General features: G+C 39.1%; 3 protein-coding genes across 6 annotated transcripts; all 3 read right to left on the bottom strand.

The window, feature by feature from the left end:
- Positions 1-51,165: 51,165 nt before the first annotated feature.
- On the bottom strand, positions 51,166-80,619 carry LOC114297956 (ARM repeat superfamily protein). Of its 3 annotated transcripts, XR_014331098.1 has the most exons (9): positions 80,130-80,586; positions 56,724-56,815; positions 56,090-56,240; positions 53,972-54,099; positions 53,620-53,778; positions 53,355-53,540; positions 53,143-53,201; positions 51,712-51,918; positions 51,166-51,629 (listed from the first exon to the last, which is right to left on the bottom strand). XR_014331098.1 is itself a non-coding variant. In XM_028242431.2 (8 exons), exons 1-8 carry the CDS (start codon positions 80,395-80,397, stop codon positions 51,621-51,623), a joined length of 1,200 nt encoding a protein of 399 aa, XP_028098232.2. In that variant the 5' UTR covers positions 80,398-80,619; the 3' UTR covers positions 51,166-51,620. The 3 variants fall into 3 exon arrangements, 2 of the variants coding, with proteins under 2 accessions (XP_028098232.2, XP_028098233.2); XM_028242431.2 differs by lacking the exon at positions 53,143-53,201 and having other exon boundaries at positions 80,130-80,619; XM_028242432.2 differs by lacking the exons at positions 53,143-53,201; positions 80,130-80,586 and adding an exon at positions 65,884-66,722.
- A 20,237-nt stretch (positions 80,620-100,856) lies between these two features.
- Positions 100,857-104,065, bottom strand: LOC114297934 (UPF0481 protein At3g47200). 2 transcript variants are annotated; one of them, XM_028242409.2, is made up of 3 exons: positions 102,840-104,065; positions 101,962-102,677; positions 100,857-101,740 (listed from the first exon to the last, which is right to left on the bottom strand). In XM_028242409.2, the coding sequence occupies exons 2-3, from the start codon at positions 102,574-102,576 to the stop codon at positions 100,982-100,984; spliced, it is 1,374 nt and encodes a 457-aa protein (XP_028098210.2). In that variant the 5' UTR covers positions 102,577-102,677; positions 102,840-104,065; the 3' UTR covers positions 100,857-100,981. The 2 variants fall into 2 exon arrangements, with proteins under 2 accessions (XP_028098210.2, XP_082727656.1); XM_082871530.1 differs by having other exon boundaries at positions 101,962-103,853; positions 103,951-103,974.
- A 199-nt stretch (positions 104,066-104,264) lies between these two features.
- LOC114297935 (SNARE associated Golgi protein family) lies at positions 104,265-106,137 on the bottom strand. Its single transcript, XM_028242410.2, has 2 exons — positions 105,351-106,137; positions 104,265-104,826 (listed from the first exon to the last, which is right to left on the bottom strand). Exons 1-2 carry the CDS (start codon positions 105,692-105,694, stop codon positions 104,388-104,390), a joined length of 783 nt encoding a protein of 260 aa, XP_028098211.1. The 5' UTR covers positions 105,695-106,137; the 3' UTR covers positions 104,265-104,387.
- Positions 106,138-144,179: the final 38,042 nt, after the last annotated feature.

Raw genomic sequence — 144,179 nt, 5'->3', positions numbered from 1 at the left:
GATGGAGCTTAACTCTTCAGCAGGCAAATGGGTTAAAGGGGAAAACTTCTGGCACTGTTCATATTTCTTGACATAATACTCGGCATCAGGTCTCATTATCGGCCAATAATACCCTTGTGCCACAGCTCGATGAGCCAAAGAGCACCCGTCGGAATGGGCACCACAACTACCTTCATGTATTTCAGTCAGGAGCTCTTCGACTTTGTCCGGATGAACGCATTCTAGATATGGACCAGAAAGGGATTTTTTGTAGAGCTTTCCTTGCGGATCCAATTAATATCGCAGGGCATTGTTCCGCAATTTGTGTTCTTCTTTCTTATCTACCAGGAGATGTTCAAAAGATATGAATGCAATGATAAGGTCCATCCAACTTGGACCTGATTCTATGACATCAATTTGAATTGACTCTAAGGGGGTAATGCTCGGCTCAGGGATGAATCCTACTTCAATTGTCCGTTTGATTTCTGAGTTGATGGTAGAGGCTAGGCAGGCCAGGGCATCTGCATGTGTGTTTTGTTCCCGGGTTATTTGATTTAGTTCATGATGGTCGAATTTTGCCAACAAAGAATTCGTCATTTTCATGTAAGCTGCCATACGGTCGTTTTTGGCTGCGTACTCCCCTTTCAATTGGTTGATGACTAGCTTTGAATCGCAGAAAACAAGAAGACACTGAGCACCAAGGAGATGTGCATTCCGTATGCCGGTTAACAATGCTTTGTATTCGGCCTCATTGTTCAATGCATCGAAACCCAGTTTGACAGCTTGCTCAATTATTGCCTCGTCGGAAGCCATGATCACTACGCCCGCCCCACTGCCGCGTTGATTGGACGATCTATCACAGTACAACTACCAAATGTTCCCGACATAAATTCTCCAGTTTGGTTTAGATTGAATTTGATCAAACTTGAAGTCGACGAGGCTCCCAGTGAATTCGGCCACAAAGTCAGCGAGCACTTGTCCCTTGATTGAGGTTCTAGGTAGAAACTGAATATCGTACTGGCTGAGTTCGAGAGCCCACTTTGAAATACGCCCTAATGCTTCTGCACTACGGAGTACTAATCGGAGGGGGTAGTCCATTAGTACCCCGATGGTATGCCCCTGAAAGTAATGCATCAGTTTTCTTGCTACCATGACAAGGACTAGGATGAGTTTTTTCAATGGAAGGTAACGTGTTTCGGCGTCAACCATTGCTTTGCTCACATAATACACTAACCGTTGCTCCCCAAGCTCTTCCTTTAACAGTACGGTGTTGACGGCCCGGTCGGAAACTGCCAAATATAAAATGAGCAGATCACCTGCCGAAGGTGTTGTCAAGAGTGGAACTGATCGGAGGTAAGTCTTGAGACCATTGAAGGTGGCTTCGCACTCAGTGGTCCATTCAAAAGCTTTACCCTGCCGTAGGGTATGAAAGAATTGTCGGCAGCGATCTGTGGAACGACTGATGAACCTGTTGAGTGCGGCGGCCATCCCCATCAACTTTTGAACCTCCTTGACCGATTGAGGAGAGCCGAGTTCCAAGATTGCTGTGATTTACCTCCAGTTGGCTTCAATTCCACGGTGGTTAACAATATAGGCTAGGAATTTTCCAGATCCGATCCCAATGCACATTTGGAAGCGTTCAGCTTCATTTCGTACTTGCATAAAATGCCGAATGTCTCTTCCAGATCGGCTAGACGAGTTCACTCTTCTTTGGACTTGACCACCATATCGTCAATGTATACTTCCATAGTATGGCCGAGTGCTCCTTGAACATGGCAGTGACTAGTCTTTGGTAAGTTGCCCCCGCATTCTTCAACCCAAAAGGCATAACCTTATGCAATAGGTTCCTCTTGGGGTGAGGAATGTAGTTTTGTCTTGGTCCTCTGGATGCATGGCAATTTGATGGTAACCTCTGTAGGCATCGAGGAAGCTCATACGTTGATAACGTGTCGTGGTATCTACGAGTTGGTCTATTCTGGGGAGGGGAAAACAATCCTTGGGACAAGCTTTATTTAAGTCCGTGAAATCCACATAAATACACCAAGTCCCGTTTTTCTTCTTTAGAACCACAATATTCGACAGCCATGTAGGATAGGTCACTTCCCGGATTGCCCCGGCATCAAGCAATCGGTCAACTTCTTCAACAACGGCAGCAGTGTGTTCTACGGCTGACCGTCGGCTTTTCTGAATAATCGGCTTACATTTGGGGTCAACATTTAAACGGTGCTGAGAAACATATGGATCCACTCCTAGCATCTCATACGGTGACCATGCAAATACATCAAGGTTGTCGAGTAAGAAGGTAATTAGCTGATGCCTATCGACTTTATTCAAGGAGGCGCCGACCATAAAGAACCTGTCAGGATTCCCGTCAATTTTAACTCGATCCAGGGCTTCCGTGGCCTTTTCACTTGGGAGCCGCCCAACATCATCGAGGCTCTCTTGATACGGCACCTCAATAGAATTCACTTCCAGCTCTTTTGGTGTCTTTACGGTAAGAAGATAACATGTTTGTGCCAATTTCTGGGAACCACGGATTTGTTCAATACTACGTTCAGTCGGGAAGCGGAGCAGCTGATGATAGGTGCTTGGCACGGTCTGCATGGTATGCAACCAAGTTCGTCCCATGATGAGATTATATGGCGAAGGAAGCTTGACAACCAAAAATTCCACATCCACTGATCGGGAGCCCGCTCGAACTGGTAGTGTGATTTTGCCCAATGGGTATTCTGGATTAGCGTTGAAGCCGAATAACGGTTAATGGGCCGGTGATAGGTCTGACTCAGTGAAGCTGAGTTTGATGAAGGTCTTGTAGTACATAATTTCGAAGTACTCCCTTAGTCAATGAGAACACATTCAACGGTGAATCGATTTACGTGTAGTTCGATGACCAAGGGATCAATGTGCGGGAGCGTAACGCCAACCAAATCAAAATCATCGAAAGTAATACTCGGAACTTCATGGGGCCATTTCGCTGGTGTGATTTGCTTCTGGGGGTCAGGATGCGACTGAATTGTATGTACCGCGGATGCCGTCGGCAAGCTGTAAATCATATGGATTACGCCGAGTGGGAGTGAATCTTGTCGTAAAACAACTGTTTTGGTTGAATTATTCTTTCGGACATGTTGCTTAAGCCGACCGTCTTGTATCAACTCCTCAAGATGATCTTTCAAGGCATAACAACTGTCGGTATCATGTCTGTGGTCTTTGTGATATTCGCACCGTCTATCCCGTCTCCTCGCGTCGGGAGGTCCCAGCATCTTGGGTGGCCATTTGAAGAATGGAAGATGTTGAATTTTAGACATAACCGTGCTGATCGTCTCGGGAAACTCCATATATTTCTTGTCTGCACGCATGTTGCGCCTGCTATCCATTGAAGTTTTTCACTAGCCCGTTGTGGACATTGGTCATTTGATCGGCGTGAATCTCGTCTTCGGTCTTGCTTAGCCCGATTCCGTGGTTCAGGGCTCCACACGGGTATAGAATTTATCGGCTGAACGATCTCAGATGGGGTTGTCTTGTTGGCCTTGTGCCCGACTTTAACCCGCAGGGCGTCATCCTCCACTTTGCAGTATTCCTCGACTTTCCTCATTAGCGACCAGACTGTTTTGGAGGGCCTTCTGGTCAAGGAGCTACAGAGGGCATTACCAGGGTGCAGCCCCATTTTAAAGGCGGTGATGGCCATGGAGTCATTGCAGGCATCATCTACGAGATAAAAACATTCCCAATAGCACACTGAATAAGCACGTAGGGTCTCCTCTGGTTGAATTTGCATTGCCCAGAGAGAATCGGCCTACTTCGGCTGGACCTCATTGGTGATGAACCTTGCCCTGAAAGATTTTTGGAGTTGATGGAAGCTCTTAATTGATGCTGGCTCCAATTTACAATACCATCTAACGGCCAATGGTCCCAAACTACTTGGAAATACTCGACACGTGAGGGTCTCGGCGTCTGCATACAGTGTCATGGCTTGCTTGTAATGACGGATGTGATCGGTGGGGTCTGATTTTCCATCATATAGGGTGAACGATGGAGCTTTGAATTTTTTGGGTAGTATCACCCTTGCAATCCGTCGCACAAAGGGGTCATGTTGATCCTCTTCGTCTGAGTCATTTCTTCTTTGTTTAGTCCTTGCACACGAACTCCCTTCGAAAGAACTGGAGATTGCGACTCATCCCTTCTTTTTGGATTCTTGGGATGACGAGTCAGAATCACTGCTACTGTCTTGTCTCTGAATTCGAGGTCGTCAACCATCATTTCTCTGAGGTCGTCCCTGATCTTGGCACACGGCCTGTTGGGATTTTGCCACCTCCAAGGCCAAATCCTGTCGAAGGCGTTCCTTCTCTGCCATCATGTTTTCCAACCTCTGTTCATTTTGCTTCGCCTAATCCATATTTGCTTGCATTGTCTCATGTGGTGATGTCGAGGGTGAGGTCTGGGCAGCTGAGTCGAAGTTCAAGGCTCTTCGTGCGTTGATGTTTTCTGGTCCAAGCAGGTTGCTTGGAGTGGTATCAACTCGTGGTGTAAGGTCGTCAGCGACTACCGAGGATCTTCTGTCACACCCGCCATGGATGTGCTAGAGTATTCCCACAGACGGCGCCAATTGTGAAGAAGTGGTTTGGAAATACTCTTCGGATCCAATGGGACGCTCGAGATCCTCAGCTAGTCACCTGAAAAAGAATAAACACTCCGATCGGGGGTGCCGGAATTAGCACTCCGACGGACAAGTCAGTATATACTCTCTTGGTTGCTTATATCTTAAGTTAAACTTACTTGTCCTCATATATCTTTCTCTGGCTGATGCTCCTCTATTTATATTCTTTCCTTTGGGCCTTAAGGTCGGGCCTACCTTTGATCCATTACACGTCTATCTATTCGGCTCTTATTCTGCTGATAGAATGTTGATTATCTTATTCGGCTCTGTGGTCTACAACCAATGTCGAATACAAATTCCATCCTTGACTGATCTCATACCCGCATCCAGCCTATTGCCCCCCCGGAATACTCGGCTCCTACAGTGTTATATATATAGATATATATATATATATATATTTAATCTTATATTTATATTTATATATATATATTGTAATTATGTTGTATTATATAATATAATATTATATGAAGTGAATTAGGTTAGAATATGGATTAGGGAATCAAAGAAAAGAAAGAGAGGAGCATATATACGGCGTCGAGAGAGGGAGAGAGAGAGAGAGAGATCAAAACATAGTGTTGTGTGTGGCATGAAAGAGGAATGGCTGAAGAAGGTGGGGGGAAAAAAGAATAAAAAAGATTAGGGTTTTATTTTGGTGGTTTCATTAATTGTTCAAGTGATTCTTTGATCTTCAAAAAAATATTGTAACAACCCAGATTTTTGATTATTCTGTAGAATTTATACTAATATTATTTAATCTCAGTTCGGAAAATATATATATTTTATTATATATTATTATGTGTAATTGTGTAAAATAATATAATTATTAAAAGTTTAGGGGTCGAAATATAAATAATAATAATATAGATAAAGATTTGGCCAGAGGTAACCTCGGTTACTGGCCATCACGATGCTTAACCCTTGGGTACGGGGAGCGAGTCGTGACAAATATTGTGAGTACAAAACCCACTTTCCTTAATTTATATTTAATTCGTAGTTTTTATTTATTTATTTTTATTTATTTGATGTTGAATTGATTTCATATTTGCATGTAGATGATTGATCGATTTTAATTATTTTGATTAGTTGTGTATGTAAGGTTTAGGATTTTTAGATTATTGATTGATTTTAATTATTTTATTTAGTTGTATATGTAAGGTTTAGGGTTTTTAGATGATTGATTGATTTTAATTATTTTGATTAGTTGTGTATGTCAAGTTTAGGGTTTTTATATGGATTTATTTTATGGTTGTAATCACACTCATGGTTATATGAAATTAAAATAAATTAGGAATCCATAGATAAATTCCTTACACTCCACCATGACTCCATGGATTGTTGTTTTATTTGAGTGTTGGTGAGAAAGAGTGTATAAAAAAAGTGAGATTATGAGATTTATTTGAATGTCTTAGGCTTGGCATTGTTATGTTCGTTCTCATGAGTGAGATGTTTTGTATATATATATTGTTGCCTCGTTCTCATGAGTAGACAAGTGTTTTGATTTACGCGCGTACGTATATGCTAACCATCTGGGGAGTGTGGGTCAAACTCGAGACGATATCCCCGTGCAAGTTTGGCTTCGGAACGGTGTTAAGTATACGGGAGGCACATGGGATATATTTGTAGGCCGGAAGTGGAGGCCGAAGTGGTGGAGTTAAGGTAGAAAGAATTTAATCATGAGTTTATTAGTATAGTGTGAATTGTATTGATTTATACATCTTGAAAAATAGTAAACGACCTCAATAAATTATTAAATTTGAGAAGAGGCATGTATATGTGATTCTAGACAACTTTTGTGTTTCAACTTTTTATTAAAAAGATCTATTAGAACTTGTAATCGGATGATCTTAAATATTATAGTTTTGATTCATTTTAGCAATGCATATTTTAGAGGTTGTTTTAACCCACGAAACGAGCTAATTTTTATTGGTTTCGCGTAAAATGAAGTAAAACATTATTCTGCACACTTTTCGTGTTTTGAACTTTTTCGAAACAAATCATCTTAGGGCAGTTTTTGTTCATTTTCAGCTTCAAATTATTCGATTGAATCCTATTTAGGTTTTTCTATCGAGCTTTTATCTCAACCTGTTCAGTTTTTGTTAAATTCATTCACATTGTCTTTTAGGAAATTTGATTTTGTACAACTTTCGTTCTTTAAGTTTTGGTCAATTCGAATTATTTAAGCATGAAACGGTGCATTTTTATACTTTTTTAGCAAGTTACTTATGATTGAATTATACTAACTTTATTTTGCAATATGGTGGGTCTTACTAACTTTTTTTTATGTAGGGCTAACCCACCATATTTTTATATTTATTTTGTTTACTTTATAATCAATTTATATTTCGTTATATACGGGCAAGAAACTAAATGCCACCGTATTTCGAGAAACTATCTATTCATCTCGGTGCGGATGGATCTACTTGTCTTGTCCTGTAACAAGAATTAAATGTATTTTTGTTTGTGTCTGGTAGACACGTGGGTGTTAAATCTTGTACTCATACCAGTATTCCTATATACTGACCCGTTTTGTCTCTTGGAAACTCGGGTGCGTTCTGTTTGAGTGCAGTCGAGCTTCTTTTGAGGGATTAGTTGGGGCTACGATGGTGACGTGGAATTACTATAGTGTTGGACTTGTCGTTTGGACTTCTTTTATTTTCTTGAGCTTAGGGTTGATATTAGTTTATGTATTTATTATTTTTTTAATGACTTTAGTATTAGAATAATTTGGCATGGTTTGTAACCGTACTTTATTTAAGTTGTTTTGACTGGTTGTTGCTACCTTAATGTTGAGGTATTGGTTAGTTATGAGATTATGGTGGATGGTTTGGTTGGCATTTAGTTTTTTTGTTTCACCCCTAGGATTTGGATGATGGAATATTGATTAGGGTTTAGTCCTAATTTAATATTTAATTGTCCAAATTTTGGGGCGTGACAGTTTGGTATCAAAGCTCTAGGTTACCCTAGACTTGTGAGAGATAAGGTGATCCTCGGATTGTGGAAACATGGGTTAGCTGGTTTAGGTTGGTGGTTGAATTTATTCTAAGTATTCATGGACGAATTCTTCTTGTGTGTTTAACTTAAAGGTGATGGCTGGAAGGTATAATTTGAGAAGCGTTGAGCCCAATGGCACAGGAGAAGAAACTACTGCTAATACGGCGACGGCAGCAGCAGCGGCTGCTACCGAGGCAACCAATACGATGCAGGTTAATGTAGGGGAGATGATGGCTCAGTTACTTCAGGTTCTTCAGAACAATAATCAAGGCCACTAGGGAGATCCCTTTGCGAAGAGAAACAAAGACTTTGGTTATTTGGGAGGTCAAAAATTCTCTGGAGATGGAGGACCCATTGCAGCTGACTAAGGTTCAAAAACAAGAGCTGACAACACATCAACTTGAGGGAGCAGCCCTATTTTGGTGGAACTCGTGGAAGGAGGGTCTAGATTTAACAACTTTGACTTGGGCAGATTTCAAGACTCGTTTTGACCGGAAGTTTGTTCCTGCTGCTATTCGGTCTCAACTGAGTGATGAATTTTCGAAGCTGACTCAAAAAGGTAGAACAGTGATCAAGTATGTCACCAAGTTTAATGAGTTGTCTCGTTATGCCCCTTACTTGGTCGACACGCAAGAGAAGTAGAATGAGAAGTTTATTAAGGGATTGAATCATTACCTGTCTAAGTCCCTTATTCCTTTTGATGCTGAACCATTTGACAGAGTTCTTGACTTGGCACTAAAGTATGAGGAAAAGGAGAAGCAATTTAAAGAAGGGAAGGCCAAGGTCGGAGAGACTTCTAGAGGGAGTCACTTCCAGCAGCGAGATGGGAACAGATACCGACCCTATGATCAAAGGCATAGGGGTCAGCAGTTTCAGAGGCCACAGCAACAGGGTAGTCAGGGAAATTTTAGACCTTGGGGTAATTTCCGGCCTCAGGGAAATTTCCAACCCCAAGGGCACTATTATCAGAGACAGGGTGGTCCGCGCCCACAGGGTTATCAGGGACAGCGGCACCAAGTGCCACAGTTGGGTTATCGTCCTCTCGTACCTCAATTAGAAGGGTCCCCACCTATCCGACCAGTAGCACCTCAACCGAGCAATAGGAAGTGTTTTGGATGTCAGCAGTTGGAGCATGTAATCAAGGATTGCCCTTACAGACAGCAGGCGCGATAGGGTCAGGCAGCTCCAGCCAGGGCATTTGCAGTGATGCCAGGAACTGACAAAGTGCAAGGTACTTTTAATCTTTTTCAAGAACCCATTAGAGTAATTTTTTATACTGGTGCCTCTTTCTTTTATATCTAGACAGTTTGTAGAAAGAGAACATATTGTAACTACCTCCTTATCTAGACCTATTCGTGTTAAGACCCCTTTAGGAGGGGCAATTACTGTTTATGAGATGTGTAAAGATTTTGAGATTGACTTTGTGGGTAGAGTCTTGTATGTAGACTTAATTGTTTTAGGATTTGAGGGGTTTACAATTATTTTGGGTATGAATTGGCTGCAAAAACACTTTGTAACTCTAGATTGTGCTAGAAAGAGTGTAAATATAGATATTCCCGGTATGCCACGGCTTACCCACACTTCTAGCGATGAAGAAGAGTTGGTGATGACGAGTTTTCTATGCACGGTAGAAATCCCTAAACAGGATACTAGTGAGATAGATGTGGTGCGTGAGTTTGAGGATGTATTTCAGGAGATACCTGGAACTCTACCTCGACGGGTAGTAGAATTTCGCATCGACCTAGTGCCAGGAACTGCACCGATTTCTAAGGTGGCATACAAAATGACGCCTAAAGAGCTTGTGGAGATGAAGAAGCAACTGGAAGAGATGCTTTAGAAAGGTTCATTCGTTCAAGTAACTCCCCATGGGGAGCACTCACGATCTTTGTCTCCAAGAAAGATGGCACTCTCCGTATGTGCATAGATTACAGAGAGCTAAACAAGGTGACTATCAAGAACAAGTATCCGCTACCTAGAATTGATGACTTGTTTGATTAGTTGAAGGGGGCAGCCATGTTCTCTCAGTTTGATCTCAGAATGGGTTACCATCAGATGGGTGTGTCAGAGGAAAGTATACCACTTACTGATTTTTGGACCCGGTATGGGTTGTACGAATTTCCTATAATACCTTTTGGTTTGACAAATGCTCCTGCCTATTTCATGGACTTGATGAATAGAATTTTTCAACCGTATCTAGATAAGTTTGTGATTATCTTCATAGATGATATCCTGGTGTATTTTAAGAATGAGGAGGAACACAGAGAACACTTGAAAGTTGTATTGCAGACTTTGAGGAAGCAACAGTTATACGCTAAGTTCAGTAAGTGTCACTTTTGGGAGAAAGAAGTTTGATTTTTGGGGCATGTTATATCCAATCAAGAAATAACGGTAGATCCTGAGAAAGTTGTTGTGATCAAAGAATGGAAGCAGCCTACGAACCCTTCAGAGGTGAGAAGTTTTTTAGGACCAGCTGGTTATTACAGAAGATTTATAGAGAAGTTTTCCACTATTGCAGCACCCATGACCAAGTTAACCCGTGTAGACGTGCCTCGAGGGCCTCATGCTACAGTTCCGACTCAAATTGTCATGGTTCTGAATCTAGTCTCGCAAAGTGCAATGCAAGACCGATAAATCACCAAAGAGTCCAAATCCGAAAAATCATTTTGGAAAACTGATTTTTAAGAAAGAAGCGCCAAACATGGACTGCTTTGCCAGATACAGAGTCGCCACCTAAATATTTTATTTTGAGGGAAATTTAGGAAACCCTAACTCATGCCTAAGGCCACGTGTCCGTCATCACCAAAGTTGCCTTGGCTCGGGAACTTGGGTACGATTGGGGAAGGTCAGCTATGAGCACCCCCGCTCGCCCAATCAAAGATCGACCACTACTAAACATGATATCTAGTTTTTGAAAACACATGTGTTCTTATTCCGGTTAATTAGCTAATCTTACTATGTGATGCGCACAGCAAACAAGTATAGACTAGATCGCCTAATTTGGAACAAAACATTGCATATTCATTTGTTTAAAACCGGTTTGAAATTTGCTACTCGTAAGTAGGCTAAAATGCAGATTTCAATGAATTGTTCCAATTCAAGCAATCCAACTTTCACCCACAGGCATTCAGGCAGTTAAATACTTAGGCAAATAGCCTCATGGAAAGCATGCTATCATGGTAACACTCACACACATGCAGTATGCTAAAGCATAAAAGCTTACCTAGTACTCCGAGCCAAAACAAAGAACTAGTTAGTAATCAATGCATTATCCTAGTTCATGTTAAGATGGCTAATGCAACGCATGCAAGATGCAACTAGAATGTAATAACCCGACCCTCGTATAAGTTTTCTGATATATTTTCAGTTCTTGTTTTAAGCTTTTGAATGCTTATCGTGAAATTCTATGAGAAATTATGGTTAAGTAAGCGAACTCCATGTTTAAGGCAAGTTTAAGGGAGTCTATCTGTTTAACAAGACAAGTATCTGTTACATGAGAATGTTTAAATCAGAAATTGGAAACCTTAGTGGCTTAATTACCCGAAAGTGATTTCATATATGTGATCAGCATAATTGTTAGGTAATATTAAGCATTTCTGTGAAATTTTAATTTGGGATGCGTAAACGATTGAATTTTGTCCTATTCATTCCTTATGAATATATATAGCTATCCTTACATGTTGACTTATGAACTTGGAACTCAAACTATCCTGAGAGTAGGAAGTTAGAGAGGAAGAAGGGTTCTTCAAGGAAGAATTGGGGGGAATTGAAGTTAAGGTAAGTTTAAAGTCCCTAATCCAATCCTCTCCCTCAATTTGAAATAGAAAGTTCTTGATTGAATATGATCTAGAGTGTGATGAGAATCTTGGTTGTGTATGTTGAAGTTTTGGTATGATAATCCTATCATTTATGTGTTTCTTTCCTTATCAAATTGGTATTCATTCTTATGATCATGATTTTGTGTCTCTATGTTATGTTAGATGCAAGTGAAGTTAAGAATTTCAAGAAATGGAATTATGTTTATAAGTTTCAATTCTTGGTTGATCAAATTGAGTTGTGTTCATGGATTAATGCAAGTTAGATTGTGTATGTGATACCTTGAATTACATGTTTTTGAACCATGATTTAGCCTTGAAAAGATCCATCCTTGAGCCTTGAAAGCATTCCCCAAAAGATGGGATTTTGTTGCAATTTTCGGACCAAACAGGGTAATCGCCGCACGTACGGGAGTCACTGCCGCACGTGCGGCAAATGCTGAAATTTTGTGGTTTGGTTCTACCTAAAAAACACGTGCGGGACCTCAGGGCCACACGTGTGGGGCCAACTGCCGCACGTGCGGGGCTCACAGCCGCACGTGCGGCTCATGCTTAAAAACACTGTTTGCTCCGTTTTACGTGTAGAATCCTCTAATATTGTCGGAATATGTATTTGAGGTATTTTTGATATTGATATACTCCTCGAAGTGAAGTGAAACATAAGGTAAATTGATAAGAAAAAAAATGAACTAATGTGTAAGTTTTAAATGTGTGTAGGACAGACTCCAGGAGGAAGTAACACGTCATCTCAACACTGTGAGTAGTAGTATCATTATCCGCTTTACATATAGCTAATGATTCTCATTAGCATTTTGTTTATGCACGATATGCAACTATGTTAATGTTTCAAGTATGTATGTTAATGTTTCAAGAATGTTTCAAGTATTCAAAGAAAGAAATGGGAAAGATGAAATACCTTCCTTCTATAAGACTCTGGGCCTACTGCCATTCAATATAAGTTAATATGACATGAAACAAAGTGCTACATGGAACTAAGTGCTACGACGTGAACCACCTCTAGAATCCGTGTGAGACACCTCTTGAGTTCGTATAAGTATATTCAAGGGCTTAATGCCAAATTATCCAAGGGCGTAATGCCACTCTATTTAAGGGCTTTATGCCATCATGCTTAAGGGCTTTATGCCGCCATGTTTAAGGGCATCATGCCGCCATGTTCAAGGGATTTGAGCCATTATGATTTAAGATGTGATATTTCAAGCTTTTATGTTCAAGACTGGGCCTAAGGCCGCTATGAAATGAACACATAATCAGGCTAACTATGTGATCTCTGCACTTCCATATGTATTGATATATGTCATGTTTCAAGTTAAGCATTGTTTCATTTATGTATCACTATTCACTAAGCCCAGCTCACTCTCCATTATGTCTGCTTCTGTAGGTAACCAACCAGGTGGTCAGTCCTAACCCATGACGCTCGATTTCTTTTGTCAACCTTCGTGTATCCAGGCACTACGCGAGGCCACTTATTTTGTGAAGTTTATTAAGATGATTGGCTTACTTTTTGATTAGCCTTCCAAGGTTGAATGTATATAACTTCAATAGTTTTGTACATGCCCGATTATAGTGCTGGGTCTGTATATGTGTTTGTGGATAAGTACTGCTAAAGTATGTTTTTAAACTTTATCTGCCTATTATGGTGCATGTGATGTATGAGATCCTGGCATGTTAAAAGTAGCTCAATGGAGTTTGTTTGGTTCAGTATTCTTTTAATATTTTGTGCTTCCGATAAGGCCCCATATGTTATATATACCAGGTTATATGTCTGTTTCTGAATGGGTCATGCCCGAACTTTTAGGGGCAAGTTTGGGGTGTGACATAGAAATAGGCTCGGCTATTCTAATATGGCATATAAGATGCAGCAATTGATACATGTATTCAACTTGGAATTGAAATACGATGCAGTTAGTATGATGCGCCGAGCCCGGTGCATGCAAGATAGATGAATGGATGCAAACATGCAGGCATAAGTATGCTAGACAAATGAATGGATGCAAACATGCAAAGCATAAGTATGCTAATTGAAAATGACCTCAAACTAACCAACAAAAGAAGGTAAGTAAAAGGGAGAAAGAAATGGAGGTTTGGAAGACATGCTCACACACACGCACACTTATTACAAAGTTGGCCCTCTCGACGGAGGGTCCGAATGAATAATACATGCCAACTAATTAACTAACTAACAAGCTAATTAATTATTTCAAAACCGAATTGAATAACTAGCTACAACTAATTATTACAAAACTTAATTAATTAACAAATTAACTAATTATTACAAATTGATGCTAACTAACAAGTAAGCATGAAAAACAAGCTGATCCAGCTCTGTTTGAAAAGGAGAGGATGCATGCTCGGATGCCACCCCAAAAAGCTCTCTGGTTGCTCTTTAGAGGCTCTGTCTGCAGGGTGTCCTCAAGAAATTCCTGCTAGACCTTACCAAAAACATGCTGGGGAGTGCATCAGTGGCCTGTCGGCCATAGGGAGCCACTGCCAACCAAAAATGAAGGGGTGTCGGCCAACAACAAGGCACTACCGGCCATCTGTAAGGCACTGCCGGCCACTGATGTACTGGGACACCAAGCTGCAGTAGAGCACAAAACAGAGAAAAGAGAGGGTCTCCCAAGGATATGTACGCACTATGCCACCCCATATCATCTCAAAACATCAAGGGAGAGGCATAGTCGGATCCACGACCATCAATCACGCATCTCGATGCATGATGGCCAAAGGTCCAACTTGTGCAAATCAATATGAAATGAATGCACAAATAAACAGATAAAGCCTAAAACTCTATCATGAATCATCAAGAGCATTGGCGACCGAGAATTGAGACACGTTTCATCACTTGAAGTATGAAACGTCCCTCGTTCCTCGTGCTTGGATTAACACTTTAATCCAAACGACAATTCAAAACAAGCATGGCAAACATGCAATATGACTTAAGCATGCAAACATGCAATGCAATAACCCGAGTATGCAACAAGCATATAAGCATGTTATGAGATAACAACCTTGAATAACATGATAAAATGCAACATGAACATACAAACATGCAAGGCATGTGACGGTAGACAAGTATGCAACAACATAAGAAATGGGACAAGCATGTGACAACATGGTAAGATGGGCTTACACTAAAGATGGATAGGCCTTAGCCATGCCTAAGATCAGTGGCCATAAGTAATGAATCGATAGTATGAAAAGCATGAAAAGGCAAGGCAAACATGCATGCCAATTGGCTCAAGGATTAAGGCACAAAGATGCAACTCTTAAGCACACTTAAAGAGTGACAAGCATGCAAGTATGACAATACTACATGCTCTGAAATGATGTTAGGAATGATGCTAAATCACACACATAACACAAGCATGGCATGCATGAAGCTCAAATGCTAAGAACTAACAAAGGGACTTAAGCCATGGCCATACAAAGCAAGCCCCAAAGAGCTAAGGGAACCTAAAACAGTCCCAAGGTTGGTCCAAACAAGACCAAAAACAAGCTCAAAGCTAGCCAACACAAGCTAGAACACAAGGCCAAAAACATGGAGCATGCAAGGCTACAAAAGAGGCAATGCACTACACCTATTGAAACCAAACATGGCATGACTTGGACAGCATAAAACAGAGTTACATCATGGTATAGCAAGACCAAAAATGCACTGATATGATGAGCCAAAGGCTTAGGCTTAGTGGCATGCACAAAAGTTCATTCTTAAGGCATAAAGAACAAACTCTTCAAGGCATTCAAGGCATGTCAAATGCAAGTGTATGGCCACATTTCATGGACTGAAATAACACTTAGAATGATGGCAAAGCATGAAAACATCACATGTATGGCATGGTAGGGGCCTCAAAACCCAAGACTAGCCTAAGCATTTACACTATAGCTATACAAAGCATGAGTGATATGGCCATGGCCGCCCAAAACAGTCCAAGAACAACCCAAAATATGAATAAAATCATGCTAGAGCAAAGCCAAAATATTCTAGGATGATGAGTCAAAACATCATGCACATAAAACTAGTAAGCAAGATTTGTTCTACAAGTATATGGAGCATGCAAAGGATGACTAAACCAACTATGGGCAGAGTCATGACATGGCAAAACATCACCAAAAACATGCTGGAATGGACTCAACATAAGCTAGGATGACATGCTAAAGCAAGAAGCATATAAAGCTAGTTTATGAGATTTACACTACAAGTGTATCATGCATGCATGAAGTGACAAAACCAAACCAAAATAGATCTAAGGCATGGTAAAACATCACCAAAAACCTACTGAAATGGACTCAACACAAGCTAGGCAAACATGCTACTTTGATGAGCTACAAATGGGATTACACTACACATACAAGATGCATGCACAAGGTGACCAAACCAGCCATGGACAGAGCCAAGGCAGGTCCTAAAAGTCACAAAAAGGGGCCTAAACCAAGCCTCAAAAGTACAGAGAGGCATGCTCCTTTGGAAGGCCAAAAATGCAAGGAAACAAAAACCAAAAGAGAGGGGGTCAGCCCCTCTGATTTGAGGCCTCAAAACCACATGCCTACCATTGAAAATCCACTAGATTTTAGTAGTTAGAAGGCCAAACCAAGGCTAGCTTGGAGGCCTTAAGGCATGGCTCAAAACAAGGCCAAACTAGGCCAACAAGAGGGTTGAAGACCCTTAACAGCCAAAAGACCTTAAACAACCACCAAAAGCACTTAAAAAAAAGACTTTTTTCAGTTGAAAGAAAGGCCTAAAACAATATGCAAGGATGCCCAAAATGAGGCACAAAAAAGTGCTAAAAAGGGAAAGAAGCTCACCTTGAAGATTAACTTCGAAACCAGCAACTTCAGGGGGTAAAACCTCACACTTTCAGAGCTCAAGAATTCCTCCCAAGAACCTCAATCCAAAGATGGTGGTGTATCTCTAAGTGTTGTAGTGTAAAAGTGCAAGGAAAATGGACTTCAAGACACAAATCAACAACAATATAGAGAGAGAGATATATATTTCTTCTCAAAATGCTGAACCTCTACTAAGGAGAGAGGCTCTCTCCTCATATACAAGAAAAACAATGCAAAGCTTCTTCAAGAAGCTTGGCAAGAACTTCATCCCTCCATACTCGTGTATGGAGGGCAGATAAAAGGATTCCAGCTGACTCAAAAGATCTGGAGTGAAACCTACTGAGACAGGGGTGTTGCCGGCCATCAGTAGTGGCCGGCAGTGGCTCATTGATGGCCGGCAGGCTCAATCAATGGCCAGCAGCAACAAAGTGAAGGCCGGCAGGCCCAAAAGGGGCCGACAGTGCACCAACAAACGCATTCTGAAAGACCAGGTCATGGTCCAAGAATGGGGCAAAAAGGATACAGGGTCCGAAAAGCTCAAACCTATGACGTTCTGCCGCAGAAGTCGAATGCCCGATGAGCAATCGAACTTGTGTCTGGATGTACCTGCAAGCACAACCAAGTCTTGAGGACGGTCAAAAATGGGGTATCTACAACCCGCAAGAATGTGAAGTTCTTATGGACAAATGATTGTGAGAAAGCTTTCCAGAAATTAAAGCAGCGGTTAACTACAGCTCCGGTGTTAACTATACTGGTACAAGGGGAAAAGTTAGTAGTGTTTACTGAAGCAAGTGGAATTGGGCTGGGATGTGTGTTGATGCAGCATCAAAAGGTTGTATCTTATGCTTTTCGATAGTTAAAACCTCATGAGAGACAATACGCTACTCATGACTTAGAGTTGGCAGTAGTTGTTTTTGCGTTGAAAGTGTGGCGACACTACTTGTTTGGGGAGCACTTTGAGTTGTACATAGATCACAAGAGCCTCAAATATCTTTTTTCTCAAAAAGAGTTGAACATGAGACAACAGATGTGGGTTGAATTCGTCAATAGTTATGATTTCGAGATCTTTTACCACCCAAGGAAAGGAAATGTGGTCGCTGATACACTTAGTTAGCAACATGGGATTATAGCTTATTTGATGATTCAGGAATGGAAGTCCTTGGTGTTAATTTCGGTGCATGATGTTCAACCAATAGAGAGTGCTGAGAAGGCATACAATGGTAGTTTGACCATACAGCTGATTTTACTGGGTAAAGTTTGTCAGATGCAGAATTTAGATGGGTTTCTTGTCAGCAAGCTCGATGATCTTGTAGTTGATTTGATCGATGATTGTCCTACTAATTGGTCTATGGACTCAGATGGGGGATTGCGATTCAAGGGCAGGTTGTGTGTACCTAACATTGTTGAATTGAGGAAAGAGATTATGGATGATGCCCATAGGTCCTGATATACTATTCACCCTGGTGGGACTAAGATGTATCATGACCTGAAGAGGACGTTTTGGTGAGAAGGTATGAAGAAAGACATAGGAGAGTATATTTCTCAATGTTATGTGTGCCAACAGGTTAAGGCAGAACACCAACGACCGTTTAGATTTTTGCAGCCTCTTAAGATCCCTACTTGGAAATGGGAGTACATCTCTATGGATTTCGTAGATGGATTGCCGCGGTCTAAGCGGGGCAATGAATCTATTTGGGTGATAGTGGATCGACTCACAAAGTCTGCTCATTTTATTCCTATCAATGTTCACCGAACTGCGGATAAACTAGCTAGGCTGTATATTCGGGAGATGGTGCGACTTCATGGCGCACCCGTTTCTATAGTTTTGGATCGTGATCCATTGTTTATGGCAGAGTTTTGGGAGAGTTTTCAACATGTTTTGGGTGCTAGGTTAGACTTGAGCACAGCTTATCATCCTCAGACGAATAGGCAAACTGAGCGGGTAAATCAGATCTTGGAGGATATGTTAAGAGCTTGTGTCCTCGATCTTGGTGGTAGTTGGGAAGAACACTTGCCATTGGTGGAGTTTGCTTATAATAATAGCTATCACTCCGGTATTGGGATGGCACCTTTTGAGCTTTGTATGGGAGGCCATGTCGATCACTTGCATGTTGGATAGAGGTAGGAGATACACCATTGTTAGGGCCAGAGTTGGTGAGAGAGACCACGGAGAAACTGAACATCATTCGGGAACATATTAATACTGTACAAAGCCGTCAGAAGAGTTATGCCGAAAAAAAATGTAAGGAGGTTGAGTTGAATGTTGGAGATTTTGTGTTTTTGAAGGTCTCGCTGATGAAAGGTATCATGCAGTTCGGAAAGAAGGGAAAGTTGACACCTAGATTTGTGTGACCATATGAGATCACTAAGAGGATTGGTAATGTGGCTTACAAATTAGCTCTACCACCTGCTTTAGCTATGATTCACAATATGTTCCATGTATCTTTATTGCGGAAGTATGTGCAAGACCCTTCCCAAGTAGTATCACTAGAAGTGTTCGAGATTAGTGATGATTTAACGTATGTGGTGTGACCGGTTACTATTCTAAACCGAGATGTAAAGCAGTTACAATGCAAGAAAGTGAACTTAGTTAAAGTGCAATGGAGCGAGGATGAGAATGATATCACTTGAGAGTTAGAAGAGAAAGTTCGGCGTATGCACCAAGAACTTTTTTCCTAGTACTCTCTCCTATCGAATCTCGGGACGAGATTCTTTTGAGGTGTGTTTATTGTAGCGACCCTAATTTTCTTAAGTCATTATTTATTATTGTACGGGGAGCAAATATTCCGGCGTGCCCGTATTCCTTTCTTCCGAGCTCCGTCGATACCCGATCACCTGCGAGCAAATAACGGTGAGCTACCCGGCGGTGTGTGGCCGGAAACACCCTCCGACGATCAAGTTAGCACACACCTTAGAGGGAATAGAGAGAAGGGAGAGAGTGTTTGAGTGTAAGAAATTCCTTACAGAGTGTTCGTGTGTCGCGTATGGGGGGCGCAGACATGCTTATATACCTTCTGAGCCCCATATCCACTCCCTGTCATCTCCTGACACGTGGCTCTGCTATTCCATCTGTCAGCATAAACCATGCCATTCATCACCTGCTCTCAACTGCCTGTCAGCACAGTTGGAGCTCGGCAGCCGAGCTGCCCTACCTCGGTCGTACCATGCTTCATACCTTAAGCGCCTAACCGGATAAACAAACGGCAAACCGGGCTAAGCGGCATCCCGGCCGAGCCTAGCCCAGATACTTACTTTGATCGACCTTCCTGCCGACCATACAGTCTCCTCGGCTGACCACGCCTTTCTGGGCACCGGCCACTCAACTTCCTCGGTTGTCCTTGCCTTCCTTGCCGCCGGTCACTCGGTCAATCCGGCTTTGGCCATCTTCGGACCGGGCACCCTGGTCCGACCGAGCACTGCCTTACCGAGCAGTTTCTGTCCGGTCCGGGGTGACACTCAGCCCGTACTCTGCCCGGCCCAAATTCTGGCAGCCTACTTTGGGCAAAAAGTCGATCGTCTCACACCTATGCACCGTTGGGCCCTCAACTTGCTCGGCCGTTACCTCGGCCCAACTCCAGATCACAATTCACCCTCTCAATTGCCCCTTAATTCCGTCCGCGGAAGCGTGACAGGGATTACTCACTTCGACCGAGATAACATTTCTCCGGTCTTCAAGACGCCAAGCCTCGACCGAGCTAGTTGACGTCATTGTCTGCAGATTTGACCGGTTATATTCCTCGGCCGACCTGTTCTCGTCGAAAGTAGCTCGGTTGGCTCTTCGTCTTTTCAACCCGTCGCTTCAGCCCCGACGTAGCCATAAATGGGGACACGTGGCGGCCTGCCATTGGGCATCGGGCAGCCAACCCGCCGTTTTTGTCAGAATTTGAATTTGGGCGGACTCCCCCTTGCTTATACATACGAGACCTCCCCCAAACTCCAATTCCTACTGCCACTTCGATATTCAACCTCAGAGCCCCAGCACTCTCGTCCCCAAATCCTCTGCCATTCTGCCATCCTTCGTGTTTTGGAAGAACACCTTCAGCCCTTCACAGGTAAGATACTCAATCCCTCTTACGTTGCTATTTTCTTTTATTTTACACACATTAGGGCACAAAAACGTAGCTTTTAGGGCATTGACCATTGAAAACGTCACAAACCTCCCACTGTTCTTGGTGTTCTTCGTCTTCCTGAAGAACGCTGAAGAACTGGGGTGAACCGGGCTCTGGGCCTTCTTTTGATCCAAAAAACCAACCAAACCGGGCAAACAACATGTTTGTAATAACCACGGCACAAACCGAGATAACCCAATCACTTGATCGCTTAACCGGGCTAAAATCAGGTCTGCTTGGGCGACCGAGCTCCTTAATTAGTCAACCGCGGTGGTTTGGCACCCTTACCGACCGAGCTGAAGTCTAGCTCCTAATGCGAAACCGCGCTCACTTACACTTGCCATCCTTTTCCTGCAGAGTCCAAGGGGACCACTGCCATTCCTGAACCTCTCAGGACCGAGCTACAGCCAATTACCACCGTGCCCAACCCATCAACCGGGCTATAGTAAGTCGGCCACAAATGGGGAAATTCCGCTTCCTAGTGGACACTCCGGCCGCGCTAGCCGCTTTCAGAGAGGAGTACGGCGTCCCGGCCGACGTCCATCTCGAGCTGGCCGAAGAAGAAACCACGCCTTGGGGTAGGGAGGAATGCCCCTTCACCGTGCTGTCCATTGTCGAAGGGGGCCTTCGTTTCCCTCTTAACCCGCTGATTACCGAGTTCTTACGCCGAACCGGGCTAGCGCCAACCCAAGTGTCCACCAACACGTACAGGATAATAAATGGCGTGCATGAGCTAAATAACCGGTTAGGCATAAGCCTAGGTTTAGCCGAGATCCTGCGCCAATACACACTTGGTCACACCGGCGACGGTCTCGCCTATTACCTGAAGATTCGACCGGGCCGAGAGAAAATCGTAACCGGCACGCCAGACAAGGATCTTCATGACGATGATTTCTTCTGGGTGTCTGGTAACTATGAAACAGCCGAGACACCGGGCTGGATGATTAGCAAAAATTTTGGGAGCACATGTAAGCTGCGCAAATAATCTCGGTTTACACACTTATGTTTTTCGCAGTTTAATCATTCTCTTGTTTCTTTTGCAGCCATCCAAGCCTTGCAAGCCAACTACAATTTCCCCAACGTAGAGGCGATCAGGACCGCGCTTCGCTACCGGGATCGTGACTGTAACCAACTACTCGGCTACAGTCCTACATATAGATATTCCGCTCCCCGCCGGAGTAAAGTAACCGACTTCCTCAGAGCTCCTTCGCCACCGCCAGATCCAACCCTTCCCGACGTCCCGTTAATCCGGTTAACAGACGAGCAAGAAATGGCCAAGAGAAGTCGAATCAAGAACCTGCTCACCGCCACATCTGCCGAGGTGCCGAGCGTGGTAACCCGATCGCCAACCGCCGGTCAATCCAGTGGCGCCGTGGTCGCCCTGGCCACTCAATCCGCCGGGCAATCCAGCCGAGAACCTTCTGCGCGGCGGGCCGGGAAAAGAGCTCGGGCAGATCCGTCCGCCGAGCTAGTCACCGAGCTCGCCACCGAGCACCCCACGGACGCCCCCGCCCCAGTGCCAGCCTGGCGCCCACATCTGAAGCACCGGGGTCAGGACATCCCGGCAACGGCTTCGATCAAGGCTGACAAAGAGCATCTGCTCGCCTTTGATCTGTCCAAAGCATTCCTACTACCGAGCGACGTGGTTGGCAGCGACCACGTCCCTGACACTCGGTTAGTCAAGTCATCAGTAAAGTCCATGGCCAGGGTAAGCCAATGCAGCTCTGAAAATTTTCCGAAGTGTTTGCCCGGTTACGTTTCTCATCAACTTTGTTTTTTGCAGGCCATTCAAAAACAGCATCTAGTTTTGGAGCGCATCCACCGGCTTAGGCAAAAGGCAAACGACACAGCCAGCCAGGTTGAGAGCCTTCAAGCCGAGCTGGGCCAGGCTAAGGCTTCCCTCCAGATAGCCAACGCTGACAATAACAGACTGCTCGGCCAGCTGGAGGCGGCCGAGAAAAAACAAAGTGAGCTCCAGACTGAGGTGGACGCTTTTAAGAAGACGAAGAGGAAAGCTTGCCGGGCTGCCAACAATGCCGGTTTTAACGAAGCTGAGAAGAACTACAAGAAGCAAGTCTTTGCAACACAAGACATCTTTTTCAAGGCTGGCTGGAAGTCCGCCTGCGAGCACCTCGGCCAGGGCTTCGACACCGATGTATTTACTAATCCTCCTCCCGCCAAGCTACCGGTCTACCTCGTGCCTTACGCAAATGATGTATTCAGTGCGCTCTGCAAGCGGAGGCCGAGGAGGGACTTGAAGATGGAGAGGACGACACAGATTCGGAGGCAGAGGAGGCCGAGGTGCCAGAACAGCCCGGCGGTGATGAGCCCGGTGCCCAAGAAGTCTGCCCTACCGTCAACCTTGACGTCGGCGAAGACGAGTTCACCAATCTTTCCCCCCTAGTTTAGTGTTCTTTTTCCTTGTTTTTGCATTTTTGCTTTCAACTCTTTTTAATGTAACCGGGCTCTGTCCCCTCCATTTGTAATGAATTTCTTATCAATGAAAATTCAAATTTTTGCAAGTGTATGCACGGTTGTACTCAGTTTTGTCTTCAGCAAACATTTCGGTATAACTCATCTAACCGGAATACATAGCACGGTCTAAGCACTTCAGCAGAACAATACAAATTCATGAACCGAAATAGCCACTTCGGCTGTAACTAAGTCGAACAAATCAACACTTCCAACCGGAGTACATCATCTCGGTTGGGAATTCTAAGTTGGACAAGACACCAACTCTTCCAACCGGAGCACATCATCTCGGTTGGGAATTCTAAGTTGGACAAAACACCAACTCTTCCAACCGGAGTACACCATCTCGGTTGGGAATCCTAAGTTGGACAAAACTCCAACTCTTCCAACCGGAGCACATCATCTCGGTTGGGAATTCTAAGTTGGACAAAACACCAACTCTTCCAACCGGAGCACATCATCTCGGTTGGGAATTCTAAGTTGGACAAAACACCAACTCTTCCAACCGGAGTACACCATCTCGGTTGGGAATCCTAAGTTGGACAAAACTCCAACTCTTCCAACCGGAGCACATCATCTCGGTTGGGAATCCTAAGTTGGACAAAACACCAACTCTTCCAACCGGAGTACATCATCTCGGTCTCGGTTGGGGGTCCTAAGTTGGACAAAACACCAACTCTTCCAACCGGAGTACATCATCTCGGTTGGGAATCCTAAGTTGGACAAAACACCAACTCTTCCAACCGGAGTACATCATCTCGGTTGGGGATCCTAAGTTGGACAAAACACCAACTCTTCCAACCGGAGTACATCATGTCGGTTGGGGATCCTAAGTTGGACAAAACACCAACTCTTCCAACCGGAGTACATCATCTCGGTTGGGAATCCTAAGTTGGACAAAACACCAACTCTTCCAACCGGAGTACATCATCTCGGTTTTAAACATCAAAAGAACAATCCAAGTGCTAGTGCTAGGCGGAATTTCTTCTATAAATTGACAAAGGAATTACATTCTGCTTTGCAAGCCAAAAAATTTCTTTACAAAAAGAGGAAAGTAAAAGCTTAAAAATAATACAGTTTCAAATTGGCCGCATTCCATGGCCGGGGTATGGCTCTTCCCTCTAGATCCTCCAAGTGGTAAGCCCTTCCCTCTAGATCCTCCAAGTGGTAAGCCCCCTTGCCAGCCAGACCAGTGATCTTGTAGGGTCCTTCCCAATTTGCCCATAGTTTGCCTTCTCCTGGCACCAGGGTGTTGCCTATAATCTTCCTCAAAACCCAATCCCCAACTTTGAACGGTCTGGGGTGCACTGTCTTGTTATACTTCTTGGAGAGCTCTTGTTGGTAGGCGGCCACATGGATGAGGGCTTTCTCCCGGCGCTCTTCCGCTAGGTCCAACTCCAAGGCAATAGCCTCGGCATTTAGCTCGGGCGCAAAACTCTCAGTTCTAAGGGTAGGCATTTCAACTTCCAAGGGTATGACTGCCTCCATGCCGTAAGCCAAAGCAAATGGAGTTTCCCCGGTCGAACGTCGCGGGGTTGTTCGGTATGCCCAAAGGACGCTAGGTAATTCTTCAGCCCACTTGCCCTTAGCCTTTTCCAACCGTTTCTTCAACCCATCCAGTATAGTCTTGTTTGATGCTTCGGCTTGACCATTGGACTGCGGGTAGGCCGGGGTGGAGTTGTAGAATTCTATCTTCAGATCTTCACAAAATCCTCTGAATAGGCGACCGTCAAACTGGGTGCCGTTGTCGGAGATCAAAATCTTGGGGACGCCAAACCGCGTGACCACGTTCTGCCAGACAAATCGCTTCACGTCTTTCTCTTTGATGGTTGCCAAGGGCTCAGCTTCAATCCACTTTGTGAAGTAATCAGTGGCCGCGACGAAGAATTTCCGGTTGCCCGGTGCTGTTGGCAGTGGTCCCACTATATCTAGCCCCCACATGGCGAAAGGCCAAGGACTGGTGAGAGGGAGAAGTTCCCTGGCAGGCTGGTGGATCTGATGGGCGAATTTCTGGCATTTTTCGCACCTGCGGACATATTTTTGTGCGTCGGCCTGCATGCACGGCCACCAGTATCCCTACGAAATGGCTCGGTAGGCCAAGGACCTGCCCCCGATGTGGCTGCCACAAATGCCTTCATGAATTTCAAACAAGAAGGCCTCTACACTATTCGGGTGCACGCATTTGAGATAAGGACCGGTGAAGGACTTCTTATACAACGCGCCAGATGGAGAGAGCCAAAACCGCTCTGACTTCACCCGGATTTTGTGCGCTTCTTTCTTGTCTGTTGGAAGAGTCCGGTCGCTGAGGAACAAGATCAAGGGGTCCATCCATGAAGGGCCTAGCTCGGCGCAGAGTACATCCGTCTGCCCGGCGTTTTCAATGCTCGGCCGCGGAAGAAAGTCAATCAACAATGGGTTTGGAGACGTACTATCGACCATGGAAGCGAGGCCGGCGAGTTCATCATCCCGGCTGTTTTCTTCCCGGCCAATCCGTTGGACTCTGATTGCCTCAAACTTCTTGATATGGTCCCTGACCAGAGCTTGGTACTTCGCCATCCTATCGTCCTTCGCTTCATAAATCCCTGAAACTTGGTTAACCACAAGCTGGGAATCACTGTATACCAGGAGCTCGGCAGCCTTCATTTGAATCGCGCTCTTGAGCCCGGCGAGAAGCGCCTCGTACTCAGCCTCGTTGTTAGACGCCGGGAAGCCAAGTGTGATAGAATGCTCAATGGTTAGGCCGTCCGGGGATATAAGAACAATACCTAGGCCGGCACCATGGCGGTTGGACGCTCCATCAACAAAAAGCTTCCACATGTCCCCCACAAAAAGCTTCCAGCAGTCAGATGGGTCTTGAGAGTTGCGAAGGGCAATGGGATCACAACTGCTCGGCTGTGCGGTGTCAAGTTTGGTGTTGACCGGTTCAAATTCAGTGCCCCTTGGTGATTCGACACCGGACTCAGCAAGTTTGTCTGAAATGCTCAAGTCCGTAGGCGAATCACCAGGTTGCGGTGTGAAGCCAGCCGCAGGTTCTGAGCTGTCAGGAACCACTTCTTCCCCCCTTGATGAGTCGGCACCGGACTCGGCGAGTTGGTTCAGAATGCCCAAGTCCGTAGGCGAATCATCAAGTTCGGAGCTGTGTGGAAGCATTCCTTCCCCCCTTGGTGATGCGGTACCGGACAGAGTGGATGGGTTGGTGACACACAACTCCGTCATCGCATCGCCGGGTGGTATTACCGTGCAAATTGAGGGAACTTCGATGGTGCGCGCTAACTCCGCGGCGCGACCTTCTTCAGCTGGTTGTTCCTCGGTTGGCATTGGGTGCGTCTCATCATCTGCCTCGGCAATGTCGACCGGGCATACCAGATGAGTGCCAGGTGAGAACTCGGCAACAAAATCGGCCAAGGCTTGGGCTTTGATTGCGGTGCGCGGCTGGAACTTCACTTCGAACTGTCCCAACTCGACCGCCCATTTTAAAATTCGGCCTGAAAAGTCTGCACGTTCAAACAAGGCCTTGAGGGGAAACTCGGTCAGTACGACGATGGTATGGGCGTGAAAATAATGTGCCAATTTCCTCGAAGCCATCATCAGTGCCAACGCAAGCTTTTCCAACGGCAAGTACCTCGTCTCTGCCGGCAGCAAGGTCTTACTTACGTAAAAAATTGGGAGGTGCTTGATCCCTTCAGCCCGGACTAACACCGCACTTGCTGCGTGCTGGGAGACGGCAAGGTAAAGGTAGAGTTCCTCACCGGGCTCTGGTGTAACCAACAGCGGCGGAGAAGACAAATAATCCTTGAGCTCTGCCAAAGCTCGGTCACACTCGTCATCCCATGAGAACTTTGACTTCAATGCTTGAAAGAAAGGGCGGCAGCGATCTGATGACCGGCTTATAAATCGATTAAGCGCGGCGGCCATCCCGGCCAAATGCTGCACGCCCTTAGCCGAGCTGGGCTGCTTCAACTCTTGCACGGCTCTAATCTGAGTAGGGTCTGCTTCGATGCCTCGGTTCGTGACTAAGAAACCCAAAAATTTCCCGGATCCCACACCAAAGGCACACTTAGAGGCGTTCAAGCGCAGCTTGTGCTTCTTCAGAATGGCGAACATCTCGGTTAGGTCGGACAAATGGTTTGCCTCATCTCGGCTCTTTACCACCATATCATCGATGTAAGCCTCCATTGTCCGACCGAGCAAAGGAGTAAACATTTTGGTCACCATCCTCTGAAAGGTTGCCCCGGCGTTTTTCAAACCAAAAGGCATAACTCGATAGCAAAAGAGTCCCCTTGGAGTCGTGAAAAAGGTGATCTCTTGGTCAGGCCCATGCATGGCAATCTGGTGATAGCCGCGGTACGCATCCAAGAAACTGAGCCGATTGTGTCCAGCCGTCAAATCCACTAGCTGGTCAATGCGCGGCAAAGGGAAGCTGTCTTTTGGACAAGCTCGGTTGACTGTCTTGTAGTCAACACAAACTCGCCACTTTCCATTCTTCTTAGGCACCACTACCGTGTTGGAAATCCACCGAGAGTAGTGCACTTCCTGTATCGCTCGTGCTTCAAGCAAGTTTTTTACCTCCTCTGCTACGACCTCGGCGTGATGCAGCGCCGACCTCCTTGTTCGCTGGATGACTGGCTTTGCGCCAGGGAAGACATTGAGGTGATGGCAAATAAAGCTTGGGTCAAGGCCAGGCATGTCGTAGGGCGACCATGCAAAGACTTCGATATTCGCCATCAAAAACTCAATCATCTCGGTTCTCTCCATGGCCGAGAGACTTGAACCGAGCAAGAAGAATCTGTCCGGCTGCTCGGCATCAATCCGCACCTCAACCAATTCTTCAACAGCCTTGTCTTCGGCTTTGGTGCCAACATCATCCAGGACACTCTGGTCCTCCGGTCCCTCGATCATTTGAACGAATCCTTTGGCAGCCCGGCTCCCGTTGACCACCACGAAGCATTGCTTGGACATGACCTGATCACCCCAAATCTCCTCGATTGCCCCCATAGCCGAGGGGAATCTCATCACCTGGTGGTAGGTCGATGCTACGGCTTGCATGGCGTGAAGTCATCCTCTTCCAAGGATAAGGTTGTACGTTGAAGGTACTTGTAGTACCCAAAATTCCACTTGCTTGACCACGGATCCCGCTTTGACCGGCAGGATAATCTTTCCCAATGGCCACTCCGGCTGCGAGTTAAATCCGACAAGTGGCGAAGTTGCCGGAGCCAAGTCTGTCTCACGAAGTTTGAGCTGTTTGAACGCATCATAATACATGATCTCGACCGAGCTTCCCTGATCGATCAAGATCCGTCTAACATCAAATTCTTTGACGCGTAGTGTTACTACAAGAGCATCGTTGTGCGGCATCTAGATACGCTCTAAATCTCTTGAGGAGAAACTTATCACGTCTTTCTCTTCTATCTTCCCCCTCTTGATGGCAGGTTGCACTGACAAAACTTCCCTCATATGCTCTGCCTTCTTGATCATGCCCCAGAGTTCGCAGACACGCTCCGGTTCCACGATGCCGTGGATGACATTAATAACTCCTTGTGGTGGTGCATCTCGGTCATCCTGTCCCCTGGGATCGACCGGAGCCTGATTCGGTTTCACGCCGCCATCAATGTAAAGGTCCAGATGCCCGGCCGCAACCAGTTCTTCCAAGTGTTGTCGCAGAGGCAAACAATCCTCAGTCCGGTGGCCCCTCTCCCGATGAAACGTACAACGATACCGCGGATTGTAGCCCTTTTGTCCATCACCCAACTTAGCAGGAAACCGGACATACTCCTCGTCTCGGATTTCGCTAAGTATGCGATAGATTGGAATCTTGAAGACCGTGGTTATGCCAGTCCTTGCCTTCATTCTTCTGTTTGCGTCCTCAACGTCATCTCGGGGGTAATCATCCCGGTCATTCCGACGTCCTCTACCCCGGTTTTTTCGATTTGAACCTCGGTCTGATTCCTCTGCTCGGTCATTTGAGCGGTTGGACTCTTGCCCAACTGCGTGCACTTTGCCTGCTGTCTTCTTGTCTGTTCCGACCGGAGTGGCCTTTACGGTGGAAGCCGACGCATCATCCTCTACTCGGATGTGCTCATTGATGCGCTGCATGAGCTGGCCCATGGAGGTCGGTTGGTGCATGGTAAGCGAGTCCCGCAATCTATGTCCGACCGGGAGACCGCGCTTAGATTGCGTGATAGCAAGGTTGACCGGGCAGTCTAAGATCTCGTTGAAGGTTTCCCAATACCTTGAATTGTACGCCTTCAGTGTGTCGCACGGTTCCATCTTGACACTTAGCAAGTGATCGACTTCCTTTGGTGTTTTTGTGTTGGTTTTGAAGCGCGTAACAAACGCCTCGGCCAACTGATGCCACCTTTGTATGCTCCCTTCCGGCAACCTCTCGAACCACTTTAAGCCTAGCTCGCCTAAACTTGACGGGAAGATCGGGCACATAAGTCCGTCATTGCGCCGATGTCCGGCCATAACCTGTCGGAAGTGGCTCACATGCATGTACGGATCGGTTTTCCCGTCGTAAAGTGTGAACTTAGGCTGGTGGAAGCCTGCCAGAAGCGGTGTTGTTTCTATTTCCAGGGAAAAAGGAGTGGCACTCAGCCTTGCCAAGTCTGTATCTTCAAATATTGGCATTGCTTGGCGGGGTGGAGGCATTCCGACCTCTTCGCTGCCGTGAACCCCGTAGGAGAGCCGCTGGAAAGCTGGTATTCTCTGAGCTTCGCGCCGGCAAGCCCGCTCCTTTAACACTGCCCGTAGGTCCTCTGACTGAGCAGAATAAGAGTACCTCGACGTCGTCGCCGGACGTGAGGGTTTGTAAGTGCTGTCTTGCGCGCTAGACTTTTCTGCACGCATGTCGGAATCACCAACCTGGTAACTCCTGGTGATGGAAATGGACTGTGTACGTCGCTGACTCTGATCGCCTGACTGGCGGGATGGGGTGCGCTCACTGTGGTCTCCCACTCCAGCTACACCTTTCCCTTTGACATGCCGCTTGAGATCCTCCATCTCTGCCGCCATCCGCCTGATGACAGCGTCTTGGTCCCTCAACTTGCTTTCCAGTCGCCTGGCGTGTGAGTCTCTCCGCCGGTGACCGTCTGGACTCCGTGAATGCCCATGACTCCTTCCGCGCTTATCCCGCGCGTCTCCTTACTGTCCTCCAGCAGGCGTCCCCAAGTCAGCCATTGGGTGGACAGCAGGAGGTCCCTCTCTCCTTCGGGTATACTCCGGGGTGGCTCCGTCGATGGCGGACAACGGGAACTCGTCGTTGTTCGCCATGGACGGCGATCAGATGAACCTGGAAGACAAGGTTTTGTCTAAAAATTCCCACAGACGGCGCCAATTGTACGGGGAGCAAATATTCCGGCGTGCCCGTATTCCTTTCTTCCGAGCTCCGTCGATACCCGATCACCTGCGAGCAAATAACGGTGAGCTACCCGGCGGTGTGTGGCCGGAAACACCCTCCGACGATCAAGTTAGCACACACCTTAGAGGGAATAGAGAGAAGGGAGAGAGTGTTTGAGTGTAAGAAATTCCTTACAGAGTGTTCGTGTGTCGCGTATGGGGGGCGCAGACATGCTTATATACCTTCTGAGCCCCATATCCACTCCCTGTCATCTCCTGACACGTGGCTCTGCTATCCCATCTGTCAGCATAAACCATGCCATTCATCACCTGCTCTCAACTGCCTGTCAGCACAGCTGGAGCTCGGCAGCCGAGCTGCCCTACCTCGGTCGTACCATGCTTCATACCTTAAGCGCCTAACCGGATAAACAAACGGCAAACCGGGCTAAGCGGCATCCCGGCCGAGCCTAGCCCGGATACTTACTTTGATCGGCCTTCCTGCCGACCATACAGTCTCCTCGGCTGACCACGCCTTTCTGGGCACCGGCCACTCAACTTCCTCGGTTGTCCTTGCCTTCCTGGCCGCCGGTCACTCGGTCAATCCGGCTTTGGCCATCTTCGGACCGGGCACCCTGGTCCGACCGAGCACTGCCTTACCGAGCAGTTTCTGTCCGGTCCGGGGTGACACTCAGCCCGTACTCTGCCCGGCCCAAATTCTGGCAGCCTACTTTGGGCAAAAAGTCGATCGTCTCGCACCTATGCACCGTTGGGCCCTCAACTTGCTCGGCCGTTACCTCGGCCCAACTCCAGATCACAATTCACCCTCTCAATTATTATTATGATTATTATTATCATATTTTATATTTAGATTTATTAATTGTGTGGTCACATGAGAATTTAATGTGATATTTAATGAATTTAATGTGGTAATTAATTAATTTAATGTGTTATTTAATTATATATAATTAATCCAAATATTTATATATTTATATTTGTTATATAAAAAAAAAAAAGAGGTGTTATATATATATATATATATTTAATCTTATATTTATATTTATATATATTGTAATTATGTTGTATTATATAATATTATATTATATGAAGTGAATTAGGTTAGAATATGGATTAGGGAATCAAAGAAAAGAAAGAGAGGAGCAGTTGTACGGCGCCGAAAGAGAGAGAGAGAGAGAGAGAGAGAGAGAGATATCAAAACATAGTGTTGTGTGTGGCATGAAAGAGGAACGGCTGAAGAAGGTGGGAAAAAAAAAGAATAAAAAAGATTAGGGTTTTATTTTAGTGGTTTCATTAATTGTTCAAGTGATCCTTTGATTTTCAAAAAAATATTGTGAGTACAAAACCCACTTTCCTTAATTTATATTTAATTCGTTGTTTTTATTTATTTGATGTTGAATTGATTTCATATTTGCATGTAGATGATTGATCGATTTTAATTATTTTGATTAGTTGTGTATGTAAGGTTTAGGGTTTTTAGATTATTGATTGATTTTAATTATTTTGTTTAGTTGTGTATGTAAGGTTTAGGGTTTTTAGATGATTGATTGATTTTAATTATTTTGATTAGTTGTGTATGCCAAGTTTAGAGTTTTTATATGGATTTATTTTATGGTTGTAATCATACTCATGGTTATATGAAATTAAAATAAATTAGGAATCCATAGATAAATTCCTTACACTACACCATGACTCCATGAATTGTTATTTTATTTAAGTGTTGGTGAGAAAGAGTGTACAAAAAAAGTGAGATTATGAGATTTATTTGAATGCCTTAGACTTGACATTGTTATGTTTGTTCTCATGAGTGAGATGTTTTGTATATATATATATATATATTGTTGCCTCATTCTCATGAATAGACGAGTATTTTGATTTACACGCGTACGTATATGCTAACCATCTGGGGAATGTAGGTCAAACTCAGAACGATATCCCCGTGCAAGTTTGGCTTCGGAGCGGTGTTAGATATACGAGAGGCACATGGGACATATGTGTAGGCCGGAAGTGGAGGCCGAAGTGGTGGAGTTAAGGTACAAAGAATTTAATCATTAGTTTATTAGTATAGTGTGAATTGTATTGATTTGTACATCTTGAAAAATAGTAAACGATCTCGATAAATTATTAAATTTGAGAAGAGGCATGTATACGTGATTCTAGACAACTTTTGTGTTTTAACTTTTTATTAAAAAGATTGATTATAACTTATAATCGGATGATCTTAAATATTATAGTTTTGATTCATTTTAGCAATGCATATTTTAGAGGCTGTTTTAACCCACGAAACGAGCTAATTTTTATTGGTTTCGCATAAAATGAAGTAAAACATTATTATGCACACTTTTCATGTTTTGAACTTTTTCGAAAAAAATCATCTTAGGGTAGTTTTTGTTCGTTTTCAACTTCAGATTTTTCGATTTAATTCTGTTTAGGTTTTTCTATCAAGCTTTTATCTCACCCTGTTCAGTTTCTGTTAAATTCGTTCGCATTGTCGTTTAGGAAATTTGATTATGTACAACTTTTGTTCTTTGAGTTTTGGTCAATTCGAATTATTTAAGCATGAAACGGTGCATTTTTATACTTCTTTAGCAAGTTACTTATGATTAAATTATACTAACTTTATTTTGCAATATGGTGGGTCTTACTAACTTTTTTTTATGTAGGGCTGACCCACCATATTTTTATTTCTATTTTGTTTACTTTATAATCAATTTATATTTCGTTGTATACGGGCAAGAAACTAAATGTCACCGTATCTCGAGAAACTACCCATTCATCTCGGTGCGGATGGAACTACTTGTCTTGTCCTATAACAAGAATTAAATGTATTTTTGTTTGTGTCTAGTAGACACGTGAGTGTTAAATCTTGTACTCATACCAGTATACCTATATACTGACCCGTTTTGTCTCTTGGCAACTCGGGTGCATTCTGTTTGAGCGCAGTCGAGCTTCCTTTACAAGATTAGTTGGGGCTACGGTGGTGACGTGGAATTACTATAGTGTTGGACTTGTCGTTTGAACTTCTTTTGTTTTCTTGAGCTTAGGGTTGATATTAGTTTATATATTTATTATTTTTTTAATGACTTTAGTATTGGAATAATTTGACATGGTTTGTAACCGTACTTTATTTAAGTTATTTTGACTGGTTGTTGCTACCTTAATGTTAAGGTATTGGTTAGTTGTGAGATTATGGTGGATGGTTTGTTTGGCGTTTAGTTTTTTTGTTTCACCCTAGGATTTGGATGATGGAATATTGATTGAGGTTTAGTCCTAATTTAATATTTAATTGTCCAAATTTTGAGGCGTGGCATTTGTGCTATATGTTATTTTTACCACTTTGTCCTTATCTCAAACAATTTGGTACTGATGATGATTTGTTTTCTAATTGATCTTACATGTATACTGAAGCAAATTTGGTAAAATTCTTATCTTCTAGACTTAAGCTTGTAGTGCAGCAAACACTTTAGAAGGGTTGTGTGTGCCTAGTGTCCAAGTATTGGCTTGAGTTTTGCGTGTACATGTTATAGTCTTTTCTTTTTGATACGTAATGTGACACATGAACTAGTCATCTCACTTTTGGAAACATCCATGGACAGCACCATGGAATGTTAACTTCGTACTAATATACATTTTGATGCTTTTATATATCTGTAAATCAGTTCTAATCAATTAGCATTCTAATTCTTATATGCTTAAAGAGAACTTTTGGTTAATGTAATTTATTGGTTTATCACCCACAGATATGCAGATGCTGCAACTTTCCTATTGAGATGGGGTTTAGCAGTTGATAAGTGCAATGCTACCCATAGCCAGTGCAAGGTGTCTAAACTTTTTGATCTGTTCATTTTGATCTAGCACCTTCTTTCTTTTTCATCATGTTTATCTGTTATTGGGTATTTTTCTTTTTGTCTTCTGCTTCTTTGTGTCATATATGTCGGAAACACCTCACATGCATCAACTATGATATTCTTTTTGTAGTTTTTGCTAGATGTAGGCTTTGATAGTTTCGTGCTCCTGGAAATGTGGCTCTGTGATGCTTCCCAAATCTTTCAAGGAATTGGATGCTATTTGGGTCTTGCCTTCAGAATGGCCTTCAACTCATATATGTTTCTATGTTCTAGTTACAACCTTCTGGCTGATTGGGTCTCTATCTCTCTCTAGCCAACAGTAAGAATTTAACCCAAAACTCCACACCACCTTAATTGTATATTTGTCTTTACCACTGCGGTTTGAAACACTGGTGTAAAAAGTTTTCATTAGGTCCTCTCCCATAGTGAATGAGACTCAAGTCAATAAAAGATTGAGAACAATTGGAAAGTTGATGATAAAGAAGTAATACTTTGAAGTAAGTTGAAAAGTGCATGGAAATTCTTTCAAACAGAAAATATTTTTTCGGGATTGACGTAGAATTGTCAATTAATTGTTATTTCTTGGACTCTCTTGGAAATAAAAACTTTGACACGGCTTCAAAAAACAAACGATCACCAAGAAGTGTGCTCCCTTTTATATATTAGGATTAATGTATATTCCAAGTGAAAAGTTAGACTAAATTTCCTGAATTGATTAGGTTAGAGGTAATGGCAAGATCTATGAGAAGGGATTGTCACTCGCCAAAAATTGGGGTGGATATTGATCAAAATAACATATGATGATCCATAAATATATCTAATGAAACCATAATAAGCTAATAACATGTGAATTTATGGGACCTCTGAAGTGCCTTAAGTATCCCAGAGGATATTGGCGCCCCAACATGTTAAGGTTGCTCTATTAACACGGTGTTACACCAGCCGAGGTTGCCTTGGATCAACTCAGACATGTGCCCTCCGCATGCCCAGATGGCTAACTTCCATGGTTTTTTGACCCCTCTATATATTGTAAGGTTCCTCCATCTTTGTCTCTAAGCTAGCATTCTATTAGTTTGGAAACCCTGGTTCATCATCTTAGATCTTTATTATGCTCTCTCCATCTCTCCCTCCCTTCTAGGCATGTCTTAGCTCTCACCTAGCCGACCTTTGGTGACCTAACAGTGTTAATCTCAATGACCACTATACTTCCCAAAAGGTTTAATCTACCCACCATCATCTTCATCCACCCATAAATTGTGGGTACATGGGTGTATGGGGTATAATGAGGGTACAAAGGTATGATTGTCAATTGGTGTAGCCTTTTTAAGGCATTTAAAGGCAACCTCCAAAGAGCCTTCTAGTTGTTCTCAGATTCTCTCCATTGGTCATGTAACGACCCCAAACTCCGTATCCGAAATTACTTTTATGTCTTTGTGGGTTAATGCATTTTAATTTAATGATATCTGTTCAATTGAGGAGATTATCTGTTGAGTCACGGCTTTAAAATTGAATTACTGACCTTTACGGATCCAGAAATCAAAATTGAGCATTTGGGTATGTTAATGGGAATTTTTAGAACTACTTGGGAAAATTAATTGGAAATCTAAGTTGTCTGATTCGTTAATATGCGTTTGGATGATGAACTTTTTACTGTAAATTGAGGGCCTTAGAAGCTTCAGAACTCGGAACAAAGGACAAATTTAAGATCAGCATAATTTTTAGAGTCATCTAGAAAGTTTAATTAAAATTTAATTTTAAGCGATTCATAAGGGCGTGTTTGGCCTCTCTACTGTGAAAAGCTATGTGTTTGTTATATATATATATATATATATATGTGTGTGTGTGTGTGTGTGTGTATGTTAAGTGAGTGGGAGCTTATCATTTTTGGACTCAACAAAATATCTGGGGGAGAGAGAGAACCAGGAGAAGAGAGGGCAAAGGAGGGAGAGAGCTCACCACTCATGAAAGCTTAAAGACGAGGAAGGAGATTGACCATGGAAATTTGGGGAAAAACATGGATTTGGGTTAAGGTATGTGACTTTAATTTCATCCTTGTGGATAACTCATCTACTACAAAGAATCAAGGATTAAATGGAAGATTTTATATGTAAATAAATTAGAGTTGCTTGATTGAGGAGTAAATTTGTTATATTTGCTCATCTTGCGGTTAATTATATATATAATTGAAGATATATGTGAATATGGAGGAAGTCTTGGGAAAGAAAGAAATGAAGAGATTGATTTCCCTACTAGAAGACTCATTGTATCTTTGATGTTTTAATTTAGGAAACAATCATAATCCCATGTATTTCATTAATTATACATGTTTTTGAATGATTTAAGTTGAAAACAAGCTTTGGAAAATGGAAAAATCAAGTGTTGGAGGAAGAAAAACCCATTTTCAGATTGTTTCTTTTTGCCCAGACCGCACGAGCGGAGCATGAGGGAAAAAAAGAGGTTTTGATTCTGCTTTTGGGAGCTCGAGCGGCCGGGTTCTTCCGCTCGAGCGGCCAAAGTGGGCGCACGAGCGGCCGACTCTGTTTCAGCTTTTACCTTGTAACTTTGAACAAGCATATCTTTTGCCTCCGGACTCCGTTTTGAGTGATTCTTGAGCCTAAAATCAAGCCCCGGAAGTCTAGTTTCCAATGGAAGTGGTCTCACTCCCAAATTCTAAATACAGAAATAATTATGATGAAATTAGTGGCGACTGTTCACTTTCTGTTTACTGAGTTTGTACTGTTTCTTCGTCTGAACCTTTCTCCTATTGATTCCCCGTATTTTCTGAGGCATGGATTATAACCTACTAAGGATTAAGGAGTTTAGAACCGATATGACTAATTAATTAAGAGTAAATTAAGGAATCGGGTATAATCTTATGAACTATGTGCATTGTGTTTGTAGGTCAAGACGAGGATATCGTCCCACTGCTACCAGAATCTATCACTGTGAGTAATAGTACTATCAATGTACATCTAGTACTGTTAATAATTATTGTTATTAACATTCTGTTCTCCGTGGGCAACTATGTTAACGTGTATGTTGATTTGGAATTGGTTAACAGAAAAAGCTCGTGAAAGTAACCCCGCTTACCAGGTACTTGACATTTTGAATGGGAACGTAATACCCCGAATGTTCTGTCAGGAACTCCTATCATCTGTTTGGTTCAATATATGTCTTGTGACCTAGATATCTGTTAAAGAAGATTAGCATAATTGGATAATACTATAGTAGTGCATTTTGCTTACCGTTAAAAGACATTTTATTAATGTTCTGTTATCCGTAAATTACCCTTAATGATTCATAATGATCAAGTGGAACAATGATGCTTGTGTATCCCGAATCATTCTGTTTTGTCAATGATGAGTCAAGACTGTTCTGAGGTAAATTGTTTTGTCTCTACAAATAGTATTGTGATGGCACGTGTATAATCTGTGGGATATGCTATCCTTATTGCTAATAATTATCATCAGTATTCTGTTAAATGTAAACTAACTATGTTAACTCATGTGAATGATTGGAAGAATCTGTGTGCCTCTGTATAACTCTAAAACTAGTCTGTTCTGATGATATCTGAGATTATTCTGTTTTGTTGTTTGTTCCGTCTATGCCATGACATGATAAGACCTATTATTTCTGGTATGGAACAAAGTGCTGTACGGAACTAAGTGCTGCAATGCGAGCCACCTCTTGAATCCATACATATGTGATCTGGGCCGATGGTCGTTCTGTTATTTCTGGGCCGCTAGGCCATTCTGTTATTTCTGGGCCGTTAGGCCGTTCTGTTACTTCTGGGCCGCTAGGCCATTCTGTTATTTCTGGGCCGGTAGGCCGTTCTGTTATTTTTGGGCCGTTAGGCCGTTTTGTTATTTCTAGGCCGATAGGCCGTTCTGCTATTTCTGAGCCGATGGCCGTTCTGTGTATTACTGGGCTTGAAGTCACTCTATTAAGGAAATTGGGCCATGGCTGTTCTAGAAATGACTACAGAATGTAATTAATCATATGCCTCCACAGTTATATGCTTTATTATTTAAGTTAACCACTGCATTATTTATGTGCTATTATTCACTAAGTTTTACTCACTTTGTATTTTGTCTGTTTCTGAAGGTAATCAACTGGAAAGCCAGTCCTAACCCTCGAGACTTGTCTATCTCTTGTCAACCTCAGTGTGTCCAGGCACTTAAGATGGAACCCGTGCATTTTGTAAAGCTTTAACTAGGTTTTCGGTTTATGCTTTGATTGTCTGTCTATGGTTGAATATAAATAACCCCTTTCTTCTTTAGTACTTTGGTATGAATGTGAATGACTGTAACTAAAGCTCAGGTATATGCTTCCTGTGTATTATCTATCTAATGTAATGTTTGCGGTCCTGGCATAGTAGTGGTAGCTCAATGGATGATGTTTTATGTTATTTTATTTTATTACTGCTTCCATCCAAGCCCCATATATTACGTATATCAGGTTAAGTATCCGTTTCTGAATAAGTCATGCCCGAAACTTTTAGGGGCGGGTTTGGGACGTGACAGGTCAAGTAAACTCTCTATCCGAGCACGGCCATCTCCACTCATGGTAATATACTTGAACTTCTTTTGGCCCAACTACAGTAGTGCAACTAAGGGCTGAAGCACACCACATGCCTTAGTTTTGCATCAACCCTATGGAGATTTCTAGGTCTGCCTTTTACCTAGGCAAAGTATAGGTCAATGTGGTATTTGGAGAACCAAGCGTCAGCTATAGGATGAGTATTATTTGAGTACACTCAAGTGGACGATTGACACTTGGTTATCCAAATACCACATTGAATTATACTTTGCCTAGGTCAAAAGCAGTCCTAGGAATGCTCATGATGGCTGAGTCTTTTTTAGATTCTAGGAATGCTCTTTCTGCTGATCATAGGATTCTGTTGATTAATTAGGGAACAAAACAAAATGGGAAGAGGCTAAACCCAATTATCCGAATAGGGAGTAATGAAACCATTGAACCTCGTAACCTAATGACTTTTCTGGAACAACATGTGATAACCTCGAGTATAAGGAATGAGCTATTTTGAGGGGAGAACTAACAAAAATGAGAAATGGGTGAGGGCATTACCGCAATCTATTTTATTTACCATTGATAAGGAAGGGGTGAACCAGGTAAAACAAATTCGTTAACATTTATGTTTATAGTTTTTTGTTTATATTAAACAAATACTTGAGTGTCATCATTCCAGGCTTCTCATATATATATTAAACAAGAATATTATTTGAAGATTTTGTACAAATCAATCTTCTTGTCATTTAGAGGTCTTTTGAACTTAATGCCTTAGAAAACTTGTGCTAAGATATTATCAATGCACCATCATGTCTGTAACAGTCATTTTTGTCTTCACCTCTCCAGGTGGGTCTAGAACACATGTACTAATATATTATCAACACACTAGGTGTTCTTAATCAGATTGGACAACTTATCTATAACTATGGTTAGTACTTAGACCAGCAGTCAAAGGATCACTAGGCAGTGGAACCACATGCCATAGACATCAGGGACAATGGAAATGTCGGGTGAGACAATGTTTTAGCGCGAGGTGCAACCTTGCGCTTCAAACAGGTCGAGGGAAGGCGCAATACACAAGGCACAGCTTAGGCGCTAAAGCAAGGGCTTTTTTTCGAGGCGCGAGGCGTGGGCTTCATGGATTTTACCTATTTTTCTACTCAAACTGTTGATTAAGTGCTTTTTTGTAGGCATACCCACAGGGAATCAAAATTCTTCAATATAAAATGCCAAACGTGGTCGAAAAAGAGCAGAAAGTGATTAAAAAAAAACCCTAGGTGGAGAAGATTAAAAAAAACGATCAGAAAGTGAGAAGACGACAGGACTTCAGCTTCTTCTCTTCTCTTCTTCTTTGGTGGTTTTCTTTCTCTTCTTCTCTTCTTCGATGGGTTATCTTGGTTGGGTTATCTTTCTATCTCTATTTTTTCTTCCCTTTTTTTCTTCTCTTCTTCTTTTCTTATTTTCTTCTTCTCTTCTTCGATGGGTTCTCTTCATGGGTTTGCCTTTGTTTTTTCTTTCCTTATTTTTCTTCTCTTCTTCTTTTCTTCTCCTGCTTCTTCATTGGGTTATCTCTTTGTTTTTTTTTTTTCCTTGTTATGCTTGTGAAGCTTGCTTTATGATTTTTGGAATTCTATATATATTTGTTATGTTGAAAAGTTTGCTTATTTTATAATTTTTCTTTTCTTCTACTACTTGTTCCTCGCCCTTAGGCTATAGGAGACCTTATCGCCTCGGTGCGCCTAGAGCCTTTTAAAACGCTGGGGTGAGAGACAAAGTGGTTCAGGAGCGGCATTGGAGATCTCGTTTGATGCTTCTTGTGCTTCCTCTTGGTATTACTATTAGCGTGATAATGTCAATCTAGGCCACTGTCAAAATCACCTTCTTCCGTCCTAAATTTCTCATATATTTCAAGCAGGTGGTTGTAGCCAGATAGGCTATGATCAAAATGATGTCATTTATTTAGTTATTTGATGATAATTGATTCTTGGATAAATATGGGTAAATTTTCAAAGAAGAAAAATGTAATATATTCATTATATCAGATAGCTGAGTGCCTCTTTTTTGTGCATTTTTTTTTAATATGTCATCTTTTATGTTAAATTTACTAGAAATTTAGTTGGTATTTCCTGTACTTTTTTATATATAAGTTATTTTAAAAGGACATTCCTTTGGGCTTAGTGGTTTTCCTAGAAGCATTAGAATTAGGACCCGATCATATCCCTATTTAGGCTAGGAAATGCTTATGTAAAGTGGGGGTATCGTAGTTAAAAAAATAAATTAAATTAAATTAATAAGATTGTAATGAATAGGGAAATGCTTGACTAGTCGAGAAAAAGCATTTTGGTAACTATATACAAAAATAAGGAGATATTCAAAATTGCAACAACTATAGCAGTATTAAATTAATAAGTCATACAATGAAATTATGAGACAGAGTTATTGAGCATCACTTAAGGATTATCATATAACAATAGTGTCAAAGAATTAGATTAGATTTACACCTGGTAGATCAATTTATGGAAACAATATATTTACTAAGAAGATTAATTAAAAATTATAGAGAGAATAGATTTAGAAAAAAAATTATGATATGCTGGCTAGAGGTATAATATGGTGAGTGTTTGAGAAAAAATGTATGACCAAAGGGGATATTAATGCGATAAAAAATATGTATGATGGAGTTGTAACTACTATTAGATCACTTGCAAAAGAAATTAGTGAATTCTCAATCATTGTAAGGTTACATCAAGGGTCGTGTTTGAGTCCTTACTTATTTGTCTTAGTCACAGATTTATCTAAACACATTTAGGATGATGTCTCGTGGTGTATATGTCATTCACAGATGATGTTTTCTAATAGATGAACTAAGGAAAATAAAGAGAGAAGTACTCGAACCAGAAGGCTTTAAAATTAGTAGAAATAAAACTAAATATGTGGAATGTAATTTTAGAAGTTTAAACAATGGAGAAGTGAAGATTGAAAACTATGAGAAAACAAATAGTTAACACTTCCATTACCTAGGTTAGATTATTAGTAAGGATGGTAAGGTTGGAGATGATGTGATCCATAGAAACCACGTAGATTGACTCAAGTGGAGGAGTGTATCTAGCGTATTATGTGATCAATGAATACACTGTGTCCTAGGCGCTCCAATGCAAATGCAATGCAAAGAAACACATAAGTGTAGATAAAACAACATACCATGAGTTTCGAGTCAAGTTCTCTAAATCCCCAACGAAGTCGCCAGAAACTGTAGACTCGACTTTCTTCGCGCACCCCCCCTTTCGGAGACAGCACGAAGTGGTCTTACTACAGTTCAGACTCCCATCACGGTTCTGAATCTAATCTCACAAAGTGCAATGTGAGACTAATAAACACCAAAGAGTCTAAATCGGGCAAATCGTTTTGAAAAATCGATTTTGAATAAAAAAAGCACCAAACATGGACTGCTTTGCCAAATTACAAAGTCACCACCTAAATATTTTATTTTTGAGAAATTTAGGAAACCCTGACTCGTGCCAAAGGCCACGTGTCCGTCATCACCAAAGTTGCCTCGGCTCGGGAACTTGGGTACGAGAGGTGAAGGTCCTAAAATGAGCACCCCTGCTCACCCGATCAAAGAATCGGCCTCTACTTGGAGACAAAAGGGATTGGCTCATTTTCATCACTTTAAGTATGAAATGGAACAATCCACCTTGTGTTCAATATAACGTTCGATTGAACACAATGCAATGCAAACAACAATGCTTCTCTTGCACAAGTTTTACTTTTCTCAATTCTTGTTTACACATTTTACATTACCGGGCCATTCATTAACCGGTTAAGTCCAAGTGATTGTCCTTTAATGGAAGAGGGATTAATCAAAGGATGGTTTAAGACATGAGGGAATCCATGCCTTTGGCTAGTAGAAACCCTCAAAAGAGAGTTAAAGCCACTGAACATGAACTTTACCTCAAGCTTAAACACATGCATAAGGTCAACCAACCCTCAAAGCAAATTAAAAGTGAAAAACAAAGAGAGGTTGCAGAATTTCAATATTTAAATGGCATGACAAATAATTCTACAACATGCAAACAATACATGCACAACATGTTAGGGGCCAAAGCATTAGAGCTAGTGAAGGACACAACACTAGAGACATGCAATACAATGCTCAAATGACCAAACCTGCTCAAAACAGAGCTACATCATGCCAAAACAGTGGCCTAATCATGTTGAAACTTAGACACAAAAGGCAAGAAAAACATGCTCGCATGTTGGCTCATAAACAAGACACAAAGCACAACTCTCAAAAGCAATGAAAGAGTGGAATATGTGAGAGTGTGACAGTGGTTTATACACTGAAATTACATATAAAAGGATGCTATGGCATGCAATCATCTCAAGCAAAGCATGCTTAAAGCCTTAAAACAATGAGCTAGTGAAGCTAACTACACTATAGCTATACAAAGAAAGTCTCAAGAGACCAAGACCACTCAAAACAGAGTTAAAGAATGCTAAAATATGAGCAAAAACATGCTGAGATGAAGCTAACACCAGCTAAAATGATAGGCTAACACATTAAGCAAGTTAAGCAAGTGAGCAAAATTACATTACAAGTGTAAGAAGAAAACAAGAGGTGACCCAACCAGCCAAAAATAGAGTTAAAGCAGGTCAAAATAGGGCCTAAAACATGCTTGAATAAAGCTACAAAGAGGTAGAAATACATGCTCACATGTTAGGCCATCAACACATGCAAACAAAACACAAGGAGTGGAGGCCACCCCCTCCTATTTTGGACCTCAAAACATGGTTTTCACCAATGAAATTTCCCTGGAATTCAGTGGTTAAAAGGCCAAAAAGATTGGTTTGAAAAGTGATGAAAGATGGCACAAAAAGCTACACAAGCTAAGGAGCAAAAGGGAGAGACAACCCCCTAACACAAAATAGGCTCAAACTACCATTTTTAGGACTGAAAAACAGAGTTTTTTGCAATCGAAAGCCAGCTCAAAAATAGCACAAAAAGATGGCAAAAACAAGTATGAAAACAATCTTAAAGGGTGAGTCTTATACCTCTTGAGGGAAGACGACACTTAAGCAACAAAACCAAGCAAAACCACCTTAAGGAGCTCCAAGGAGGCTTCAAGAGAGCTTCAAGCAATCTCAGCCCAAAGATGAACCACTCTTGTTAAGGGTTGATAGGTTGAAGATAGATGTATGCAAGCTTCCAAGCACAAAAGCTTTAGAGAGAGAGAAATCTAGAGAGATAATTTAGAGAGAGAGGCTCCCAAACTTCTTCCTAAATTGTTCTAACCTCTCAAAACAAGAGATATGGCCTCCATATATAGCAAAAAGAGAGCCTTGGGTCAAAAATATCCCAAAAGGGACAGCTGGAACAACTAGAATAAAAATATCTGCCAAAAACTAACTTTCTACATCAATGGTTGGCACTGGATCACTGATGGCCAGCACTACATCATTGTTGGCCGACATGGGACACTCTTGGATGGCAGGGGGCCGGCATAGGCCATTCATGGCCGGCACATGGCCAAAAATTCCCATTTATGGTCAGCATTCTCCATCTCTGGTTGGCCAGAAAAAAAAAATTTGGACCCGACTTCAACCGAACATATCTCCTTCATATGGACTACTTTGCAGGTCATTCTTGAGCCTAAATTGAAGCCCTAGAAGTCTTATTTCCAATGGTGGCAGCCTTACATCAAAATTCCAACTATGCCAAAAGTTATGCTCATTTTAGTGAAGACTGCTCAGTTTCGATCCTACCAGATTCATGCCTAACTTCTCCTAAAGATTTTTCAAAGAGTTCACCTCTCTTCCATTTATTTCTACTTTGTCCTTACTCAATTTACCGAAAAGCACAACATTTAACAAAATGCGAGCGTCGGAATATCGTAGGAACTCTTTCAAAACTATTTTGAAAGAGAGGGTTTTAAAGTCTAAAAACCATTTTAGTCAAAAGACTTTGGTCCAAAAAAGGGGTGTAAGGTTGGGATTTGATTCTCTCCTTGCCGAAGAAATCGATCATTTGCACTGCACATCTTTCATCACCAAGTAAACCATCAGTAGCACCCAAGTCTTAAGGGCGATCAAAAATAGAGTGTCTACAACAGGCTTTAGGGAAAACTTAAGAAAAAGAAACAGGAGCTAAAGGATTAAGGCCAAGTTTGGGAAGACTAAATAAGTGTACTTTTTGACTTTTTTTGTATTATGTGTAGAAAAAGTAGAGAGGAGATGTTGATTGATGTGATCTAAAAAAAATAAAAAGATAAAATAAGTGCACTTTTTTAGATTAGCCAAACTTGACCAAAATCTGAATTTTATTCTCTCTTAATAAGAAAATCCTAGTCCTCTATTACAAGCCTATTTACATAACAATTCAGCTTTTGGCCAGTAAGTAGCACTAGTATCGAAAGAATTTGGATAAAGTAAGTATATTTTAATAAACCCTTGACCCAGGTCTAAACTTTCAAATTACTGTGTCTGTGCTTCTCTATGTCTGAATCTTACTAAATCATTCCCCTGGATCTTCTTTTGAAATTTGAGTTGCCGCCTTTTACACACAAAAATTGATCGTCAATATATATATTTGGTAAGCGAAAATTGATTCTCAATCTTGATGAAATAATACATCAACAATGCTACAGGCGCCGTATATTTCACCTAGATTGTGTGAGGTCCACCCATCTTGTGAGTTAGGGTGTTTTATGTGGTTGTAACTAGACTTATTTTATGTGTGCTCATGTTTCATAACAAATATTAAATAATTATGAGTTAATTACACAAAATTCTCTTAAGATTTCTGACAATTATAGAGAGAATAATTCTATTCGCACATTACAAAAAAATCTTAATACACACCATTTATGTTGTTTAGATATAAATTTTCAAACAAAAAAATATTTGTTTGAACACAAATGGTGTGTATTGAGATTTTTATGGTTTGAATAGAATTTCTCTTACACAAACCTCTCTTGTGGTTTTTAAAGTTGTGTTGTCTTCCCCTATTAGAGTTGTCAAGCGATGGAAATTAACTATAAATGTGCAATTACCCTTTTGCCCTTCACAAAATCAAATTTCTATCACTGAATTTGTGAACAAACAATTGCCAATTTCAATTATTCTTTTCTTATAACCAAACATACCAAATTCATTTGTTTTTTCAACACATCACTAGCACTCATTTGATCTCTCTCTCTCTCTCTCCTCGCTCTTTCCTTCTTTCCCACTTATGATGTGAGTAGTTATGTGTAAATTAGTTGTTTCATTAGTCGTTGTGTTAATTGCCTGTAAATAGGGTGTAGATACCTCCTAATTAACCTGCTGATCAATTAATTGTATTTTCAGATCTTGAGCTCTTGTAATTCATCATTGGAAATTTTCTCTTTGATCCTTTGATCCATCATTTGGTATCAGAGCCCAAGGCTCACTCCTTTGTTTTTATCCCTACATATTCATTGCATGAATTGCGAAGGATTTCTCCGTTTCAATTGTGAGAACTAGATTTAAACCCTAATTCGGCATGTGATTTTCATATCGCTTACCTCATGAGACTTGAATAGTGTTTTGAAGCCCTAGCCTAGTGTCGAATAGTTGATCAGTTGATTATAGTGGTTCGAGCCTTTAGTTGAGCCACTTCGAGCAAGCAAGACTTACAACTTCTCAGTGCTTTGCGATTCATCAGAGATTGGACTTCAATTTCTAGTTTCGATCTCAGATTTGATTTCGCAATTTGATTCTGGTCTGTGAGTAGACTTTGCAATCTGATTTCGGCCTTTGATTCACATTCATGATCTTTGAATAGACTTCGTTGTTGTGATTATTATATTGCAACGAGAATCTGTTGAGTTCGACCTCACAATTCCTTTTTTCTTATTTCGATCTGAGCTCACATTGATTCAACCTTGATATGAGTTCGTTATAGCGATTCCTTTTCTGATTTCAATCTGACTCCACATGGATTCGACCTTGATTTGAGTTCCCGAACTGACTGCGATCTAGATTAGACTTCATGAATCAAGTTTTGACTTCAATTTTGTCTCTGTTTTGAGAAACAAAATTTGATCTTGATTCTGATCTAGATATGGCCTCGCAGCTCAATTTCAACCTAGCTACAAAGTCACGGATTGCACAATTGACCTACTGATCGATTAGGAGTCTGATTTTTTATTGAATCATGATTTCAGACCTATGTTAGTGATTGTGTGAGTTGCTGTGTCCTGTTGTTTGTCTCCACGCTGATATTGTTTGGTTCACTCTGATTGGTTTGAAATTTTCAAAAATAGTCCGAGTTTTCAATTCATATTTTTTGTATTTTTAGTGATTTTTTAAAATATTTTAATCAAATTTTTTTTTTACTTTTTGAATCCACTAAATTTTGATATACTTAAAAGTATAAAATTTGTACAAAAATCTTTTAAAAAAAATTCAATGAATACAACAAAATACGAAAATGTACTAAATTTTCATTTTTTTTTTTTTTTTTTGGTATTTGATGAATTTTTTTAATTTTTTTTATAAATATTCTACCTTTTAAGTGTATCTAGATTAGATATATCTAAAAAATAAAAATAAAAAAATACGTAAAATATTTTTAAAAATTCAAAAAAAAAAATCAATTTTCAAAAAAAGTGTAAACCAAACAATGCAAATTTGCTTAGACCAGTGTTTTTTTCACAACCTTGAGTGTAGTGTTGCTTGTCTCAGTCCAAGTTGAATATACATTTGCAATCCCGCTAAGGTAGCTCGAAATATACAAGGCTCGAGTGGCTCGAGTGGCTCAAGGAGTCAAAACGACATCGTTTTTTTTTTTTTTTCCTATCTCTTCTGTTATCTTCTGCTCTCCGATTCATCAATGGATTCTGTCCTCTCTCTCCCCCAAACCTCCCATGTGTCACCAGATCTTCACCATCATCTTTCTTGACCAATCTTAGGAATAATCTCACTTGTTCTTTTTTTTCTTTTTCTTTTTCTCTTTTCTTCTCCCTCTCTTTTGTCTCTGAAACTAGTAACAGAGGCGAGAGAAAGAAAAAAGAGAGAGGAAGAGAGAAGAAAAAAATAGGGGGGGAGGAAGAGAGAAGATGTTCTTCTTCCTCTTCAAAATCAAAATCAATTTTTGTTTACCAAATAGAATGTGAAATCAAACCCAAAACCAAACCGAATCAAAATCAAACCCAAATTAAAAAATCGGAATGAAAATAAAAGAGAAATAAGGCTATAGATTAGAAAAAAAGAAGAATCAAAGAAGGGTAATCTAATCGAAGAAGAAGACAATTAAAGAATGGGGTCAAAAAACTCACCCGAAAAAAAAAAAAAAAAAAAAAAAAAAAAAAAAAAAAAAAAAAAAAAAGAGGAAGAAGAATCGAAGACACCACAGTTCAATCACCCACTGCTCAAAATCAAAATCAAACTCAAGCAAATATTTGAAAGTTATAGAGAAGGGTGAGAGTAATAGAGACTAATGTGGGTTTGTCTACAAAAACAGGGGAGTGAGAGAGAGAGAGAGAGAGAGAGAGAAAAGGCATGTTGTTGGTTCAGGTTTCTTTGGTTAGGTTAGAGAGAGGAGAGAGAGTGAGATAAGAGAGAAAAGTAGTATTTTTCGGGCCATTCGAGCCTCACTTGCTCGAGCTACGGAGCATTTTCCTATACCGATCCATTTGTTTTCCAATATCAAGCATTGATGGCTCAGCGAGGTAGGGAAAGAAGAGGAGGTAGAGGTAGAGGTTTTGCTGTAAATTTGGAAGAAGCCAAAATTGGGAGGAACAATGGGAATCTATACTATTATTAAGTGAAAGCCTATATTAGTTTAGTGAAGTTTTCCCCTCCTTATGCCACGTGGCAACTTTATATATGCTAAAATAAAAAATTTATTATACACAGCGTAAATAAATTTTGAACCTAAAACATTAGGTTTCATTAAGAGCATACTTATCAGTTAAGCAACATGCATATTATGATATTAAATTTTTATTATTTGTTTTTATTATTAGTTATCTGAATTGTACACGCATCCCATGTGCCACCCACTAGTTCATATTAAAGAGATGAAAATTACCGGGTTGAAAAGGCAAATTGCCGAGTTGAAAAGGCAAATTGCCATGTTGGCCAAAATAGTGCAACTTTTTGAAGCACTGACACTCAAAATAGGGTCATAGCAATGTCAGACATGTATGTCCCTTTATTTGATTAATTTTGTTTCCTAAGGACATGCCAGCTAGTTTTGTCTTATCTTCTTTAGTATTTTTGATGGATGTCGGATGTTGAAATATTGAATGTTGAATGTTTATTACTTTTTGCTTATATTTAAATAATTAATAGATCTTTCTTAAAGAAAAATAATAATAAATGATAAAAGTTAACTTAAGAGTGGAGTTTTTTTATATTAAATTAGTGTTAGTTTTTATTAATTTTGACTGTGTCCATGTCCCCGTTTTTTATAAATTACCGTGTCCATATCCACATCTATGTCCATACTTCTTAGGTGTAACGTTTGCCAATGGAGTTTCAATGCCAAGCCACGCCCATGCCAAGGTGCGCACTAGGCATATGCCGGTGCTTGGTTGATGGCATTGAAACTCCATAGGCAAGCATGGGATGTGCAGAGTGGTGGCATGGTCGTCTTCGCCGACAGCACGACATGACATGTATGTGGGCCGCAACCTGGTCAGCATGCCAGATTGGCATGTACGCATCTAGGGTCGCAGCTTGGTTGGCGTGGCAGCATGGCATGCTCGCGGCCTAGCATGTCTGCCACCGGCGTTTCGGCTCGAGTGGCCTAGCAGCTTGTCATGCACGTAACCTAGGCCACGACCTGGCAACCTGGCATGCGCATGGCCAAGGCTATGGCCTTGCCCATAGCCTAGTCAACATAGCAGCATGGCATGCCGCGGTCTCGACAACATGGCAGCCAGGCCTGCACGTGACCTTGGCAGTGTGACAGCTTGGCATGCGCGCATGGCAGCATGGCCCACTCGTAGCCTTGGCAACACAGCAGCACGGCCTACGCACAGCCTTGGCAACATGGCAGCTTGGCTTGCGCGTGGCCAAGGAGACACGGAGTTACAATGCAAAAATAAGACAAAACGAAATTACGACAAGGGAAATATAAGATCTTGAACATATGGATTTGAATCTGAAAATAAATAAATAAATAGAAGTATAAAAAAAAAATATAAGAGAGAAAAATCTTATTTTTGACCAACTTTCAAAACTCCGACGGCACACAAAAAGAGGTGGAACAAGGCGTGTGAGGGTGGAATGAAAATTAGGCCATGAAGTAAATCCAACGACACACAAATGAGGTGAAACAGAGCTACGATAAGGAAAATTCAAGGGTTTAAACATGTGAATTTGAATTTGAAAAAAAAAAAAGAAGGAAAAAATCTTATACTTGGCCAATTTCAGAGCTCTAACGGCATAAAAAAATAGATGGAACAAGACGTATGAGAGGGGGAATGAAAATTAAGCCATGAGGTAAATCGAATGACGCAAAAATAAAGCAAAACAAAATTATGACAAGAGAAATACAAAGGCTTGAATATGTGAGTTTGAATTTAAAAATTTTGCTCAGATTTCTATTAACTGAATGAGACAGAAACGAACAAAGGGATTAAATTGTGACACAAAAGTAACATCATGATTTTAATTGTTATAACTGAAATCTTGAGGTTTAAATTGAAAAACATACAAAATTCTAAAAAAAAAAATTATAATTTTCCCAATAGTTTATTATAAATCAATTTTTGATGATTAATAACATTATTTTTTTAGGTATAATATATCTTTTTTATTTGTTTGTGGTATTCTTGTCGTGAGTGTTCATTTCCATACACGCTTACATATGGTAGTTGGTATCAAAGTTTTTGCTTAAATTATGATCATGGTGCCAAGAGAAAACACCATGTGCTCAATATACCATTGTCGAAGAGATGTACGAGAGAAATGACATTGCACTGAGATGTACTCTGATCATTGCAAATCTCTCAACATAAGCAAAGCAAATTCTGATCTGATCATTTCCAATCAATAGTGTGTATTTAGCAAGCCACTAGATACTTACCTTACTTAGAGCATCTCCAACGGTAGTATGCATTTTACCTATCTAAATATTATTATAAAGTATATATTTTATTTTGCCTATCAACTGTTTTATGTTTTTACTCCAACCATACTCTTTATTTTACCTATTTATCCAAATACTATTAATTTTATAGAATGCCACGTCAACAACAAAGATGGAGGGAAATGATCCTAATGATTGAATACATTTTGCCTAGCGTTGAAGGCTAGCTACATGTAGCTAGTGAATATGAGTTGAGCCAAATTGCCTAATCATATGCCTAGTGCATTGGAATTGAAAAAAGTGAATCACACTAGGCATTTTAACTAACAAGTATCATATGCCTAGTGCATTGGAGATGCTCTTAGTAGATAGACAAACAGTTATCCTTAGATCCTTTCCCTTTGTCGAGATCAAAAGCAAGAGAGTGAATTTGAAGGACCATTACATTACCCATTAATTGATAGACGATTTGGCAGACGTTGCTAGATTTCTAGCCCACCACCATACTTGAGATCAATTCCTAAGAAGGCATATATCATATAAATGGATTCGAAAGCTCTCAAAGACATTGCATCCTACACGTCTGCATTTGAAATTAACAAATACAATTGTTGCAAGTAAAACAATCGTTATGCAACAGAGCAATCACTAGCAATTTAATTTCGACGGACACACCTAAAATAATTAAAATGGCAGAACATCCCATCATTTAAGAATGACCCTTGTGTAAAACTGCAATGTTCTATGCCATTGATGCAGCTGCCAATGCATGAAGCTCCTTTCAATAGTTTGTCATTAGATTTATCTATTAATGGGGGAAAAATTTCAAAGAACAACTTATTTAGGTAGGCTCCTATATCAAATTGACTCTTTTATGTACACATACATCAACAAACCACAAATTACAGGCATTGTAATCAGCATGGTTTGTGCCTTCTGTTGATACAATTCATCCGTAAATCATGTTGGAACCTAGGTTACCTGCCATTTTCAAAGTTATTTCAAGATTTAAGCATGACAGAAAACATTCCAAATATAAAGGCCCTAGTTTTTACAGTTTTACCTTCTCCAGCTTTCCATGGAAAATTAGCTCCACCTCCCTGCGAAGGCTTTCCACATCCAGTGCATAATCTCTAAGATATTCCTCTGCCATTAACTGCTGCAACTGCTGCCTCATCCTGTGCAATGCTCCATCTAATCCACAAAAGTCCTTAAAAACTAGAGCTTCAGTGGTCTTGAGTTGTAAGAGATTCTTAATTGCAACAAGGGCCTTCAACATATGCCATCCACAACACAACACAAATAAGAATATTGCAATAGTTGGAAAAAATATTTAACAAGGGAAATATAGAATAAAAATGGAGCTTGATTCTCCCTCTTTGATAATAAAAGGACAAATGCATAAACTTACTAGCCAACTATGTAAAATTTTGGCATCAAACAAATTATAAATTGAGTACAACTAAGAACCACAAACACGGACATGTGATAAGGACGCGACAGGGGTACGAACACGTGTGGCATCATGATTTTCAAGCAATTTGGATACGATTAAGGCAGGGATATGTCAAAAAGTGTGTATTTTTATATATTATTTGTCATATACATGAAGATCGTACTTGAGATTAAAAATATGCAACTAACAATTATTAAAATGTTACCAATAATATAACAAAATGATTCAATTACTAGATCAGTCAACATTAAATTAAGTAAAATCCATATGAAATTTCAATTACAGTCTACATCAAAATATCACTCACTGAGGAATAAAAAGGTGATTTTTTTAGGGCTTATTCAGCAACAAAACTTCTTTCTCCGTTTTTTTTATCAGCTTCTTTCTACTCCTTTCCTATCTAGAGTGAGGTCTTTGTTCGAATAGAAGATGCATTCACGATTTTTCAGTTTTAATTGGTCAGAACCTTTTAAAATTACAATTTGATACCAATTAATTTCAATATTACAAACATGCCTAGGGTGTGCTCAGACACAACACCTGTGCCCCTACACTATCCCTAACGTGTCCACCGGAAAAAAAAAAAAAAAAAAAAAAAAAAAAAAAAAAGAAGACAACAAAAACAAAACAAAAAAAATTCAAAGGACTGTCCAGCAAATGCCCAGTGTGTCCGAGGAGTGTCTGTCCAACATGTGTCGGACATGGATACAGTGACTACAAGTCTCTGTACTTCATAGGTGAACAGTACCTTCTTCATTTTTGGGCAAGCAAGTACACATACCTTAGTTGCATGAAGCAGGGGTGGGGAAACGAAGGCATATAAAAAATTTTAAGGTTGGGAGTGCCTATGGGAGCATGTATATATAAATGTGTTATACTTAGTTGTAATATGATATGAATAAATATTATGCAAATAGAAACAACTATACTAAGTTTGAGTTGCTTTTCTTTCATTTCTGCGATATTTGTATAATTGAGTTGAGAGGTTCTATCTTAGTTGGGAGCGAGTTTCTTCCTTGACAGGAGCTAGTTTCTTACTTGGGAGTGCAGAGCAGAATTGTATTTTTGAGTAAGAACGTCACTCAAGTAGAAGTTTCCTGCTACCAAGACAGACATGTTAATGTTCACTTCTAAGTCTTTTGTCCGCTACAAGGATTTAAATACTGTTGGTATGTGCACGCCAATACCTACAACCACATCAAAAAATATATTTGCAGCAGTGAACTGTGAGGATGAAGCTGAAGAAGTACCTTTTCCTGTAGATCCAGGTCAGTTGATGCTGTTAGATCAACCACGGACCTCAAGAAGAAACGATTGCTGAAAAAAGGTAGCTCTGCAATATTTCTAGTTTGTAATCGACACTCCGCCAAATCAGCCACAAGAGACACAGATTTTCGGCGTAGTCTAATATCAATGCTTGAGTTGCGTAGTATGTCCTACAAGACAACCATTAATTGCAAAAATCAGCCCCAAACATAAACTTTAATCCGCCATATTCATTCCTGCTGGCATCACCTGCAGCATCAAGTCTCCAGTTTCTGCATAGAACAATTCCTGGCCATCTAAATTGTTTCTGATCAAGGCTGAAACAGCATATAATGCTTTTCTGGCTTCTTCTAGAAAACTAGATTTTACCATGTTCATTAGCTTTGCCAGTCCTCCTAATTCCAGGACCTGAGATCCGCAAGTCATAAATCAAACAATGTATACATAACATCACTCACATGCAAATGAGGAAACACTCACCAAACCTGTAGCAATCGGTATCTCATATATGACATCACAGAGAAAATAGAAAATAAAGAGATAAAACCTAGTACATGCGAGATGCATCTATATATGTTCACAAAAAACCACATATTAGTACCTGCTTCTGAACAACTGGGTTATTTTGACAGGCTTTACCAAGAATCCATGCAGAAGTTGTCCTTATCTCTGGGTCTGGGTTATTAAGTTCTCTTATAATTACAGAGAGACCCCCAAGTTTGTGCAAATCTGACAAACATAAATGTCATATTTCAGATGCTTATAGAGGAGAAAGCAACAAAGTTTGAGCAGAGCTCAACGTTGAGAAAAGAAGGCCCATTACACAAATGATTCGGATACAATGTGCCAAAATTATAACCATACATACTAAACTCAACTCAATAAAGCCTTGTCCCAACTGAATTATAATTTTGATGGATGGGCTCCAATATGAGTCTTTAATTTGACCACCTAAAAAGATTTCACATAGAGACTCCACCAGATGACTGGATATTGCATTCAAATGGTCTAGAAAGTTTTCACTAGCTACCAGCTATGAGCTAAAGTGAACTTTTTATGGAGTAACTTCAAGTCTCTTTCATAAAATAGATATAAAAAAAAAACCAGCAAAACAGCAATCTGTATGACACAGAAATCCACAACCCAGATAGAGAAAAGAGTTCCAATTTTTGTGGCCCTAAAACTAATAATGATTCTTCCCTAAAGATTGGTAACTAGAGTGGATTGATGCAGGACAACTTGTTGGATTCTCATAACAGAAACTATTTAAGGGCTTAAACAGTGAGTAATTTAACATTTTAAATGGTAAAATTGAAGACCAATAAGTATGGAAAAAAATTAGGATTGATTTGGGTATGATTGAATAGAGTTTTAGGGTGAAAATTGACTTTTTTGAGAGTTGTGAATAGTAAACTGAGAATAGTAGCTAGGGCACATGCATAAAGAAGAAGAAATAAATAAATAAATACGTGGTGCTTCAACCTTATAAGGATTAGACAATAATTCACACAATTGCAACACAAACTCTCATAAAAATCAACTCTATTGAATCAATGAGACCACAAATATGTGTATAGGCTAAAAAATCTCCTACTTTTATAAGGTCTAGTGTTCAAATTTAAAAGCTATGAACATTCAATAACTACAAATAAAAATATTCTTGACCAACTATGAGTATGAAATCTAATTCTACCCCAACTATGATTTGAATTCAAAATAGAAAATTTTGACCACTAAGACTATTTTAGACATAATAAAACCCAATATTTAATGACTCACCATGGGTGGCCCCTACAAACTTGACAAAGACATGAAGTACGCTACCTTGACAAATTGCTATTAATCAGAGTGCCTGACCTTGTTTTGGACAAATATTTGTCTTTTCCATCCTTGCTAACTGCCTTTGAAACCTTTCAACTCTGAGTTCCAAACATAACTGACTTTTGAAGGAGACCCCAATGTAAGCCTAGGGATGTCTATGGTAGGGATTCCACTTCATAGCCCAAAACAGAAACTAGGGCCCCTACATTGTCACATTACCCACCAGAATCAAAGCAAACTTCCCCAAATTCACCTTCAAACTTAACATTGCCTCAAAAATAGGAACAGAAATAATAGGTAACCTAATAGCCAAGTATTTCTGCTGCAAAAGATAATAGTATCGTGCATAAAGCAAATGAGAATGTGATATGAGAGAACCGTCAAGTTGCCCAACCTTAAAAGAAATCTCCCTACACAGCCCAATCAAGTCCATGTAACAGAGACTGACTGCAATCCATTACTTTCAAGGTTGGTCCCAACCTAAGAATGAAAAAAGCTCGTAATAGCTATCTTGTCAAGTCTATATATAACTACTGTCCTCAAACAAATGCAAATCCTGGCTCCAAAGACAGGATGATCTTGACATTTGAGAATAGTATTATCGAGAAAGGAACATAAACTTAATGCTGCGAAGTAGACCACCAGTGGAATGGAGCAAATTTTGGGTGCTCGCAATTATTTAGATTTTTTTTTTTTTTTTTTCAAAAAAAGCTCACAATGATTCAGAATAATTTTGACAGCTTTGCTTTGAGTTAGATACCCAATCATCTACCCAAAACGAGAAAATAGTATTTCATTACTTAAACAAAATGAGGCAAATGCCTAGAAAACTGTGCATTGACTGTCTCGGTGAAAAAATGCATTTTAGCTCTACAAAAATTGTTAAAATTGTACTCACCATTTGCATTATCTATTTGCTCAACAAGTATCAAAAGCTCCTGTAATGCACGATGATGATATTCCGAAGGCAGAGATGAATTATTCAAGTCATCTATTGCAATTTGCATCAACTGTGCGTCAGAAGGCATTTTCAATCTTTCCACCAGTTCCTGTATATGCCCAAAAATTAAATAAATAAATAAATAAAAATAAAACCATAAAGCATGTGCAATCAACAAGAAAATGCAAAGCGTAATATAAAAATATAAAGCAATTGCCGGAGTTTTCTTTTTCTTTTTAAGAAAAAGCAGTGTGTGATAACTAAATTCCTATTTTTGACATGAAGTCATATGCATGGCTGCATAACAAGCTGTTTGGTAAAACTAAAACTTGGATTAGTGGAGGATAACACCAAGTAGGTCCACAGCAATTTGATACAACGATTCATCTTGATGTTTCCAAACAGAACACAATTTGTCCAAGGATATAGTATGTCCCCAGAAAATTTGTCCAAGGATATGGTATCTGGGGACTTTTAATATATATCAATAGTTATATTTATCAAAAAATAAAAAATAAAAAATATATGTCAATAGTTATGAAGGACAATAAATTTTAATACCTTTATCGTATTTCTACAACATTGTTCTGACCTTTAATTCCATTTGACGTTTCTTTAGCTTGTCTGGAGATAATCGTTGGACATTTTCTGCTGTCTCCTTCAACTTTGCTGGATCAGAGTGCCCTGGTTCAATAGCAAGAACAAACAACAATTTCATCCCAGCATATTAAATAATTCATACTAAAACTAGCTTATATTTATACAAAGTATTCCATCAATATAAGAGGTTATCATAAAAGTAATGTGTGAGAAGAGAATTTTCAGAAATTGGGGAAATAAAAAAAGAGTTTGACATCAGGTAAATGAAGAGAGTCCAGTCAGCATTAAATCTAAGACCAAAGCCAATAAATAAATAAAAAATCCCTGAAAAATTAACGATAAAGAGGTCAACAAAAATGCTAAACAACCAGCATGATGTCCAAATGGAGCCTCTAATATCTAAGAAAACTTGTATATCCATTTTAAACTTACCAAAAAATCTAATATATAAAAGAAAGCAATTCCCTCTCCACGTTTTACACCCCTTATAACCACACCATCTTCAAGTGAGCAAAGCATGGACCAGAAGAAGTAAAAAATATAATGGAGTGCTTATGGTGTAGGGATGGGAGGACGTCCCTCCAAAAGTGTATGGCACAAACTTCATCTAACTAATTATCTACAATTTAAAACCGATGATAAATGACTCCACTCCGAATGAGGAATTTCGCCTCATATAGTCACAACCCCACTTCCATGCTTTGAACACATTTTCTATTCAAGCTTTGAACCAATGTTTTGAAACTCGGACTGTTGAGCAAACCGGCAAAGTGACATGGTTAAGGATCACTAGTTCAACCGCTGGGTCAACTGGAATTGAACCATGATATCATAATTATGTCATAAATATATTAAAATTTAAACATAAAAATAAAAGACACAAGTACTAAAATTACAAAAGCAATAAATAAAAAACTATAACCAAACCAAATCAAGCCTCAAGTTCCGTCAAATGGGGTCAGCTATATTTAAAATTATATTTTATTTTTATATATTGACTTCTTGTAAAAGTTAAGTTGAGAGAAGATTGAATGAGTAATATATACTCATCTTATTTGTTAACAATCACAGTGATGGCTTAGTGATTGAAAAAGTTCCTTTCCAAGCAGTGGTTTCATGTTCGAGCCCCCAACACATTTTTTCCCAACAACAGCACCATGCCTTCAATTCAACCAATGTCAAACTAGCTCCAATTTGGGCAAATTACTGGTTTAACCGCTAGTTCGAACGATTTACATAAAAGAAATCAATTTTTAACATAAAACGGTTTAGGTGCTTAGTCTGGACATGATCCAAGCTTGGTTCCCGATATGACAAGTTGACTATGAAGCACGAAAATCTCTCCAGAGGTCACGTACAAGTCTCCGACACACTGGGACACTTAGGACACACTATGTACACATTGGGACACGCTAGGTACATGTTAAGGATACACTGAGGACTATTTTTTTTTTTTTTTTTTTTTTTTTAAAAAAATTGTTTTATTTTTTACTAAAATAGCATACCTAAAGTTGATAAATTTGATCAAATTAAATATTTGACATTAAAAGCATATTAAATATTTAAAAATATGACATATAATAAATATGTCCCCAACATGTCATGTCCGTGATTATTTGAAAATTTGCGTGTCTACATGTCCATGTTCATGTCCGTGCCCGTGTCCGTATCCGTATCCATGCTTCTTAGCCAATTGATTTGGCCGATCTGGTCCGATTTTCAAAACCATGATTTGACTCCACTTTGAGCTTTCTTTGTTTTACATAATGTCCCCATTTCTTTTCATATTTTGTTACTAATACTCCATCTCATATTTTTGTTAGCCCAATTTTAGGTTTCTAAATTTTAACCTTGGTTAATCAAAGTTCCTAGTGGAGACGATTGGTCCGATGGTAAAATCTTGACCAAAACCAACTGCTAGACATGTATCCATATCTGACAGCACTATCGAATCCGTGCAACATGGGAAATAACTAAGGACCCAAGGAATTGTGCCTAGCGGAGGAGGCAGGTGAGTAGGCCAATGTTTACAAATTAATGAATCTAAAGTAAATAGCTAAAACCTAAAGTATTCTTCTTACGAAGGATTCTCTATTATTTCCAAAAATAGAGCCGATTTCCGGTAAATGGTGTAGACTTTCCTGGGATGTTGCCAATGAGAGCGGAGGTTGGCCCACGGCGTTGAATCCTCTTCCTCAGTGGTCGGTCCTTGAGTTCCAGGAGGAAGCAGTGGATAAGGGGGGGCATCGACGTTTGGGTATTGTGGAACGTGCCTCTGGCCTTCGCCGGGAAGTGACTTTGGTCGGCTGCGAGGTGAGTTGGGTTATTACCAAGTTACGATTGACCTCAAGTAACATCCGAACCCAATCTTTCTTCGGTTGTTTGGATGGCAAGAGTCGGAGTGTGGCAATCTGGGTTCGTGATGAGGAGGATGGTGGCCAATTGTTTCAAATTGTGGTCACTATTGTAGGTCGTCGGCATCAAGTTTTTCTCCCTGTCTCTGAGTTTGGGGATGGCTAGGAGAGTGGCATTGTTTATTGAGGGTTTTGCCAGAGGTGAAAGCTGGGTTGCGAAGGTTCGCATTGGGACGAGGGTATCAGAGGTGAAGAGAACAGCAACGGAAACTCTGGTTGTCTCGGATACTCCAGTTCAGGTGATAGCTAAAGAGGGGTGGTCTGATATATTGAATAGGGCTTTGGTGGGCGTAGTGGGTCAGGTGGGGGAAAAGGGTGTGGGGTTTTCTGTGATGATAGAGTGGGTTGGTCGGTGGTGGGGATCGTTACGCAAGGTGGAGATCCGGCTAGTAGGGGAACAAGGCTTTCACTTTGTGTTCCCTTCACGTCAAGACGCTAAAACTGTGTTGCGACGTCGGTGGGTTGTTGATGGGCGCGACCTTCATCTGCAATGGTGGACACCGTTAGTTTTGTGTGATAAGGGCAACCAAACGCCATCGGAGGCACCTGTGTGGGTGAGGATGTTGGGCCTACCCATTCATCTTTGAGGTCTGGTAGCGTATAGGGCTATTGGTGATCGTTGTGGTGGTTTCGTGCAGGTCGATGAGCTTTCGGCGGATCTCGGTGTGGTTTGATTGCAAGTCCAACGTCATGGCACCATTTCGACTAAGATTTCGTTACGATGGGAGGATTGTTTATATGTGATCCCTCTATGGCCGGAAGTTAGGCCCATGGTTGCCACGGTCTGGCCAGCGGGGGGAGATCGTAGGGGAGTGGCCAAGGAAGGAAAATCGACAATGACGGCGTGATGATAGGCGGAATTTTGGGAATGGAGGATTTGGTGGGTCAGCGCGTAGATTTGGGAGAGATGATGCAGGGTTTCGATATCAAGGTAGGTTGAAGCATTTGAGGCAAAGGGTTTGGGCTATGGAACAGCAACGTTTGGGCCCTAATAAACCATGGGTGGTTTATAGTAGGAGACTGGGCCAGCCCAAGTCTTTGGTGGAGGGTTTGGGCCAGGTGAGGGAACAGATGGGCCCTACTACTTTAGGCCCAGAAATTACTGCACATAGAGTACCCAGCCCACGGGTGGAGGCTAGGGTTTGTTCAAACCCATCTCTCGAACGAGTTTTCGGATCTTTGCATAAGGGTGTTGGCTTGCAGCCGCCAACCGGCCCGACTGGGAGTTGGTCGTCAGACGGAATCAGGTCACGACCATCGCCGAAGCAGCCGACCTACTCGGAAAGGTGGCTTCGTCCTGGTCAGTTGGCGGCAGAGGCTAACGCCACACCTTGTTCCACTAATGGACAAGTCGGGGATGACCCACCTATGGAAGTCGCGACCCAGTCACTGGAGGGTGAGGGTTTTCTGGCAACGAATGAGGAGAATGGCTATAGTGGTTAGACCTTTGGCCACAGAGGATGAGGTTCTCGGTTTGCCAAACTTAGAGCCAGAGTTTGATATTGACTTACAGGAAGCTTTTCCAGCTGATCTACCACCGTCTTCAGATGAGGTGTCAAACTGGGTGTTGCCCCGTATTGCTGAGGTTAGTAAATTTCTAGGAGTTTCATTTGTTGGGCATGAGGCGGAGGCTTCGAAGTTATTTTCCTCAATTGAAACGTCATGGAAGGGAGGGGGTATACAGAGACAATCTACTGGCCCATCAGAAAAAGGGATTTAGGAGTTGCAGCAACTTGAGTGCTCAATCAATTATGATCGACCCACGAAAGGTGAAGAACGACGAGTCAGAAAGAAGGGGGGTGGTCCCCTTTTGTTGCCATGCGCCTAAAACTTTTGACTTGGAATGTGAGGGGACTAAATGATCAGGTTAAACGAACGGTCGTTAAGTCCTTATTAAGGACTGCTAGGGCAGATGTAATGGAGACTATTGAGCCAGTGTTTGTGCGGGAGTTATGGAGTGGGAGGCATGTAGAGTGGGCGTTCCAACCAACTATTGGGGTGGCTGGAGGTATTCTCATGTGTTAGGATAATAGAGTGGTGGTGATGGAGGAGGTAGAAGTAGGGGGTTTCTCACTGTCCTATTTGTTCAGATGCCTTGAGGATGATTTTTGGTGGGTGTTTATGGCCCAGTTCGGGGTTCAGAGCGGATCGCTTTCTAGGAGGAGTTGCAGCATGCTGCTTTCAGATAGGGATTGTCGTGGTGTGTTGGCGGAGATTTTAATGTCGTAAGGAGCCCGGTGGAAAGGACTGGGGAAAGTCCGATGGGGAGGTTTGTGAGGGATTTTGTAGCTTTTATTGATGAGATGGAGTTGGTAGATCTGCCATTACAGGGGGGCGGTTTTACCTGGTCGAGTGGCTGAGCTAGTTCTCGGCTTGATAGATTCTTAGTGTTTGGGGTTTGGGAGGAGCATTTTTCGCAGATGCTTTAATGCCGATTACATCGGCCGACTTCTGACCATTGGGCAGTTCTGTTGGACAATGGAGGAGTTCGGAGTGGTCCTTCGCCTTTTCGGTTTGAGAACATGTGGTTACAAGCAGATGGTTTTGCTGCGACGGTGGGTGGTTGGTGGGAGAGTTACAATGTGGTAGGTTCCCCCAGTTATAGATTAACTCATAAATTGAAACTTCTTAACTCTGATTTGAAGAGGTGGAATTTAGAGGTTTTTGGCCGCTTGGAGCTTCAGAAGTCAAATATCTTGTTAGTTTTGCAGGGTTTGGATACGCAGGAACTAGCTAGAGAGCTCCTTGAGGAGAATGTGGCAGTTAGGGAGGAGGCTCGGAGAGATTATGCGTGGGCAGCCCGGATGGAGGAGATTAGTTTCTGGCAAAAATCTCGATGCTTGTGGTTGAAAGATGGGGACCGTAACACAAAGTTCTTTCATCGTATGGCTAATGCTCATCGGCAGGTGAACCAGATAAGGAGAATACAGGTGAATGGGGTGATGCTTTCTTCAGAAGAGGAGGTCAAGAATAGTATAGTGGCATTCTACTAGCATTTGTTCCGTGATGAGGGCAGATTTGGAGACCGGGGTTGGAGGGTGTAGCTTTTGATTCTATTTCTGCTGAGGATGGGATCTTGTTGGAGAGGCCTTTCACTGAGGAGGAGATCTTGGGTGCATTGCGGAGTATGCCTGGGGACAAGGCGCCGGGTCCAGATGGTTTCTCTATTGCTTTCTTTCAGCAGTGCTGGAAAGTGGTCAAAGGGGAGGTGTTGGATGTGTTTGCGTAGTTTTATCAATCTGGGCAATTTGAGAGGAGTCTGAATGCCACTTTCATAGTTTTGATTCCCAAGAAGAGGGGACAGAGGATATTCACGACTTACGGCCTATAAGTCTTTTGGGTAGTGTATACAAATTATTGGCCAAGGTGTTGGCTAACAAGCTTCGAGGGGTGCTGGAGGGGGTTGTTTCGGAATCTCAGAATGCTTTTGTAGGTGGGCGACAGATTTTGGATGCTGTTTTGGTGGCAAACGAGTGTGTGAACTCGCAGCTTCAGCAAGGGAAAGGGGGGCTAATTTGTAAGCTGGATATTGAGAAGGCTAATGACAATGTAAATTGGGAGTTTTTGATGTACATGTTGAAAAGGTTGGGTTTTGGAACACGATGGCGGAGGTGGATACATTTTTGTATTTCCACCGTTCGGATGTCTGTCCTAGTTAATGGGACACCGACGGGTTTCTTCCCCACTTGGCGAGGCTTACGGCAGGGAGACCCATTGTCCCCATTATTGTTCATTTAGGTTATGGAAACGTTGAGTCGTTTGTTGTCTAAGGCGGTCCAAGGGGGCTTATTATCGGGCTTTGTGGTAGGGGAGGTGCTTGCTTGTTTGAGGGTTTCTCATCTATTCTATGCGAATGATGCATTGATTTTTTGCGATGCGAATGCTATGCAAATTGGTTACTTGCGGTGTGTTCTATTATGTTTTGAGGCAGTGTCAGGATTGTGGGTTAATTTATCAAAATTAGAATTAATTCCTGTGGGTGCGGTGGCTCGGTTACCGGTGTTGGCAGCCGTCTTGGGCTGTAAAGTGGCACAATTGCCAGTTTCTTATTTGGGTCTTCCTTTGGGGGCTTCCTTTTAGAAGTCTAAAGTATGGGATGGGGATGGGGTGGTAGATAGAATTCAGCGACGGCTGGCAAGGTGGAAGCGCCAATATTTGTCAAAAGAAGGACGGATTACTTTGATTAAGAGCGTTCTCTCCAGTATTCCGACGTACTTTAAGTTTGTGCATGTGATCCCTGGGGGGGTGGCTAAGAGTTTGGAGAAGTTGCAAAGGGATTTTTTGTGGAGTGGGGGTAGGGAGGGTTTTCATTATCATTTGGTGGCTTGGGAGAGGGTGTGTAATTTGAAAGAGGGGGGGGTTTGGGGGTGCGAAAATTGGTGGCTTTTAATCAGGCTTTATTGGGCAAGTGATTGTGGCACTTTGTGGGGGAGCGGGAGAGGTTATGGAGGAGGGTGGTGGTGGCTAAGTGCGGGGAGGCCCAAGGGGGTTGGTGCTCGAAGAGGGTGATTCAATCTTATGATCGTGGGTTGTGAAAGGGGATTTGGTTGGGGAGGGAGGTGTTTTGGAAAAGGGTTCACTTCCAAGTGGGGGTTGGTGATCGAGTTCGCTTTTGGCAAGATCGGTGGCGTGGTGATTTGTCTTTGGCGGTTAGGTTCCCGCTCATTTTTTATATTGATGCTGATGTGAAAGTTTTAGTTGCTTTGGTCAGGGTGAAGCAAGGGGATTCAGTTGTTTGGAATGTTCGTTTACGACGTCATGTTCAAGATTGGGAGCTCGACAACTTGGTGGATTTTCCAGGTTTCTTATATGGTTTGCAGACTGGAGGGGAAGGGAGGGATTCTTTGGTTTGGGATGTTCGCAGGTCCAAAAGTGTTTTCTCCGTGTCCTCATTTTATGAGATACTTGTAGGGGGTATTGGTGGTGTGTTTCCTTCAAAATTTATTTGGACAACGAGTTCTCCTTCGAAGGTTGTGTTCTTTGTTTGGACAGCTGCTTTGGGTCGTATCCTTACAATTGATAATTTAATTCGGCGTCATGTGTTGGTGAATTGGTGTTGTCTGTGTTGCAAAAACGCGGAATCGGTGGATCATTTGCTTCTTCATTTCCCGGTTGCGTCTAGATTGTGGAATTATATTGTTGCTCTGTTTGGCTTCGTGTGGGTGCAGCTGGGGTCCCTTTTGGGGGTGTTACAGAGTTGGGGTGGGGCTAGAGTGGGGAAGAGGCGCCGAAAGGCTTGGGTGCTTGCTTCTCATTGTTTGCTTTTGTTGGTTTGGTTAGAATGTAACAGGCGAGTGTTTCAGGATGAGTGTCATTCTGTCTCTTGGTTAGAGCGTCAGTTGCTAAAGGTGCTACACAGTTGGGTTACAGGCACAGTTGATCCCAATGTTTTAGTCTTCGTAGATTTTGTGGAGGATTTGATTAGTTAGTTTTCGTTTCAGTCCCTTTTTGGGCCGTATCTTTGTATTCTTTGCATCGTTTTAATGCTTTCTATTAAATCTGATTATTTATCAAAAAAAAAAAAAAACCTTGAGGCTATGGGTTCAAGTCACGGGGTGTGGACATCCCCGAACGTATCCCGTTTTGTTCATTTGGGCTCACTACAGTTCGGACTCAAATGTCACATTCTTAATCTGATCTTGCAAAGTGCAATGCAAGACTGATAAATCACCAAAGAGTCCAAATCCGGCAAATCGTTTTGGAAAACTGATTTTTTAAAAAGAAGTGTCAAACATGGACTGCTTTGCCAGATACAAAGTCGCCACCTAAATATTTTTTTATGGGAGAATTTAGGAAACCCTGACTCGTTGCCTAAGGCCACGTGTCCGTCATCACCAAAGTTGCCTCGGCTCGGGAACTTGGGTACGATTGGGGAAGGTCAGTTATGAGCACCCCCGCTCGCCCGATCAAAGATCGGCCTCTACTAACCATAATATCTAGCTTTGAAAACATTATGCATTCTTATTCCGGTTAATTAGCTAAACTTACTATGTGATGCGCACAACACAAAAGTATAGACTAGATCGCCTAATTTGGATCAAAGCATTGCATATCCGCTCGTTTGAAAAACGTTTTTGAATTTTACTACTCGCAAGTAGGCTAAAACGCGAATTTCAACGAGTTATTCCAACTCAAGCAATCCAACCTTTACCCACAGGCATTCAGGCAGTAAATTAACTAAGCAGTTAGCCTCATGGCAAGCATGCTTTCATGTTACATTCACACTCATGCGAGATACTAAAGCATAAACACTCACCTAGTACTCCAAGCCAAAACAGGAAACATGTTAGCAATCAGATGTATGATCCAAGTCCATGTTAAGATGGCTAATGCATCGCAGGCAAAATGCAGCTAGAATAGGCTCGGCTAACCTATGGATGGCAAGTGAAATGCAACAGATAACATGTATTCAAGTTAGATTTGAAATACTATGCAATTAGTATGATGCACCGAGCCCGATGCATGCACTACTGATGAATGATGCATACATGCATAGCATAAGGATGCTAATTGAAATATGCCCTAATACTAACCATCAAAAGCAAGTAAGTAAAAAGGAGAAAGAAATAGGGGTTGGAAGACATGCATCACACACACGCACGTTTATTACAAATTCGCCCTCACTCGGAGGGACCAAAAGAATAATACAAATTTAACTAACTAACAAGCTAATTAAATAGTTACAGACCACTTAACTAGTTAAGCAAATTAACTAAGCTAATAAAGCAGTAAAACAACCTCGGGAAGAGGGTCCAATGCATGCGTGCTCGGCTCCGCTCGGAAATCCACCACCATGCACAAGCTGCCTCTGTTTGCACTGTTTTTCTCCTCTGAGGACTGCACAAGTCTCAAAGTTGTTTCTGAAATACTCCCTGAGGGTTGTGGGAGACCACCAGCCAGAAGGAAACACCACCGGCCATGATGAAGTGGTCATCGACCACAAATGAAGATCTCGGCCAAATATGGATAGCCGGCCGGCACTGAAGATGGCCGACCGGCCATCCTTTCCTGCAGAACCCTGTTTTGACAGCAGCAAAGGGCAAACAAGGCATGGCAATGCATTTTAAGCAAATGTTTGCACAACCAACCTCCCCATCATGTTGTGGACTCAAGGGAGTTTGGTACTCGACCCTCGGACCACCAATCGCGCATTTCAATGCGTGATGGTCCAAGAAGTCAAGTATGCATTTTGATGTCAAGTGTAATGCACATAAACACACAATGGGCCCAACCTCTATCATAATCAATTCAAGAGGCAAGGCATGCATGCCAAATGCAACCTAAGCGTGCGAGCTAAGTATGCAACATGAAAATGCAAACACGCATGCAAACATGCAGGCATGTGACAATATTCAAACAAATGAGCAAGCAAGACATGATGCAACCAAAGCATGCAAACATGAAGCAATGTAACAACATTTGAGCAACATGCAAAAGATGAACTTAGACTAATATGGACAAGCCTCAGCCATGTCTAAATAAGTAGCCAAAATGCTATGGAAATGAAGGCAAATTTACATACAAACATGCATGCAAATATGGTCCAACACTCAAGCATAAAGAGGAGACTTTTAAGCACACTTAAAAGGAATAAACATGGACATTAAATCAACATGTTAGGCTCTGAAAACAGGTAGAAGATGATGCCAAATCAAGCAATCAAAGCATGCAAGCAAGCCTAAGGCCTAAGGCTAACCTAAGGGATCAAACCATGGCTATGCAAGGCGAGTCCCAAAGGGTCGAGGGGACTCAAAACAGTCCCAATGTAAGTCGAGACAAAGCCCAAAACACACTTAGATGGCATCTAAATGGCCTACCCATGGAAGCATACACAATGGTCCAAACATGGAGCATAAGACATCAACCTTTTAAAGCATTAAAGGAGCATCAAATGCAAGCATACAAGCATGCCACAAGGACTGAAAAGACATAACTAATGGTGCCAAACCACTGAAATGATGCAAGTAAAGCATGCTAGAGGATCCAATACTCAAAGCCTACAAGCTAGGTTGCATGGTAGCTATACAAAGCAAGTCATGGATGGCCCAAACAACCAAAATCAGACCTCAAGCATATCAAAACATGCATAAAAGCTTCACAAAGCTAAGCCAAAATCATGCTAAAAACAACGCTCAAAGCACAAAGCATGTTAAGGTAATTTCATGGCATTACAAGACAAGTATGCAAAGCATGCATGGTGTGTCTAAACCAACTTAAAACAGTACTATATCATGGAAAAATAACCACAAATACTAGCTAAGACATAGCCAACATGAACTAAGACATAGCCAACATGAACTTAAACAAGGAGCTCACACATGAAGCAAAAATGACAAGTTTTTAAGACAACAAGGAGAGGGGATGGCCCTCTCCTTTTTAGGACCTCAAAACACCATCCCCACCACTGAAATCCAGAGTGAGGAGGCCAACACAAGGTGGTCCCGGAGCTCACAAAAAGTGCACAAAAATGAGGCCAAACAAGGCCTAAGAGGGGTCAAACAACCCCAAACACCAAAGTGACCTTAAACAACTATTTTAAGCACTCAAAATCAGAACTTTTATTAGTTATAGACTAAGCTTAAAAACAAATGCAAGGATGGCTAAAAGCCTAAGCAAAAATGGGGAATAAAGGGGTAAGTTTCTTACCCTTGAAGACCTTCTTCAAGAAGACCACTCCAGCACCTTCCTTAGGTCAAAAGCAGCTCAAAAACTCCAAGAGCAACCCTTTGGCACCTCAACAACCAAGGTATGGTGTGACACTAGGTGTCTTAGTGCAAAACTAAGGACAAAACAACCTTATGCACACACAAAGGCAAAAGGGAGGGAGATATAGAGATAGATAGATACACAAACCCTAACCCTAATCTCAGAGCCCTCTGAAACTTTTTTGGAACCCTTAAGGAGGGAGGAGAAGCCCTCCTCTTATAGAATTCCAACTCTTGCAAAGCTTACAAAACAAGCTAAGCAAAAGGGAAATCCCTCCATACACGTGTATAGAGGGGGTGCAAAGTGGGTGCCAGCTGGCACAAAATATTTGCCAAAAACAGATGAACAGTGGTCGACCAACAAAAATGGCCATTTGACCAACAAAGGTGGCCGGCCGACCACCAAGAGTGTCGACCGGCCATCACCAATGGCCGATGGCAAGAAAACATGGCCAGTGGCCTCAAGCCATGGCCGGTGAAGTGTGGGGATGGCCAACAAGCTATTTCCCACCCTCATAAGCAAAACAACAAGTGTTTGGTGCAAAACCAAACACAAAACAAACAAGTTAAGAGATCTTAAGGTAGGGCGCGTAGCCGAGACCTTCGGGAACTCAAAACAAACACAAACATGGATGATCACCGAGTGTTCAAACGATGACGTCCAAGTCTTGAGGACGGTCAAAAATGGGGTGTCTACACGGGGCAATCACTTTGTGCACTACTGGAAATTTGTGTTAATGTATATAATAAGATAGTGACATGTATATAATATGATAGTGGTGTTGGTGGCAGTTAGTGGCATGTATAGAATATGATAGTGGTGTTGGTGGCAGATAGTGGCATGTATATAATATGATAGTGGTAGATAGTGGTAATATATAATATGTAAGTGGCATATAATGGGTTATAATGATGTTTGTAATATCTCTTATATAAGGAGTGTCATTTGGTCTTGTAAGATAAGAAGTTTTGAATATAACAGAAATATATTCCTTCTTCCTCATATTTTCGGAGTTCTTCTTCCTCATATTTTCTAAGTTGGTATCAGAGCAACAAAAAACACAGCAGCCCTAAAACCGTCATAGCCATGTCGGAAGTCACGTCCGAAACCACTTCAACCCCTGCCGCTGCCATTCCGGTGAAAACGTCCAACTCTCACTCTGTCCAAATCACCACCATCCGCCTAAATGGTGATAATTTTCTCCGCTGGTCACAATCTGTCCGGATGTATATCCGTGGGCAAGGAAAGATCGGTTACATCACTAGTGACAAGAAGGCTCCTGCTGTTAATGATCCGTTGTTCGACAGTTGGGACGCTAAACCCCATGGTTATAACATGGTTGGTCAATTCCATGGAGGAGGATATAAGCTCTAATTACATGTGCTATACTACTGCACAAGAATTGTGGGATAATGTTAGTCAGATGTATTCTGACCTAGGAAATCAATCTCAAGTTTTCGAATTAACTTTGAAGTTGGGAGAGATTCGTCAAGGAGATGATTCCGTCACCAAATATTTCAATTCGTTGAAAAGGTTGTGGCAGGATCTTGACATCTTCAACACATACGAATGGAAATCGGTTGACGACTGCAACCACCACAAGAAAACTGTGGAAGACAGCCGTATTTACAAGTTTCTTGCCGGCCTCAACATTGAGTTCGATGAAGTGCAAGGAAGAATTATTGGCAGACCTCCTCTCCCATCCATTGGCGAAGTATTTGCCGAAGTCAGAAGGGAAGAGAGCCGAAGGAGCGTCATGCTTAAGAAAAAAGGTACTAGTGAATCAATTGAAATTTCTGCTTTAATTAGCGATGCTGCGGCCAACAAGGCTGCAAATTACCAGCGCAGGTTTGATGATAAGCCACGAGTCTGGTGTGATTTTTGCAACAAGCCTCGCCATACACGCGAAACGTGTTGGAAGATCCATGGCAAACCTGTCAACTGGAAAAGCAGCAAACAAGGAGAGAAGAATCGTGGCTTTCCTACCGCTAATGAAGCCGATTCAGGTCCCTTCAACAAAGAGCAGATTGATCAACTCTTAAAGCTGATAAAATCCAACTCCTCATCTGGTACTCCTAGTGTTTTGTTGGCACAAACAGGTAGAAATCCTAAAGCCTTCTCTTGCCTAAACTTCTCTCCGTGGATCATAGATTCCGGTGCCTCCGATCACATGACTAGTTTTTCCCATTTATTTAGTACCTATTTCCCTTGTTCTGGTCATGACAAAATCAGAATAGCCGATGGTAGTTTTTCACCTATTGCAGGAAAAGGATTTGTTAAACTAACTGAGAAAATTAATCTCAATGCTGTTCTTCACGTCCCCAACTTAGCCTGTAACCTTTTGTCTGTTAGTAAACTATCTAAGGATTCTAATTGTCGTGTTACATTTTTTGAATCCCATTGTGAATTTCAGGACCAGAACTCGGGGATGATGATTGGGCGTGCTAGGATGCTTGAAGGTCTTTACTACTTTGATGAAGTACCTGTTAGTAATAAAAAAGCTCAGAGCTTTAATAGTACTAGTTCAATCTCTGTTCGAGAAAAAATAATGCTATGGCACTATAGGCTAGGACATCCTAGTTTTCTTTATCTGAAACATTTATTTCCAGAATTATTTAAAGGGATTGATTGTTCTTCTTTTCATTGTGAAAGTTGCATTTTTGCAAAATTTCATCGCTCTACTTATTTGCCAAAACCTTACCAGGCTTCCAAACCTTTTTATTTGATTCATAGTGATGTTTGGGGCCCTTCTAAAATCACTACTCTTTCTGGTAAAAGATGGTTTGTTACATTTATTGATGACCATACCCGCTTATGTTGGATTTATTTGATGAATAAAAAATCTGACGTGAAAAATTTATTCACAAATTTTTACAATATGATTGAAAACCAATTTCAAACCAAAATTGGTATTTTACATTCTGATAATGGAACAGAATATTTCAATGAGCAGTTGGGTGAGTTTTTGGAAAAAAAGGGGATTTTTCATCAATCTACATGTCGTGATACCCCTCAACAAAATGGCATTGCAGAACGAAAAAATAAACATTTACTTGAAGTAGCACGTGCTATAATGTTTTACATGCATGTTCCTAAATATTTATGGGGTGAAGCAATTTTAACAGCCTCTTATTTGATAAACAGGATGCCTACAAAGGTGTTAACATACAAAACACCTTTTGATTGTCTCAAAACTTTTTTTCCTGACACGAGGTTGTTTTCTGATTTACCCGCCAAAGTTTTTGGATGTACTGCCTATGTTCATGTTCCCAGTCAATTTCGTTCAAAACTTGACCCCCGTGCTATAAAATGTGTTTTTTTGGGTTATTCCTCAAACAAAAGGGGTATAAGTGTTTCGATCCTCAAACCAAGAAATTTCATGTGAGTATGGATGTGTCATTTGTGGAAACAAAATCCTATTTCCCCAACACTTCTCTTCAGGGGGAGACAAGTGGAGTAGAAGACCATTTTTGGGATATTTCTATCCCGCTCCCCAATGTCATTTATCCTACACAAAAACCACATCTATCTGATAATGATCACTTAGGAGAACCAAGTTCTATGGTGCCTAGTCGAGAAGATTCTTGTTTAGGGGGAGAAGTCCTACAAAATGATCTAAATTCTGAGCTTCAGGTTTATACTAGGAAGCGATTTCATCTGAGGAATAATGACCCGAATGTCCATCCTAATGACCCGAATGTCCACCCGAGTTCTGGCATCGAAATTTTAGGTAATCCTATTCCTTCTATTTCCGGCCTTGATGTTCCTATAGCAATTAGGAAAGGTGTCCGAAATTGCATTAAACATCTTATTGCAAATTACCTCTGCTATCAAAGACTGTCTAAAAACCATAGAGCTTTCACATCTAGGATTTCACACTTGTTTGTTCCAAGGAATATACAAGAAGTATTGGATGATCCGAATTGGAAATTAGCAGTCCTGGAGGAGATGAATGCTTTAAGGAGAAGTGGTACTTGGGAGATAGTTGATCTACCCAAAGACAAGAAAACAGTTGGGTGTAAATGGGTGTTTACGATAAAATGTAACGCAGATGGAAGCGTTGAGAGATACAAGGCGAGACTGGTGGCTAAAGACTTCACTCAAACTTATGGGATCGACTATCAGGAGACGTTTGCTCCTGTTGCTAAAATAAATTCCATCAGAGTACTGTTATCTCTTGCAGTAAATTCAGATTGGCCTCTACATCAACTTGACATTAAAAATGCATTTCTCAATAGTGATCTTGAAGAGGAGGCGTTCATGAGCCTACCGCCGGGATTTGAGCAGAGACTTGGAAGCGACAGAGTATGCAGATTGAACAAGTCATTATACGGACTCAAACAATCACCAAGAGCGTGGTTTGAACGCTTTGAGAAGGCAGTTATCAGTTGTGGCTTCTCGCAGAGTCAAGCAGATCACACAATATTTTATAAACATTCAAAAGATAGTAAAATTGCAATTTTGATTGTTTATGTTGACATCATTTTAACTGGTAATGATGAAGCAGAGTTAGCAGCCCTCAAAGAGAAACTCGCAAAAGAATTTCACATTAAGGATCTGGGAGCTCTCAAGTATTTCCTCGGAATGGAATTTGCAAGATCCAAGGAAGGTATATTCGTTAATCAGAGAAAATATGTTCTTGATCTCCTTGGAGAAACAGGTATGCTTGGTTGTAAGATGGTGGAGACTCCGATCGAGCCTAACTTGAAGTTACAAGCTGCTAAGGCTGAAGAAGTCAAAGAGAGGGAACAATATCAGCGACTTGTAGGGAAATTGATTTACTTGTCTCATACGCGGCCTGATATTGCTTTTGCAGTCAGCATAGTAAGTCAGTTCATGCACTCACCAGGGGCAGAGCACTTTGAGGCCGTTTATAAGATCTTAAGATATTTGAAAGGAACTCCAGGGAGAGGCTTACTGTTCAAGAAACATGGACATCTTCAAGTTGAAGTATACACAGATGCAGACTGGGCAGGAAGTGTTACAGACAGGAGATCAACATCCGGATACTGCTCCTTTGTAGGTGGGAACCTAGTTACATGGCGGAGTAAAAAACAGAATGTGGTAGCTAGAAGTAGTACAGAAGCAGAGTTCAGAGCTGTTGCCCATGGAATCTGTGAAGTAATGTGGATTAAAAGAATTCTTGAAGAATTAAAGCTTTCTCACCCGACACCTATGAAGGTCTATTGTGACAACAAAGTAGCTATATCTATAGCTCATAATCCAGTTCTACATGATCGCACAAAACATATAGAAGTGGATAAACATTTCATCAAGGAGAAAATCAATGCTGGCATAATCTGTATGACCTACCTTCCAACAGGTGAACAAATAACTGATGTGCTAACGAAGGGACTACATAAGAAGCAATTTGATAAGCTGACTAGCAAGCTGGCTATGGACGATATCTTCAAACCAGCTTGAGGGGGAGTGCTGGAAATTTGTGTTAATGTATATAATAAGATAGTGACATGTATATAATATGATAGTGGTGTTGGTGGCAGATAGTGGCAGGTATAGAATATGATAGTGGTGTTGGTGGCAGATAGTGGCATGTATATAATATGATAGTGGTAGATAGTGGTAATATATAATATGTAAGTGGCATAAAATGGGTTATAATGATGTTTGTAATATCTCCTATATAAGGAGTGTCATTTGGTCTTGTAAGATAAGAAGTTTTGAATATAACAGAAATATATTCCTTCTTCCTCATATTTTCGGAGTTCTTCTTCCTCATATTTTCTAAGTTGCACTATACCAAAGGTTAGGTGTATACCCAATCTTTCCCCTCCCAAGCACACATTAGTGTGTACTAATTGGACCTTTTTCTTTTTTAATCAAAGTTCTTTATTTTCATGCTCTAAACCACATCACCTAAGTTATCATAAACCTTATTTAATTTAAACATTTTGTAGGATCCTATGCCTGAGGAAGCACATTTGACATAATATTCTTAGTTCACATTAACTTCCTTTTTTTTCTTTAGACAAATATTATTAACAAAACCGCCCAACGAAGGCGAACCCTGCACATTAAAAGACTAAAACCTATAAACTACACATCCAAGGCGATAAACAAATCAAATCTCCAAGAAACTAAACAAAATAAGAGAATGGGCAATCCTCTCTAGACCATGAAAGAGAGAGACCATATTAAACAAATGTTTTAAAATCTCTAGGCGCAACGAGGCGCTAAGATCTCTTGAAGCCTAAACCTAAGGCGCAAGGCAAGGAGCTCACCTTTCCAAAGCAATGCAGACGATAAGCAAAATTTTTATATAGGTAAAGTTTTTAACATAAGTAAATATTTCTAGAATTTCAAAAATCATAGAACAATATTCAACATTCCAAACAATCCTTAAAAACAACATTCAACCTTCTATAAACACAAACATAACATCCAACAAAAGCCATAATTCACATCCAACAAAAACCAATCGCATATTATATGACATCCATACGTTGCCCAATGCTCTTTGTGTTCCTTCATCAATTTCTTGACGTGATTCACTTTTGAGACAAGGAACTTGCACCATTTGGTAACTGAGTGATTTTAAATCGGGACTAAATTGCCAGATAGCTTCAATCATTGGCCCAAAACTATCATAATTCATTACATTGAAAGAAATCTCAATGTCATATATCCATCTTACAATTCTAGAGCTGTTGCTCAATGCCTACGGCTTTTTTATATGAAAATTGGGACTCAAAGCACATGCTTGCATTTTATATTAAATGAGTTGTGATTCCTTGTGGCTACATATACATAGAATAAGCCTAGAGCAAAAATTAAATGAAACGCATAAGGCGTGGGTCTCGTGCTTCAACCAAAGGCTCATGCCTCAGATGCTCCTTTCCTATAACACCTCACCTCAAACTGTCCGAGGCGCCTCAAGTGCACCTCGCACCTAAGCACACCTTTTAAAACATAGTGTCAAACTATATATGGGCAATGCTATACCCCAAAAAAGTTCTATTATGTTCCTTCCAAATAGTCCACAAAAGCGCAAAGCCGCAACTTGTCCAGCCTTACTCTCCTTTGGTTGGGTTAGGAACCAGCTCTTTTAGATTTTTTTTCCCTTTTTAAAGGTACATTTTATTTTCATATTTATTTTTCATTTTTCAATTAGCATTAATTTTTTATTTTTCTAGGGACTCAGAGAAGCAAAAAATGATGTTTTGAAAAAAGGCAACAAAAAACAACATAAAAACATTCACTGAAGAAACTAGTTCCAAATGACTCCTTAGGGGAGCCATAATCCCAACAAATGACCAATTCCCCAACAGATGAATGCATCACCCAAGCAACACCGAAGACCGTGAATGCCAAATCCCATAATTCTTGCGCCACTGGTAATGGAGAATAAGATTATTCACTTTCACTAACCCTCTTGCACATGCAGCATCAATCAACAACCATTTTTTGTCTCTTCCTTAGATTATCAGCCATCAAAATAGCCTCATAAGCCATTGTCCACACAGAAAGAAACCTTAGGTGAGACCCTATTTCCATATACCTCTCCAAGGAGAGAAGAAGCCTTCCCCCTCTAACAAATCTTGATAAACATAGACTGAATCTTCCAAGGCCCTTTATAAATAGTGGATTCCACTTCACAACTCTGCTGGAAACCATCATATTCTCTTCCACTAAAGCATTCCTATTCATTGCCAAGGCAAAACAAATCTGGGAATGCCTCCACTATAAATCTATGCCCACACCATGCATAAAACCATAGTCTTACTCTACTTCCATCCCCCACCTTAAATAAGATCCTTTTAGCAAATTCATCCTGAACTCTCATCATGATATTTTTCCATAACCCACCCCATATGGCCCCACAACCTGCCAGTGCTCCAATTATCCCCATGTACTCCTTTTTTGGGAAAAGCAATATGACATTTTATTAGATTAATGAGAGAAGCACAAAGATAAAAATAAAAAAAAAAAAAGGAACAAATCATATCCCATAATCCACCATCTACACACTTATCCTCAAAACCCTTACATTCTTTTCCAACCAAATGACCCAAACATGCACAAAATACACATTTCCAAAGCACTCAAGCCTTTTTAATGGATCCAAAACCCCTATAGCCAATCATGGTCAATTAGCCCCTATCCAAAAAAATTTAGAACACCATTCACCGATAAAAAAATCTTACATCCAACTACACAAGATGCCTCCTAGCATTTGATTCCTAAACCTACAGTTCGCCATCTCATTGCCCACCAATACAACCTATAAAATTTGTTGACCTCCCACAATGGCATTCTAACACTATAATATCACCCCCTCCCTCCCATCACCCTTTTAACCTCAAAGCTAAAACTTTGGAGATGATCTTGTTAATGCAACTAACAAGGCTATCTAGAATCTTTTAGTTCAAACATCTTTTTTTTTGTTTTTGATAAATAAAATAAATTTCATTGAAAAATCATTAAGACGATGCAAAGAATACAACTGCCCAAACATCGAGCAGAGATTAAAAACTCCTAACCAATAACATCATCCAAAAAATCTAAAAAAACAAATAAATCCGGATCCACCCGTCTCTCCAACCAACTATACAAAGTAACTAACAATCGATTGTCAAGACATGGAACCGAATGATATATCTCTTGAAAAGTACACCGATTCCTCTCCAGCCAAGCCAACCACATCAAACAAAAGGGCACCACCAACCAAACCCATCGGCGTCTGACCTCAAACAACTTATCTATTTTACCATGACATTTTCAATTGGGGTGCCGTAGATTTTATACAAAAATTTTAAAAAAGAAGAAAATAAATAAATAAATAAAAAATAACAAATAGAATTAATGCATTGGGAACTAGATATGAGAAAATGGTCATAATCACTGCATAAGGCTCCCACTTACAGCAAGGTCTAGTAGTAGATATGTAGGGCTCCCACTAGAGCAAATTCTAGTAGTAGATAAGCAGGGCTCCCACTTATAGCAAGGCCTAGAAGATGTAGTAAATAAGTGGGATAGCCTTACCCCAATTTTTTAGTGGAGATGATGATTCCCATTACTTGAACCTCCACACCACAACATTGGGGTGGATAGCACTTGCCATCGAGCCAAGTAACAACCTCATAAATGAGAAGTAAAATAAAATATAAATAAATAAAAATTAAGAAAGGACTAACCAATATCATCTTGCCATTTGCAACAAACATTAATGACTTTGGCAGTAAGAAATTATAAATGCTTCACAACAAGAAGTTTCAACAAGCTCAGTTTCAACAAGCTCATGAATTAAAGATGGTTTCAAAAGACCTAACCGATTACAAGCAAGAAGTAATCTTGCCCAATATTAAGCAGTGTATAGAATGGCACTCAAGCACCAATCAAAAGAATTTGGAGAGTGCTTAACTTGTTTGGCTTATTTTTCTTACGAATGAAAATCTCCTAAATGCGAAAGTGCCAGCAAGGATTAAAAAATCCTTACAAATAAAATTTAAGCCAATAATCAAGCGAATGTGCAAGGTTCTTCTTGCCTTAATGAAGAGGGCTTCCAAATTTGCCAAGCGTAGACAAAATAAATGGAAAAAGAAGAACAGAAAGAGATGGAAAAAAGTGCTTGAGTGAACAATCAAAGTAAGCATTAAATTACTTCTACTCCTATTGCTTTGAAACAAAAGTGTGGTAAGGGAAATGCGGAAAATAAATCTAAGATAAAAATAAATAAATGACAAGAAAGAATAATCAAATTTTCTTTGATTTGTGTTGGAGAGTTTACAATGTAGCTACATGAGGCTATTTATAGGGAAAAAAATTGTAGGAAAAAACCACCTATTAAAGGTTGTTAAAATCAGGATCTTACGTTGGATTGTTGGAGGTGTTTACAGGATCAGATCGTAGAATCGGATCAAGTATTACAAGATCCTACCAAAATAGACAAATTACATAATAATTTAATTTAAATAAACATTTCTTAAAAAATATACACAAAATAAGCCTATATTTCTACTAAAAAGAAGTGAAGATATTGTGAAAAATATAATACTCCATGTAAAATGTAAATATAATATTATACAATAGAAAACTCGATGGTAAAAGTTTTGCATTTCATCAAAAAAGAAGGTGAAGAATTCTATAACATAATACTTTACAATATATAATAATGAATAAAAAATGAAGAAAAAATATTTAATAAAATTAGATATGAAAATAAATTAAGAACTCAAAAGAGCGGCTTAACCGACCGATAAGGTTTGTCGTTAGCATCCCTAATGGATCGGGTTCAAGTCACAAAAATAGTCTCCAAAAATTGGGATAAAGTTCCAATCTATGAATACGGACACGGACACGTGACACGTAAATTTTCAAAAAATGGGGGACACGACATGTCGGGAACACGTTCAATATAAATAATTAAATTTATTTATTACATGTCATAAAATTATGAAAAAGTCATTAAACGGTAAAATTAATAAAAACATATCATTAAAATTAACAAAACTAATCACTTATTAGTAATCAGAAAAATAAATAAATAAAATTGGAAAAAAAAATAAAAGTGAGAGAGAGAGAGAAATCAACTGTATAAAAGAAAAAACAAAATAAGATAAAATGTGAAGCTCAGCAGAAGAGAGAGAGAGTGACTGAGAGAGACAGAGAGAGAGAGAGCGATTGAGAGAGATGAAGAGAAGATCTGAGAAGGAGAAGAAGAAGAAGAAGAAGAAGAAGAAGAAGATCGAAGAAGAAGATCACAGAAAAAGATGGAAGTCGTACCTTGGACCACCGACGACAGACCATCGACCAGCGAAAAGCTACCAAGTGCGCCGGCGAGCCCCTCTCTCTCTCTCTCTCTCTCTCTCTCTCTCTCTCTTCTGTTCTTTCTATTCTTTCGAATCTAGGGTTTAACAATTTGTTCTGATTTTGTTATTTACAAATTGACCCCACAATAGTTTCATAAATTATGAATTTTACCCCGCCATGTCCCAAACGTGTCCCCGAACGTGTCCGGCGACAAAAAATTCAGAAAAAAAAAAAAGGGGACACCTTTCACTGCGTGTCGAACAAGTGTCCACCGCATGTCTGACACGTGTCCGTGTCCGACACTGATACATAACCCTCGGAGAGGTGTCCGTGCTTCATAGGTTGCAATCATCTTGCCCTCAAACCCCGCTAAAGCTAAGTTTGTTTTTCCCAGTAGTTAGTTTTGTTAAATTACCACAATATTTAAATGTTTGTTTCCTATTTTGTTTTTCTTAGTCTATTTAATTCAATACTACTGAGCGTTTTTTATTCATTTTGACCACATAAATTGATATTTAGACAACAAATATAAAATTTACAGTAAAATAGGTCATACAATACAAAACAAGGCTTACAAATTGGATCAAATAGAATTGGATTTGGATTAGGATTCCACGATCCTATAAGATCCAATTACCAAGATCAAGAGATCTTACCTATAAGGGATTTTTTTACATGACCTGGATCAATTGTGCCTAAATGGATCGTAGAATCCAGATCAGGATTCTGATAACCATTATTAACTACCCTTTTCCCCCATCTTCATTATTGTCTTGCCATGTATCCCTCCATCATGTCCTCCAATTCCTCCACTTTATGCTCTATATTCTCCACTGTCTCCGTCACATTTTTTCACATGTGCTCTATGTTGTCACATGTGCTTCATATAACTTCTTCTAAATTCTGGATGAATCAAGAGAGTGCCATGTGTCCTCTCATAAGTATTATTATTTATTTATGGTGCCAACATAACTAGATGGTTGTTATAAGTTTGTAGTAATAAATTATATAACTTCTTCTAAATTCTGGATGAATCAAGAGAGTGCCATGTGTCCTCTCATAAGTATTATTATTTATTTATGGTGCCAACATAACTAGATGGTTGTTATAAGTTTGTAGTAATAAATTTTACTAATTGTAAGGTTAAGCAAGTAGAATCTTATGATCATTGGATTATAATTTCCTCCACCTCCAGCACTGTATATGGAATGTAATATAGATCGAACACATAGCTAGCTCAAGCATACCAATTAATCAGTTCCATAGTATAGTATTGCCTCAAATGTTTTGGTGTTGTCAATCAGTAAGTACTAATCACCACAATTTATTAGTTTAAAACTGGTGCATAGAAAAAAAAAAATTTTTAAAAAAAAAAAAAGCAAAAGCACAGAGCTTGAGTTTTTTTGTTTTTTTTTTTAATATATATATATATATATATATTTTTTTTTTTTTTTTTTTTTGCGGGCGGACACAAAGGGCATGGAATTGAATCGGAAAAGAATGGATACCTATCGACCACTGTAACATTCCATCGAGGGAAGAAAAACCTCCGTCGAAGTCGTCTTTTTGATTGAAGACCTCGATGGAATCCTCCACTTCCGCCTTCCTCACCAGATCTCCCTCCTCTTTTGCTGTAGACCAAAATAGCCCTCCGGAAGCCGACTTGTTTCCACCTTCTGCCTTCGTCATCCCTCCCCCTATTATTGTCATGCCCGCCCACGCCAATAATACTGTCCAAATTGCCTCACTACTCAGACTCCGACTGCGACTCCCCATCCCCAGAAACAAAACAACCCACTACTTCTCAGAGTCAATCGAATTTGATGCAACCACCACCCTAGCCTAGGTTTACAGCTGCTGATTTTCTTTTTCTTTTTTTTTTTTTTGGGCCTTTTCAGATAGTTTCTCTAATTTTCTTTCTTTTGTCCGAGGGGCGAATAGACGAGGGATCTTTTTAGTTCAGTTATTAAAAATTTATCCAAAAAACAAAAATAAAAATATCACATTATAGGATTGTCTGAGATAAATTAAATATGCACACTTTTTTATTTTTTATGAAATATGGATTAGATATGAGTTGTGTTTGAAGTAAAGTAGTAAAAATGTGATATGACTTAAATAAGATGATGTGACTTAAATAGAATAGTAACTTTTTAACTTTTTTAGATTATGTCACACCAAACTTATATATATTAATTAATTTTTTTTTCATCACAATTATCTATAATAAAAAAAACATTCTAGACATTCTAATCCTCTTTACCTAATAAAAAAAATTAAAAAATTACTAAAAAAAGTCAAGTTTCGAAATTAACACAAAATATATGGTATATCTTTATGAAAGTGTATCTTTTATAATGTGTCATATTATGTGATATGCATGAATACAATTTTTTTATGCAATTGATTCTATGTTTGTAGTCTTGTTGTCTATCCAATTTTTTTTTTTTTTTTTTTTAACTATGATAGTCAACTCACTTTTTTTTTAAGCTAATTTATAATTTCACCTTTTTGTCCATTTAACATTAAAAGTGTTAATAAAACGAGAGACCAAAATATTTTAAAATTTATGATGGTCAACTCACTATATTTTATGATAGTCAACTCACTATATTTTAAAATTTAAAAAGAGAGACACCAAAATAAAATTTTAATAAAAATATAAAAGTGTTAATAAAATGAAAAAGTATCATATATTTTGTACATGACAAATTTGTCAAATGGATAAAATGGTAATATTGTAAAGAGTTATAACAATTCAAAGCAAAAAGACTAAAGTAAAATTTTGGTAAGAATGCATAAATGGTAAGTGTAATTACTTCCTTTTAGTTTCAATAATGCTACAAATGACATATTTAAATGAGTAAGTATTGAATACAACACAGGGCTTGTCACATTCTTATTTTGACCTATTTTTGGAAACTTAGCTAAAAGTTTTTTTAGGCTTGTAACCTCTCTTACTTTTTTATATATTTTTTCAAAAAAAAAAATCAAAAACAAAATCAAAAAATTAGGTTGTGTTGGTAGAGTTTTAGAACTATGATTTAAGAATAGAGTTGCATTTTGAATTTGTGACTTTTGGAATTATGATTTGAAAAAAGAACTTGTTTGGTTATGAGTTTTGAAAAGATTTTTTTGAATTGAGTTTTGAATTTTTGATGTGATTTATGAAATGAGAAAATTTGTTTGATTATGAGTTTTGAAAAGAGTTTTCAAAACTTAATTCAAAAAGTTATAACTTATAACCAAACACACAACTCAAAACACTATTGAAATTCTGTTCAAAACTCATAACTAATCTCTTTTTAAAATTCAAGTCAAAAAAATAATTATGAAAAAAATAACATTAAAAAATTTTTAATTGAAAATATTACAAACAAAATAATTTTTTTTCAAAATAAATATTCAATTACTGCTTTAAAATAACTTTTGATTATATATTTAGTTGGAATTATTATGTTTAAATATTTTTGACGTGAAATATTTTTATATTTTTAATAATTACTGTCACAAATCATTTGCTATTTATTGTTAAGCATTGTTTTCAAATAAATGGCCAAAGAATTTGTCATCAGTACAAATGTTACAATGTACACCAAATACACAGTGAAATAGAAACGGTTGAACTGAGCCGAAATTACACCGCCGGTTGTCCCCCCGGACGTCCGGCCGAACGACCGCCCCCTGTGTGTTGTGGCTCTGCCAACTACTGTTGTCTATTCTGTTCTTCCATGCCTATTTGAAGCTTCAATTTTACTAAAAATAATCTTAACAAATTCATGTTTAGATTAGTGTAATTTATGAGTTTTGAATTAATTATCAACTCACAAAATAAATCAAACAAAAGATTAGATGATAATTTTGTTAGCATATATGCACTTTACCACACTTAATTCAATATTACAACAAAAACAAAAAAAAAAACAAAAAACCCACAACATGACAAGTACAACAACGGCTTTCAATTGTCATGGACTTCATGTTACTACTAGCAAAATAAAAGACACATAAAATAGGAAAAAAGAACCAAAAAAAAGTTGAAAAAAAAAAATAAGTTTCCCATATTACCCAAATATAAAAAAAATTACAATCCGTAGTGCCAGTATGCCATTAATTATCAACTCACAAAATAAATCAAACAAAAGATTAGATGATAATTTTGTTAGCATATATGCACTTTACCACACTTAATTCAATATTACAAAAAAAGACAAAAAGCCCACAACATGACGAGTACAACAACTACTTTCAATTGTCATGGACTCCATGTTACCACTAACAAAATAAAAGACACATAAAACAGGAAAAAAGAGCCAAAAAAAGTTATAAAAAAATAAAAACAAAAAAACAAGTTTCCCATATTACCCAGATATAAAAAAAATTTATAGTCTGTAGTGCCAGTGTTGTAAACATTATTTTCAGAACATAAAATTTATACTTTGGATCATCTACCATGTGAATCATCAAGAAATCAAGACAAAAATTTACCCGAATCCATCGATGAACGGTTAAACGGAAGCGTGATTATCAATAAACCCTTTGTTATTGATTTTGTTATTGTCTTCTAATCCTTTCCTTTACCAGTGCCTTATCAATTCTCCTTTAGAGGAAATAGAAGAAGAATGGCAGTTCTTCACCATTGGCAGGATTAGGAACCATAACAATATAAGGTTGAAATAGGTTTTTCAACAACACAACCGCGTGGCAGTTTTTTTTATGAAAACCAACTTAACCAATATATATGTTTTAATTTCTATTCCTGCCCCTCATAGAAATAGAAATTACTCAACTAGTATCTACACATTAGGTCCATGACACATATACTCTTAAGCCTATTAACTAAATTGAATCACTTAAATTGTAGGCTTCTTATAAATGATAACACCACATTTAAATATGTGGTCCCATTGAGACATTATCTAACAATCTCCTTCTGGACCACATATGTAACCTGAAAAATGTGCTTAACTTTAGTGAGCTCTGAAATTTGTTATCATGACCTGAGGGTATCCAAACAATCTTGTCTATTAACTATATTGATATAGGATCAAAGCGGTCTTCGTTACATTAATCGTAACTCGACCCACCAATGGTCACGTATACCAATACAGCTAAATAACATAGATCAATCATGAATGCGTAGCATGGAAATTACATGTAATATGATCCATACATGCCTATTTCCAACTGGTCCTACTTAACTTTATTGAGATCAATACTTCACAATACGTAACAGAGTGTAATAAACTGAGTACTTCATTTCTGCAGAAATTAATCTAATTACATAGATAAAACTCAAGGCTGACATAAAGCAGTAATACAAATACAAACTCCCACTAAACCAAAATGTTCTCAAATAGAACAACACCCATATGAGCAGTGTGCTCATGAAAGACCTTGGGTGGAAGTCCCTTCGTAAGTGGATCCGCTATCATGGAGTTTGTCCCAATGTGCTCTATGGAAATCTGTCCACTCTGCACTCTTTTTTTTACAACTAGGAACTTGATATCAATGTGCTTTGATTTTGTCGAGCTCCTGTTGTTATTGGAATATAAAACTGCAGACTTATTGTCACAATATAACTTAAGTAGCCTTTCAATGCCTTCCAAAATACGCAACCCAGTGACAAAATTCCGCAGCCATATCCCTTGGTTTGATGCCTCATAACATGCTACAAACTCTGCGGCCATGGTGGATGAAGCTATGAGCGTCTACTTTGCAGACCTCCAAGAAATTGCTCCGCCAGCTAACAGATAAATATAGCCTGATGTGGATTTCCTACTGTCTTGGCATCCAGCAAAATCGGAGTCGGAATATCCAATGACCTCTAACTTATCCGATCTCCTATATGTGAGCACATATTCCTTTGTTCTCTGTAAATATCGCATAACACGCTTGACTGCTTTCCAATGATCCATGCCAGGATTACTTAAATATCTGCCTAACATGCCAACTATGAACGTAATATCCGGACATACTTGAGCATACATTAGACTCCCTACAGCCGAGGCATAAGGAATCTTCTGCATTTCTTGAATTTCAAGACTATTCTTGGGACATTGGCTGAGACTAAACTTGTTTCCCTTAGCAACCGGGGTTTCACCTGATTTACAATTTTGCATGCTAAATCTATTGAGTACTTTTTCGATATAGCTCCTTTGTGATAATCCCAGAATACCCCGAGAACGATCTCGGTGTATTTCGATTCCTAATACAAAGGAAGCATCACCAAGATCTTTCATTTCAAAATTCTTAGATAGAAATCTCTTGGTGTCATGCAATAAGTTTATATCGTTTGTGGCAAGCAATATATCATCAACATATAAAACCAAAAATATGTGTTTACTCCCACTGAACTTGTGATACACACATTCATCAACAACATTAGTTTCAAAACCATACGAAGTGAGAACTTGATGAAATTTGAAGTACCACTGACGAGAAGCTTGTTTGAGTCCATAGATGGATTTAGTCAATTTGCAAACCATATTCTTTGGGTCTCCTGACACAAAGTTTTCTAGCTGCACCATATAAATTGTTTCTTTAATGTCACCATTAAGAAAAGTTGTTTTGACATCCATCTGATGCAACTCAAGATCAAAATATGCAACAAGCGCCATAATTGTCCTAAAAGAATCTTTCGAAGAAACTGGAGAGAAAGTTTCTTTAAAGTCAATTCCTTCCTTTTGAGTAAAGCCTTTGGCTACAAGACGTGCCTTATACCTCTCCACATTAGCATTTGAATCCCTTTTGGTTTTAAATATCCATTTACAACCTACGGGCTTCGCACCAACTAGTAATGAGACAAGTTCCTAAACTTTATTGTCTTGCATAGACTTATATTCTTCATTCATGGCTTCTATCCATTTATGAGAGTTGGAACTTTCCATGGCTCGACGAAAGTTGATTGGATCATCTTTCGACATTCCATTTTCTACCTCATGTTCTTGGAGATATACAATATAATCATCCGAAATTGCAAATCTCCTTTCTCTTCTGGATCGCCTTAATGGCACAGGTTCTTGAGGTTGAGGTTGTAAAGTTTGTTCCTCAGGAACAATTACCTCATCTTGAATGAGGGATTGAACTATATTATCTTGAACAACATTGTCTGGTTGAGGATCCGAAGTTACTTCTCGAGCAATGACAGGTATAGGAACCTGTAATTGGTCAAAAGTAGTAGTAGGAAGTGGGATTACTCCTGCTTCCTCCTCAAAGACAATGTCTCTAACTGGATTTCTCCCCCCAAACTCAACATCCTCAAAAAATGTTGCAATTCCCGTCTCAAATATTGACCTATTTGTGGGATCATAAAATTTGTAACCCCGTGATCGTTCGGCATAGCCAATAAAGTAGTTGTTGATGGTTTTGGAGTCCAATTTTCTTTCATGAGGTTTATAACGCCTCGCCTCAGTAGGACACCCCCACACATGCAAGTGTTTTAGACTAGGCTTTCGCCCAACCCAAAGCTCATAAGGTGTTTTTGCAGCTGCTTTAGTTGGCACCCGATTTAAGAGATAAGTTGCTATCTTTAGAGCCTCACCCCAGAGGGACTCTGGTAAAGTAGAATGACTGATCATATTTCTTACCATATCCTTAAGAGTCCGGTTTCGTCTCTCAAATACACCATTCATGCTAGGGGATCCTGGCATGGTGTATTGTGGGACGATTCCACATTCCTCTAGGTATTTTTCAAATGGTCCTGGACGTTGTTCACCTGATCCATCATATCTGCCATAGTATTCACCACCACGGTCAGACCTGACACTTTTAATCCGTTTGTTGAGTTGTAACTCAACTTCGGCCTTAAATTTTTTGAATACGTTCAAAGACTATGATTTCTCATGGATAAGAAATAGATACCCATATCTGGAATAGTCGTCTATGAATGTGATAAAATATTGTTGACCATTCCAAGACGCCATAGGGAATGGTCCACAAATGTCTGTATGAATTAATTGTAAGACATCTGTAGTCCTATGGGCACCATATTTCTTCATTTTGGTCTGTTTTCCCTTGATACACTCAACACAGACATCAAAATCTAAAAAATCAAGAGAGTCCAAAATTCCATCAGACACAAGGCGCTCAACTCTAGATTTAGAGATGTGACCTAGGCGTTTGTGCCATAATGAGGCTGAATTTTCCTTAGTTAATTTACGCTTTGTACCTCGTGATTCCACGTGCAAGGTTTCATTATAAGATGCAATAGTTTCGAGCAAATATAGATTATCAAACGCATTAAGTAAACCAGTACCAACAACATTTGAATTAATAGACATACTAAACTTCATATTTCCAAAAGAACAACAATATCCCAATTTGTCCAATACAGAAACAGAAATTAAATTCCGTCTAAAGGACGGTACAACAAAAGTGTCTAATAAATCCAAATAATAACCAGTTTTCATCATTAATCTAAAGTGCCCTATTGCCTGCACTTCTATAGACTTGCCATCACCCACAAAGATGTATCTTTCAGCATCAGTTGGCTTTCGGTAGTTCAGGCAACCCTGCATAGAAACACATATGTGAGTAGTAGCACCAGAATCTACCTACCAAGTGTTTCTTGGTACTGAAGCTAAATTTATTTCAGAACAGACCAAAACATAAAATGTACCTTTCTTTACACGCCAGGCGACGTATTTGGCACAATCCTTCTTTCTGTGTCCAGGTTTGCCACAAAAGAAATAACCATCCTGCACTTTCTATTTCTTTGGTTCCGGACCCTTAGGAGCAGCAACTTCCTTTCCCTTATGCTTTCTTTTGCCCGTATGCTTGGAGGTGCTTACCAGATGAGCACTTTCAGTCCTTTCTTGCTTCAATCTCTCTTCCTCTTGCACACAAAATGAAATGAGCTCATTGAGAGTCCATTTTTCCTTCTGGCAGTTATAACTGACCTTAAATTGGTTAAATTGTGTAGGAAGAGAGATGAGAACTAAATGCACGCGCAAATCATCAGATAGATCGAGCTTTAGTGCCTTAAGTTTTGAAGCAAGATGAGACATTTCCATGATGTACTCGCGAACATTACCCTTGCCTTTATACTTCATTGAAATCAAGCTTGCTAAAAGCGTGCTTGTTTCAGCCTTATCATTTTTAGCAAAATGCTTTTGAATTTCTGAAAGAAATTCACCGGCAACGGTAACATCCTCTGTTATTGCACCCCGAAAAACTTCTGGAATCCCACGCTTCATGATCATAAGACTTAGCATGTTAGAACGATCCCACTTTTCAAAGTACACAATTTCCTCAGGAGTACTTTGTTCAGTGAGATCATTCGGTTTTGGCATTCTTAATGCCAAGTCTATGTCCATGCAGCCGAGAACAATCAATATGTTCTCTTTCCAATCCTTAAAGTTTGTTCCATTTAACATTGGAACATTGTTCATGTTGGCAGAGATTGAAGTAGTCGACATTAAAGCTGAATAGAGAATAAAATAAAATGAATAAACAATTATGCTCACATTAAGTAACCAAACAGATAATCTCTAAATAAATTAATTTAATGACAACATCTCAAGATACCGAGCACAACATTAATACCAAACCTTTGGGTAGTGATATTAACTGTAAGTGGTATTCTTGTTGTAAGGATCAAACATTGACAATAAGTTATGTCAAATAACAAATCTATCTTTTGATGGATTTATTATTCACATTAGGTTGCCTTGACAATTGGCACATGTTTATCACTACAAAATGTGTGTGTAATTCTGCCAAGTATTAATCATATCTTTGGACCGATAAATACCCGCAAGAAATACACATACATGAACATCAAAAATATTCCATATAAAACAATCTAGACAAGAGAGATCACTTTTGTGACATCTTGTCTGAATTGACTTATATTTAGAACGTTAGAAAATTAAATTTCTGTAGACGTTGTATGAAATGACATTAAAGTTAAAGATTTCTTAATTTGTTACCCCGTATATATAATATACTTTGCAACAATCCCAATTATATACAGATATATAAATATATATATATAATTGATGGTTCCAAAAAAAAAAAAAAATCAAACCGTATACAAGAATTGATGGCAAAAGGCCAACCAACACATGCATGAATAGATTAAGAGACATGCAAGAATTGATTATTAAATTCCAAAGCCAAACCTGCTATAGAAAACTACACATGCATGAATAGATTAACAAAAAACCAAAGACCAAGCCACAACACATGCATTAAGAGATTAAGAACACTGCCCAAAAGAAAAATGAACAAACCGTTTGAAACAGTCACTAATGATAATACAACTGCTCTGTTTTCAAACGCTTAAAGTAGGCAGACGGAAGTGGGTGTGTGTTTTTTTTTTTTTTTTAAACCAATGTTCACAATAAAACCAATCAAACCGCATGAGAATAAATATATATATATACATGATATAAATAAACCCTCAATTATTGATGAACTAAAGCAAACAGAATTACCCAAATCAAACAAAAAAACGAAAACCAAACAGAATTTTACATTTCCAGAAACCAAACAGAATTTGCAGCAGAAAAAAAAAAATAGAATCCGAAAACCAGGAAACCAAATCGGATGAATAAAGCATATCAATTTCTAATAATACACATGATATAACCGCTCTGATACCACTTGTAAACATTATTTTCAGAACATAAAATTTATGCTTTGGATCATCTACCATGTGAATCATCAAGAAATCAAGACAAAAACTTACCCGAATCCATCGATGAACGGTTAAACGGAAGCGTGATTATCAATAAACCCTTTGTTATTGATTTTGTTATTGTCTTCTAATCCTTTCCTTTACTAGTGCCTTATCAATTCTCCTTGAGAGGAAATAGAAGAAGAATGGCAGTTCTTCACCATTGGCAGGATTAGGGACCATAACAATATAAGGTTGAAATAGGTTTTTCAACAACACAACCGTGTGGTAGTTTTTTTTATGAAAACCAACTTAACCAATATGTTTTAATTTCTATTTCTACCCCTCATAGAAATAGAAATTACTCAACTAGTATCTACACATTAGGTCTATGACACATATACTCTTAAGCCTATTAACTAAATTGAATCACTTAAATTGCAGGCTTCTTATAAATGATAACACCACATTTAAATATGTGGTCCCATTGAGACATTATCTAACAAGTGTGCCATTAGAGGATCACTGCTCAGGATCAAGGGATGGCAGAGGAAAGTGGTACCGATATATGGCATCTACCCGTGTGTCAATATGGTCGACACAGGTATTAAGCGCACCAAATTATTAAGAAATGACATTCATTTACGTGGCCATCTCTTGTTCCCATTAAATGCGTTTATTGTAGTGTTCTTCCTCCATTGCCAAAAAGTCTGTCCAATAGGCAAGTGGCTGTTGTTGTGGTTTTGGCATTACAACTTCAGGATGATGTTGAGGATCATGTATGGGAACATCCGCAGCAGCCATGCTTGCAAGCAAAACATCAGCTCCTCCAACTCAGTTTATTGTGTACTCAGTAATGTCATTGGCAATAATTTTTTCGGGCTCATCTTCAAATATAACTTTGAAGTGTTTGAAGATTTTGGTTAATAAGGCTCCAAATGCTAAAGATTTGTCTTGTGTTGATAAGACAAGAGCCATTTCTCGCATAATAATATAGTACAAATCAATAGTTTGACCAACCTCAAAACAGTAGAGTACGTAAGCATTAAATATAGGGACAGTATCATAGTGTCCTGCTTTCGGAGTTACATTCTCTACTAAAAAATGATGGAGAATGTGAAGATGTGGTTTCAGGTGTTTGGCAAGTAGATTTGAGCCTGTAGTTTTGCTAATACAGATAGTCGAATAAACTTCGTTGATATTCCCCACTATTTGAGCCATTTCTTGCTCAATTTGGAAATATATTTGGTTATTTCTTTGATCGACATCCAGAATAGAAGCCAAGATTGGAACAGTCAATGAAATGAATTTGCCTTTCATATAAGACTGAATTATGTAGTCGTCTTCTTCGACATTCGAACGTTTTAGATGCAAATAAAAAAGGGCAAAAAAACGATGATAGACCTTTCTAGGCAAATTTATCAAGTTTACCCATCCTATACCTTCAAGTTTGTCGATCAACAGAACATCATACATTGGTGCAAGGCTCACTCTTCGACCAGTAATTATTGAATAGGAAGACATACTACCATAATTAACTTCTTCAAGTTGTGAAGGGAAGTCATTTGACGGATATTGTCGCCCTTGATTTGATGACTGTCCAACCTCTCAGGCTTGTGGTTTCTTTGTGCGAGGAGCCATCACTTTTTTGAACTAACAAAAGTATAGACCAACGTAATTCCGATCAATTTTTTGATAACAACGCTTTTCTAAAAATAATCCCTACATATTCAACTTTGAAGCAAAAGAATTTGTGAGGCATCAGCATAATAATCAGTAATAATTTTTAACAATAACATGATACGTCTTCCATGTATTCACAAAAAAAAAATAAATAAATAAATTCAGTCGCATATAACCAAACCTATCTTCAGATTTGCGTGTATTGAAAAAAAATATATATAAAAGACCATAAAACAAACCCATATACAAATTTTAAATATTGAGCAACAACATGAAATGTAAACCAATATTAGAATATAAAAATTTACCTAAGTTAATCAACGAATTTCAATATTTATTCAGTTTGATTGGTGTTTGGGAGATGGATTCAGTTTGATAACATGTTAAACACTGCTTTGCAAAGTCACCAAGTGATACATCTCTATGGAATTCATCAACTTCAGGACATGCACCTTTTAAATTGAAAAATAGGAGAGAGTTTGGTGAACTCAGTAAATACTCTGAGGGGTTGGTCCACCTTTGCAAATAGGTTAAATGGTGGTGTAAAGGAGGTTGGTGGGTTGATAACCGCTGGTTCACCTTTCTAAGGGGTTGGCGTCATTGATAACATGTGGGTAGGTGATATTTCACAACTCTTTGATGATAATTATACTTGAAAAAAAATATTTAATAAATTCTCATAATTATTTGTTTTGTAAAAATAAAAAATAAAAAAAATATTCTTGATTTTTTTTTTAATTTGTAAAAACAAATTTCAAAAAATATTCTTGTATTTTATGTTCAAAAATTATTTTAAGATTTATGATTCATGTGCTAAGTTATGACTTTTGAGTAAGTTGTATGAGTTTCGAAAATAATTTTGCTTTATATTTTGACTCGTTGTGGATTCATTTTTTTTAATATTTAATTTTGTTTATCTTATTTGTCAGCAAAATTTCTTTTGTTGCATATATTAATGTATTTATTTTAACATACACTATAGTTCATATATTTTTGTGTTGTATTTTGTTTAAAATTTTTAGATGTCCACTGGTACCCAAAGCTCAGTTCACAAATCTTTTGCAAAAGTATACTTAATTGAAAATTGAAAATATTTTGCAAAAGTATACTTGATTGAAAATTGAAAAATATTCTGAGGGGCATGTGGTGACCTCACCAAATACAATTTGACGTGGGGTTGGTCAAGCTTGCAGAATGGGGTAAATGGTGGTGTAAATGAGGTAGGTGTGTATTATTGCTCAATGTTTTAGCAGTGTGATGACAGGTTAGTATAAATAAGCTACGTGGGTGTTATTGTTGGCAGGGTGATGACAGAAAATGCAGGTGGGTGTTTTTTTTTAATTTGTAAAAAAAAAAAAATCCATGTATTTAATATTTAATAAATATTTTAGCTGTATCAGATATTTTGAATGAAATGTTCACAAAATTCTATGTATTTAATATGTTTGATGAATTATTTTTGAATCAGTAAACATAAAATTCTATGTAAAATTAAACAAATAATTTTGTATTATATTTGAAATTTTTTAGCATTCATCTTTTTTGATATTTAATTCTCGTTATCTTATTTGTGAACAATAAAAATTTTATTTCACATGTTTATGTATTTATTGCAATAGGTAACACTGTCACTTATAAAATATATGACGGATATTTTATATGCTAACATTTGTTACACTTATTAACTTGTTGTTAATATTACAAAGAAAGTTTAACAAAATCTGTGTATAGTCTGTTTGATATGGCAAATGGCTTGAGTCTTTGTTCAAGAACTGACTTTGTTCAATTTTTGCATTAGGAACACTTAAAAAATGAAGAACTATATTTCAAAAAAAAAAAAAGGTTGGCGACACAAATTACAATTGCATTTCACACATTACAAATAAAAGAAATAAGAATTGTACATACAATACTAACAAAAAAATATTCTTCGCATGATTTCTTGACATCAGAAATCTACCCATGACCAACATGATTTTCCCACATAGCATTAGCAATTGCGTCCCTCGAGTTTGATTGGTACGTCAATCCATGTTGTGACAGGTCCACATACTCAACTTGACCTCCACCAAACCCCTCTGCTGCCGCTTCAGCCGCCATTTCATTATCAACTTCCATGAAGAATGGGTTCATAACTGCATGCAAACGAATCCAATTGTGCACTACACAACATGCAATCACGAGAGGTCCTTGTCGTGTTGACTTGTAATTAGGCATAGACAACAATATTAGAAAATGTTTCTTCAGTACCTCAAATGTTCTTTCTATGACATTCCGTAATAACGAATATCGGTAGTTAAACAATTCCTTGGGTCCAGAATAATGACGGCCACAGAACTCTTGCAAGTGATAGTATTGTGAACGAAATGGGCAAGAAATCCTAGCATGTTCGTGAACCCGACATCCACTAAATAATACTTGCCTACATATAAATAATGTTTATAACACTCTGTCAAATACATGTACACAAATATCGTATTTCAAGAAGTACAGTATGTTATTTTGTAACACTGACCATAGGGTGTGTGTGGGAAATGTACATCATCTCTTGTAATTGAGTCAACTAAAATTGTGTAGTCGTGGGCAGTTTCTTCCCATCCAGAATTAATAAATGTGAACAACATGTCGAAATCGTAAGCTGCAAGTACATTTTGCGATACCATGGCTTTGTGACCACAGAATGTGTTTTGTCTTGAAGCAGGGACCCACACGTCCACCAATGTGTCATCGATAGTACCGACACAATCCTATATCATATTAACAGTTTTACATCAAATGCATCACAAACATAGATTTTACTTTGAAAAAATAACAAAAAAATTTCTTCGTTACCGTTATTGCAAATTTGCAAGTCGTACATATAGTCATACCTTGAACCAAGGAAAAAACCTCCTATCATATAAATTTTTTTTCGGTATTTCCGATTGGTTCTGTGGTTTGATAACCGTTGTTACAAGCTTGCATAGTGCCCGCATAATGATTTTAACGTGCCGACAAATAGTTTCAGTGGAGTGCTGAAATCTATCGGCCAGTAACCTATGCCGGTCATTTTGTGCGCATGTATGTAAGAAAATGCCAAGCGCCTCAACACTCATATGCATCTTTTTAATAATCACAAGGCCATTTTGAAGTAAGGTGTCTTTCAATGAAATGAAGATTAGGGCATCCATTCGCATGATGTCCATCATTGTTTCTAGATGGCTATTTAATAAATTAAAGGTGTAATCATCACCTTTGAATAGACAAGTTCGTTGCGGTCGTCTTGTGGTTAACGCATTCATATGTTCATTGATAGAAGCAATCATCAAGACGTCCATAAAATATGCCATAACCTCATCCTCTGATGCGCTTACCATTACATTGTTTTCTGTATCAGATGACATAGTGTTTCGGCTACATAACAATAAAAACATAATTATTCTGACTAATTACAAAGAGGATAACTGTTGTCATTATTGATGAACATGAAATTAGCCACTGTAATTAATTGGTTGGCCTTAGTCATTTATTGAAGTAAATTGAAATATGCAGTCAATGTATACAGGTTAATTTTTGTTCATCTTGTTAGACATGCTGAGCCTTCAATATGCAAATCTATTCTATTATTAAAAGCAAACACCAATTTTGGTGTCATGAAGCCTCAACCATGTCCACGTGTAAATTAGATGATTTGACCAAAAAAAAAAAAAAAAACCCACATCCCATGTTTTCCACTTTCTCCATCAGTAACTTCTTTCAACTACTCAAAAAAAAAAAAAAAAAAAAAACATCCCATGTTTTCCACTTTCTCCATCAGTAACTTCTTTCAACTACTCCATCCCATACTCTTCATTACCCACTATTCTCTTCCCCAACCCCTCACAACAACAAGAACCCATCTCCCTTCGCTTCATTCCACGCCCTCTCCCTCCTCAAATTTACCCCCAATCCATTTCCTTCTCTCGCCGCCGCAAAGAAAGCCGTAGCCGTCCGCAAGGGCAACTCCAAAGTCGAAGGCGTTGTTACCCTCTCCAAGACGACGGTAGTCATTTATTTTTTTAGCCCCTTCACATCTCTAAATTGAAAATTCACAATTTTGTTTATTTTGGATTCAAGTTAATGTATACAACAATTTTATATATATAATGTTATGTACATCATTTGTGTTTTGATGCAATTGTTTGGGTTTGATTTATTTGTTTGTTGTTTTAATAGTGTTCAACTTCTTTGTTTTAATTTTTTTAAACTGTCAAGTGTATATTAATCTCTTTATCTGTAAGTGTTTTAAGATCATTGGTGTCATTTGTTTGTTAAAAAAATAAAAATTAAGCATTTTAAAATTTTCTAGATGTGTTTAAAAAATTTAGTGTTTTTCAGTGTTCTTAAATTCTACATAACTATAAGTCTTTTGAGAGTTTTCAATTTGTATTTTTGTATTTTTTGGTGTATTACTGTCAATTATACTTTTCATAGAAAATAAAAAAGATCCATTATGTTACCAGGTTTCTTTGGGGAAAAAAAACATATAGTACAAGTTTATATTCAAATTTTTTTATATATATAAAAAATTGCAAAGTATAAAATGTGTGCAATTATTTAGACGTAGATTACACTTAAAAAGTTTGGAGATTTTTTTTTTCACGGTTATCTTTTTAAAGCTTTTGTTTTTGTTTTTTTGTTTTGTTTTTTGGGTCTTTTTTTTTTTGTGTGTATAAATTCAATTTTTAAAATTTGATTTGTTTGTTCACTTAATTCTGTGTGTATGTTATTTAAAATAAAATCCAGTGCTCTTAAAAAAAATCATATAAAATGAGAGTCTTTAGTTTTTTTTTTTTTTTTTTTTTTTGGTGTAATACTGTTAGTTATACTTTCTATAAAAAAAAAAAAGTAACAAAATAAAATGTTTCATTGTGTTATTAGGTTAAAAAAAATCAATTATTATTTTTCTTGGTTTACATCAACATTTGTGTTTGTGCGTTTATAATTTATACTTTCAAAAAATTGGTTTGTTTATTTGTGTAATTTATATGTGCATTATTAGAAAATTTAATGTGAATTTCACGTTATAATTCCAAACGAGTTTGCACACGCATCGCGCGTGTGCCCAACCGCTAGTTATATACAATGTGTGAAATGGAAAATAGGAAAAGGGACATGAATCAATGAAGAAGAAGAAGATAACATAAATAGAAACTAAGTAGAAAGAAATGAGACATGAATCATTACATGGAGTGTATTTATGTGACAAGAGGATCATAGAAGTAGAAAACATAAACATACTAAGAAGGGAAAGAGAAGAGAAAAAAAAAAAAAAAAGACATGAATGAAAAGAAGAAAAAAAAAAGGAATAACTCAGAAAATTATGTTTCACAACCATTGCAAAAACCGCAAACTCTAGCAAAGACACAGTTTCACAGTTGACTACAAAGCTAGGATCATTGATAAGTGCATATGCGCAGGAGTGCGCATAGAAAACCTCCGCCAATCCTTATCTTTGAATAGTGTCAATGCCTTAACATACTGCACCGGTAGTATGTCTTTCAGCTGAAGTAGGGCATCTTGACATGCGTCAAGGGCATAGTCATCACCACTTACATTTATAGCCTTTGTGTCTATTGATCGTGCACGGGACTGTTCCATCTTTGCCAACACATAGGCAGTGAAAGCCGTGCAAACATCATCAAAGCCACTTGACCGTGACTTTTTGGAACGACCACTGTCACTCTGGCTATGGCCCCTCTTGTGACTTTTGCCCTTACTTGTTTCCATGTACTCATCTTTACACAAATCAACAGGAATGGCATCAGCCGCATTGCTACCTCCAGCTCCAGGTGACCAAAATTTGTTAAGCATATCATCCTTTTCATCAAAGTCAGGGGCCCCCTGTGTGGATGCACGAGCCAAGGCCCTTGTGGCACAACAATGTTCTACAATTCCAGTCATTTCGTGAAAATACCCAAATCCTTTAGTCCTGAATTTCTTTACATTTTTTGATGCCTCCCTCCAATTGCAAAATATTAACATAAGCGTATGGTACGTGTGACAAAATTTTACAAATAAATCTACAAAAAATGGGAACAGATTAATATAATACCTTATCCCAAAAGTCATCAGGTGCAATAATTGTTCCTACAATCGGATCCCATCCAAGACCAGTTTGTGTCTGAAGCCACTTCAAAGATAAGTAATTAGCTTTGAGTCACTGATATTTTTGTCTCACTTGTTTTGGTGTGTATCGGAACCCATATGCATTTTGCAACTAGGCGTCTAGACAGTACTACGGTCTCTTGATTGGTTTTTTTGCACCTCTTCTCTCAACATGTTAATTAGCCTTAATTCAATTTTAGAGCTCCACATTTTTGTGTCTTGATTATCATCTGAATTATTCATATCCATTTAATGCACAATTTATATGTAAACTAAGCTTATGTAGAAATTAAAAAATAAGAACACCTTCTACAACTTGTGCATAAGCCCTAAGAGACTTTTTTCCATCAAACCTCATCCACCAGTAAAAAGGCAAGAAAATCATATGAATTAATTATGTATCAGTTCAAGTATGATAAAAGCAGATTAATCACAACAAAACTGAAAGAGAGCTGCAAAATCGAAATTTAAACATTCTTATAAGAAAGCAAAAGAAGAGTAGAAGAAGAAACAAAAAGCAGAACAAGAAACAGAAAATAGAAGTAGCCGAACCACCCAGTTGGTGGTCGGCTAGCCGAAAGTCCAGGTGGACGACCAGCCAGATGTCCTGATGGACTTCTGGTCAGATGTCCTGATGGACGACCGACTCAGCCACTTTTGCCCAGATCAGAGATAACCCGTTACATTTCTCAGTTATTCCATAACAGATCGACTGAAGGACATACATACCAGAGGAGTAAGAGTTGAATAATTGTCACTGGTGACGGAGTGGGTACAGTGGCTAGATCTACGTTACTTCGGACGCCCTCTGATTAGAGAAAAAGCTTCACAAATTTGACATACGACAACAAATTTCGAAATTAAGCACAAAATCAATCAGTTGCATACAGAACCCATATATATATTTGGACAGAAATTATGAACACTATACCTCTTTGTTATCATTGCTTCGTTGCCCGGAGGGTGAATCGACCACAAAGCACAAACTGACAGTCACTTGATTTGTGAGAGCTCGTTGATGCCAATTTATGGGTGGGAAGGAATCGATTCGCAGGCATGGTTTGGATTTGAAGGTTAGAGAATTGTTTAAAGAGAGAAGGAAGTGATTGAAGAGCTACAGGTCACCCGTGAAGCATCTTTAACTTTGATTTTCTTTGGCTCATGAACCTTTTCAGAATGGAGAAGACGAATCAGAGAGTATGTACGAAAAGGTGAGAGCTTTGGCTTGGAAGCAGTTCTGCCAAATGTGAAACAGAAGTGTGTTTTGAAATGTGTGGTGGAATCAATTTTTGAACACGCCATCCAAACAGACCATTCAGGTGAAGGGGTGGAATTATAATTACAAAGTTACACCAAACACAGCCTTAAATTTTAACCTATTTCTCAAAACAAGCCTTTGTTAGGTACTACAGCATATATTAGTAGAAGATAAGATTCAGACACCCATGATAACCATCAGCGCAACAATTTGATCGTGTACCTCATTAGTCGACTCCGAGCACCAACAATTAACCTTATTTATTGGTAAGCTAACGCATGTGCGGATCTGTTGGAAACCATGAAAACTCGGTTAGAGATTTTCAAGTTTTTATCAACCCACCTCCTTGTGTTTGTAATCAGTTACTACCTATAATATCCAGCACCTTTTTAATCAAAAATAAAATAAAAGAAGAAGAAGAGCAGATAAGATTTATTCATCTGATTTCATGGTATTTTTTTATTGATCAGTGACATCACATATAATGATCTCATTATTAAACTCAATACTTATTTCATTGGAAATATTTATCATTTAATGTTGCATTAGTTTAAAGGGTTTTATCACTCATGTATGATATCAATGGTGACACATAAGAGTATTTACATTTTAGGACATACAAAATTGATCATAAATTGGTTATTGTAAAATAAACAATGTTGTAATAATTTCATTACATATGCTAGGGGTGGGCAACGGTTTATCCGATCCGCAAAAACCGCCCAACCCGCCCAATCCGCACACAAATGGGCGGTTTCGCAAATACAATGCGGGCGGATGCGGTTTGAAATATGAAATCTTTGCGGGTTGCGGGCGGGTTGCGGGTTTAACCCGCACCCGCAAGAAACCGCCCGCACTTTATTTATTTATTTTTTTTTTTTTCTTAACTATTGTTTTCATTTTTATATCCCACCTAAATATTTTTGTCCAAAACAAAACACCATTTATTTTTTAAACTTACTCTAGCATTACATTTGCTAATAATATTATATCAACTGAAACTGAATAAATACTTATCATATTATTATTGTTATATAACTGAACTTGTCCCGGATGAAGTGTGATTTGAAATTTTAAATTCCTTAATGAATATGGAGTTATAGTTTAGGATTTTGAAATATATGCTTGTGTTAATTTATGAATTGATTTAAGATTTTGAATGATTTGTTTGTATTACGAATTGATTTTGTTGTATTTTTAATTTTATAAGTTTTAATTCATTAATTATTAAGTTGGAGCATTTTAGAAAATGGGGAGAAAATGATCCAAAATAAATATTTACAAAATGAGAAAAAAATAAGGCTCAAAAATAATTTTTTGAAGCAAAAAGTCCAATCCGCAAACCGCCCGCAACCGCCCGCACATCCGCGAACCCTACCCGCACAAACCGCAAACCGCACTGCGGGCGGTTGCGGGTTGTCTTTTCCCCAAACCGTATAAATGCGGGCGGGTCCAAACCGATCCGCAAACCGTCCAAATCCGAACCGCGAACACCCCTAACATATGCTTATTCCTAATATAACATTGAGACATAAAAACATAAACAAAATATGATAAGCAAATATATTTAAGATTTAATCTTGTATCCATTTTATTTAATTAATCAATTAATTTGTTTTATTTATTAATGGACGTAACTTCTATCTAAAAATAAATAAACAAATAAATGGATTTAAGTTTTAGTTTAAATTTAAAAGACACGTCGATTCTATAAATCAGGAGCCTAGGGACATGTCCTTCAGGAAAAGGTTCGTAGAGAGGCTGATCACTAGAAGATCACCCAACAATCTAATATCTACATTTGTTGGAAATTAATTTTTAATCTATAATTAAATTAGATATGTCGGATGATATAATTTGTGTATTAAAATATTGGAATTTTAATGGAAGTAAATTATGTGTGTGTGTGTGTGCGTGCGCGCGTGTGAGAAAATGAGATGTATACAGTTATTGTTGCAATCTAAAATGTATCCATGTCTTCTATATAAAGATGCTATTGATCATTGTATGAAGGCACACAAGTATAGAAGAAAAATAAGTTATTAAAGTCTTTGAAAGGTACAAGTTAATTCATTAATTTTAAATCTATATCACACGATCACTTTCGGGATGAAGTTCAATGTAAATTTCGTAATTCATAGCATTTGTGATAAACAAATTGAGAATACACAACGTAAAATTTAAAAAATAATATGAAATTGATCACATCAAATTGGTATGCAGAAGGAAGGAAGGAACACATCTAGTAATATAGAAGCCAAATTGCATTTGTAAAATATGCCAAATTGCAGGCAACCAAGCAAGGATTAATGAACTCAGTGGGAAGATGGACAGGGAGTTTGGTGAAACTGTGGGGGAAGATGAGGTGGGAGAATCAGCTGGTTGCAAAAAAAATTATTGCATGGATATAATGGATTTGATTTGTCTGTGTAAATCAATCAAAGAAGAGAAAGGTAAACCAACCAAGCACCCTGCCCCCTTGTGTTCTATATAGATGATACCGATCCTATTATCAGCAAAGCATGAAAAAAGAAAGACAAATGAAAATGGGTCAATTAATGCGGGTGGTAATAAGGAATTTGATTTTGTTCACTCTAAAAAAATACACTTTTTTGAAGTATGGTGTCTACATATTTGGACCAATCAAATTTTGTGTGTATTGTTTACACACTTCATTTTCGGTAATAAGGATAAACGGTGTATATTGTTTGGGCAATAGTGAGGGCAAAAAGGAAGACGGCAGCAATTACAGAGAGAATGGCCCAGGGATTCCTGAAATAGGTATGAATGAGATTTGCACGCCACTCATTCCAATGTTTCTTGCAGTACCTGTGGACCTTCTTATGCACCACATCCAAGCTGCTGTCTGGGTCGAGAGTTATATCTTTGGAGAGGGAGTTGAAGAGTTTTGCAACCGCTTTGTCACTTCCGATGGCATTCTGGATGATACTTCGCGAGTGCAGGAGGCTAACATCGCCCGCACTGTCTATGATGTTGTCCATGAAGAATATATAGGAGGTCACCTCATTCCCAGACCCTACATGGAACCGCTCGAAAGCCATTAGATTCAAAAACATTGACTCGGTCGCATCATCCACCACAATGAGTGGGAGCTTCAGCACCCCGCCTTTGAATGAGATATCTTTCAGGCTTCCACTCTTACTTTTCTTGAACCGGATTCCAGCTTCGTTGAGCTCCGTTGCAGACCTGATGATCTCGTCCCCACCACCACCTTCATGGTCTGCGCTGCGGCCTGATTTCCGGCTTTTTTTTTCCTTGTCGGACCGGTCTTCCCAAAGTAGGCTCTTCCTGTACACGTCCAGTAAGTGCAAGCATTTGCCCATTCTTAATGAGTCAGGTGGGAACCGGGTGTTGGGGTGGCAGAACTTAAGAATGAGCTTGTTCACAAACTCTTCTTCTTCGTTGCCTCGCTGCATTATGCAAAGAAAATTAACGCAGCTCAAATTTACATTTGTTTTTTGTCTTCTCCATTTTAAAGTCCTAATGAAGGAATCAGAAAAAAAGACTGACACAGATTGATGCGTGATTATTAGATTAGTTGAACGCACCCTACAACTTAATAGAAAAGAAAAACTAATTAGTAATTAAATAATTAATAATTAATATATATAAGTTGTTAATTAAGAAGAACCTGATCAGCTTTGTGGTTTTCAACAGCAAGCAGGTTGTGGAGAACGGGCATGGGCAGTTGGTTTTCAAGCATAAGCATGTCACGCTTGATATAGGGCATGAGGTGGAGCTTTCCGTGCTTGCTAAAGATGGGATCATTGTGAGCATAATCATCCAGACTTTGAGTGGCCATTCGCAAGACTTCAAGCATGAAGCAACCATCAAGAATCATGAGCTTCAAGAATCGATCGTTGCTGGTGTCTGATTGCCACACAGGATCAAGCGAATCATACGAGTCTTTTAAATCTTGCACCACTTGGGCCAGAGAGTTGACATAGGATTCAAGGGGTTTGTTGGATCTCTTGAGAAAATGCAGGAGAGCACGGTGCTTGTGCTCCTCCATGGGCAACAAATGTGGCTCTCCTTGATGGTAAGGGCCGAAGGAGACAGCCTGAGGCTTGTAGGCTGTCTTGTTGAGATCTGTGACGCAAGCAGGCACTTTGTAAATGGATCGCTTCTCCCAGTGCTTAATTTCTGTCGGGGTATCTGCCATGCACTTCAGTTCATCATTTACTTTTATGACCCACTGCTCCCTTTCCCCCATTCTCTGCTCATCCGGCTCCCCCATTCTTTTCATGCACTTGCTTCTTCTTCTGTTCAGCTTCAGCTTCCGCCTTGCTAGCTACCTACCAACTCTTTACGTACGTACCTACAATTCCTATGCTTCCCAAGACCCAACTGTCACAAAAGCAACAATAAAATGCATCCCCATATACTACTCATTGTCTATGCCATCTTTTTCCTGCTTGTTTTCTTTCCTTATATATATACAATTCTAGTTAGTTAGTAGAGTATCTAGTAAGATAAAGAGAAGCATACCATCTCCGCTTGGAGGAATACCTTCTTCAGCATCTTTTTCTTTTTTCTCGCTTGACAGCCAAGTAAGGGACTTGAATCTTTCATTGTGCCGTCTGAATTGATTCTACAAACTCTTCAGGTGCAGTGCAGAATAGGGTGTGTCCTGCTGGACAAAGTGACAACAATTGGACCCAAATACATGAATATGTATATGTGTGCACATAAAAATGAAGATGTAAAGTAAAAAGTACAAGAATTGTATTCCTTTCTTTCAAAGACCAAAAGCTCATAATTTACATTTTAACTCATAATATGTTATGTTATTTGTTAATTTATTAGTGTTTGTTCTTGACAGGAAAAGAATAACTCTCCATATTTCTCCTCACACGGTATTAACTTGAAGAGGGACAAAACGACGATATTGGGTTAGCTAGACAAGACGAAGGAATATGAGAGTTGCTAAATACATATACATTTTTTGGGGGCATAAATTACACTCACCTCCCATGAAGTTTAGAGAAAATACTGTTAATCCTTTTACATAATTACAGTCACCTCCCTTGTGCTGTATTTAATTTGAGAAAAATATGCCTAAATTTCATCGAGTTTTACATATCTTTTCATTTTCTCTTTTCAAATCCCCTCCCTAAATCGCCAAACCAAACACAGCGTTAAGGTTTTAATACATATAAAACATGAGTCATTTTTCATTGATAATTCGTGAATTGTATAGATTTAAAAATGATATTATCATATATTTTCTACTAAAATGAATATTTATCTTTATTTATTTCAGTGTACCACCATCTACAATAGTATTGATTGCTTTAAACTTAATGAAAGAAATATCAGTGTAATTATGTCAAACTTGGGATTAACAGCATTTTTCTCAAACAAAAGAGAGATCGCTTTGTTTAGTGTCTCCTGAACTTCGATTTGGTTTTGGCTCTGATTGTTCCCTAACCAATGTTGTCCGTTCGGCCTTGGGTTGCTTAATTTTATGTCAGAAATGTTGATCCCATGTATATTGGAAGAGCGAGCTTCTCTTACAACTCTCTGTGTAAGCAATGGCAAGAGCGCTGTCAATAAAAGATGACTACACTAAGATAATTATTTGATGTGTTCAGAAATAGTGTAGTTCCACTTGGAATACCTGCAAGACACTATCCTGCTCGTCTTGAGCTGGAAATTTTGACATTTGGTTAATAATACATTCTAGAGGAATGCACCAAGTAGTGGTGTTACTGATTACACATCATAATTACAATATTTTGATCTAGATCTTGATCTTAAATGAATTGAGCAAGATGATATTGATAGTATCAAAGCAAATCATTACATATTCTCTGTTTTCAAATATTCACAGAAGAATTGTTCTCAGAAAAAGCAGAATGAGGTATAGAAAATGATAGTTTTTAATCTAACACGTCATCCGAACAAGATCACATCATACAGATTGCAAGGAAATTTCAAGCAACAACTCAACATTTCTCATTATGTCAAAATAAGAGTGGCAATCCAAAGTTTGCTACAATAAATTTATCATTGACTTCCCTTCCGACCCTTACCTGCTCTCTTGCCAGACAAAGTTTAGTTAACAGTGTTATCACAATCACTAATATCCTCACTAGGGCAGGATACAGCATCTGAGATATTAGTGGCATATCTCTTGACCCTCAAGGAGATTAGAATGCTTGATAAAATTCCAAGAAGGGGAAAGAGGTATGACCAAAGCTGAGATTGCTGAGAGCCAGTTGCTGAAGCCACAGCAGCACCAGCAAGGATGCCAATTGATGTGTTCTGCAAGATCATAGGCAGGCAACCAACTACAGTAGGGAGCAGGAAATCCACAATGAACCCAACCCCCGTAGCAGCCAAGGCATAGTTTATAATGTAGGAAGGTATGGGTGAGAACCGAGCAAGAAGAACAAATCTCCAGCCATCTTGTTCAACTCCCTTGGATAGCAGACGAAAATACTTGTTTCTCTGGGCCCACTCCATTGCCCAACTTGAATTCCTGAATACAAGTCTGAGAAAACACAGGATGTTATGGTCATTCCCATCCCATGCATAGAGATATTTAGAGTAAAAAACTGAAGAAAAATTTCTCAGGATCTCATTTCCAATATGTACATTGAAGAACCAACTCGTCACACGTAATACTAAAAAAAGAAGCTAGTCCCTCAAACAAAACTCTTTTTTTTTTTTTTTCTTTTTTTTTTTAGGGTATCAACAAGCCCGGGCATTGTGCATGGTACAAAAGGAAAATAGAACATTAGATGGACAAATACATGTCCCAATCCCAACCCAACAACACCCACCAGGAAATGGGTATCTTCATTATGCGAGTACCTAGCGCATTCTTAAAACTCTAGTACCATTTCCCTTTCAATAGAATGCTCTACTAAAAAAATTCCAAAGTTGTTATTCCTGTGCTGTTTATAAACTTGGGAAGAGAAAAACACACTCCAAATCCAAAATTGTAAGTCATTGTGGTAGCCCTAGGCCCCTAGTCATCAAAGTACAATTGAACAAGTAAGTTAGAAAAAATACCTGCCGATCCCGAAAGAGAGGGATGAGCCGAGGAGCTTAGCAGAGAAGACGCAGAGGACGGCAGGAAAGAATCCGAAGAGGAAAGAGGCCCCAGCCTCGAAGAAGACCGCATAGGGGATGCAAAGAGCGAGGGTGAGGGTGTGCAACCCTACGTAGGCAGGGATCGCCCACATCCCCAGACGATCCGACATCTCCTTCAACACCTGCAACGCGGCCTCTTTGTTCCATCCCCAACCGTACTGCTTGCTCACTACCGCTTTCAATACCCCAACTATCACCACCACCGCTCCTACTACCTTCCCCCACCGCCCCACGCTCAGACTCCGCCTGCTCCCGTTTCCCATTCCGACGTAATTCTCTTCTCTTCTCTCTTCTCTCTTCTCTGCTCTTGTCAAGAAAGAACAACTGTTGTTGTGACGACCCTCCCAATTCCAGAGACCAACTGGAGTCGTCAGATCAGGTCAGATCACGAGGAGGAGGAGGAGGAGAGACGAGACTATAAACACAGACTCAACCATAAGTAAAGTGCTCCAGGCCCATTATAGAGTGGGCCTGATCCTTCCTATACTTACCAAACCTAAAGTTTTTAACAAAATTGCCTAAAATAGTTTTGCGTTAAGATTTGTTCTGGAAACGTTTTTTCACTTGTTTGGATCGGATTTATTTGTTTTATAGACAAATATATTTTATTTACTTATATATTACTTTATTATAGTACTTCATTTCTTAATTTTTTAAACATGACACATCTAAAATTATATTATTACAATTTTAAATTAAAAACATCGGTTTATCAGGTTGGTTCAGACCTAACAAATGGCTAACCTGAATGTTGGAAGGCCCAACCTCTTATTTTTTATTAATTAATTGACTTAGAGTGTACGATGGTGTCACGTCAATATTTTTTTTAAATAAAAAATTTAAGAATTGTTTGGGGTGTCTTAAATAAGTGTACTTTTTGTCTTTTTAGATTAAAAAAATTGAGAAAAAAAATATGGATGTTTGAGTTAATTTTTTGATTTTTTATAAAAAAATATATATTAAAAAATTGTATAAATAAGTGTATAGGAGAAAATTAAAGGGGAGTGAATGACAGTTGCGTACAATCTGCCAAGCGAATTCATGAAAGAAATTATTTGGTACTTTTCAGGCATTGTAGTGGACTTTTTTTCAGCCCGTGGGGCTCATCATGGGTCCACTTTTGATAATTTGAATCGTTCAATGTGTAGAACTCGTCGAGCATTATATGCTTATAAAAAATCATGTTAATCGGATATCAATAGCTATCTAATCAGATTTGTTTTTTTCAATCATTAATTATAACACCATCCATATTTTCATACAAAACTGATTTGATCATATAGTTATCGATATCCGATCAATGTGATTTTTTACAGACATATAGTACTCGATAAGTTCTATACATTGAACTGTTCAGATTATCAAAATGGGACCCGTAATAGGCCCCCACTGGCTAAACAACAGTGTGTCAAAATTGTCCTAAACTGTCCTACTGTTCTGTCCCAACGCTGCACGGCCGAAAAGTAGGAATGATGGTTGAGTTGTATGAATTTGTGAAAAATTAATTTTTTAATACTTTTTTAGTAAATAGTAATAATTTTTTAACTTTTTAAATAATTTTTTGACTTTTTACCTTTTTTTAAGTTATACCAAACCAACCCTTATTTTTATCCACTCACTTGCAAGATTAATATACCCATTCAACATCGGATCGATCTTCTTGATTAATTTAAATTTAAGTTTGTATGTGATGATTAAATTTTAACTTTTAAGGGTATTTTGGTAAGTTACAAAGTTTTTTTTTTTTGGAGCAAAATTCACTTTGTTTGGTTATGATTTTCAAAAATTCTACTCTTTTATTTTTTATATTTTAATATTTTCAATAAAATTTTTAAATATTTTAAGTAATGTTTTTTTTTTTAAATTTTTAGACACACTTAACCTAAATACATTTAAAAGTATAATATTTGTGAAAAAAAAACTTTAAAAAATACACTAAATATCAAAAAATAAAAAAATAAAAATTTAGTATATTTTTCATATTTTTGCGCATTTTTTAATTTTTAAAAATATTTTACTATTTAGATACATCTAAGTGAGGTGCATCTAAAAAAATTTTAAAAAAAATTGCTTAAAATTTAAAAAATATTCACTAAAAATAAAAAAACAAAAAATTCAATTTAAAAAAAAATTGAATTCAAAAAACTGAAACCAAACATTCTGATTACATTTTGGAAGATAGAAATAAGTCAATCAGTAAAATTACCGTGGAGAGTGAGAGAGAGAAGCCATTAATGTAGGTCTTACGCATACATTAAATTTGGTTCAAATATTAATGTACAGAAATGGCAAGTTGTACCGGTGTAATTATTAGCATTTTGATTTAGTTTCCAATTTTTTTTTATCAGCTGATTTTGTTTCCAATGTTAATATGTATAACAATCTAATCATAATTAATATATATACATACATATTTTTCATTATAAATACATACATATTTTTTCATTATTAACAAATTTAATCTTCTACTCTATAGCGATGGTGAAAAAGAGAATCCCCCATACCTATTCTTTTGTGTTCTGGGTTTGAGAAATTGTGGAGAGAGAGAGAGAAGCCATTGAAGCTAAGGTATGTCTTTTCCATTATTGAACTTCTCTTCTTTTTTTTCTTTTTATTATTATTATTATTATTATTATTATCATTATTATTATTATTATTATTATTTATGTTTCTTAGTAAAAGAATTTTCTGATGGCTTTTCAGTATTTGATCTTGCCTTTATTATATACAAGCAGCCGGGCACACGCATCGCGTGTGCCAATCATTTGAAATTATGATATGAAATTCACATTTTTAAAAATTCATATTTTTCTCTAATAGAGAAGCACCAAATGTAACGCCTCTAAAATTATACCATCAATACAACCCGTAAGCGGAGAGATAATGGAAATAACACACTTTCATTCATTAAAGTTCGTATACAAAGATAACACATGCGATGTACATTCACAAATAGTTCATCCTGAATCTACAGCATGTGTTACAGTGATAAGAGAACTGAGAGCCAAACAGGTAATTAAATTCCCTATAGGCTTACATCTTTCCAAGTTATTGCTTGGTTACAACAAAAGTGAGCCTAGCTCAATACAGTTAAGCCCTTGGCTATACAAAAGTAAAATAAAATAAAGAAACCCTTACTTCCCAAAAGTCCTTTTAAGCTATTGCCTTGGTGGAGATATATCACCAGCACTTGAAAATGGTTTTCCCAATTAGGGTGAGTCAAAACCCAGTAAGAATAATCTAACACAGTATATGAGATTTAGCAGAGATATAGGTACAATGTGCATACACAATGCTCGTGACAAAATATTCACATTTTTATAAGATCGTAAAGTACCAAAGTTCGTATTTCAATTCATTTTCCATCCATTATTTTCAAGTTAATTTATCCTTTTCAACTCATGAGCCAATTCCATTTTCTTTCAACAACCCAACTCAGACTGCAACTCAGTGGTTATCTAATCAACATAATTACCACACAAACACTTCAATCTGCCATTTTACGAAAATTTCGTCCGTGGGATCGGCACCCATATATACACAAGATTTCAGGACTTTCACCCTGGACACTCCGGCCAATTTAATTTCAATGGAGTTTATCCCCTATCTCCTCCCAAACATAGAGTACATCTCCTTTCTCCTCCCAAACATCATAGATGTGGGTGTTGATTTTTGACTACATAACCAAACAGGGAATACTCAGCAAGAGAGCACAAGTAGAATAGATTAAGCTTGAACAACCTATTACAGAAAGATAAGAATCCGGCGGTGGTTCGTCCACCCGGGGGCACTCCGACGATCAAGTCAGTAATTATCTCTCAAAGATAGCCAACAGTGCTTAACTCACTAGATAGAGCATAAAAAGCATATCGTAGACCCACGAGGGTGCCTTACCTTTATAGCCAGCACTAACCTGATCATAAAAAACATACCTTAGACCCATGAGGGTGCCTTACCTTTATAGCCAGCACTAACCTGATCCCTGTAGAATCCTAGCTTCAATGGACTCTGGCTCAATGCTTACCTGGGACTCTGAACTAGATAGAGATAAACTACTTAAGAGCTTTATCTTTATCCAGACTGATGTCCTCCCCAATTGTAGGACTCATATCTTTTATCCGCTCATCTCGGATTCCGATATCTCCGCAAATAACCTCGACCTAACTGAGAACACCTCGACGCCATGACCATGCCACGTGACACATAGGCAGACACTTCGGCGTCACCTTGGCCACGTGTTGTCATTCACAAAATATGTCCCCACAACTGCCTTCTAGGTTTATTACCTCGGCATCCTGAGGTAATGGAACCTACATCGTTTGTCCACATAGCAGGTCGGCTAAGACTTACTCTATCCTTCATGACCGAGATTATCACGCGTCGGCTTCACATGACCAAGACTTTGCAGTTTGCTTTATCAATGACCAAGAACCAAGAACCAAGTCCTTCAAGTCCCTTAACCAAGATCGCTCTTGTAGCCGAGGTTTTTTTCATTAAATCAAGAACTATAAGAGTTTTATTTGCGCATGAGTTGTCACGCACGGTTTACTTAACCATTTCTGCCACGCGTCCTTCTCTCATTAACTCGTACTTGACACGCGCTATCAAGACGCGTTGCTTTTGCGCACACTGCCTGACAGACACATCGTCCAAGGGATATCATTATGGTCTTGCCGCATTTTCGTGTTTTAACAAAAACTCTTTCTCTCTCTAAGTCCTTTCACTTCGCATTCCTCTACTCTCTCAAAGTTTTCTCTCTCAAACCACCATTGTTCAAGCTTTCAAGCTCCACAACTGTTCTGATTACCTCCTCTAGTGACCTTTTCATCGTCTGTTTGTGACCATTCACGTCGTTTGACTCCGGCAATCCCCATCCCGACGTTTGTTTCCTTAATAAGCCACTGATTTCCTCCATTTTCAGTCTTACATTATTTCTTTGATTTGTTTCAAATCTGTTACCTGTTTACATGCTTTTTGTTGCCATCGCAAACCAGTTTTTTGTTCTTGAATCCTTGCTTGTGCTCTGAATTTCATCATTTAGGTGTCAAACATGCTTGTTTGCGACTTTGTGTTATTCAATCTGTCTCTGGGTCCATATATGTACATACGAACTGTTCATATACTTGATGTTTTAGCAATTTGTCACTGTTCTTGGCTTTTGCACATCTACACACACTTATTCAGTGTTCTTGAATTTCTGTTTGTTTTCTTGAGTCTGAATCATATTCTTTTATGTTTTTCTTTGACTTGTTTCTAGATTCTTCGATTTCTTATTTCCGTATAGATTTAGGTTTTGGGATTTGAAAGAAATCATATTCCTTAGGGAAATTGAAACAAATTCCCCCTAGATCTTGAAAAACCCTTGCCTCAATTCTTGTTTAGGGTTTAGCTGAGGTCTTTTAAACCCATACCAAATATTCTTCTCTAAAATTTTGCACCAATCCACCTCAAGCTGATATCATGGGAATGTTTAGGTGGAGAGTTGACACCCCAGAAAAGCTTGAATATTTTAGAAGATAGTTCTCCATCCTCGCCAACGTCCAACTTAGGTTGGCTGGGGAGGAAGACTCTATAATGCCTAGTGAGGACTATATGCCCTTCCCAGTAGTTGTTTTCATAGAGTGTGGACTTAGGTTCCCTCTGGACATTCTTTTTCGAGAAATCCTTCACTATTACAAGCTCAACGTAATGCAGCTGCCCATTAACTCCTATAGGGTCATTAATGGTATAATTGCTCTAGCTCGTCGAGAAAACGCTAGGATAACACTAGCCGACATCCAATATTGTTATATCATATGTGGCCTAAAATCCAAAAAAGGCTATATCTATTACTTCAAGTCGAGATCTACAGCCCACAAAATCATAGCCGACCTCCAGACTTCAGCAAAGGTGCTGGAGATAATTACTTCATCGTCTCAGGGAATTGGGAACTTACACCTGACAACGACCTTTATCTCTATCCTCTACGCTGATCGGTGTTTAAAGAGGATGAGGGTAAGAACTAAGTGTCAACTTTTCTGTTTAAGATTGCCACTTTATTCTCTTTATATGTTCTAATGTCTGAATTTTGTTCTTGCACCTCTCCCTCAACCCTCAAAAGACTTTCGCCAAACCTTCTTTCCCGGTAAAGACTTGAAAAGGCTACTGGGCTTGCCAATTGACCAGCGCAAAGCCCCTCTGTTGCTCAATTACATTCCAACTTACAAGTCTACATTGCCTGATGTTTCCAAGAGGAGCAGGACTCATTCCTTTGCTACAACTCTAATAGTCGCTTCCTCACCAAGGCCAGACCAGGCCTCATCTTCTAATCCAGTTGAGGTCCCAACTTATCCCAACATCACAGCGCCAACGCCGACGTCGAGCTCTACCAAACATACCAATAGGTAGAACTCATAGCCGCAAATGTTAAGGTTCTAAGTTGCGACCCAGTCAATCCCCCAATTGTTTTTTCTGCGTTCCACTTTGGTACCAAAGATACTGTTGCTTCAACCGCCGACGAGATGGGCCATAGCAAGGCTGTCGTTGAAGACCTCTCGGCTGACCTGCCTGGTGTTGTAACAGTTCAATCCTCCACATCGCAATCCCAGCCCAAGGCTAAGCCAAAGAGGGTAAAGAAAGCCAAATCCAAGGCAATAGTGACTCAGATCGACTCTGAAGACACTGTACCAATCTCCAAACTGGTCGATGCTGAAAAGAGCACTCATTTGGCCGACAAGAGGCCAGTTGAGGCCGAGGCATCTGACCCACCTCAATCCAAAAAGCCAAGGTGCAGCGGCTCCTCTGATCCTTCTGGTTTCCGTGCCGACGCTCCCTAGACTTCATCTGTCACAATCGGAGACCGACCTCTTCTAGCAGGGGACAGGGCTCTTGATAGTTTGGAGGCTGGTACCGCCATTTCCACCGCCGTTCTACTCCCAACCGACATCAATCGAATGGCTGAGCTTTCGGAGTATGAAAATTATGCAATGATAATGCATTATTGTGTCTTGGTAAGTCTCAATACTTGTAACTTTTTATCTAACTTCAACTCTGGTTCTCATACTTAACTACTTTCCTTTGCACTCTTGCAGGCTATCCAGCAGGGTCACTTCCTTACAATCAAAACCGATGAATTCAAGAAAGAACTTACCCAAAAAATAAAGAACTTCCGAGGTCTCCTGGATCAGGCCAAGGCTACTAAGTTGGCCTTGAAGAATGCCGAGGACCGAGCTGAGGCTGCGAAAAATGTTACCGAGGTCACTAAGGCCGAGGTACAAGAAGCCAAAGAAAAGGAGGTCCAAGCCTAAACAGAGCTACAAGCGGCGCTCGCTACTAGGGCGGCTGAGATAATAGAGGTAAACGAGAAGGCTTACACTGAAGGGGCAGCCGACGTCCATGATAAATACAAAAAACAAGTCAAACATGCATGCAACAAAGGTTACACCCTTGGTTGGATGGCTGTCTTGAAGGAGTTGGCTGTCCCTGAAGACTCACCCCTTAAGGACGAAAGTCGACTTGTTTTGCCGTTCCCTCTCGCTCCAAGCCAGTCTGAGGACAAGGTTAAAGGGGACGAAGAAGTTCAAGCCGAGAAGACTGATGTTGTTGGGGCCAAGTCCTCAACTCTGAATGAGCAAGCCATTGACTTGACTCAGGACGATGAGGATGAGGTTCCTAAGAAAGTGCCTGAAGCCGAGGTCGAAAGCGTCAAGAAGAACCTTGACAAGACTCTTCTAAAGATCGAGGTCGAGAAGGCTGCCGGGAAGCTCTCCCAGCCGTCCGCCGAGGCCGAAACATAACCCACTGCTGATGCAGAACCATCTGTTTAGAATATTTTCTTTTTTTTTTGTACCTTGTACTTTTTCCTTTGTAGATGAATAAGTAGTCTTTTATGCAAGGCCGAAGTGCCTTTTTGTATCTGAACAAAAGTTTCTTTTTTTTAAAATGCAAGTCTTATCTTTTCTTCTAAGTGCTGAATGTTTGCCTTCTATGCAAGTTTACTGCTTTCATACTTAGAACATTTTTGTACGCCTTAATTGCATAGTAACTTCGGGATGTAATACCTTGAATATAAACCTTGAATGTTTTCCTCGGCCAACCTTTGGAATACCTCGGCTAACACTTTAAAAATACCAAAATATTTTTACAAGTGTTATTCAGTATTGTTTTTTTACTTTCATATGCTATCTTCTTTCAAGACTTCACCCTTTCCAAGTTTGGACAACCTGGTTAGTTATCTCGGATAGTATGTATCTCGGACATTTCATTCATAAGTACCTCGGCCAACTCCAACTTGTAAATTTTTCTGAAATTTCAACAAGTGTTAAGCTCATTCTAACTTGAAAACTTTTCTGAAAATTTCAACAAGTTCAAAATTTCAACGAATCCCAAGCTCTTGCTCTCAAGTTTATTTTATCATTCCTACCCCCTACCCCCTAATGTGAACCTAAGTTTCACTTAAGTTCACATTAAGCATGTGTCTACGGTCTTTCGCCAAAGTCAGATTTAAACAAAGACTAGCCGAGGTTTTCAACCTTAGTTTCTCTGTTAATCTAACTGAAATGCACTTAGTTCCATTCCGAGTTTGACTCTGCCGACATGGTATGTCTAGTTTCAATTCAACTTAGTTCAACTCTATTATATCTAAGTATAATTCAACTCTGCCATACAATAAGTCTAAGTTATTCGTCATGTTTCAATTAGAAACATCGCCAACTTAGTTTAACTCTATTATATGCAAGTATAATTCAACTCTGCCAGTCTAAGTTATTCGTCATGTTTCAGTCAGAAATATCGCCAACTTAGTTCAACTCTATTATTGTAGACACCCCATTTTTGACCTTCCTCAAGACTTGGACGTCACCGCTTGAACACTCGATGATTATCTGTGTTTGTGTTCGTCCTGAGTTCCCGGAGGTCTCGGCCACGCGGGCTTTGCCTCAGGATCTCTCGACTTGACTGTTTTGTGTCTGGTTTTGTACCAAACACTTGTGCTTTGCCTGTGAGGGACAGAGGATGGCTTGTTGGCCATCCCTACACATCACCGGCCATGGCTTGAGGCCACCGGCCATTGGTTTGTTGCCACCGGCTAAATGTTTGGCCGGCCGGCACTTTTTGTGGCCGGTCGACCATCTATTTTGGTCAAATTACATTTTTTGCCGGCCAACCACTGTTCATCTGCTTTTGCAGATATTTTTGTGCCAACTGTAATAGCTGACACCCACCTTTGCTCCCCTCTATGCACGTGTATGGAGGGATTTTAACCTTGTTAGCTTGCCTTGGAAGCTTTACAAGGTTGAATCTTCTATAAGAGGAAGCCTTTTCTCCCTCTTTGAGAAAAGACAACATTTTTCCAGAGCTTTGAGTTTTAGGGTTAGGGTTTGCATATCCTCCATCTCTATATCTCTCTTTCTCTTGTGTATTAGTGTGTGTTTTGTCTTACTTTTGCACATAAACACCTAGTCTTACACCTTTTCTTGGTTGCTAAGGGGCCAGAGGTCTATTCTTGGTGTTTTTGGGTGGTTTTGAGCTCAAAGAAGCAGCTGGTCCACCATTCGTGAAGAGGGTCTTCAAGGGTTACATTCTTGCTTTTTTTACCCCATTTTTGCATAGCTTTTTTGACTACCTTGCAACTGTTTTTAGACTTGGTGTATAACATATAAAAGTCTTGTTTTTGTCTACTCTAAATAGTTGTTTAAGAGTGTTTTGAGCTTTGAGGTTGTTTGACCCCTCTTAAGCATTGTTAGGCTCCATTTTTGTGCATTTTTGGTGAGCTCCGGGACCATTGTGTTTGGTGAGGATGGTGCCTTGAGGTCCTAAGAAGGGGAGGGCCACCCCCTCTCCTTGTTGTCCTTGAAAAGGGCCATTTTAGCCTCTTGTGTAAGCATCTAATTTAGGTTCATGTTGGCCATGTCCTAACTGATTTTTGTGCTTATTATGTCATAATATAGCTTTGTTTTTCCTTGGTTTAGACACATCTTGCATGCCTTGCATACATGTCTTGTAATGCCATGTTTAGGCCTTAACATGCTTTGACCCTTGTTCTAGCATGATTTTGGCCAAGCTTTGTGAAGCTTTTGTGTATGTTTCAGTGTGCTTTAGCTCTGTTTTCAGTTGCTTTGGTCATGCTTAACATATTTTGTATAGTTTCTTTGCATTCTAGCTAGTAGGCCTTGAATGTGTGATGTCATGAGCATGCTTTACTTGCATTGATTATTTGGTTTGGCACCTCTCTTTCATGATTTTCAGAGCTTACATTACATGCTAATTGTCCATGATCATCTCTTTTAAGTGTGCTTAAAAGTTACCTTTTGATCCTTAGGAATTGGATCATGTATGCATACATGCTTGTATGTGCATTTGGCCCCATCTCCATAGTTTATGGCCACTGTTTTAGGCTTGTTTGAGGGTTGCCTAAATTAGTTTAAGTCCATCCTTCATGTGTTTAGCATGCTTGCCTCGTGCATTGTTGCATACTTGGTCTATTACATGTTATTGCTTGCTTGAAATCATGATGCATTTGGCATGAAATTCATTGGTTAAGTTGCTTTGCATTGTTCCTATGCTTAGTCCACTTTACATGTTGTTGCATGTTTGCCACTAGCATAGTTGTCACATGCCTTGCATGCTCATTTTGCATACTTAACCTCCACGTCTAGGTTGCATTCCATTTGCATACATGCTTCACCTCTTGAGTTGAGTATGATAGAGGTTGAGCCCCTTTGTTTGATTATGTGCATTGCATTCCATATCAAAATGCATACTTGGTTTCTTAGGCCATCACGCATTGAAATGCGCGATTGGTGGTCCGAGAATCGAGACCCATCCTCCTTTGAGTCATGAATATGATAAGGAGCGTGGTTGGTGCATACATTGCTTGAAATGCATTGCCATGCTATGTTTTGCCCTCTGCTGCTGTCAAAAACAGATTCTGTAGGAAGCTTTGGCCGGCCGACCATCTCCAGTGCCGACCGGCCATTCATCAATGGCCGATAGCTTGAACAAGTGGCCGATGATCATTCCCTTTGGCCGGTGACCAATTCCATTAGCTGGTGGTGTTCCACAAGACTCAGAGAAGCAACCCTGGGACTTGTACAGTTTTCAGAGGAGGATAACAGTCAAAACAGAGGCAACTTGTGCATGGCAGTGGCTTTCCGAGTGGGGCCGAACACGCATTGCATTGGGCCCTCTTCCCGAGGTTGTTTACTGTTTTATTAGATTAATTAATTTGATAACTAGTTTAATTGGTCTGTAATATTTAATTAGCTTGTAGGTTAGTTAATTGTATTATTCTTTCGGTCCCTCCGAGCGAGGGCAAATTTGTAATAAGTGTGGGTGCGTGTGTGCATGTCTTCCAACCCCCACTTCTTTCTCCCTTTTACTTACCTGCTTTTGATGGTTAGTATTAGGGCATGTTTAATTTAACATACCATATGCTATGCATGCGTGCATCATTCATCAGTATTGCATGCACCGGGCTCGGCGCATCATACTAACAGCATAATATTCCAAATCTAACTTGAATACGTACTACTTGTTACACCCCACATGCCATCCTAGGATTAGCCGAGCCTATTTTAGTGACACTCTGCATGTGTTGCATTAGCCACTTAACGTGAATTAGGATCACGCATACGATTACTAACTAGTTCACTGTATTGGCTCGGAGTACGCTGTAAGTATTTATGCTTTAGCATCTCGCATGAGTGTGAATGTTAACATGACAGCATGCTTACCACGTGGCTAAATGCTTATGTGATATAAACTACCTGAATGCCTGCAGGTGAAGGTTGGATTGTTTGAGTTAGAACAACTCGCTGAAATCCGTGTTTTAGCCTACTCGCGAGTAGCAAACCTCAAACCATTTCCAAAAATGAACGGATACACAATGCTTTGTTCCAAATTAGGCGATCTAGTCTATACTTGTTTTGCTGTGCTCATCACATAGTAATTCTAGGCCAATAACCAGAATAAGAATGCATAATGTTTTCAAAATAAGATATCATGGTAAGTAAAGGCCGATCTTTGATCGGGCGAGTGGGGGTGCTCATAGCTGACCTTCCCTAACCGTACCCAAGTTCCTGAGCCGAGGCAACTTTGGTGATGACGGACACGTGGCCTTTGGCACCGAGTCAGGGTTTCCTAAATTTTCTAAAATAAAATATTTGGGTGGCGACTCTGAATCTGGCAAAGCAGTCCATGTTTGGCACTTCTTTTCTAAAAATCTATTTTTTCTCAAAACAATTTGCCGGATTTGGACTCTTTGGTTCAGATTAAGAACCGTGACAATTTGAGGGTCCTGAACTGTAGTGAGCCCAATACGAATAGAACGGGACTCATCCTCCCGGGGCATTCGGGGATGTCTACAGTTTCTGGCGACTCTGTTGGGGAGTGGAGAACTTGACTCTAACTCATGATATCTTGTTTTGACTACACTTATGTGTTTCTTTGCATTGCATGTGCATTGGTGCGCCTAGGGCACCGTGTTGGCCATGTGCTATTCCCGAACGGTTTGCCGGAGGCTTGTCTTGTCAAGACATGACCATAAGGCTGACCGGTTGCGGGCTCTACCAGTATGGGAACACAAACCCCGGTTTTTACCGGGGCACCCTTTTGACCATTCGACCTAGTGCATATTCGGAATCCATAGTGACCATTCCAAGCTAGGACAGGTTGCTTACCCGATATAGGTTGTTTGAAACCGCTGCGTACATAGTGAAACCCTAGTTCCTGACAAAATAGGACAGGGAAACCCTACCCCCAACATAGTGGTGTTTTGGCTCTCATTTATCTGCTATGTGCTTTAGAGTTGGTCTCTACAGGAATGCGTGTATCAGTTTGCAAGTTTGGGCACCAAGCCTGAGGACATCAATATCAGTGTTTTGGGAAACCAGTTATATCTGCGGGTATCAGATTCAGTTTTTTGGGACAGTGATTTTGGGAAACAGTGATCAGTAGTAGAGTACAGTTATTTAGCTATACTTGTGTCTGTTCTGATTGGGCCGAAATGATTCGTGTTTTCTCTTTCAGTTTAGAGATTTAGTATAGAATAGCCATTGTTCTCCATTACTGAGGCAAGACAGGTATCTGATCCGTCAGTCACCGTTCAATTCAGCGGACTTATGATGACGCAGAGTTCAGAGGAAATTGTGGTTATGGCAGCCGCGTTAGACCAAGGGATCATCTTGCAGGATGAGACCAATGTTGATGTACCGCATCCGCCCAGGTCGCCTGCTGCGCACTCGATCTGGGAACCCCAGATGTTTCAAGTTCGTGAACCTACCACATTTGAGTTAATGGGAATGATCGGCGACCTCCAGAGATCCATGGCCGATCTGGTCTATAGAATGTCGGCTTCGCCACCAGCTACACCGTATGCCGGGAATTTCATACCACAGGAGCCCCCGCTACTGGGGCGGATTGTGATTGAGCTCAGCCAACCAGAGGTTGCCTCCAACTACAGCAACGGTGTGTCAGCAATAACCGGGCTTCGCTCTGATATAGTAACCCAAACCCCCGATCAGGCTGAGGCTAGAGGTAAGAACAAAGTGGGAACAGATACTGATCCCGTCGAACAACTGCTGTGGGCAGCTGAGGCTTTGAAAGCCAGGGGGATGAATAAGCAACAAGTATTCACAGTCATGACTAAAGCTGTGGGTGATGCTTTCCCCACTCCAACCGAAGGCAGTTCAAGCCGGGCAGAAAATCGAGATGGGCCCCGTCATGCCATGACAGTTCCTGTCATTCCTAACCCTGTACCAGGAAAAGATCAGAAAGCCAAGGCAGTGCCTGCCAACCCTTTCGCTAGTGCGTCTAGCAAGAACCCTCAGACTTCAAAGTACCTGCCTCGAGGGCGCAGAGTCTTTCATGCCCTCTACATGCCTTTGTCTAGGGCATTTCAAATATTAGCTAAAAATGGGCATCTTTAACCCCTCGAGCCTTGGCCTCTCCCGAAGAATCTCCCTCTCTCGCATGATGCTACCTTGTACTGCGCGTACCACCAACAGTCCGGTCACAGTACCGATGGTTGTTTCTGCCTTCGTCATGAAGTGCAAGATTTGATCGACAATGAGGTCATCCTCCCACTTACCTCAGCAAAGTCTGTTACCACTGAGCTATTGGACTTTGAAGATACTGCAAGTATGTAATCAGGGTTTAGACCACCTGCGGGCGGCGCTCAGTGCATTTTGGATGTGGCGTCTGGCACGTACTTTTGAGCATCTGCGAATGCCAATTTTTGTGGTTTCTGACTTAGGTGTGGAGTCAGTTCGGTGGTCTTTTTTTGAGTCTGTCTCTTTGTTTTGAGTCAGTCTTTTTGCTTAAGGGTCTGTCTTGTCGCGTCGAGTCAGTCCCATTGTATAGAATGTCGGGTGATTTCAGGGTTGTTGCCTTGAACACCCTTTTGTTTTATAATTACCCTTTTGCTTTCTTTTATGTCTGTCTCTACCGTGGAGCCAGTTGTAACTAGGGAATCTGAATGAAACAGCTGCGGCTATCATGTTTCCGAGCTTACTGCTATTTTGAGCTAGTTGTGCGAGAGGATTTGAATGGAATAGCAGTACATTCCACCTGCTCTCTTGTGCCCTGAAAATCATTGCATTGACCTAAGTTTTTTTCAAAACCTTTTTGAACACTGTGGTGAAAACAAAGGGGAAGGAATTCCTCGGGATTTGCAAAACTTTGATCAAATTGAGAGAAGGAAAGACATGCTAAACCCTTAATGATTAAAATCATGTTTGTTAACGTGTGTACTAAGAAGGACCCTGGCTTGATCCAGACTGGTTCCACACTATCTTCGGCCCGAGCGATCTGTCGCTTCTTTAAAAACTTTCAAAAACAAAATGTTTTGCACGGTCCTTCGAAAACCTATGTGGAATCGTTCTTGAGATTGTGCAGCTTAGGATCGCTCTCAGCCTCAAGACTTGAGCCCTTGCTTTAAAACCTTGAACCACAATTCGGAGTGTTCAACGATCGACCATCAAGAGAGACCTGTGTGGTCAGATTGGAAGCAGCCCTCGAACAAAAGGCACCAAAGTCAGATCAAGAAGATCAGATCTCGCCGGAAGAAGCTTGTGAAGCTAGAACAAAAGCACCCCTCCAACTAGGGGCAAAAATATACGATGTGCTCGAAGAACCGAAGATGGGTCCTTCAGCAAGTCAATACAACAGCCGCCCTCTTGTATACGGATGGCTTCGAAACCCTAAAACCATTGGGCATGGACTTGTTACACTTTTACCGTTTGAGAGACTCGCTGGGCCGAAAACCCGGAAGGGCGACCATGGCAAATGTTAGAGCAAGAGAAAAATACAAAAAAGAAGACAAAAAAAATGAAGAAAATAAAAAGAAAAGATGAAAAAGAAAAAGAAAATACAAAAAATTGAAAAGAAAAGAAGAATAAAGCTCGCAAGGTCGAAAACCCGCAACGGGCGCCTTGGCAAAAGTTAGAGCCTAAAAAGTGAAGGTTAATACCCGAGTGTACCTTAACCGGAACTACGTAAGGCTTGATTCCCGTGTTTGGGATACGTAGGCAACTTCATCCTGAAGTCCAGCCCCCAACGCTTTCATAGCGACTAAGTCCATGCAATGATTTTTAATCATCCTTAATTCCCATGTTTGGAATATGTAGGCAACTTCGTCCTGATGTCCAGCCCCACGCACTTTTAAAGTACCATCACTTCTTTGTATTTGGAAAATGTTAGTGGACGGCAAAATGGTAATTTCAAAAATATGCATTAGGGTAATATGATAGTTTTACAATTTTTACAAATAATGTGGCACCTTATTATAATAATTTCTAAAAAAGCAAAAAAAGTTAATAATAATTCCTAAATGCATTTGTGAAAAAAATCAAAAAGTCACAAAATAAGCACACAAAAAAATGTTTATTTCCATCTTTCCAAAACGCCTCCTAATTTATTTTTTAAAAAATGATAACATGTTACCCCTTAAACTAAGGATTTGGATCATCTCCAGCAGTTCTCCCTCCAGCACTATTTGGATCTTCTCTAGCAATTCTCCTTCCAGCACTATCCAACACTTTTAACAAGATGGTGACACGTGACTGAGAAAAGATCTAAGGCACTGAAACATATCCATGTCACAAAGAATGAAGGAAATTAATGGAACCTTCTTGTTAGCAAAACTACGCCGTTTTGTCTTAACGAAGAAGCACAATTATGGACGGAATTTGGTTTTCTTTTGTTTTTTGTGATTAAAATATTCAGAACTTCAAATGAATCAAAAATCAGTCGTCATCTTCATTTCAGCCACAATTGTAGATTCAATTCAAAGAGGAATTCGGGTCAGAAGAAACGTCGAAGTGTGCAGCAACAGCACCATCTGGAAGAATCCTCCTGTCACGACCTAAACCCGCCCCTGTAGGTTTAATACCGTAACTGGCCAGTAATCCGTGGATTACCAAAGGCCTCAGAACAGATTACCAAATAATAAGGGGCTGCAGAAGCAATAATACAAAATAGACAAGGTCCAATGAGCTGTGATAACGTACATGGGACAGAACATCTTAAAACCTTTATATATTTACATAAACATGTCAGTCCAGATACACAATATTTATGAGTATTTACAAAAATGTACATCCCAAGATCTGACTATACAAAACATAAACAGGGACTAGCATGAATACAAAAAGAAACAGCCACAGCATTAGGCTTCATTCGGAACCTCCTCGGGAGGCGCAACAGTTGGCTGACAAAAACAGAACAAAAGGCCATCAACTATGGCCCTAGTCAGGTGCCGTCTCACCTACATACATAATATAAACTGTGAGCAAAAGCCAAATGAATAATAACAGAGTAAAGGGTTTCAATGAATAAGTTCGTACAAATTCATAAAACATAATTCAGATTTGTGTCAAATTCATCATTTGTCCAGATCATATACAGACAGATATCATAAGTCATGATTAAGTTTACGTGATACATCCATTAGCATTAACAGAACAGAACGCATACGCGTGAGGTTACGAATAACCAGTTCCATAAAGGAACCTCCGGATCCGGGTAACAGAACAGAACAGAAGCTGAGCCCCCGTGACAGGGTGTAGACGTCCCCCGAACGCCCCGGGAGGGTTAGCTCCCGTTCTGTTCATTTGGGGTCACTACAGCTCGGACTCTTAAATGTCGCGGTTCCTAATCTGAACCAAAGAGTCCAAATCCGGCAAATCATTTTGAGAAACTGATCTTTGAAAAAGTAGTGCCAAACATGGACTGCTTTGCCAGATACAGAGTCGCCACCTAAATATTTTATTTTGGGAAATTTAGGAAACCCTGACTCGGTGCCAAAAGGCCACGTGTCCGTCATCACCAAAGTTGCCTCGGCTCGGGAACTTAGGTACGATTGGGGAAGGTCACTTCGTGAGCACCCCCGCTCGCCCGATCATAGACCGGCCTCTACTAACCATGATATCAATTTTTGAAAATATTGTATGTTCTTACTCCGGTTATTAGCCTAGGTTACTATGTGATGCTCACAGCAAACAAGTATAGACTGGATCGCCTGAATTGGAACAAAACATTTCATGCTTGTTTTTGAAAATGGTTTGCTACCCGCAGGTAGGCTTGAAACATTTGATGATTCATTCCAATTCAGATAACCCAACCTTCACCCACAGGCATTCAGGAAGATATATCAGATAAGCACATAGCCTCATGGTAAGCATGCTATTCATGGCAGCGCTCACACGCATGCAAGGATGCTAAAGCATAGAACTTACCGGGTACTCCAAGCCAAAATAGAAACTCATTAGAAATCATGCATGATCCTAATTTATACAGAAATGCCTAATGCAACACATACAAAAATGCAAACTATAGCAGGCTCGGCTATTCTAAACATGTCATATGAAATGCTACAACTAACATGTATTCAATTTGGAATTGAAAGTACAATGCAGTTAGTATGATGCGCCGAGCCCGGTGCATGCAAAACAGATGAATGAATGCAAACATGCTATCATACTGTATGCTAATTTAAACATGCCCTAATCTAACCATCATAAGCAGGTAAATAAAAGGGAGAAAGACGTGGGGTTGGAAGACATACAACACACTCACGCACACTTATTACAGTTATGCCCTCGCTCAGAGGGTCCGAATAAATAATACAGTCCAAATATTACAGTCCCGAATAAAAGAATATTACAGTCCAAAATATTACAAAATTCTAATTAATCAAAGAATTAACTAAGAAAGCAAATAAAACTGGCGTGCAGGCCAGGGACTGCCTTGCTTCTGATGGATGATGCATGTCCGGATTGTCTTGCGCGGAAATCCACCGGAATGCCCCAATTAGCCTCTATTTACACCTGTTCTTGAAATGCGTGCCAAGCCCCAAAATGTTGCTGATTCCTGATTTTGCTGCAACAGAGAGCAGGAAAGGGGCATAGCAATGTATTTGCACAGATATATGCATGTCTCGATCCTCGTGCCACCAATCACGCATACCGAGGCATGATGGCCGAGGAGTCGAAGTGCACAACTCAATATAGGATGAATGCACATGAAACTACAGCTAAAACCTAGCTCCATCATGGATAATCCAGAGTGTCGGTGACTGGGGGAATTGAGACACATTCCGTCACTCGGAGTACGAAATGTACCTCGTTTCCCGTGCCCGGGCTAACTCCTATCCCGAACACGATGCAATATGCATGATATGCATGAAATGCAACTAATATACAATCCTAACATACACAATGCTATGAAAATGAGATGCCTCGAAGTGCGTGCACTCAGGCGCGCAAATCGAGAAAATGGTAGAAAGATGAAAATGAGGTGTCTCGAAATGCGTGCACACGGGCACGCAAATCGAGGCGATGGTAAAATGCTATGAAAATGAGGTGCCTCGAAATGCGTGCATACGGGCACGTAAACCGAGGCGATAATATGTGTCTCAAAATACGTATACGCGGGCACGCAAACCGAGGCGATGATATGTGTCTCGAAATACGTGCACGCGGGCACGCAAACCGAGGCGATGATATGTGTCTCGAAACGCGTGCACGCGGGCACGCAAACTGAGGCGATGGTAAATGTGATGAAAATGAAATGCCTCGAAGTGCGTGCACACGAGCACGCAAACCGAGGCGAGGGCGGAATGTGATGAAAATGAGGTGCCTCGAAATGCGTGCACACGGGCACGCAAACCGAGGCAATGACAAAATGAGATGAAATGACATGAAAACATGATATGGGCTTATACCAACATGAGTGAGTCTCAGCCACACTCACATAGGATGCCAACGGATAAAAAAATGAGGTGCCTCGAAATGCGTGCACACGGGCACGCAAATTGAGGCAATGGCAAAATGCGATACAATGATATGGAAATGACAAATGGGCTTATACCAACATGAGTGAGCCTCAGCCACACTCACATAGGATGCCGACGGATAAAAATAGAGTGCCTCGAAATGCGTGCACACGGGCACGCAAACCGAGGCAATGGCAAAATGCGATACAATGATATGAAAATGACAAATGGGCTTATACCAACATGAGTGAGCCTCAGCCACACTCACATAGGATGCCGACGGATAAAAATAGAGTGCCTCGAAATGCGTGCACACGGGCACGCAAACCGAAGCAATGGCAAAATGCGATACAATGATATGGAAATGACAAATGGGCTTATACCAACATGAGTGAGCCTCAGCCAAACTCACATGGGATGCCGACGGATAAAAATGGAGTGCCTCGAAATGCGTGCACACGGGCACGCAAACCGAGGCAATGGCAAAATGCGATGTAACATGAAGAAAAATGATATGGAAATGACAAATGGGCTTATACCAACATGAGTGAGCCTCAGCCACACTCACATAGGATGCCGACGGATAAAAATGGAGTGCCTCGAAATGCGTACACACGGACACGCAAACCGAGGAAATGGCAAAATGCGATGTAACAATGATATGGAAATGACAAATGGGCTTATACCAACATGAGTGAGCCTCAGCCACACTCACATAGGATGCCAACGGATAAAAATAGAGTGCCTCGAAATGCGTGCACACGGGCACGCAAACTGAGGCAATGGCAAAATGCGATGTAACATGAAGAAAAATGATATGCAAGTATGCCAATGGAATTTCAGCACTAAAATATGGGGGAAAACAGTCCCGAAATGAAGCGAAATGACATGAAATGCAAGGAAATGTCCCGAAATGCGAATTTAGGCACCCGAAATGGCCTATAGCTATGCTAAACATGCACAATATGGACATGCAATGCAAAGACAGAAGCTAGACAGTCCCAAAAGATGCACTTTCACAGTTATAAACATGGCCAAACAGCAAGTATAGGTATGGCAAAATAGCATGCAAGAATAGGGGTCAAAAGAGGGGTAATGAAGCAAGTGATATAAGCAAAACTCAAACTGAAAAGTTTCCTTCTACAACACTGAAGATGGACCAAAAATATGAACATTTACAGTATATGGAAGCCTCAAAATCAGTATAAAAATATGCTAAAAATGTGATGCAAAACAAGGCTCAAAAGGCGCTATAACATGAAGTATACAAAATAATCACCAAACAGCCAAAGACCCTTAATAAAACATGTAGAATGGACCAAAATAAGAACTTTTCTAGAACTGTAAAATGGCCAAAAACAAAAGCATGGTAGGTTAACTAAACATGCAAGAATGGGGAATAAAAGAGGGATATAACATGAAGTGACCTATGGAAGCCCCAAACCATGAAAGGACCTAAATGAAACATGAATTATGGACCAAAATAAGAACTTTTTCAGAACTGTAAAATGGCCAAAAACAAAAGTATGATAGGCTGCCATTGCATGCAAGAATGGGGAAGAAAAGAGGAGTATAAAGGTAGGTACAACATGGAAGTCCCAAATGGTGTTGAGCCCTTCTTCAATGTTGAAGAGGGGCTCAAAATAAGCCTCATATCAGTTTACAACATGCTCGAAAATAAATTGCTCATGGGTCAAAAATAGCATGCAAAATTATGACATACAAGAGGATCAATGAAGCAAGTGTATTATGGAGGGCTCAAACAGGGTTGAGCCCTTAATGAAAAGTGAAGATGAGCTCAAAATAGGGCTCTTTTCAGTTAGGGCCGGAGCTTGAAACAAAAAGGAAGTGGGGCTTAGAAATAGATCAAGAAAAAGGGTCAAAAGGGTAAAAGTATTACTTACCCTTGAAGACTCAAGCTTTTGTTGCTTCTTGGATGGATTTGCAGCTTCTTTGACCTTTGAGAAACCTTCCTTGTTGCTGGAAATGAGATGGTGGTGGTAGAGCTTGGTGGTGTAGAAGGAATGATGGTTAGGGGCTTAGGGTTTTTTGAAGAATTGAGAGGTATGGAGATGGAGTTCTATATGGGAGCTTGAAGATGAAGTTTTCTAACCCCAACAAAGGAGGCCACCAGCTGGTTATAAGGGTTCAAAAGGGGGTGTAAAGGTGGGGGAAAAGGAGAGCAAAATTCCCCCATAAAATATCCCCCGGATAAATATCTTGTCTGGGGGATATTGCCCCACAGCTGTAAAGTGCACAGTGCAAGGAACACGGCCGGCCTCTTACTTTTGTTGGAGGTGGCCGGCCGGCCACACCCCCTAGCCGGCCGGCTAGGGGTCAAAAGGTTCAATGAGATTTTCTGGTCGGCCAGCTACTGGGGAGGTACTCCCATGTGTGTACAACACAACCATGTGGTTAAAATTCCAAAAAAGTGGGTCCAAGGGGTTCAACATTGGCTCGGAAAGAGGGGGTCAAAAGGGTCAATTTGAATTACAGGCCGGCCATGAACTTTTAGGGGCCTCTCATGTGTGTAGATCACAGATATATGGTTCAAAGTTCAAGAAAAAAGGTCCAAGGGGTTCAACATTAGCCCGGAAGAAAGGGGTCAAAAGGGTCAGGTAACCTTAATGGCCGGCCACCAACTTTTAGGGGCCTCCCAGGTGTGTAGATCACAGATATGTGGTTGAAAGTTGGCAACACTAACCCTAGGGTGTTCAACATTAGCCCAGAAGTTGGAAAAACGGGCGCCGGGAGGCTCCGGAGGAGAGATAACTGGTTGCTGCAACAATTGCTGGCCTCCCACCCTTCAGTGACCTTTCCAGTGATAAAACAGAGGTACCTGCCAAAAATGAACGAAAACCGTTGCAAAACGAATGCTCGGGGACCAAAACACGCAGTTCGGGGTCCCGAAAATGGGCTGTTAAGCACCGAAAGTGGCGTTCGGCCACGAAGTGGGTTTCTCAGACCCCAGTGTCCCTCAAAAGGGATGAAATAGGAAGTATGCCAAAAATCAGAGCAATAGGAGATGGTTAAGCGGTCCCGAACCGAGGCACACGGCCAACGGTCCCGAAAACCGGGAACCGGACTCCGAAATGGGCAAAATGGCCTACGGCCACCAAATGTAGCCTACGGACATTGAGAGACGGTCTACGGGACCTCTCCCTTCCCTTAGGAAAAGAAACAGAGAAAACTGAGTCTGGTTCGCAAACCGAGACAAGGCACAGAAGAGGGTTCAGAAGTCTGGAGGCAGGGCTCACGGCCGCGACTCTGAGACTTCTGAATGAGCATGATATGCAACATCACCAAGCGCTCAATCGGTGACGTCTGAGTCTTAAGGTCGGTCAAAAATGGGGTGTCTACACAGGGCCTCCGGTACGGGTAACAGGGTTCAGACAGAAATAAGTTCCATAAAGGAACCTCCGATACCGGGTAACAGCTGATAGATATCACATGATGCTAAGGATGCCACGAGTACATATAAAAAATTAAACAATCATTTATTGTACAGAACATATCATTTCGGAAAACATATCTTGTTTTATCACAGAGAAAGTAGATACAGTTTGAACATAACTTTACTAAGTTATTACTCACAGTTGGTCTTGAAACAAACAGACGGAGCAGACAGGTCAGACAGAACGCGGCACGTGACCTACATAACACATAACAGATACACACTTGAAACACACATTCTAAATGCACAAAACTTACGTCGTTGGTTCTTAGTGTGTTCCTAACCTTCAATCCTCACTATAGAGTCTTAAACATGGCCTAGGAATGCCTAGGATGGAATGAGGATGCAAAGATACCTTGGAAAATATTTTTCAAAACTTGCTGAAAACAGGGGTCTCGCTCGAGCGAGGCTTTCTTCGCTCGAGCGAGCTTGCCAAAACAAAGGGGTCGCTCAAGCGTAGACTGCTTCGCTTGAGCGGTCTTCAAAAATGCAAAGTACTGGTTGTTGAAATTTTACGCTCGATGCACGCTCGATGCTCGCTCGAGCGTGAGACATACCCTTCGCTCGAGCGTAGGTCTTGTCACTCTAGCGTGTGTCTGCGTGCACCAAAAACCTAAGAGCTTGCAATTTACGCTCGAGCCACCATTCCTTCGCTCGAGCGGAGCTCTGAACAAACGATGGTGGCTCGAGCGTGGAATCCTTCACTCGAGCAAGGAAGCCAAATTTTGGAATTTCCAGATTTGCCTTCCAAGCTCAAACCAAGCATTCAACTCCCCAAATCTCAACCTCTTGGGCCCATTTTCTAGAAAAACACTTTAAACTCATAGTATAACATGTTTTGAAGATCAATTTGAGAAATCAAAGCCCACGGGTGAGTCAATTAAACATAATTCAAACAAACTTCCAAGAATAACCAAAAAACAAAACATGCAAGTGTTCAATTGAATTCAATGCTCCAAAAATGTAACCAAATGCAAGATTAGACTCAAAATCATGATGAACTCATGGACTATAACAAAAATGTGGACATGCATATGGAAATTCATGAAGAACAACTCAAAAATCCAAGAACATGAGCATGCATGCATGAATTCACTCTCACATCCAACTCTTTAAACCAATTCTAGACTTTAAACTCTAAATCACCATGAGTCATGCAAGAATTAATCTTAAATTCACAATTGAAAGGGGAATCTCCTACCTTAAACCTTGAATTCCAAGTCTAGGAGCTCAAAAATGCAATTCTCCTTGATTTCTTCCAAGTCTCCAAGTTAAATTTCTAGATGAAGCTAAACTTCTCTTCTCTCACTCTCTCCTACGGTTTGGTGTTCAAAAATGGCTGAGGAAATGTTATCAAATATATACCATTTGAGTTCAAAACAATGGTATCTAAATGGCCCACTAATGGCAAAATGGTAGATAAGTCAAACTAATGTAATTTAACATTAATTAATCTAATTTAATCATGCCAAATCAAATTTAAATTAAATCTACCATAAAATCACATAAATTATAACTAGCAAATAACACTAATCAATTTCGGAATTGGGCGCCGATAAGGCTTTCAATTCGCAATTCAAAGTCAGAATATGAACAGATCATTCTACACCAAACAGATAGAACACAAAAATCAAACAACACATATGCAAATAAATTCCAAACTCCTTCTAAATTACTGTTAGGCATAATAAATCATGTTTTAACATTAATCGGAGGTCAGGGTTATTACACCTCCACACATCAGATTCCATTTCATGAAGGGAAGAGCTCACTTGATCTTTTTCTTTGCAATTCAAGGACATAGATGATAGATAAAAAAATTTAATTTGTAATTCATATCAAGAAATGGGACAAAAAAAAAACAATTGATGAATAATAAACAACCAATGTACCTGTTACTTGTTGGAGCTTAAATTCTCAAAGTGAGCAATGCAAATGGATTTAAAATGAGCGTCAACAAAGCTTAAATTCCAAGTGAGCATCAGCAACATCAACATTAAGAACACAAAAACAACACACACCAAAAAAAAAAAAAGACACTTTAAATAAGCATAGAATCCTATGTCCAACAGACTAAAATTTTCAGTCCAATACACTAAAATTTTCAAACAGAGAAGATCGAAAATCGTCAACACCATTGCTACTCTGTTCTTCCCTTCTTTTGTCTATGGAGATTGGGAGATTTAAGGCTGGAGTAAAGAGAGAAGAGGAGTAAGATGTGATTGTGGGGTGACGCCATCGTTCATTAATGTTGGCCAATGTTGCTGTCACTCCGTTCTTTTCTTTTTTCCATTTGGTCGTCAATGGAGATTTGGGGCAAAGAAGAGTGCCCTTTGAGCTTGTGACTCTGTTTGCCTTTGTTAATTTTTTAGTCCAGTACTCAACTTATCTAATTCTTTGTGGCGTTGCAGCTTCTAGCCCTTTAGATCTGCTCTTCGCCACGTGTCGCCATCCTATTAAAAGTGCGAGATAGTGCTAGAGGGAGGACTGCTGAAGAGGATCCAAATCCTTAAACTAGACTCTCCGATTGGAATTTCAATGCAGAGATAATGAAGACCTCCTAAGCATTAGAGAGTCTCTCTAGGCGATTTTCAATGCCCTTCTAGTGTCTTTTCGGCGAGTTTCAAAAATATTTTTATAATATAGATCTAAACTTTTTATGTCAAGAAAGAGGAATTTGAAAGTTTCTCCCCCTGTTTCCTACATAAATTTTTAAATGTTCAACACCTACAATGATCCTCTCTTCTCTCATTCCTTATCCCGGACCTGTTTGATAACTATTTCATTTTCAGTTTTCAGTTTATAATTACAAAATTTTTAAAAACTGCCATAAAATCTTATTTGATAATTTTTTTTAATTAATTTTTTTCCCAATTAATTTTTTTAATTAATTTTTTTTTTCAATTATAATGTGTATAATCCCATTATCATAAATAATAAATATAAATATAAATATTTTAGGTCTGAACAAACATATTTTTTAGTTTATGTTTTTAAAAATTTTCAAATATTTTGTTCAAACCAAACGCGTTTGTAGTTTATGTTTTCCTAAAAATAAACAAAAAATAATTTATAAAATTTTTATAAACATAAACCAAAAACGTAAACGTTACCAAATGCTACCTTATTGTTGTGGGTTTTTTTTTTTTTTTTTTAAACTCTGGCTTCCGATAATAACCGTACATCAAGAAGAAAGTGACGGTAGCGATGGAGTTGGGCAACAGTGATAGGGATGGCAGTGACGACGTCGACGGGTTTGGACTTCATTTTGATTCAAATATTGTATTTTCAAACCACAATTATGAAAAAATTGATGGTTTTCCTAAAACTACAACTAGTTTTTTTTTGCAACTATTTTAGTTTGTTGGTTATCATTTGTCTAAGGTTTCTTGTTTGACCCTTTGAGAACTCATTGTTTTTATTTTTCTTGTTTTATATGATGTTTAGTTTTTATTTTAACATAAATGCATTATAACTTACGTATAAATTTTTTTTAAAAAAATACAAATCCAGAGATAATCCAAACTATACGATGGATATGCATGGGTGAGGTCTCCTAAAATTATTTTGGAGGGGGAATACTCGGAATTTTTTCTGAATTTACTATTATCATTATTAGTGGTCTTCCTTTGTATATCCCCCATATGGGGGTGGTTACGATTTAGGAGAAATTGCAAATTAATAGAATAGTAAAAAAATATTTATGATTTTATGGTGATGTAAAAAAAAATTTATGGGTATGGTATAAGCTTTTTTTTATATGTGTCAGAGTTATATTATAAAAGATTTCATCCATAGTATAATAACATTTTCATCGTACCACTGATTTACTATTTTTCCTACAATTTACAAACATTGAAAATTGGAAGATGTTGTCACTCTTTTTTTAAGAGGTAATTACAACCCAATGAAATTTTTAAAAAATAATTACATATTAATAAAAAAATAATAATTCTAATTATTAAAATTTATCATCAATTTATAATTTTTCACTCTTTTTTCAAACGTAACATTTCAATCAATATAACACACAGAAACTCCTTAGTGCATTTTTTTCCAAACGTAACACTCAAAAAACATAACACTTTAATGAAACATACTAAAAAGTTCATTAGTTTACTTTTCTCAAATGTAGTAACGCAACATTCCAAAAAAAATAATGTATTTTTTTCTAAGTGTAACACTCCAATCAATGTAACACACAAAAACTCCTGTGAGACCCGAAAAATCCTCTCACATGAATGTTGATGAGCTCCAATGAAGAGATGAGCTTGGCTTCTGTAATCTGCAAGAATAAACATAGTCGACGCCACCCAATCGGGGTTGCCGGCCAAAGACACTCCGATGATCACGTTAGAATCCATGAATAAAGAGTATAGATAGTAAAGAATGTTGTAGGTGGAGTGTAGAGAGAGATAAACCCCCCCTCCCCTCTTTGTGTATGGGTCCTTTTATAGGGGATAGATGATATTTGTTTATGATATTTGTTTAAGATATTTTACCCATATAGCTAGGATATTTTTCTAGCTCTCACAATTGCCCCAAACTTTCATTGTCTACGGTAGAAGGAATGAGAGTTTTATTGTCAATTTACGTTCTTCAAACAAATGTTATGTGTCTTGATAAAGAACACTTTGAATAAATGAATAAAAATGAATGAATGAATGACTGTATGAATGCATGTATGCTTGAATGTATGTGTAAATATACGTATAACTATATGTATATAAGGGCAAGTGGTGAGTTAAAGTCCAATGAGTAATACTAGTACAGAGAGGTTAAATGATTGATGGGCCACGGGATTATTATCCCAGGGCGAAGGTGTAGGCCGCAGTATTACAATCCCCGGGCAAAGGTGTAGTATATTGCCGAGTGCAAAGATTACTTCCAAATATGGACTTTCGTGCCGAGCTAGAGATATTTCTCTGTGCTAAGCACGGAAATGATTACCTGAACCAAATAAGACAAATTAAATAATGTAGACATATCAGCCAAAAAAGTGGAAAGCTGTAAAAACTATAAGAATGACGACGTGCGCAAAAATATGCGAAGAACTGTCGAGTGTCATGTATTGCCCTAAAACTAGTGCTTACTTGGAGCTGTGTAAAAAGGAGGGGGAGTTTGTAACTCAAGTAAATGTCGTTGTAATGTTTGGACCAAGCTGGCCCAGTATGCATGCATAGCAGAGGTGCCGAGATGATAATCAACTGATATGCCCCGATTGGAAAGCGGAAAATTGCCTAAGATGTCCCATTGAGCAATAAATAGCCAAGGTAACGCAATGAATGATCAGGGAAGATGGAGGATTATTTTCTCGACCCAAGATCCTGCTTCTAAAATTGCATGCCGATCGAATAGGATTTGACCGTTGATTTGGCATTAATGTTCTCGATTGGCTGATGTATTGATCTCAATATGCAACTTAGAATTTGCAAACTTTAGACCGTATAGATGTGTTCAAAAGGCTCCAAACAGTTGGAAACGACCATTGGATTGCTGTAATCGGACTCCTGATGGCATAGTTGTAACCAAAATAGAGCTGATGGCTCAGATTGGTTCTCCACGAAGCATTAGATAATTACTCGGCAAAAAATAAAAGGGAGTTGCTAGTGAGAATTGAACTCTTGCTCTCATGGTGAAATAATAACACTAAACCATGTTACCATGACATATCCTTGTGTATGTATTTTGCACATTATATATTTGAACTTGATTGTTTGGCTATGACATGATGTAACTTAGCCACAATGCACACAATAATTTCTTTTGTTTGCCAACTTGTGGTCGTCTTCTTCGTCAAAATAGGTGAATCTGGGCATATTTTCCCTAGCTCGTACAACTTCGTTTTAGCTTCAATTTTGACGCAATTTATTGTGTTAGACCCGGCTTAATGAATACTTCACACTAGTATGGCCAAAACTTGATTTCAACGATTTTGAAAATTTTAGTTTTCTGAAAATTTGGTCCGTTTTGCATCTACCGGCGAACTTTGGTTAGTTCTTGGCTCCTTTGGTTAGTTGGTTTGGACTCCTTAAGTTGACACGAATCCGCTAGTATTTTCATATGTGGATTCTGCAAGCCAAGATACTAGTGTTATGCCGAGATAGTAGTGCCAAATAAGTTGTCGATGCTAGATAATATGCCAAATGATATGCTGAATTGCAGTGAGAATAGACCGAATAAGTTGTGAATTAATAATATGTGGATTTGCAGAGTTGTGAACATGCCGACTAAGTTGCCGAATAAGTTGTCGAAGCCGAGTTGATAACATGCAGAGTAGCTTTGGAGCTTTGCTAATCAATTGGCTATGAGTTGCGACACTGCCGAAATGCGCATGCATGGGCTCGAACACCAAAGCTAGTGGTCTGCCTTCGCTTGCTAGTGGTCTGCCTTCGCTTTGGGTTTGTCTTGCTGAGCACACTTTGCGCAGCAATTCCCTTTTGTTCTTGGCTTGCCGCATACGTGGTCAGCAATCGGAATTGTGGTGTATGGTCATTGGGGCATCGCAGAACATCGAGTCGGCAAGTCCCTTGCTATGTGTAGAAGCACTTAGTCAGTAACTAATGCCAAAACACGGTTGGTGCCTCATTTATAATTTTGACTTCGTCGAGAACTTGGTCGGCAACACTTTGGCCTTTGGTTTTGTTGAGTTTAGCAACTTGGCCATGCCAAAATGATCATGACAATACGCCGACACCTCCGAGAGAATGGTATTGCTGCACAATCGTTGGATGGCTCACCAAGACCACTTGGTCGGCATTGGTCGGCAAGTTGGCAACGTTGGCTTGCCAAAATACTTCTTCGACAACTCTTTGGCCGAGAATGCTTGACCATCGCCTTTTGGCCTTGTTTTGGCCGAACAATAATGTTGACCCAATCCAACTCAAACTATGCAAAAACTTTAGTAAAGATCATAGTTGTATATAAACAATAAATTGGTGAAATATGCATATATGCCGACTACCACAATTAATTAAATAATAATATTTTTTTATTATAGCTCATGGTCCATTCTATGGCAATGTCTCTTGAGAAAGAAAACTCAAAGACCCGGCCTTGGATTTTACAGAAATTTTTAGCATAGATATACATGCATACACGTTAAGAATCAACTGTAAGATACGTTTTGAGAAATAAAGAAGAATAAATAAAGAAATGGACAGACCCGTGTATAGATTTAGCCGAGCAACTTTGTTGAATTGCCGAAAAGATGTTTGCACCAAGAAAAGTGTGAAACCAATTTTTAGAGAGAGAAAATAGAGATGTAAAAGTAGACCCATGAATTCTATTCTGGTTTAAAACTTTTTCATCAACATGTACCATGAACAAAGAACCAATTTTGCAAATAAGTTTAAATTAAATTTAATCAAAGAGAACAGAGATCACCATCAAAGTGTCGTTGGATTTTTACTTATAGTCACATGTTTGTTATTTCCTTCGTTGAACTCTTTCAGATGCTTCCCACAGACGGCGCTAATTGTGAGGCCTGTAAAATCCTCTCACATGGATGTTGATGAGCTCCAACGAAGGGATGAGCTTGGCTTCTGTAATCTGCAAGGATAAACATAGTCAGCGCCACCCAACCGGGGTTGCCGACCGGAGACACTCCGATAATCAAGTTAGAATCCATGAATAAAGAGTATAAATAGTAAAGAATGTTGTGGGTGGAGTGTAGAGAGAGATGACCCCCCCTTTGTGTATGGGGTCTCCTCTTTTTATAGGGAATAGATGATATTTGTTTAGGATATTTTACCCATATAGCTAGGATATTTTTCTGACTCCCACAACTCCTTAGTGAACTTTTTTTCAAATATAGAACTCTAATGTAATATTTCAATGTAACACCAGAAAACCACACTGATAAAAATGTAAATTTTCACGCTCGACAACTAACACTTCAGCCACTGTTGGCTTATTTTTTCTACGAAGGAAAATATCATAAATGCGAGCATGCCAGCAAGGATTGAAAAATCCTTACAAATTAAATTCAAGCCAATTATCAAGCAATTATATTGACGGTTCTTTTGCCTCAATGAAGAGGACTTCAAAATTGCCGAGTATAGAGAAAAGAAAAATTAACAAAAGAATGAGGGAAACGGAGAAAGATGATTGAGTCAACAATCAAAGTAACAATTACTTACCTCTACTCCTATGCTTTGAAAAGGAAGTGCATAAAATGTTTCGAAAAGGAAATGCTGGAAATAAATGCTTCGAAATGAAAGTGCATAAAATAAAATGCAAGAAATATAAATGACAAGAAAAATAGAAATCAATTGTCTTTAATTTGAGTTCTAGATCCCCCTTCCTCATTTACAATGGAGCCATTGATGGCTATTTATAGATGAAAAAATACAGCAATAACTACTCAGTAACTACTCATTTCTCTTATCTTCATCCTTAGCTTGCCACATGTCCTTCCATCATCCACTTTGTCCTTCATGTTCTCCATCATCTCGATAACTTCTTTTAACTTCCAAATGAATAAGAGGATGCCGCGTGTCTTGAAAATAATAACAATACTAATACTAATAATAATAATAATAATAATAAGAATAAGAATATTTTATGATGCCAAAATAGGCATTTGTTTGGTAATTAATTAATTACCAATTTATATATATTCAAAGAGTAACACATATTCAAAACTTCTCTTATCCTATGGTATGCTTCGAAGCCTTATAGAGTTTCGAAAGCAGGTAATCACAATCATCCAAACAACCTTTCAAGCAAAATGACTAAACCAAAGGACCAAACTAATGATGCCAAGAACCTTTGAAGTAACCGTAAAATACCTTCGAAGCAACAGAAAGGAACCAAATCCATTCTTCGAAACTGTTGGTAATGAAAAAATCTCTTTAAAGCTACTAATTGTAACAACAATAATGACACACTACTTTGTATTAACTCCAAGTGTTTATGAATACACACCATACATAATGAACCCACATAATATTTTCGAAGATATTTTTGCTAAACCAATAATCGGTTTTTTATTTTTTATTTTTTATTATCTTCGCAAGTATTTTTGTCAAACCAAAAATTGGTTTTGATTTACATGGTTTCCTCAAATTTGAAGCACATCTGAGAGTCAAATCCGATTCCACTATTACTAGTTTGGTTAAACGGATTACGAAGAAACACAAAAGTCTCACTAATACTTTTAGGTGAATTTGAACTAATCACAACAATAAGAGGAATAGATCTAACCAAATATCCGAACAAATCGTCTTCGAAGCAAAGCTGAAGAATACATCCAATTAATGAACAAAACCAATGATGTAGAGGGTCTTCGAAGCAAACAATGGTTGATGAATAGAACCTTCGAAGTAGTTGTATTGATCATTCGAAGTAGCCCAACTGGTGGTTACAACCAAAAAAATAAAGTACACAACTTGGATGTGCAACTGATATGGCTAATTGTATTCTCTGCTATCACCATACATGATGCATATATTACCCTATGACTTAACAAAGTCTCGCACTTGGACTTCTCCAGAAAGAATTAATGATTGTTAGCAAAATTGACCAATTAACTAAGAGATAAACAAAAGGTCACATTTAATATTATATTTGTTGACAGAAGCCAAGAATGGTGGCCCCATTATTCAAGAACATTTGGCCAAGTCTTTTAAATTTGTAGACTTCATTCAATAACTTGAAACCAATAAAAACAAACAAATACTTCGTGTAATGTGATACAAGCTTTGAAGGTAACCATAAAACCAAATGGTGATGGTCTTATGGATCAATTAATAACCATATTTTTTGCCCAATATATTGTAATAACAAAATATTTTTATTAGTCATTACATCAAAATCAAATTTTGATGTGAACCACAAATCCAAAATTAATTTTGAACAACAAAAGTCATGGTATAGTATAATCGTGAAAATTTATACTTTTTGACACTTTGAAAAATGTCAAACATTTTGAATTCATTAACAATGACTTGTTCATTATTCTTGACCATGTTTGGTTTAAAAACATGACTTTCGCCGAACTGATTTTCATAATTATTTGGCAAAGTGGGTTGTTTTTCCATGTTAGCCATTAATGGCTTATGAAAATCCCTCATAAGTATTATTTTCATGACTTGACTTTCTAAAAATTGGTTTTTGGACCCCCGAGCCATGCATGGAACATCAATTTTCTTGATGAATTACTCTAATTAAATGGTGTATTTGTTCTTCTACCAAATAATATTGTAATGGATGGAAGTTTGTTTCATCAAGAAAATTGATCTCTTCTTAAAGATCTAAATTTTTTTGTTTATGCCAAAAGATTTCATCTAGGTATTTAGAATGGATGAATCCAATTCATTTTTCATTTCTTACACTTGACATCCCACCGAGCGTGCCAAAAATTGTTGGCTTATTTTTTTTATGAAGGAAAATATCATAAATGTGAGCGTGCCTGCAAGGATTAAAAAATCCTTACAGATTAAATTCAAGCCAATTATCAAGCGAGTGTGTTGACGGTTCTTTTGCCTCAATGAAGAGGACTTCAAAATTGTCAAGTGTAGAGAAAAAAAAATTTAACAGAAGAAGGAAGGAGACAGGGAAAGATGATTGAGTGAACAATTTGGGTGATTGAATGAACATCAAAGTAACAATTACTTATCTCTACTCTTATACTTTGAAAAAGAAGTGCATAAAATGCTTCAAAAATGAAGTGCTGAAAATAAATGCTTTGAAAAGAAATGCGTAAAATAAAATGCAGGAAGTATAAATGACAAGAAAAATATAAATCAATTGTCTTTGATTTGAGTTCTAGATCCCCCTTCCTCCCTTACAATGTAGTCATTAATGACTATTTATAGAGGAAAAAATACAGCAATAACTACTTAGTAACTATCTATTTCTCACATCTTCATCCTTGTCTTGCCACATGTCCTTCCACTCATCCACTTTGTCCTTTATGTTCTCCATCATCTCCATAACTTCTTTTAACTTCCAAATGAATAAGAGAATGTCACGTGTCCTGAAAATAATAACAATAATAATACTAATAATAATAAGAAGAATATTTATGGTGCCAATAGCCACCAATCCTCCTAAAAAGAATGTTTCACACCTCACATTTCTATTTCCATCCCAAAAATGAATCAGAAAATTGAAAAAATAAATCACAAAAGAGCATTAATTTAAACTCAAAAGCCATCAAATCAAATAAATACAACTTTCTAAAATAAAAGGACTAATTGGTTCATAAAAATAAAAAAATAAAAAATTTAAGACTAAATGGATTAATATTTCTCTATATGGGATTCATGGATAAATTTTCATTATAAAAAAAAGCGTAAAAAAAATATTTTTAAAAAATGATTTAATAATTTATAATCACTTTTTAACTAAAAAATCACTTTCCTAAATAAAACTAAGAAATAATCATTGCTCTGACTATTCATAATATTATTTACAATAGTTATATTTGATCATGATAACATTTTCTTTTTGGGAAAATAATTTGCAAGTAGATTAAAAATATGACACATTATCCTATATAGAATATTATATATATATATATGCATGACATTTTCTATTTGTATATCGTTTCTTGTTCTTTTATTTATCACTCATTATTTTAAACACATAAAATAAATTATAAGGTTTTTCTGGATTGGATGATGTTGTTAGGTTTCATTTAGATGATTCGAATCGTTTAATATGTAGAGTTCGTCGAGTAATTCATCAATGTAAAAAATCACATTGATCAAATCACGTTTTTGTTAATGGCAAATATAATTTTAAAAATAAACAAATATCGATATCTAATGAACATGATTTTTTACAAGAATAAAGTACTCAACGAGCTCTACACATTAAATAATTCGAATCATCAAAAAGGAATTGTAATGAGCCCCACGAGTCCAACAACACAGTCTAATTTACAAAATGAACTGGAGAGACTGCACCCTAAAATAAATATAAATAATTTCCAATTTAAAGTAACCCTATGTGAGCCGCATTTACTCCACATTCATGAACCATTTTCCTCAAATCTTATAAGTTTCATTAATTAATGCCAATGTCACTTTATTATGATAGGATTTGTATATGAAGCTTTGAAAATATCAATATTGCATCATTTTTTTTTATCAATATTACTCAATGTTCATGCATCATTTTCCTTTGATAACATCGCAACATCATTCTAAATGATCTTTTTGTATAAATATTAGTCCACGTTCATGTACCACTCCTATTAAATATTGCCATATTAATCTTCTATGATGTTCATTTGGTTTTCTTAATTTTCTCTAAGAATTTATTAGTATATGCTTAGTATATATGTTACTGTAGGAAAAAATAAGAAATAATAGACAGTGGAAATAAACAGATTCAGGCATACCTTTTACGCTCAAACTGAATCTATGGATCATGTGGGTGAATCATGTACCTCCATTGATGTCTTTAATCTTAGCAGTGGAGTAAAACTATTAGAGAACTACCCACACTATTCACAGTACAGAGGCATGATTCTGTGTTTCTATGAAGACAGAAAAAAGAGAGAGACTAAGAGCAAGAGACTAGAAGATTACCCATACAGTTAAAATCCTACTCTCCCAAATATAATACGTATATTATATAAAAGAGTTATAACCACCCACAACTCTATCTTTTTAAAAGATAAGATAGTGGGTTAATCACATTTATCCCTAGGATAAGTTAATCCAAGTCCACTTTGACTGAATCTCTCCTTATGGGTCTTGGGTCATGCCACCATGGGTGACCCAATCGAGTATAGGTTTTAAACCTAACTCAATTTCCAATATCTCCCACTCAAACATGCACTGGGATGACACTATGCTTCCTTTATCTCAATCTATCCATCAAACACGATCATGCTAGCCAATGGATCATGTGACTGCTAAGAATACCTGCATGTGGGAGTTCTATACTAGAAACTCAAAAACGATCCAACATAAAGACATCAACCCGAAAATAAAAATAATGTCTCATATACCCCAGACCCATCTAATTACACCGGTCTAAAAAACACCTCTAATCTCTCAAAAGAGCATGTTTGACCCTTTCAATTCTTGCAATATATTCACATTTGATCTGCCTCTCATACAAAGCGATATGAGTTGCCAACGGTGAATATACAACAGTGGTGTAATACTAGATGATCTTCATTTTGCCCTCATGCCATTTAGTTTAGGATTGACCGTTTTCCCGTTGATGTCTCTTAAGACCGAATCATACATGACTGCAGGCAACATACCAAAATAGCAGAACATTAACCCCTTACCTTATGACATCGTCAAAGGTCACAAAAGGGTACATAAATGAAAGTCATATCAATAATGACATGTAAGACTCACACTTTGAGGAACATGGATCCATTCTCTTACCTCATTACTTAATCGCCAAGCACATGTAGTATGAATACATGCTATGGTGGAATAAGTCTTCCAAAGAGTGACATCATACTCAATACACTATACAGATCTTAGTCTAGTCGCTTTTTAGCGCCTAACCCGAATTCTCTATTTGCTCACCTTCTAGGCACCAAATTAGATCTCACATCTGGCTAATCATAATAGGCACAACGTGGAAAGTGGGTACTATCATCCATGTTTGGTCTTTAACACGACCTTATCTTGGTTGCAACCTAGGTGATATACATAGTGGATAATTTAAGTCTCTCTTAGCTCCAAATAAAATAAACCACCAGTCTCATCCTTACTCACTCCCAAGCGCCAAGGGCGATTGCTATGTGAGTGAGCCAATCTTGCCTACTGACATTATCATCTGGTAATCATTATGTTCAAACCATAATAGCATCAATATCCCATAATCTCACAAAAATAAGTGATCGATTGAAAAAATACAACCATAGTCTGCGCAATTCTAGATTCCAAACATAAGCCCTATCAGTACCTCTTGCAATGAGCATATACAATAAAATCCACCATGTGGTTCAAGATCAATATCTCTTGCGCAATTACCTCTCTAGAGATATTTTGGTGACCAATTTGCGTTCATTCAAGATGCGCTCAACTAGCGCATTGAATCTTACGAGGGGCAAATTTATACACAACTAGTAGAGCATCCTATCCACTATCTAATGGGCAAGGTCAATGTCTAAACTACTTAGTTGACCATTTACAAAAGATAACACTCATCATGTCAAATACGTCCACATAGCGTACTTCAGGCTCCCACAATAAAAAAAAAATCAAAGAATATAAGTCATTTGTTTCTCCTAAAGACAATCTAAGAATTCACTCAATAGCTGAGGCTCTAGCTTTTACAGATAGGTAAGTCAATGGGTTTGCAATTTCGCATCTACAATCATTCTAGGATATTCCTTATGTAAGTCATCAAAAACAAACCGAGAATTCTCCAAGAATAATCCCTAAGAATCGTACATCTGAGCATATAAATTACATCACTCGTGTCCATCATGTCTAAAAGAAAGGACTGCCAACCCTAAGTGGCGACAACCTTATAAATTCCTAGCTCATAATGACTAAGGAAAAACTTTTTTTGGACCATTGATCATGCCTCAGTGGTCCTTATCGATCATCATTAGCCCTATCATGGCTCGATGAAATCTAAGAACCATTATTTGGATAACTGTTTTAGGCCGTAAAAGATTTATTGAAGCTAGCAATCTTTTCGCAGTCATAACTTTTTGCCATAAAAAATAAGGTAAACCTCTACGAATCTACTTATCCAATTCTCCAATGAGAAATTTGGTCACAAAGTCCACAAAGTAAAGCTCTAAATTCATGTCAATCATAGCCTAAGTCGAAGTAACATCACTCCCTAGGAAGAAGTCTTCTCATGGTCTATACCTTCCTCAATGGAGTGACTTTTCAGTATCTAGCAAGCCTTATGCCTCAAAAAATGACTATCCAAATCTCGCATAACTTTAGAATAGTTTCGCATCATAGCGGAAAGTAAACCAAATCCTAGAAATGGTTAATCCTCAAAGACTGTCTTAAAATGCGCAACATTGATCCACTTTCTAAAAACAAGGGACCAGAGAGCCTTTGGCATTATTCTAGGCTCTTTATAATCTTGCAGAGCAATCATGACTGTTTCCCTCTCAATCACGCAATGATGACGTGAAAAATTTTCACATTCGCTACCACGCAACTAAGAATGTAGAGTATTCTTCTCTAATTGAGTAATCCGTTATTAGGCACGTCGCTCTCACTATCCTTAGGATGTTAGAAATTTATTTCCATTCTCAACTAGGTTACATAAAGCGTCATACTTAAAATTTTCTATGTTATAGAGTTCCAAAACTCACTAACAAAACTTTATGTGACTTAGTTACACTCTCACAAAGCTACTCACCAATAAGCACATGACCCGGAGGGTTTACATGATAATATACAATAATGCGCCACATGACCCTAAGCGTTTACAAGACAGTATACAATAATAAGCCATAGATTTCTAAGTCTTAACTTCGCAACTTTATGAGAAGTAAAGTAAAGATAAATTGCTTGATAGTTATAGGATGCCTACAAATGGCTCTTCGCTAACCCATTATTCAAATGGAGTGTAAAATCTGATATGGAGGACACTTAATTAAGGAAATAGGCAACAAACTAAAGTGCAATTCTCAATTAGGAAACATATTGTACCATCATCCACTTAACATAAACAATACTTAATTCCTTATCTCTAGTACTAGGAATAATCAATTTTCTAAGCATCATTTTCTCTTCACAAAGCTTTCTAAAAAATAACTCAAATAGATACTCATGACCTCGGTCAAAACTAAAAGCACAAAAGCTCTTATCTAATTGATCTCCATCTCATATGTGCAATGTCAAAAATCATCTCAAAACTTTTGACTTATGGAAGATCAAATAGTCTTGACTAAGATGAGTATCGTAATCTATAAATGTGTCGAGATTGGGGCTAGCTATCATACCCTTACACATATCCAATCACAAATATCATAGTGGACCAAATGCACCAATACAGATGCCCTTCTACGGGTTTCCTACTTACTTGTGAGCAACCATTGTGAACAAAGTTACACATTCACATGAGAGCAAGATGCCACAAGCGTGTG

The sequence above is a fragment of the Camellia sinensis genome, chromosome 5, assembly GCF_055761805.1.
Source record: "Camellia sinensis isolate YWXY chromosome 5, ASM5576180v1, whole genome shotgun sequence".
NCBI classification, from domain to species: Eukaryota; Viridiplantae; Streptophyta; class Magnoliopsida; order Ericales; family Theaceae; genus Camellia; species Camellia sinensis.
Note: the sequence above shows the minus strand (reverse complement) of the source record. Positions and strands in the feature narration are given on the sequence as shown.

Coding starts and splice junctions, on each gene's coding strand:
- LOC114297935 (XM_028242410.2), bottom strand. CDS start 105,694: ATGGGAAACGGGAGCAGGCGGAGTCTGAGCGTGGGGCGGTGGGGGAAG. Junction 104,827..105,350: donor CTCTCTTTCGGGATCGGCAG/GTATTTTTTCTA, acceptor GTGTTTTCTCAG/ACTTGTATTCAGGAATTCAA.
- LOC114297956 (XM_028242431.2), bottom strand. CDS start 80,397: ATGGGGAGTCGCAGTCGGAGTCTGAGTAGTGAGGCAATTTGGACAGTA. Junction 53,779..53,971: donor ACCCAGTTGTTCAGAAGCAG/GTACTAATATGT, acceptor TGCGGATCTCAG/GTCCTGGAATTAGGAGGACT. Junction 53,541..53,619: donor CTGGAGACTTGATGCTGCAG/GTGATGCCAGCA, acceptor GTTGTCTTGTAG/GACATACTACGCAACTCAAG.
- LOC114297934 (XM_028242409.2), bottom strand. CDS start 102,576: ATGAAAAGAATGGGGGAGCCGGATGAGCAGAGAATGGGGGAAAGGGAG. Junction 101,741..101,961: donor AAAACCACAAAGCTGATCAG/GTTCTTCTTAAT, acceptor TGCATAATGCAG/CGAGGCAACGAAGAAGAAGA.